We start from the raw sequence: 142,282 nt of genomic DNA, 5'->3' as shown, positions 1-142,282 counted from the left end.
GTACACTATTATTAAAAATATATTCATGCTGCTTCGTTACCATAGCACATAGCCGCAAAGGTAAGGAATGATTGTTTATTGATATGGGTGTTTTATTCATAGTGTAGATGTGCAGAGGGTCTCCGGAGCTGAACCGCTTCGGTTTTAGAATCGGGGACCCCCTGCTTCCCGAGATACAGGCCCCGGTATCCCTCTGCTTTGTTTACATTCCGCGGTCACGTGATCGGGACATTTAAATGCAGAGGGATACCGACACCTCATAATGGGTCCTGTATCTTGGGAAGCAGGGGGTCCCCGGACCTGAAAACAATGCGGTTCAGCTCCGGAGATCCCCTGCACATGTACACTGGCGACACACTTTATTCGAGCTCGGCTAGTCCCACGAATTCGGGTATACCCGGGTGTATTGAGGTTTGTGACTGTTTTCTGCCCGAGTGCATTGAGGTATTTTCCAGGCAGGGATTGAAGCATTTTATTCCCGCTGGCTGCAATACTGCACAGTATATATATATATACTGCATTACAATTCATGAATTTATGCCATCTGGTAGACACGCGAAGCATTGCAGCCTATTAAATCCTAATCATTATCATTTAACAGATCAGCCGCCCGTCAGCCAGGCATGAACCCAGGCTGGGAAGGCAAACGCAACGGGGCTTGTCAGAGGTGAGGAGCGGCGCATTCCAGGTATCTGCCAGGTACATACTGGGTATTTGCTCGAATAAAGTGTGTCGGTGCAGTACACTATGAATACAATTGTATTTTAAAGAATTTTTAATGTGCCGATGTTTGCGCCGAGAGAGCGGCGGATCTCCCTCTGCTGCAGACATCTCGGCAGGGGACAGCTTTTCGGCAGCTTCTCGCCAGGCAGACTGTCTCACCACCGGTTACTTGCCATGTTTGGCAATGTTGCTCTCACTGTGATTCGCCAGGGATTCGGCCCTTCCTGCATACAGCGAGAGCAACACGCCAAAATCATGGCGAATTCAAACCCCTGGCGAATGCAATTTTCCGCTGCTTAGTGCATGACCCCCCTGGTCTCCCGTGACAAGGAGCAACAATGACCCTGCTATAATTGAATTCATTTTATAAACCCAGATTCATTTTCAAAGAAGTATTTTTATCCGTTCCATTGTATCTACATGCATCTTATTATATATTATTAAATTGTGACAGATGTTTCTTTGCACACTAGAGCCCTGAATCAGGCAGCTATTGTTGCTGTTTTTTCTCCTATCCTCTTACACCATCCAAGAAGTATGCAAAATATGGAATTTAATATATCTGCCATGGTCTCTGTCCCTGTTTATTATAGAAAACCCTATACGCTAATTCTATTGTAGCAAAATGTATCTGAAAAGGTAAATACTCTCTCCAGAGTGTGCAACAGTTTATTCAGAGCCCCAAAGCATCACTTTTACAGTAAATACAGGACAGTTCTTAAAATAACAGGATAAAACAAAAATCCCTATACTGTACATTACTTTACCATATGTCAGGATTTTCGTTGAAACATTGTGACGGTTCAGGGGATTCCTCCCCCTCCATGTGTCCCCGTCACCGCGGTCCTCCCTGCCTCTGATCTTTCCTCCTTGCCTCCTCGTTCTTCTCTCCCTTCCTCCTCCCGCATCCGTCCCTCTGCGGCATGCCCTGACGCGCTCCCAGTTGCCGCGCGCGTTCGCCGCTTTGCGCGCGCATGTCCCCAAACACCTGACCACCTCCGCGTCACTCACTGCCGCGTCCCTCTGTATCCCCTCTGGTTATATTACCTTCTGCAGTCACTCCTCCGGTTCTCTCTCCTCCCTTGGCGGGCGCCCCCGCAGCGCAGCGCTACGCGCGCTTTCTGACACAACCTGTGTGCGCGCACCCCAACCTTACAGAGGGCGCGCGCACACGCTCCTCTTGTAAACTTCCCCAGACCTCTGGCTCCGCCCTCCATGCTGTACAAGCCACATCCCTCTCTGATTTACCTGTCTCCTCCCTCTCTCCTTCTCACCTATCCCTGCTGCCTCTCACTTCACCCTCTGCTCCTCCTCTCTCTCCCATTGGTGTTCCCTCCTTTATAACCCCTGTCTGTCCTCTTACTCATTGCTCTGCATAGCTTCTTGTGACCCCTGTGTGTGCAGTCCTATGCTTGGCTCTCCTATCTCTTTCAGCGTTTGTTCCTGTCCCTGCTGCTTACCTTTGGATCTCCCTGGCTTGAACTCTGCTTTGTACTGGATTACCCTGCTCTCTCCTGCCCTGGAACCCTGCATCCGGATACGACTTCGCTGCCTTCTGTTACCCCTGGACTCTGGCTTACGGACATCACTATCCTGCTCTCTATTGCCCCTGGACTCTGGCACACGGACATCACTATCCGAACTCTGAAACCCAAGGTGTTGCAAGTATACCTTAACCCTTTTTCTACAGGCCTGGCAACGCACTACCACACTCCGGGCACACACTCACTGCTGTGGGTGTGTGTTATAACCCTACCCACCTCAATACTGGGGACTGGCCAGGTCTGTGGGCATACAGTACAGGCATTACATTATGCAGAGCCCAATAAATGCAAACCCCCCTGAGGTGGGTCAAGGTGTTTCCTTGGAACATTTACAATTTGTTAGTAACCAGCTGACCACTCTTACGCAACAACTTGCTAATATGTCTGTCCAGGAAACCCCAGTGGCTCCGTCACTTCCTGTCTCTGTGACCTACGGTAATTCTGGACCACGTATACCACCTCCCAACCGGAATGATGGGGACCCTCTCGCTTGCCGCGGATTCTTAAACCAATGTGAGGTTCAATTTGAAATGTCTCCCTCTCAGTTTCCTACCGGCTGTTCCAAGGTGGCTTACATTTACACCTTACTCACCGGCGACGCCCTCGCTTGGGCTTCTCCCCTCTGGGAGCACAAAGCTGAATTAACCGAAGATTACCCTAGATTTAGGTGTGAATTTCAACAAGTGTTTGACACTCCCGCACGCCGGGAGACGGCCGCTTTTTCTTTATTTCATATCTCACAGGCTCGAAGATCTGCATCCAAGTACGCGATAGAGTACTGTACCCTCGCCGCGGAGAATCAATGGAACGACAAGGCACTTGCCTCCGCATACTGGCACGGTCTGTCTGACACCTTGAAAGATGATCTCGCAACCCATGCCCAGCCATCCTCTCTGGAAGAACTGATTACTCTCAGCATACGTATGGATCAACGTACCCAGGAACGACGTCATGAGCGACACTGTTCCCGTTCTCTTTGTTCCCCGATTGTCTCCCACAGGTCTTCCCCTTCGCCCTTCCTGGCATTGGACGCCCCAGAACCGATGCAAATCGGTAGCCAACAACCTCGGGCTGCGGAGAGAATGCAACGTCGTCAGAAGGGACTCTGTTTCTATTGTGGTTCCCCAGAACATCGTCTCCAGAACTGTTCCCTGAAGCCTGGAAACGGGAACACGCAGTAAAGGTAAACGGGCTTCTACTGGGTACTATCTCTTCTTGCCCCTCTCTCCCTAAGGATCTACCAAAGAAATTCATGCTTCCTGTAACACTGGCGGCGTGACATTCTATTAAAAGTGAAAGCTTTCATTGACTCCGGATCTGGCGGTAACTTCTTGGATCATACCTTCGCTTCTGAGAACCAAATTCCGCTGGTCAAGAGAAAAGCACCCATTGGTCTTGAAGCTATCGATGGACGTCCGCTTCAGCCAGCCTTCATCATCTGGGAGTCCATTCCTCTTACTTTGACTTTGGCGGACGGTCATAAGGAGGTAATAGTTTATGATATCTTCCATTCTCCTACCGTTCAGGTTATTCTAGGATTGCCTTGGCTGCAACTCCACAATCCGCGCATTGATTGGACCGGCGCCTTACCTATCCAATGGCCTTTCTCAGCTGAGCCAGTTTCTACTACTCTTCCTGCTGCTGTGCTCGCCGGTTTGGATTCCGTTCCTTCCAACCTGTTGATTCTTCCGACCGTGTATCACGAGTTCCTAGATGTGTTCAACAAAGTACAAGCTGAAGTATTGCCTCCCCATCGTCCCTACGATTGTCCTATTAATTTCATTCCAGGTACCATCCTCCCGAAGTCGAAATCATATCCCTTATCCGTTCCTGAAACTGAGGCTATGACGTCTTACAGCCAAGAAAATTTGGAGAAAGGATTCATCCGCAATTCTACCTCCCCCGCTGGGGCAGGCTTCTTCTTCGTGAAGAAGAAGGATGGATCGCTAAGACACTGTATCGACTTTCGCGGACTCAACAAAATCACGCTAAAAAATCGTTATCCTCTTCCCCTAATTTCTGAACTTTTTGATCGTCTTCAAGGAGCCTCTATCCCAAACTCGATTTAAGAGGGGCCTATAATATAATTCGTATAAGGTAAGGGGATGAATGGAAAACCGCGTTTAATACGCGATCTGGACATTATGAGTATCTAGTGATGCCCTTCAGGCTATGCAATGCTCCTGCCGTTTTCCAAGAGTTCATGAACGATATCTTCCGAGACGTATTGGGAACATTTGTTATCGTATATTTGGATGACATTCTCATTTTTTCTAGGGACTTAGAGGAGCACCTTCGCCATACCAAATTGGTACTTTCTAGACTCCGTGCTAATCGCCTATACGCCAAGATGGAGAAGTGTTTGTTCCACCAGACGTCTACTGCCTTCATAGGCTATATTATTTCTAACCAAGGTTTTTCTATGGACCCAGAGAAATTGAAGTCTGTCCTCGACTGGCCGCTGCCAAATTCTCTCAAGGCCATGCAGCGCTTTCTTGGCTTTGCCAATTATTACCGGAAATTCATCCGTAATTTTTCTTCCATTGCTCTGCCCATCACCGCCTTGACTAAAAAAGGTGCTGACCCCACGACTTGGCACCCCGAGGCCATTGACGCCTTCGAGTTTCTCAAAAAAGCCTTAGTTTCTGCACCCATCCTACGACATCCTGATACTTCACTTCCTTTCATGTTAGAAGTTGACGCCTCGGATGTGGGAGCTGGTGCAGTACTCTCTCAGAGATCCTCTTCCCAAGAAAAACTCCATCCCTGTGGTTTTTTTACTCGGAAATTCTCGTCTGCCGAGAGAAATTATGATATCGGGAATCGTGAGCTACTGGCCATTAAATTGGCTCTTCAGGGGTGGAGGCATCTTCTCGAAGGTACCAAGGAGCCTATTGCCATCCTCACCGATCACAAAAATGTACTGTATATCAAGGGGGCTCGACGATTAGGATCTCGTCAGGCCCGTTGGTCTCCATTTTTTTCCCGTTTCAACTATACCATTTCTTATATTCCTGGTACCAAAAATATCAAAGCAGACGCTCTCTCTCGCCAGTTCGCCACGGAGAACGAATCCAATGAGTCCGCTGAATCTATTCTCCCCGCCAAGTGCATAATCTCTGCCAATAATTTTGATGTGTTGAATGAAATAAACAAGGCCCAGGTTCACATTCCCAGGAGATTTAGGGTACCAGAGGGACGCTTATATGCAGCTCCACGTTTTCGCCACACAATTTTACTTTGGGGACATTCTTCTAGATCGGCCGGTCATCCAGGCTTCAAGAGGACAGCGGATCTTATTAAACAGACCTTTTGGTGGCCTAAGATGAACAAGGACATTTTTGATTTCCCCAGTGCTTGTCCGGTATGTGCCCAGAGTAAATCCACCCATCACAAACCTTCTGGTCTTCTTATGCCTCTTCCCATTCCGGAGCAACCTTGGAAACATATCTCTATGGACTTCATTGTCGAACTTCCCAATTCTAAAGGAATGAATACCATTCTTGTTGTTGTAGACAGATTTTCTAAGCATTCACACTTTATTCCCCTCAACGGCCTTCCTAATTCTGCTACTTTGGCCGATATTTTTTCTAAGGAAATTTTCAGATTGCATGGTGTTCCTATTTCAATTGTTTCTGACAGAGGCTCTCAATTCATCTCTAAGTTCTGGCGTGCATTTTCCAAGAGACTTGGGATTTCCCTTCATTTTTCTTCTGGATATCACCCTCAGACCAATGGTCAGACAGAAAGAATGAATCAGACCTTAGAGCAGTATCTCAGATGTTTCGTCTTCGAATCTCAAGAAAACTGGTTGGATGTATTACCGTGGGCTGAATTTGCTATCAACTCTCTTAAAAATGAATCTATGCAAGAGTCCCCTTCCGTCATTAATTTCGGATTCCACCCTAGCAGTCTTCCCCTCTCCTCCCTCCCTTCTGGTGTTCCCGCAGCGGATTCTTATGTTTCTACTCTTCAGAATTCTTGGAGGAAGATCCTTAAGACCCTACAAACTGCCGTCTCAAGACATAAACCAAAGGCAGATCGACGTCGTCAACCGGGCCCTTCATTAAAACCCAGAGACAGAGTGTGGTTGTCCTCAAAAAATATAAGGCTCCCAGGAAAGGACGACGACACCAAACTTAGCTACAGAAACAAATGGGAAGCGGACTTAGGGGAGACATTGGAGGACGAGGACTGGCCCACAATAGTACTGGCAGCGGCTAAGAGCTCTATATGCACCACCTTGAAGGAGAATGCATATAAAGTCCTAATGAGGTGGTACCTCACCCCAACACGATTAGCAAAGTTTGTAAAAGATTACCCCCCATTGTGCCCCAAACAATGTGGGGAACAGGCAGACTTACTTCACATGCTGTGGGGTTGCTCCAAAGTGGCTCCTTTGTGGGAGGAAATCCAAGATTGGCTACAGAGTATTCTCGGGCAGCCGGTCCCCCTGGACCCCTGGCTGTTCCTGCTGGGCAGGCGCACCCGGGGGTTGGTCAGACCGGCACAAAAATTAATTGCACATTTTGCAACAGCCATGCGGTGCGAAATCGCAGCATTGTGGAAGCTACCAGATTTACCCACAATTACGAAAATTTGGAACAGAATTTGACACATCTGCCGGATGGAACAGTTGACAAGTCTGGTCAACGACACCGGCACAAACTTCCTCAAAGTCTGGGCCCTGAGGCTAGCCCATTCAGACATTCCCGGGGTGAACACCACCACCATAATGCCCTAATAAATCGAGATGCATTCTCCTGCGAAGTGACAGTACTGACAAGTCACAGACGGGGTACAGGTAGGGATGACGGCAAACAGGGATGGCACTCCTATGGGTGGACCCGCATTGAATTGGCAGGGCAAGAATAGAAACTGGGAACGCCAAGAAGGCGCTGTGCTCCCCCCCCCCTCCCCCCTACGTGTCTGTGTAGTTCGTCTGGTTTGTGAGTCGGTCTGTCCTGTAGGTCTTTGACGAGGCGGAGGAAGAAGGAAAAACAAAAATTGGGGTATGGGTACATTAAGAGAAGACAATGGGTTGTTGGACAATGTATGCGCTGTAAAGTAACCTAATAAAAACCCTTTTGTGGGGAAAAAAAAATATATAAGGCTCAAGACCCCGTCTCCAAAGTTGTCCCTGAGATTCTTGGGTCCCTTCAAGATATTAGAGAGGATCAATCCGGTTGCATACCGTTTGGCACTTCCTCCCACCATGATGATTCCTTCTGTGTTCCATGTGTCCTTACTCAAACCATTTATCCAAAGCTCTCACTTCCCGGACCGTTCCCGAAAACCCAACCCGGTGACCATTCACGGACAGCAAGAATATGAAGTTCATTCCATAATGCTGGTAAACAAAAAGGGGAGGGATAAGGGAGTGATCAACTAAACCATACTAATTGTGTAGAATATGTAATAATAGTGATAAATTCAATTGCTAATGAAGAGTAGGTGCAACTATGAACTGAAGTGAATCAGGAAAAGTGGGGGGTACAGTAACCTGTACTCCAAAGGAAATTCACTTAAATGCACACTACCTATATTTCAAATTTAACCTTTAATATAAAGTCCTTAAAACATATATTACCAACAAAAAAATAAATGTGACAACGTTTAAAAATAAATTAAATAGGATAACTCGTGCAGACAACCAGCCTCCTACTCTCCAGTTTTAATGATATACTGGAGCATTTAAACATATGAGACTGCTTGTCTGCACGAGTTATCCTATTTAATTTATTTTTAAACGTTGTCACATTTATTTTTTTGTTGGTAATATATGTTTTAAGGACTTTATATTAAAGGTTACATTTTAAATATAGATAGTGTGCATTTAAGTGAATTTCCTTTGGAGTACAGGTTACTGTACCCCCCACTTTTCCTCATTCCATAATTGACTCCCGTTGGTCCAAAAATAACCTACAGTTCCTCGTTCATTGGAAGGGGTATGGCCCAGAGGAGCATTCTTGGATTCCGTCACGTCACATTCACGCTCCCAAACTCTTCTGGCAATTCCATTGGAAATTCCCCCAAAAGCCACGGCAGGATCGCCCGGAGATCGATCCTCAAGGGGGGGATACTGTGACGGTTCAGGGGATTCCTCCCCCACCATGTGTCCCCATCACCGCGGTTCCCCCTGCCTCTGATTTTTCCTCCTTGCCTCCTCGTTCTTCTCTCCCTTCCTCCTCCCGCATCCGTCCCTCTGCGGCATGCCCTGACGCGCTCCCAGTTGCCGCGCGCGTTCCCCGCAGGGCGCGCGCATGTCCCCAAACACCCGATCACCTCCGCGGCACTCACTGCTCGTGGCATCCCTCTGTCTCCCCTCCGGTTACATTACCTTCTGCAGTCACTCCTCCGGTTCTCTCTCTTCCCTCGACGGGCGCCCCCGCAGCACAGTGCTCCGCACGCTTTCTGACACAGCCTGTGTGCGCGCACCCCAACCTTACAGAGGGTGCGCGCACACGCTCCTCTTGTCAACTTCCCCAGACCTCTGGCTCCGCCCTCCATGCTGTACAAGCCATCTCCCTCTCTGATTTACCTGTCTCCTCCCTCTCTCCTCACCTATCCCTGCTGCCTCTCACTTCACCCTCTGCTCCTCCTCTCTCTCCCATTGGTGTTCCCTCCTTTATAACCCCTGTCTGTCCTCTTACTCATTGCTCTGCATAGCTTCTTGTGACCCCTGTGTGTGCAGTCCTATGCTTGGCTCTTCTGTCTCTTTCAGCGTTTGTTCCTGTCCCTGCTTACTTTTGGATCTCCCTGGCTTGAACTCTGCTTTGTACTGGATTAGTGTAAAAAAGAAAATGTGAGGCGCTTCTAATAGAGGTGCAATAAAATTGTGAATAATAAACCTTATAAAAACCGTTTATACAAAAGTGCTCATTAATTATAATTGAATAAAAAATAATAAAATATAAAAATATATATTAAAGTGAACTTCGCTGCTCAACCCTCTGTGGAGAAGATCCAATTCCTCCTGTTTGTAGGGAGAAGCTTGTGGGGAGCGCAGATGTCACCATATGTGGGGAAAGAAATATACTGCTGCGGCAGCTTTTATTCTAACAAATCACCGATTTTTCCCTGGCTTGTACCTGGAATGCGACGCTCTTCACCTGGCGCATGCCGCGCTCATTTTGCGTTCCCAGCCACGGGTCATGCCCGGCTGACGCGCGGTTGATGGGTTTATTGATAATGGTTCGGATTTAATAGGCTGCAATGCTTCGCGTGTCCGCCAGATGGCAGATATTCATGAATTGTAATGCGCATGCGCTTCAGTAATGTGTCGGCTTGCAGGTGTTTCGTTTAAAAAAGATACTATACCACAGTGTGCTATTGTAACTTGGCCTTGAGACTGAAGGAAGAGGTTGCAAAAATGTATCAATTTAGGCTTTTCATATTAAAGAAAGACAAAGACCAGTTTCGGTTACAGTATTCTCCAGAGACCCACCTGCCATGAGTGTTCAAGTGCAGCCCGCTTTCCAAAAACCCGACAGAAGTTATGCGTATTTCATATGGGCCGCGATTAATGCAACACAGGATAAGATGGCAACAGTTGTTCAAATTTATCAGTATTTTATCGAAAACTATGACTTTTACAAATTTTCGCCAACTCCTCATACGTGGAAGCGTGCAGTAAGGAAAAGGTTACGTAGCGATCCCTGTTTTCATCGTATTGAGCCACAATTTGTTGGAGGGTATTGGTGTGTATCACCGGATTTTTCCGGTATCTATGATCATGAAGGCGGCAAAAGGCGGAGGGTCGTGTTAAAACCAACTAAGAAATGACAGTCGCTGCCAAGCAATGCACCAGCACCGGCTTCCAATGATGGTCCCGCTGTCAGTGACAACCCTGAGCCTGAGTCTGAGGGTGAGCCGGATTTCGCGTGCAGTTTCAATGAAGTTTGCATGTACCTAAGCAATTTCCAGCCTCACCAGCTGACTACAGGTGGACTAGTCCCGCTGCAGACTATCGACGTGGATGATCAAGAAAGCTGGACCGGCAGTGGACCGGCGCCGGCACCAGCTGAATGGGAAATACTATGGTGAGTATTGTTGCCGTATTATTTTCGGTGTTTTTTTTATTTTGACAATACTGTATAAATATCGGTGCGATTCCGAAGTCAAGCGATTCTCCTGTAAGCAATATTATTGGCTGAGCGGCTTCTACAGTACTGTACTGCAGATACTGAACAATTGGTGGAACGCTAGGCACATGCGAACAGGAGAAAATTATTGGTGGGGCTGGCTGGGTACTTCTTTAGGGGGGTGACCATTACTGTACATGAAAACTTTTCTTTTTGTTTTTCCTCAGAAAAGAAAACGGCTAATGGGGGGATTTCGATGGATAATATCGCGTTGTGTGACAATGCCTGCACATTGCTGAATCGGATTTAAAACCCCACGTCTACAGTTTTTTTGCCCTTGTTCCGGCCGTACAGTATACTGTGTAATAAACCCGAAAAAATAAAACTATGCATTTATTCTACATGTACAGTATCATTTACATTATGTGTGTTCTACAGTATACAGTGCCAGGTTCCTAACATCTATGGGCAAAATTAATTTTATTTCTAGGTGCCCTAGAACAGAAGTTCCCACGCCAATTGGCCGTGAACTTGACCGAGGCCCTAGTTTCCACGCCAATTGCGCGATTACCCTGACTCCGTTCTGTTGCCATGAGAGGGTCGCTATTTGCCATGCAATCCTGCCTGAACTACGACTATATGGTGACCGAATCTGAACCCTCTAGGTTGAACAGAACTGGAGTTATGGGTTCCATGTTTCTGCTCTTAGCCGTTTCAAAGCAGCGCGGCTTTCTCCGCCATTACGGTCAATGATAGGACCCTCCTCGCCGGCGTGACCCTTTCTCGTCGCCATTACTGGTCGGACCCTGTTGGGGTCAAGTGAGGGGGTTCCTAACATCTATAGGCAAAATGAATTTTATTTCTAGGTGCCCTAGAACAGAAGTTCCCACGCCAATTGCCCTAGTTCCCACGCCAATTGCGCGATCATTGCTCTTTTTTGACAATGTTGCCGATCTTGCGGCTTTGCTGTCTGGCAGTAAAAAAACAGTGCAGTAAGCCTCGACATTTGTTACACTGTCAAAGGAGCAAATGGAAACAATGTAAGACAAATCAACATGTCCTTTTATTGGTGGAGTCAGTACAAAAACATTTATTTACAAATACTGTACAATGTTGAAACATTTTAAGTGCACAGCAATTCAAAACATCAACAGGTGTATAGTTTACTGCTACTGCACATGTGTGAAAACATTTGTCAGTCAGTATGGGTTACAGTCACATGTTTTAAATACAGTACAATACATTCTTTAATATCTTTAAAATATAAATATATAAATATAATTTAAAATAATCCGTTCTGTGGGTCTGAGCGGGTTGAAATTGCACCAGTATAGTCCTAGAGGGCAGCAAACAGGGCAGGTTTTCAGGGCAACCTTGAAAACCGTGCCTGTTTGCAGCCCACAGGGACTGGAGTCGTGCATGTCCTGTGTAAAAAAACACACAACAACGCTTTGCTCATTTTCTGCAGTTACTGTAGTCATTGTGTTTTTAATCCGTCCCTAGCCAAGTGTCAATCGGCTGACTGTGCCTGCGTGTACTCTAATCCTTTAAGAGATTGGAGCTTGCTGCTTACAGCGCATGAGTCACCCTACCCTACCAACCCCCTCTCTCCACAGAGTCGTTAATCTTCTGAATATTGCCATTGTGTTCTTAATCCGTCCATAGCCGAGCTAAAAAGCCTCAGTGCGCCTGCGTGTAATCACACACCCCCCCCCCCAACCCTTAGAGGCTTTGTTCATGGTAACGCTTTGGAAAATCCCCTCTCGAATTTGAAATGTAAATCTGATGTGCACAGCATTGTGAGAATTGAGAGTAAAAAAACATTAACTGATTCATGTTGTTTTGTCATTCATTCTTATACTATCACAGGGAGGCACAGGAAGTTAAAGTGACTTGCTTTTTATGTACTGTATTTGGGGGTTGTATTTGGGGGTTTATTGAACAAATTAGGACCCTTGCCATAATGGCCAAATATCAGCCTTCCACATCCCCCGGAACCGGAGATACAAAAATACAGTTTAAAAGCACATTGCAAAAGTGGCTTTTTTCTGCAATGCAAGTCAATGGCGAAAACCTAAACTTTACCATTACCCTTACTCCGTTCTGTTGCCACTAGAGGGTCGCTGCCTGAACTAGGACTTCATGGTGACCGAATTTGAGCCCTCTAGGTTGAACAGAACCAGAGTTATGGGTTCCAGGTTTCTGCTCATTCTGACTTAGCCGTTTGAAAACAGCGCGGCTTTCTCCGCCATTACGGTCAATGATAGGACCCTCCTCGCCGGCGTGACCCTTTCTCACCGCCATTACTGGTCGGACCCTGTTGGGGTCAAGTGAGGGGTTTCCTAACATCTATAGGCAAAATGAATTTTATTTCTAGGTGCCCTAGAACAGAAGTTCCCACACCAATTGCACTAGTTCCCACGCCAATTGCCCTAGTTCCCACGCCAATTGCGCGATCATTGCTCTTTTTTGACAATGTTGCCGATCTTGCGGCTTTGCGGTCTGGCAGAAAAAAAACAGTGCAGTAAGCCTCGACATTTGTTACACTGTCAAAGGAGCAAATGGAAACAATGTAAGACAAATCAACATGTTCTTTTATTGGTGGAGTAAGTACAAAAACATTTATTTACAAATACTGTACAGTGTTGAAACATTTTAAGTGCACAGCAATTCAAAACATCGACAGTACAGTCCTAGAGGGCAGCAAACAGGGCAGGTTTTCAGGGCAACCTTGAAAACCGTGCCTGTTTTCGGCCCCAGGGACTGCAGTCGTGCATGTCCTGTGTAAAAAAGCACACAACAACATCTCCTTTTTTTAAGTACAGCAGGTACTGTAGGGCAAAACATGTACAGTACAATACAGTTCAGCACAACAGTGTGGTCTCACTGAAAGTCCTCCACATTGTCCATCCATGGCCGATTCCTTGCATGGCGCAAAACGCCATTAATGCAGTCTCGAACGCCTTTCAATACAGGATCTGTAATTGGATAAAAGCGCCGCATTTCATCCCGAATGTTTTTCCTTAAATTGACAGGAAGCGCCTTTTTTATGTGATTCCCATCGTAGTTCACTTTGAAGGCCCAGTCGCAGTACAACGAGTAGGGAACATGGTGCTTAAAAATGAACAAGGCATACTTGTGGGGTGCATCAGCACTCATCACCCTATACTTCTCCCTGAGCTTCGGTGGCAGATCACACAGGGTGATGTCGGGCACCGTTTCGATGCGAGCAGGTGTAAGTCTTTTGGGAGCGGGTGTGCTTGAGGCGACGGGGGATGGTAGGTTGTCTGGGAGGAAGCTTTCCTCCGGTCGTGGTCGCCATGTTGTCTCCTGGCGTGGTCTTGACGGGGTTATCATGTCCTCCTCAACGGCATACATGTACACTACATCTTCTGGTGGAGGGGGTGCGCTTGGTAATGGAAGGGGGTCGAAGGTCCCATTTATCACATCCATGTCACCCCCCTGCTCCGGCGTCGGGGAAACAGGGGCATTAGCACCGAGCAAATAATGTATGCCCGCTATGTCAGCCTCTATCTTCTCCATCCGTCGATCCATCCGTAGATCCATATGTATCATCCGTTGATCCATTTGTAGCATCCGTTGCTCCACATTTAGCATTGTCTCCAGAAGCAGATCTATCTTTGCTAGCACAATAGAATTCCCGGGGAGATCCACAGTTATCCCATTCAGCATCCGGTCTAACGAGCTGCTTCTTGTGCATGGCGCCTGGACATCTGGGGGGATGGGTGCAACGGAGGATGAGATGGGGGTTCCATGGACAGAAGTGGCATCGACATCGAGGAAGAGTGGAGGAGGTGACCTGTGGATTTCCGGTAGAGGAGAAGCGGCAGCGTCGTCGAAGAGGGATGGAGAAAGTGACCTTTGGATTTCCGGGCAAGAAGCAGAGTCGTCTAAGAGCAAAGTAGAAAGTGGCCCGTGGATTTCAGAGGTGGCGGCATCGTCGGATAGAACCGGAGAAGATGGGGGTGGAGAAGACGGGCTGAAGATTTCCAGGACAACTACAGTAGAGTCATCGAAGCGTATTGAAGGAAGTGGTCTGCGGATTCGATGGGTTGGCTGCCAATCGTTTTGCGTTGAGAGTACATCACCGTATATCTTGTTCACATAATGAGGCTTACGTCTAAGAAAACCCTTAGCCTTTGGGTTCAGCAGAAGGTTTTCTTTGTTGGCCTTAGCCTGTCGCTTTGGCCTTGGCGTGGAAATGGCAACCGCCTTTCGCTTTTTCAGCTTGACAGGCACGGCAGAGGCGAGTGTGTTCCTGCGTCCATAGAATCGGGGTTGCTCCATGGAAGCCGGTGGCACAATGCAGTATCTGGACAAGGGCAAGTTCAGATAAAGATCATGGAGTGGTGGGCTATGCAAAGTGTGTAACCTTTTATGCATGGCGTCCAGGGAAAGGGGTTGAAAGGGGGCGTACTCTAATGTGAGTCATTACCGTATAAATACACCATCCATTTTGTGTATTGACTGCACATAGAATACACATCGACTAAACATCGAATATACATTCTTGTGTTTGTATTTCTTTCTACTCGCAGCACTGCCTGTTAAAAAGATTTCAAAGGAGCTCAGCATGCGAATTAAGGAGATGTACACGAGCGGACACCGAATTGCTGCTATCCAGCGCTGGTTAGCTGCCTCTGACCTCGTTGTGCCAGCAACCACCGTGAGCTATCATGCACATGGAAAAAACAGAGAATGCAAAAGGGCGCCAAGCGTAACTAACGCGTAAGTATATTTATAAAACTTAACAAAAAAAAATATAGAAAACTGTACTGTACTGTTCATACAGTACAGTACATCTACAGTACAGTTCTGTATCTACTGTAATACTGTTGTTATTTCTGTTGATTTATATTACAAGATAGTTTGTACAGTATATTTATATTTATAGTGGAACAGTATACATTTTTTGTATTTTTTTTATTTATCGTACAACGGTATATATAGGATGTATATTTATATGACAACAGTATATATATTTTGTATATTTATATTTATAGTACAACAGTACAGAGGCGGCACATTTTATTTGAATGCGGCTAGCTCCGCAAGCCTGGGGATGCCCCGGCATGCTAGCCGCACTCCCTCGGCGTGCCGCGCGTCATCGACGCGCGGTCACGCGTCATCGGGTGCCTGCGCCCCCTGCACGCGCGTCCGGGGCTCCCCGAGGGAGCCCTGGTGTCCTGCGATGTGGGGGACGGCGGCAGGGTCCCCCCCGACGGATGAGTCTACTGTGTCGCTGGAGAGATTTGCAAGCTTTGCATTCCACAAAAAAGGCCGCATATCTTTGAAGCCGCGGCCAAAACACCCTGTGAAGCTGCATGTGTGGGGTGCCATCTCTAGGCATGGACCGGGTTGCATTGTCATCTTTGAAGGTAACATTTATCAAATATAATGTCGCCTAATGCACTGTACTTTACTAGTGTTGCCTTACTGTATGCACTGTACTGTTCTATTGTGCAGTTTTTTTAGCATTTTTCTTTTCTTGCTATAGGAAGACAACATTGTGCCCGAGACATTGTGCCCGAGATACAATACATCACACGCGAGTTCCCCAATGGTCACCGCTTCTACCAGGACAACGATCCGAAGCACACCGCGTCAACGGCGCATATCCTTGAGCGCGGCATCAACTGGGTGAAGACGCCAGCGGAGTAAGTGCAGTAGACCGTGTCCCATTTTGGTTCCCCACTGTTTTTAGCTCTTAAACCAATTGTCCTTTTTTTCCAATGACAGGTCGCCAGACTTCAATCCGATCGAAATGGTCTGGCATCAGCTGAAGGACCATATCCGGAAAGTGTCGAAACCCTCCAAAAAGGACGAGTTGTTGAAAGGCATAATGAGTTTTTGGAACGATGTACTCACCGTGGAACGCTGCAATAAATATATAGACCATATTGCCACTGTGTTGCCCATTGTCATCGCACGTAATGGGCCAGCATCAGGAAAGTAGTACTGTGCTGTAGTATTGTAAGTACAGTATGATACAGGTAAGTATGGAACAGATTTTTTCTTTCTAGATAGTCAGAGTATACAGTAGTTAGTTTTTTCTTTACAGCGAGAGCAGCACCAGCCATCAGGTTACAGTACATAGAATTTAACAGTAGTCAGAGTATACAGTAGTTCCAGTATACAGTAGACTTGTTTGACAGTACTACAGTAACTGCCTACTAACTGCTCAATTTTTTTCTTTCCAGAGAAAGCAGCACCAGCCATCTACAGTAGTTCTACACATTACACAATGCCATAACACAGTACAGACATACAGTACAGTACAGTAACTGCACTAATTTTTTGTTTTCTTGTCGTTTCAGGAAAAAAGGGTGGCCTGGGGGGAGGTGGGTTTTTGTGTCCAGTCTAATCTGTTTGTACAGTATATAAACAGCAGTAATGATGTACACAAAACCTCGCCTCTCTCAATGAACTACTGTACTGTAGACAGAATGAAGAAAAGATAGACGGAAAAAATAATATTACTATACAGTATACAGTATATATATTATACAGTACATTACAGTATATATTATTAAATACTATTCTTATAAATGTGCATTATTCATGTTTCCCCATGTTTTACAAATGTTTTCTAAATGGTTATCCAATTTCAATCTGCCAGAAGAATTTAATAAAGGCTGCAGTATGTATTATTCATGATTATTTTTATATTTGTATTTTTTGGGTCCTGCCAAAATAAAATAAATATTTATTCACTTTCCTGCTAACCATAATCATTGACAACAACCACCCCCCCACCCCCGACAGTATAAGAATGAATGACAAAACAACATGAATCAGTTAATGGTTTTTTTACTCTCAATTCTCACAATGCTGTGCACATCAGATTTACAGCAAAGAATGAGAAGTGAATCTCTTGATGGTGCTTCTAAATCCAGGATTGTGCAATGTTGGCAATATTGCCTAGGAGACCGGGGTATATTAATTCAATAATAAAATGTGTAGATGTATGACAGGGTATATGGCTCACCATGTAAAGCCTAACATGGACAGAACAAATGTAACCACTCTTAAAAGCGAAACCACATGGAAGCCCTTATATAAAGAGACTCCCAGTGCAATCACTATGTGGATAGAAGGTATCCTGTATCATAGGCTGGAGCCCTGCAAATACCCTATAGTCACAATAACAATAAACATAGTAGGTCACTCACATAGTAAACCCCTTCTGCTCCATGACAGCGTGCATCCGTTCCGTTTTGTAGATAGAGTATGCGTAGAGAGATGGTGGAGCACTGCAAAAAAATAGGGCTGGAGGCAGATCCGTGAAAGATAAAAATGCTTTAATCCAAATGCATGGTAGCAACAGCTACATTAAAAGGGTCCTCTAACGCGTTTCGCGCTTTAGTAGCGCTTTATCAAAGAGTGACCCATGTCCCCCCTGATCCCCCTTATATACTGTTCACCACGGAAGTGATTTCGCGCCAAAAATCAGTCAAAACTCTGACTGAAGCTGAATCCCCGTAAGAACTACGGTGGCCTCATAGGGTAGAAACACCTCCGTGCTGGAAAAGCAAAGGCGGAAATACAAAAAACTGCATACAAAGCCAGGTTGATAAACCTGGTGACGAAATACAACTCAAACTCTACCCAAGAATAAAAAAATAAAATAAAAAAACTATGACATACTAGATAAAGAAATGAAAAACATATTACATAAAGAAGCAGCACATATAAGGAAATTTAAAATGAGTATTAATAAATGAAACTCTTACTAGATAACTGGGATCATGAAGAAATATACCCATCAATAGACCCATCACTCTTAAAATTATATGTCTAATGTCACTATACATAATGATAAAAATAAATGTTTGAATTAAGTCAAAATAGAAAAATAGACTAATCTCAACAAAAAACAAGGATAATGGCAATAGCAGTAAAGTTAAAGAGATACATATGTATAATTATAATCTTAATACAGATCTGGGTACACACTTTTTCAAATTAGAAAGACTACAGACTCTGCGATTAAGATTATGGTGGGAAATCACATCCCTTGAAAATTACACTAAGGTTAAAAGGATCCCAAGAGGCCTCCGCATTAAGAAAACACCCACATTTGGTTTTAATAACGCGGACTTTGAAAAACAGTGGATTCAGACGTTAGATGATTTCTCATTTAAACTGATCCAGATTATTGTCAAACAAAAAACCAAAGAGATCACATCATTGGCTAAGGAAATTGAACTATTGTAGACGAAATTGAAAGCCTTTGAAGATATGGAGCATTTTGATAACAACGACCAGATCTTATCCAAAAATTTAGAACAGGTAGAGAAAGAGATTATTCTTAAAAAACAGGGCAAATTTGAACGTGACAAGCAAGATTATATTAGAAAACAAGTATACGTGTGGCAGAGGAGACCAGTGACAAATACTAACAGGGGTAGATCAGATAGATCATTCTCAGGCTCTAAAGATAAAGAGAAATCTACCACAAATCCCAAAAAATCTATTTTGAAAAACAAATATGCTGAAGTGTCTAGTTTTGAGTCTGAGGCCTCAGATGGAGATACACTGGCGACACACTTTATTCGAGCTTGGCTAGTCCCACGAATTCGGGTATACCCGGGTGTATTGAGGTTTGTGACTGTTTTCTGCCCGAGTACATTGAGTTATTTTCCAAGCAGGGATTGAAGCATTTTATTCCCGCTGGCTGCAATACTGCACAGTATATATATATAAACTGCATTACAATTCATGAATTTATGCCATCTGGTAGACACGCGAAGCATTGCAGCCTATTAAATCCTAATCATTATCATTTAACAGATCAGCCGCCCATCAGCCAGGCATGAACCCAGGCTGGGAAGGCAAATGCAACGGGGCTTGTCAGAGGTTAGGAGTGGCGCATTCCAGGTATCTGCCAGGTACATACCGGGTATTTGCTCGAATAAAGTGTGTCGGTGCAGTAGCCAAAACATATCGGTCGCTTTTGACCAGATCACAGACACATGGAGATCGAGTAGTCGCAACAGGGAGGACAATAGGGATCATCCCATTCCGAGTACATCTGGACAGTCAGTCAATTGGCATCATACACAAAAAGAATCAGTGCCAAAAAACTGGTCTGGAAGAGGACGAGGCGATCAAGGAAGAAATGGGGTGCGAGGAGCAACAAAACGGAAAAAATATTCATAGATTCAGCTCTTGATAATGTCATCAACATTTCAGATAAGACTCTGACCATCAGCCAACTAACCCTTTTGAATAAAGGTCTGAACTTTGCACCATTGAATAAAATCAACCTCTTTAACACCACCATTGACTTACAATGCTTTATACGTAAATTGTGCCTAAAATTTTTTTTCTCATCAAGGTCAGAAGCAGAGCCGGTCCAAGAGATTACATCATCTTCATCTCGACCTGATGAAAACTTGACACTTGATCCTCCTCATTCACTTTCCTCCTTTAGGGAGCTTAGTGTGATATCAGATATGCAGGGATTGTTACTTGAACAAAATGATAATGAACAATGTATTGATATACCTATATCTAACTTTTTGAAGTGAAACTTCCTTAGTGGCACCTCATTCGTGATAGGGCAAAAAAGAATTGTGGAGACAGAAATGAAACGGATGTGACGTCAGTGCTGGCAGTTGAGGCCGGGCTGTGTTCTGGCTCAGCCCGACCCCAACACTGACATCACACCCGCTCCACAAATCAGATGCGGCGGCGGCGATAGCCACCGGCGCCGCTCCTAATCGCTCCCCCCCCTGAGCTCCCCCCCCCCCCCCCCACACATCGTGACATATCGCCGCCGCTCCTAACGGCCACTGCCATGCCGCGCATGCGCAGTTGTGACGGCGCCGCTGATTCCCCGCCCGTTCCCCGCCCATTGATATGCTGCGCATGCCCGGTAGTCATGGCGACGCTCGAGACGCCATGACTCTCCTCACAGGGACACTGAAGCCCACACTGCTCCCCGGGGCTCTATGCAGGCACTGATCTCCTGCGGCCTCTCCTCCCGGTGCATGCCCCGGCCGAGGCATAGAACTGCTCCTGCTCCGATAACGGGGGGGGAGGAGGGGGGTGATGAGTGCGCTGTGTCCCCCATGTCCCCCACGTCCCCCACAGCACCATCAGAAGCCTCCGAGTCGGCTCCAGCTGACGATGACGCGCTTCTCCCTCTCCCCCCGCCGACACTGCCTCCATCTCCTCTGTGCCGCGATCTGGTAGGAATGGGGGGGGGGGGGGGCGGGGGGGCGGACTGCTGAAAGGGTCTGGGTGCAGGGAAAGGATAAGGGTGCTGGGGGGAGGACAAGTGTGCTGGGAGAGTCAGGAGAGAGAGGGGCAGGACACACACACACATACATACACACTGACACATACACACATACTGACTCACATACACACACACACACACATACACACTGACTGACACACACACACACACTGACACACACCCCCACACACTGACTGACCCCCCGCCACACACTGACTGACCCCCCCAACACACTGACTGACCCCCCCCACCCCCCCCACACACTGACTCACCCACCCCCCCCCCCACACACTGACTCACCCTCCCCCCACACACTGACTGACCCACCCCCCCCCACACACTGACTGACCCACCCCCCCCACACACACTGACTGACCCACCCCCCCCACACACTGACTGACCCCCCCCCCCTACACACTGACTGACCCACCCACAGACCCCCCCCACACTGACTGACCCACACCCCCCACTGACTGACTGACCCACCCACACCTCCCCGCACACTGACTGACTGACCCACCCACACCTCCCCGCACACTGACTGACTGACTGACCCACACCTCCCCGCACACTGACTGACTGACTGACCCACCCACACCTCCCCGCACACTGTCTGACTGACCCACCCACACCTCCCCACACACTGACTGACTGACCCACCCACCCACACTTCCCCGCACACTGACTGACTGACCCACCCACACCTCCCCGCACACTGACTGACTGACCCACCCACACCTCCCCGCACACTGACTGACTGACCCACCCACACCTCCCCGCACACTGACTGACTGACCCACCCACACCTCCCCGCACACTGACTGACTGACCCACCCACACCTCCCCGCACACTGACTGACTGACCCACCCCTCCCCGCACACTGACTGACTCACCCACACCTCCCCGCACACTGACTGACTGACCCACCCCTCCCCGCACACTGACCTACTCACCCACCCCTCCCCGCACACTGACTGACTCACCCACACACCCCCGCACACTCTGACCCACCCACACACCCCCACACACTGACTGACACACACACTGACTTACACATACACACAAACACAAATACACATACACACTGACTGACACACATACACACACACTGACTGACACACACACACACACACACACACACACTGACTGACACACACTGACTGACTGACTGACTGACATACACACACACACTGACTGACTGACTGACTGACTGACTGACTGACTGACATACACACACACTGACACACATACACACAAGGAATTCACACTTAGTGCAAATAGCTAATACATGGGATGTGTGCCGAGCACGCACATTCTAAGTCAAATTTATTTGCGTTTTGTAACTGAAATTGTATTTTGATTTTTAATTAAAACATCACCAACACAAATACAATTTCTGTGACAAAAGTCAAAGAAGTTTCACTTACTATGCGCGTGCTCAGCACACACAGCTTTTTTTTATCCATCCGCATACAGACTTTAGGAAAAAATCTAAATTTATCCCATACACATCTAAGGGTCCCTATATCTCCACTTTTGAGAGACTGGTGGAACAAGATCTTAAACAGCTGGCGGATGGTTGCTCTTCCATCAGCTTCCCCCATGATAACTTAACACAAGAAGAAAGAACTGAATTAACCATTCTGCAAAATGACCATTCGATAGTCATTAGGAATGCGGACAAGGGGGGAGCGGTGGTGGTGCAATCCTCATCAAGCTACCAACTAGAAGCGCTTAGACAATTGAATGATGCTTGTTCATATAAGAAGCTGGGGAGTGACCCTACGGCTAAATTTTTAAAGGAGTTAAAAGATTTGTTAGATTTGGGGGTGATGCTGTGTGTTCTCAACAAGAAAGAGTTCGATTTCTTGTTGTGTACACATCCCATCGTCCCGGTGTTCCACCATCTCCCAAAGATCCATAAGTCATTGACCTGCCCGCCTGGTAGGCCCATAGTGGCTAGCATTGGATCTTTGGGAGATGGTGTATCACGCTATATTGATGGTTACCTTCAACCGCTGGTTCACTCATTGCCTTCCTTTCTGAAGGACTCTAATCAACTTTTGATGGACCTACAAGAGGTCAAGTGGAAAACCTCTTATAGTTGGGCTACTATGGACGTCACGTCGCTTTATAGCATTATACAACATAATCAAGGGATTTCTGCTGTTCAACATTATCTTCATCTATCCAAATTACCAATTACACTTTGCACATTTTTGATTGAATGTATCACATTTTTATTAACACATAATTATTTCACGTTTGATTCACAATTCCTCTTACAACTTAAGGGCACTGCTATGGGGACTTCATTTGCACCATCTTATGCTAATTTGTTCATGGGTTTCTGGGAATCTATTTTTATTTTTAGTGATCAGAACCCTTTTAGAGAGCACATTATCTTTTACAGGCGTTATATCGACGATCTGTTCTTCATTTGGGATGGTGATTTTCTTTCGTTTGAAGCTTTCTTTAACACTCTTAATATTAACCAATACTATCTCACATTCACTTATGATTTTGATATTCAACACATTGCATATTTGGACATAATGTTGTACATAGATGTCAATAAAGTTATTCAGACGGACGTCCATAGGAAGCCCAATTCACGCAATGCGTTTTTGATGGCAAGTAGCAATCATTCCAGGCCTCTCAAGAAGGGGATTTTGAAAGGGCAATTTTTGCGACTGAGAAGGCTTTGCTCTACTGAGGAATCCTTTGATACCCAATCTGAGGATTTAGTTCAAAGATTTCTCAAGAGAGGTTACAATAAAGTCCACATTTTGGAATCCCTTGGTGTTGTTAGAACTCTTGATCGTGCAGATCTTTTTACTAGTGTAAGGAATTACAAAAATAAGGGGAAAAGAACCACGATGACAAAGAAAATGGAGAATAGGGCCCCCTTTTTTATAACGCAACAGTGTAAGCAGGCAGACTCCATTAGACGTATCATTTACAAGCATTGGGATACCCTAAAATTGGATAAAGATTTGCAAAATGTAGTTAAAGAGGGACCAAAATTTGTTTTTAAGAAAGCCAAGTCATTGGCAGGTTTTTTGTCACCAAGTCTGTTTCGCTCTAATCATCCACAACACATTTCCAATATACCAAAAGGCTTCTTTAAATGTGCCCATTGTGTGGTCTGTCAATATGCCACACCGCTGAAAGATATCCATACTTTAAAACCCAAAAGAACTATAAAAATATCTACATTTATTCATTGTAATTCCAGCTTTATTGTGTACATACTTAATTGTGGGTGTGGCAAACACTACATCGGACGCACCATAAGACCTCTAAAAATTAGGATAATGGAGCATGTCAGAGCTATAAAAAACCGCACTACTACACATCCTGTGTCACGTCATTTTGCCCATTGTTCGCAGGGGGGTATCCAGAACTTCTCTTTTTCGGCTATTGAGCATGTTCCTCCACCCATTCGGGGTGGCGACAGACTGAACATGCTCAATAGACGTGAGATGTTCTGGATCTTCAGTATGGATTCCCTATACCCAAATGGGATCAATCAAGATTGGGAACTGATACATTTTTTATAAAACTATTTCATTTTCTAACATTGGTTCTATTTTTCACAATAACCTCTTATTATCAATACATGTGTTTATCATTATGTACATTAAACATTAATATTATATACACTTCAATTCAATATATTTTTCTATAGAATTAATATTCTCATCAATATACTTTAATCTTGGTTTCATTTTGATATCCACTACTTTGATAGGATTAAGTTAATTATATAGTTTATTGTTGGGTTATAACAACATTATCATTTTTATAAATATACTTTTCAAATTTTCTGTATTAAGATTATAATTATACATATGTATCTCTTTAACTTTACTGCTATTGCCATTATCCTTGTTTTTTGTTGAGATTAGTCTATTTTTCTATTTTGACTTAATTCAAACATTTATTTTTATCATTATGTATAGTGACATTAGACATATCATTTTAAGAGTGATGGGTCTATTGATGGGTATATTTCTTCATGTTCCCAGTTATCTAGTAAGAGTTTCATTTATTAATACTCATTTTATATTTCCTTATATGTGCTGCTTCTTTATGTAATATGTTTTTCATTTCTTTATCTAGTATGTCATAGTTTTTTTATTTTATTTTTTTATTCTTGGGTAGAGTTTGAGTTGTATTTCGTCACCAGGTTTATCAACCTGGCTTTGTATGCAGTTTTTTGTATTTCCGCCTTTGCTTTTCCAGCACGGAGGTGTTTCTACCCTATGAGGCCACCGTAGTTCTTACGGGGATTCAGCTTCAGTCAGAGTTTTGACTGATTTTTGGCGCGAAATCACTTCCGTGGTGAACAGTATATAAGGGGGATCAGGGGGGACATGGGTCACTCTTTGATAAAGCGCTACTAAAGCGCGAAACGCGTTAGAGGACCCTTTTAATGTAGCTGTTGCTACCATGCATTTGGATTAAAGCATTTTTATCTTTCACGGATCTGCCTCCAGCCCTATTTTTTTGCAGTGCTCCACCATCTCTCTACGCATACACATCAAATTTACATTTACAATTACATTTCAAATTCGAGAGGGGATTTTCCAAAAGCCTCTAAGGGTAGGGGGGGGTGGGTGGTGTGATTACACGCAGGCGCACTAAGCTTTGTCGCTTGGCTATGGGCGGATTAAGAACACAATGGCAATATTCAGAAGATTAACGTGTCTGTGGAGAGAGGGGGCTGGTAGGTAGGGTAGGGTGACTCATGCGCTGTAATCAGCAAGCTCCCATCTCTAAAAGGAATAGAGTACACGCAGGCGCAGTCAGCCGATTGACGCTTGGCTAGGGACGGATTAAAAACACAATGACTACAGTAACTGCAGAAAATGAGCAAAGCGTTGTGTGTTTTTTTACACAGGACATGCACGACTCCAGTCCCTGAGGGCCGCAAGCAGGCACGGTTTTCAAGGTTGCCCTGAAAACCTGCCCTGTTTTCTGCCCTCTAGTACTGTACTGGTGCAATTTCAACCCGCTCAGACCCACAGAACGGATTATTTTAAATTATATTTATATATTTATATTTTAAAGATATAAAAGAATGTACTGTATTGTATTTAAAACATGTGACTGTAAACCATACTGACTGACAAATGTTTGCACACATGTTCTGTAGCAGTAAACCATACACCTGTTGATGTTTTGAATTGCTGTGCACTTAAAATGTTTCAACATTGTACAGTATTTGTAAATAAATGTTTTTGTACTGACTCCACCAATAAAAGAACATGTTGATTTGTCTTACATTGTTTCCATGTGCTCCTTTGACAGTGTAACAAATGTCGAGGCTTACTGCACTGTTTTTTACTGCCAGACCGCAAAGCCGCAAGATCGGCAACATTGTCAAAAAAGAGCAATGATCGCGCAATTGGCTTGGGAACTAGGGCAATTGGCGTGGGAACTTCTGTTCTAGGGCACCTAGAAATAAAATTAATTTTGCCTATAGATGTTAGGAACCCCCTCACTTGACCCCAACAGGGTCCGACCAGTAATGGCGACGAGAAAGGGTCACGCCGGCAAGGAAGGTCCTATCATTGACCGTAATGGCGGAGAAAGCCGTTTCAAACCAGCGCGGCTAAGTCAGAATGAGCAGAAACCTGGAACCCAAATCCTATGTTAGCGGTGAATTAAAAATAAGGTTGAGTAAGGGTAGAAGGGTAGACCAAAAAGGAGTATGTATCCCAAATAAATTCTAGGCTACTGTAGCTTATACCCTCTAACAGGGCAGGTAAGTATATGCAATGATACAGTGTATGGTTTCTAACAACAGCTCGCAAACGCCCCCATGAGTTTTTACACGGCATTGCAGTATTGCAGACAGAGAGAATAAAATGCTTAAATCACGGGCGCGAAAATAACGCAATTCACTCCGGCCGAAAAAGACACAAAACCGCACATAACCGGGATAATCTGAAATTCGCGGAGCTAGCCAAGTTAGAATAAAGGATGTCGCCACTGTAGTAATGCCCTTCGGTTTGTGCAATGCACCAGCAGTTTTTCAGGACTTTATCAATGACATCTTTCGGGATGTTCTTAATCGCTTTGTGATTGTCTACCTGGATGACATCCTTATTTTTTCCCAAAACTTACAGGACCATATCATCCACACGAAGTTTGTGCTTTCACGCCTCCGAGAGAACTGGTTGTTTGCAAAAATGGAGAAATGCCTTTTTCACCAGTCTACCACTTCCTTTCTTGGGTACATTATCTCCAACAGAGGCTTAGCCATGGACCCAGAGAAACTGAAAGCCATCGTGGATTGGCCGCAACCCAATTCCCTCAAATCTATTCAGCGATTTTTAGGGTTTTCCAACTATTACCGGAAGTTTATTCGTAACTTTTCTACCATCGTCGCTCCTATCACGGCACTGACCCAAAAAGGTGCAGATCCTTCATCTTGGTCACCTGAGGCAGCCACGGCTTTCAAAACACTGAAACAAGCCTTTGTCTCTGCTCCCATCCTTCGACATCCGAACACTAATTTCCCATTCACCCTAGAGGTTGATGCTTCTGACTGTGGGGCTGGTGCGGTTCTGTCTCAGAAATTATCTCCCCAGGACAAACTTCACCCTTGCGGGTTTTTTTCTAAAAAGTTTTCTCCAGCGGAAAGAAATTATGACGTGGGCAATAGGGAACAAAGGGTAAACCGACGCCACAAATAATTAATAAAATCAAACCGAATTGGTATAAAGTCCAAATGGAGTCCTATAAACGATGGATTTCGAGGATTCTCACATCAACGGAGTGTATGTGGAAAAAAAGAGAAAAAGAAACAAATAATGGTGCAGTATATCAACACTATGGCTAAAAGAACAAACAGACAACACAAGACATACAAGACATACAAACGATGAACACTAGCACGGCCTAATATTAATAAAAAGCAAATTTATTAGGTGTGAAGAATACATATAACGCATCCGGAGGGGTAAAATTACAACCCTACTCACAAGATGCTGGATATACACAGGCAACGAACAGGATGCATGCAGCTGGGCTCCCAAGATGGCGAGCGGAGCACTCTGGTTGGCGTCCTCACATGACAGGGGTGGAAGATGGATCACTCAAATGACAGGACTTCCGGGTGGATGTGACGTCACGTCCACTGGAGTCCCACCGTAGATGTTCCTCCTCTACTCTTCCTCTGCAGGCTCACCGTGATGAAGTACGCGCATGCGTATGAAACGCGTCGGAAGTTTTGAGTGTCATTAGAGCTTGTCTTAGCTGTGGAGAAGTCTGCAGTTCCCTGTGGAGAAATTTGCGGTCTTTTAAGTGCAATAACGGATTCGTGGTGGCATCGCGGTGAGCCTGCAGAGGAAGAGTAGAGGAGGAACGTCTACGGTGGGACTCCAGTGGACGTGACGTCACATCCGACGTCACATCCGAACTACACCGTACCACCCGGAAGGGGACGCTATGTCTGAACGGTTCAACTGAACGCTGCTCGACATGCTGGGTACACTGAAGGGCGCACAGAAGACTGAATGGAGTAAGCACGTAGAGACGTTAGTGCATGCTTATAATTGTACACGCCATGAATCCACGGGGTATACGCATTACTTCCTAATGTTTGGGCGAGAAGCTCGGCTACCAGTGGATGTACGTCTGCGGATATCTACCGATTGGGTATCAAACAGGATGCATTTCCAGTATGTGCAAAGGTTACAGGACAGCTTTCAGCAGGCATACAAATTGGCATGGAAAGCGGCTGCTCAACTAAATGCGAGTAATAAGAGACGCTACGATCATAAAGTGCACCATAAGGAAATTCGTCCAGGGGATACTGTCCTTCTTCACAATCTGGGTGTCCCCGGAAAGCACAAATTGGCCGACCATTGGAGAGATGGTGTATATGAAGTGGAGTCGCAGATGCCTGGCCTCCCGGTATACCGTATCAAAGACTCAGAAGGCCGGGTACAGGTATGGCATAGAAATCATCTCCTTCCCATACCTCAAGTAGGAGATAAAGAGTTGGAAGTGCCCACTGCTTCGCTAGATGGAGAGTCAGATGTTACAGAGGATGGTCCAGAGACTGTAGTTAATACCACCTCTGAGGATCATATGGAGGGAACCTCTCAAAGGGGCCTTCCGACCGCTGGGGCATCTCCGAAGGAGCTACGGGTAAAGGGCACCTTGGTCCAATGCCAGATAAGCTGACTCAAATGAGCCAGCCTTTAGACCCTCAGAGCCCATGCTTTGTGCCTCAAAGAGACTGTGTCGATACATTGAGCCCCTCAAGGGAAGAGACTGAATTGAGTAACGGAAGAGCACCTGTGCAGAAGCCAAAGAGCTGGTCAACCTCCCATGAGAATGACTTACGATTAATTCGGGGCACCCCATTATGAGGCTCAGCAGTGGGCTCGCAATAGAGTGAGATCTGGAGATTGGAATATTCAATGAAATGTATAATCTCATGTAGAGTATACAGTGATATGTTGTATTTGTCACATATGCATTTTTATTGTGTAATATGGGTTTTGAAAACAAGAAAGGTAGCGCTAACTAAAATGGAATATGGTAGTACAATATAGTAATCAATATATACACATATAATAGAAACAAATCCTTATATATGGATATATAACCATATACAAGTGGCTGCCACTGATACAATACTGACCCCCTGTTCAGAAACAGAGTGAAAGAAAATATGTATCTAAGGTGCCTAACACATGAATTTATAAAGTATAAAAGGATATAAACAGCCAAGCCTGTTGGTAGTGCAGATCTCGAAGTATCTCCAAGTGAAGTGCTGGGTGCTTAAAAAAATAAAAACACAGTGCATAGCATAATACTGTTTGATAAAGTGACGAACACAAACATACAACACAAATAACGAACAGCTGGGATAATAAACAGGTGATAATTAAATATATAAACATTTAATAAAAACATACATTGGACACATAAAAAATAATAAAAATATACATGAACAATTAATGTAAGGTCAGACTGACAAACTGCTGCAATGGTAGCCCTGATGAAGGAAGCAGCGCTTCTGAAACGCGTAGGGTGGTCACGCTGACTTCACTGCCGAAATAACTAGTTTCCCCCCCCCCCCCCCTCCAAGGACTATTGTGTTGAATCTGCTCATGCGAGCGGAGTAAGAGCATCCAGTCCCTGGCGAATCTGCTGCCGTTGTTCTTGGACAAGCTGCACACTTTCCCCAGTGTATTGAGAGAGGCGATCCACCCACACACCAGCTGGTGTGTGTAACTCTTCACCAACGGAGGACAACGTGTTCAGCTGCAGCCAGCCACAAAGGAGAGGGGATACTCTCAGATATATCCACTGCTTGCCCCTATCATCCGTCTGGTGAGTGGGCATTTCTATCATTGCAGCAGTTTGTCAGTCTGACCTTACATCAATTGTTCATGTATTTTTTTTATTACTTTTTGTGTCCAATGTATGTTTTTATTAAATGTTTATATATTTAATTATCACTTTTTTATTATCCCAGCTATTCGTTATTTGTGTTGTATGTTTGTGTTCGTCACTTTATCAAACAGTATTATGCTATGCACTGTTTTTATTTTTTTAAGCACCCAGCACTTCACTTGGAGATACTTCGAGATCTGCACTACCAACAGGCTTGGCTGTTTATATCCTTTTATACTTTATAAATTCATGTGTTAGGTACCTTAGATACATATTTTCTTTCACTCGTAATATGTGTTTTGGTTACATTCCCAAGCGGGGACGTTGGATTCCACCAGGGGGAGAATGTAGTGGTGTTCCTGTTTCCCCTCTGTACCTCCGCGGTAGGGCGCGTCAGGAGGTTCCGCGGCGGCCCAATAGCATAGGGCGCTGCCATGTTGTGATTGGCATTGCGCAATACTCATGCGCGATCGGAGGCACGGAGAGAGTTCGCGCATGCGCAGTGTAAGCGTGCGAACGGCTGACCAATAACCAGGAGGCTCTGAAGTAAAACTACAATTCCCATGAGCCTCAGCAGAGTCACATGACACCAGGGAACGAATAGGAGTGCAGGGATTGCTGGCAGACAGGAAAGGGAAGCGAGAGGGAGAGACCACGCTAGCAGGGGGCGCCGGAGGAGCAAGGGGAGAGGTTGTGTGTGTGCAGGGGGTCAGTGACCCGCCTGCATAGGCCAGATTCCCCTCAAACCCAGTGCAGACCCTGAGTCACCATTAACTTGTGGTGCTGCAAGGAAAGCCCTAGAGAGAGAGACATTCTATTCCCTTACTGTATTAGCAGACAGGGACACAGTGTTCTTCCTGAGCTGCGGTGTGCGATCAGTGGTTTGGGCTCAAGCTACTGGACATTCCCAACTCGTGAGAGACTACACTGGATCGGCAGATCCTTTTTGAAGTCTGTTACTGGCTGCTGGAGTAGCCGGAAGGTATTTAATAAGTGCACCAACACGGTACCTTCAGGCGCTGATCCCGCCTTGGGGGAGGGTTCTTTGGGGACACTGGGTTGAGTGACAAAGGGACTGAGTCTATACATTGGACATGGTGTGGGGTACACGCGGTGTTGGGAAGTGACATTACTTAATGTGGAGAGTGGCCAGGCCACTGGTGTATAATTACTGAGTATCAGCTATTCATGTACAGTGATATGTGTTTCATTCCCAATAGGTGTACGCTAAGGTTTTGCGATTACTTATTAGTAATAGGTTACAACGTTGAGGCTTGTTATCATTATTCTTACCTAGGGGAATCTTACTTATTGGGGATCCTGGGTAAGTGGAGGCGCTGCCAAGAACATATTGTTACCCCAGGCTCCCAGTTAGCGGAGGCCCAGATCTCGTTGAGCCAGCAGGTACATACAGCACTAGTAGTCTCTCTATATCAGCAGGAAAGAGGGCTACACATATAAAAAGTTGAGTTAATTACTCATACATATAGTCAGCGACTTTGCGTACCCTGGAGGAGGGAATATAACCTAAGAGAACAGGTCTCTCACTCCCGTCTCGCTTGACGTCTCACCCGGCACTCCTGCGCTGATAACTCTCTGTCCCCAGCTGGCTTCTCCTTGCCTCACGCACCGTCTCCGCTTCTGCATCATGTGACGTCACTCACTCTTCTCGCGGGACTTCGGATTTTTACCAATCAAGCTGGGGATTGAGCTTCACTGCGCTCACAGAGTCTCTGAGTGTCAAAGCTAGGATTCCTCTCCCGGAAAAACGCACATCCTACGCGTTTCTCCATTGCGGCTTCCTCAGGGGTTATCACCTGGGTTTTCAGGGGTTAAAAGCAACAAGGTTCTGCTCTGGAGAACCCCTGCTACAATACACTAGTATTAAAACCCAAATAAAAAATTAAACAAATTCGCTATGGTAATGAAGCTGATTTTAGCCTCGGGACCCACTGCTTCCTGAGTTACGGGCCCAGATATGGGGTGCCGGTATCTCCTTCATTATTTAAATCCCCCGGTCATGTGACGCGGATGATTTAAAAATGGTGGCGATACCGGCACCCGATGCCCCATACCAGGGCCTGTAACTCGAGAAGCAGGGGGTCGCTGAGGCAGAAATCAAAGCGCTTCAGCTCAGGAGACCCCCTGCTCCCGCACACTATTAATAAAAATCACATTAAAGCAGCTTCATTACCTTAACAGATAGCCGTTAAGGCAATGAAGGGGTTAAGGCACAATAGCAGGTTTATTGAGGGAAGAGGGGGTGAGTGAAGCGGGTACTTGGCCATTCACTCACCCCCAATAAACCATTACAATATGTACTAACCACCAATACACATCCCCAGGGCCGCCAACAGAAATCGTGGGGCCCAGGACAAACATTTTGAGCAGGGCCCCCCCCCCCCCCTCGTGTCGGCGGTATTGCCCGCCGCCGCCCCATTTCACACCTCATGAGCCCCCTCTCTTCCCCCCCTCTTCCTATGTATTTCTCTCCCTCCCGTCTCACCCCCCGTCTCACCCCCTCTCACGCTCCCGCCCCGCATTTATTTGTCTCCCCTGCGTCTCACTCTTACTCAACTTTTTTCCTCACTCACCCCCTCTCTTCTCTCCCTCTGTCAAGTCAATTACCCCACACTCACTCATTCCCTCCCCCTCACACATTTCTCCCACAAGATGTATACCAAAAAACTTCCCACCCCCAAATACATATGTAACGGGTATTCCACCCCACCCAATCGCATATATAGTGTGGGTGAGTAGAACATGCGGTGTTACCGGTGTGGTACTAAAGCACTGTACACCCGGTTCTCCGCCTACCTCAGTCATCTTGAAGTCTAGCGGTAACTGGGACATGTCGGCTCCATCGACATAGGCTTCTTGCAAACAGGGGCACATTAGCATAAGGAGATCTATTCCTGGCGCTCGCCAGGGCACATACACATTAGGGTGTATCCCCTGACAGTCTATCTCATCCTCATCCTCAGAGATCAAAGAGTCTATTACTGCATCGACGTAGGGTTGAAGATCACAGTGCTTGCTCCCCCTGGTGAAATCTGAAGGAAGGGCACTTTCTACAAGGGAGTGGTTTTGGCTCTGCACTGAGTCACTCACATCACAGGGGAGGGGCTCTGATTTTCGCGCCAAACCCGGACAGATTTTTGCAACATCTTTCTGTGCAGGCTGGCAGTCAGCAGCATGTGCGCTCTCCTGATTTGGCGGGAGACGCCATTTTGCTTGGTCTGCGTAGACTAGGGGGTACCCCTCAGACGGGGCCCCGGGCATGAACAGTGTGGATGGTGCCTCTGCCAGGCATATATCTGCAGTAGATTTTCAAATTGGAGCGGAGCGCTGGGTGACTCAGGATTATGAAAAAGAAAAATAAATACAATAGTGCAGATGGTATTGATATGATGATATAATAAAAATGTTCTCTGTAGTAGTGGTACTCACAGATTGCACTATCAAATATAAGCGTATCAGAGACCCTTCTCTCTCTGATGGGAGCCCTTTAGTGGAAATCCCTCAGGGTGGTATGCTGATACTGGAAGCTTGTATTATGGTGGTTCAATTGTCCTCCCAGGGGTATGTAAAAGTGAAAGAGAGAACACACAATAGAGTAGTATAGTCTAAAATTGTATTGGCAGCAATCGATAATTATATGTATAATACACTCACTGATGTAATTAATATTTTAGAAAACATTCCATGGAGAGAAGAATACATTTTAGTAACAGCAGATGTTACTTCTCTATACACTTCTATTGTACACAATGACGGGCTTAGGGCCATTGACAGAATATTGAGAGCTGACATCGAAATGAAAGATGAACAGATTAATTTCCTTCTTGAATCTATTGCATTTATTTTGGAAAAGAATTATTTTTGGTTTAATGATACATATTATTTGCAACAACAAGGTACTGCAATGGGGACGAGGTTCGCACCAAGTTATGCGAATCTATTTATGGGAATCTGGGAGGACGATTTTATATGGTCCAACCAGGAATTTGGTGCGAACCTCGTCTCATGGAGTCGTTTTATAGACGATATCCTGTTCATATGGAGAGGCAGTGTAGAAGAACTTGAAGCTTTTTTCACACATATGGGAGAGAACAATTTGAATCTAAAATTTACTACAAATTGGAGTAAAAAAGACGTAGAATTCTTGGACTTAACCATTTATGTTGAAAATAATTTGATAAAAACGAAAACATTTTTTAAGAAAGTGGATAGCAACAACTTCATATTAGAAAGCAGCTGCCATAATCCAGAGTGGATTCGTAATATCCCGTATGGTCAGTTAAGACGAATCAAAAGAAATTGTACTGATGAACAGATATACCATGAGCAATCTAAGGTCCTGTTGAATAAATTCAAGGAAAGGAGATACAACTCAAACACTATCGAAAAAGCTTGTCACTAGAGCAGACACTGTAGACCGCAAAGAAATATTAAGTACAAAAGATAAGAATACAAGCAAAAACGTAAATTTTAATATGGCTTTTCTTACTCAGTACAATAGAGAAGCATCACAGATCAAAAATATAATAGGTAAACACTGGCATATCCTTCAAAATGACGTGATTCTAAAAGATCATATACCTGATAAACCTGTTGTCATTTTTAAAAAAGCTCCAAATCTTAAGAGCAAATTAGCACCGACCACCTTCCAAAAGAAGAAAAATGAAGAAACTAGTACATGGCTAGATAAACCAAAAGGTTTCTATGGTTGTTATGCATGCAAAGCATGCACGCATAAACACAAGGACAAATTCAATTTTAAATCTCACACCACTAGTGAAATTTTTAAAATTGAGGGGTACATCAATTGTAAAACGGATTTTGTCATCTACCTTTTAGAGTGTCCTTGCGGTCTCCAATACATAGGACGTACCTCAAGGCCTCTAAAAGTACGGATTTTAGAGCACCTTTTAAATATTAAGAAGGGTATTTTAACACACAATGTCTCTAAACATTTTTATATGTGTCATCAATCAAATCCCAATTTTGTAACTTTTAAAGGTATTGAACATGTCCCAGTACATTGGAGGGGGGGCAATAGATTAAACACTTTAGCAAAAAGGGAAACCTTTTGGATTCATAAGTTACAGACCCTCAGTCCAAAGGGTCTGAATGTTGACATAGACATTGGTGCCTTCTTAATATAATGGTTTGCACACACGTTCTTAATTAAAATCATTGTTCTTAAAATATTGTCTTTTATAATATTGTTCTTATATAATATGTGTTTTTAACTACAATATGGTGTCTTTATTATGGTAATTTTAATATCAAAGTTCTTAATATAATTCCTTTAAGAGAATATGATATTTGTATTTCAATAATATTATAGAAAGTATTTGCTTCTAATTTTGTTTATCTTCCTCATCCATTTTAGAACTCCGTCACTCATTGCGTCGTTCCTAATATATTTTTCATATATTCTTTTATATACTCCTTTTTACATCATCTTTTGTTTTAAATATTATGAATTAAAATCTTATTGTTTTATCTGTTGTAATAGAAATTGTATTAATTGTATTGGAGAATATGAATTTCTTATATTGTTTGCACTGTTTAAAATAACTGACACACACCGTCATTACCAATGATATGTAATATTGCAATCAGCTGATAGGACCCCCTGATTAGCTCTATGTCAATTTATGATGGACTATATATATAAGGGAGGACCTATGGGGTTAACCTATTCGATTCCTGAAGAAGCCACAGCGAAACGCGTAGAATCGATCCGCTGTGGGAGGTGATTGTGCTGAGGAAACCGGGAGACAACTGCTGGCAAACCAGTAGGAGACGGATACACCAGGCAGCCTCTTCCGCCCTGACCTACGACAACACAGGACGTGACGAAGGCACCAGTGACGTATGCGGAAGGGCTCCTCCGCTCCAGGAACAACCGGCGTTCTCCATTCACAGCTGTCCTCTCCCACGAACCATATTTTATTACAAAATGTGAGTGTATTATACATATAATTATCGATTGCTGCCAATACAATTTTAGACTATACTACTCTATTGTGTGTTCTCTCTTTCACTTTTACATACCCCTGGGAGGACAATTGAACCACCATAATACAAGCTTCCAGTATCAGCATACCACCCTGAGGGATTTCCACTAAAGGGCTCCCATCAGAGAGAGAAGGGTCTCTGATACGCTTATATTTGATAGTGCAATCTGTGAGTACCATCACTACAGAGAACATTTTATTATATTATTATACCAATACCATCTGCACTATTGTATTTATTTTTCTTTTTCATAATCCTGAGTCACCCAGCGCTCCGCTCCAATTTGAAAATCTACACAAGAACCATCTGGACATGAACAGTCCATCCTAAGGGTGTAGAGCTGCTTTTTTATTTATTGTATTGCACTTTAATATTTATATAATTTTTCACACATTGGTGAAGGTCACTAAACACAATTTTGTGCACTGATTATTAATTGAACATCACTGTCACGTATATCATATAATTACTTAATTATTTAATATTCACTTTGAGAAGCGCCCGGTTTTTATTTTTTTGTTCTTATATATCTGCAGTGTGGGTCACTACAAAAAGTATGGTTTTCCATGTGGACGTGGGATCTTGTTCTTCATCTAAGAAACATGAGTACGGCCACCCAGGAATTTTACACATATACTCCCGGACCTTGATCGCGGGTATAGTTACGGGAATGCCTCCTACCGCCACCACCTGGCCAGGTTCTAGATATTGCCACAAAGCCCAGGCATGTACCTCGTGTCCGGACTTCACAACCATGGTGACAAAAATAGGGACGGGACAATTTGGAAAAAAAATGGACAGGGCACCCCAGGTGGTCTCTCAGCAGCGCCTCCAAATGTAACGGGTATTCCACCCCACCCAATCGCATATATATTGTGGGTGAGTAGAACATTCGGTGTTACCGGTGTGGTGCGTATACCTGCAGGCTCACAGGAGGTCTGAGCCTCCGCTAGTGAGAGCCTGGGGTGAATCCTCTGGAACGTATCTTCTTTCAGCGCCTCCACCTATGTAGGATTCTAGGGAAATGTAGAATGACCCTAACATAGGAACCCACTCAGAAACCACACACACAGTGATTATATAACTAATGACTTTACTAACACACATATAAGACATTACACAACATCATAACCTTATGCTATAACCGTATCACCTTCTGTCCAATGTCTGGTGTTCCCACCCAGTGTCCGGTAATCCCCACCCAATGTCCCGTACTCCTACGGAGGTCGTGGGTGACTGCGCAGTCACTAAATTATCTGTTAGGCCTGTTGGTGCACATGTGTAGAAATACCTTCCGAGCACTCCGATGCTCGGGCCTGCAACACTCTTCTCAAAGGGTCAGACGTGCGATGCATCCGTCTGATCCTATCCAGATACTTCTCCAGGAACCCCAACGAGGGTCCCACCGCTTCACGGGAACAGCAACCGCCGCTGAATCCCTATCTCTCTAACGGGCAGTAGCGTGACAGGAACCCTAACCTAGGGCCTGTCCCTGATGTACCGCAACCTGAGGTGACTTGGGGAAACTCCTAGGGCCTGCGGGGTTAATAACCTACCCCCCCTCCCCTACTACCCCAAGTCCATAAACCTCACTAACCACTAGCTCCTAACTCGCTAGTACTACCAGCCTGCAGCAGACACACAGCTCTCAGTCAGTCTGCAGACTCCCACACACACTGCACACACTGCGCCCAGTACATGCAGCGACAACACACACACAATCCTATTTGCCGGTGCGCACAGCATTACCCGCTGTGGCACTGCAAAACCTGCACCTTACACACCTAAGGGTGACCTCCCTATCTAGGGCCGTCCCTTATAAATTACCCACTAACCTGGTGGGGAGTTGGGCCTACCTGGAGTGTGGGTACCTATCTGGATGCAGGAGCTGCACTCACTCCCCGCACCCTTGCTTCCCTCACAGCTCCCTGGCTCCAACTCTCTGTCACCTTCCTTTCCCAGCTCCCACTAATGTAAGTGACAGGGTCCCTAACCTGAGGGCTGCCCCTGGCAACACTCACCTTACTGGGGAGCTGAGCTATCTTGGACCAAGGGGGTGCTGGCCTAATACAGGGGAGTCCCTCTCTCCTGCACCCTACCTCCTTCCCTTGTCTGTTCCTTCCTCTGACCTTGCTCTGACTGACTCACGCAGCTCTCTGCCCGCGAAATGTATCCAATTCCTCTCAGACTCTTGGTCCTCATTGGCCACACTGTACCACCTGGTGTGCCTGACCCTAAGCCTCATGGGAATTGAAGTCCCGAGGCCCTTACAATAACATTGGGGCCGCGTGCGCTCCTCCCCTCTGCCTACACTAACTCCTAATGGCCGCCGCAACCCTTCCTGCGCTATCCCTACTCTCGCGCGACTCTCCTGCGCTTTCCCTGCCCTCACGCAACTGTTCCCTGGCTCTAGGGTTCTCCCTGCGCATGCGCGAGCTATCTGGGCTGCCGGGGACCTACTGCGCATGCGCGACCCTGCACAACATGGCGGCGCCCTATCCGCCCGGCTCCGGGAGCGCCGGGAGCCCTGAAACGCGCGTGCGGCCTTGGCAACCGGCCGCACGCATCCCCGGCAACCCCCGAGCCGGGACCTGACCGCCCTCTCCCCTGCCATCACCGAACGGAGCCGCCATTGGACGCGGCGGCCCCCGCGATCGGCAGTTAGGTGAGGGGGGTGCGGGCGTGCTGGGGAGACCTGGCTACACATATAAAAAAATCCCCACCCCCCAAATATATACAACCTCCCCCACCCCCCCCAAATGCATACAAAAAACCCACCTACCCAATACATATATATAAAAAAATCATATAACGCCCCATACATACATATATATATAAAAAAAGACCCCAATACATCTACAAAAAAGCCCAATCCATTAAAAAAAATACATATAAAAAAACAACCCTCCCCAATACATATAAAAAATAACCACAACCCATATAAAAATACCCCTAAACCCCCAAATACATATAAAATACCACCAACCCCCAAATACATATAAAAATACAAATGAAATAAAAGCTTTATTTGTAGGAGCTCCTCTGTCCGTGGACCATGTAAATTAATTAATTGTTTTGTTGGCTAGTGGTTTTATTTGTTTAATAGTTTGCTTGGATAGTTGTTTATTTAATTGTATTGTTTTGGAATAACATAATTATAATAATGTAACTATTTTGGTGACAGATAATTATTTGTGGTGTGTACTATTAGGCTATTTAGTTCTTTTATTTTTGGTGTGTTTAGGTGCTTCTGTATTTATGTGATTATTAACATTCATTAGGCTCCATCGTAATTGCTCAACATTGGATATCTTTAATGCTCAGACATTGGATATGTCCAATAGATTTAGAGCAAGAGGTTATAGTGAATCAGCAATTAAACGGGGTCGTAATAACAGCTATAAATTGGAGAGACAGCTATTGCTGCAACCCAAACCCAAAGCAATACCTACTAACACGATTCGGTTCATTGGAACCTATAATAACAAATGGAATAGTCTTAAAGGTATTCTCCAAAAACATTGGGGTATCCTCCTGGCAGATCAGGATCTCCGTACTGTCCTGGGTGATAGGGTCAATCTTACGAGTAGAAGGGCACCCAATTTGAAAAATATGCTAGTGAGGAGTCACTTTACCACTCAATCGGTATCCACGTTTCTTAATCAAGCCAATCTTAAGGGTTACTTTAAGTGTGGGCACTGCTCTGCCTGTAGATATATGAGGCAGACCAGTGTTTTTCATAACTCGAAGGGAACCAGAGAATTTAAAATCTTTAATTTTCTCAATTGCAAGTCTAGGAATGTTATTTACCATCTTAGTTGTCCCTGTGGATTGATCTACATTGGGATGACCACCAGGGAATTTCGAGTTAGGGTTCTTGAGCATACACGGAATATTAAAAATGCAACTAAAGATCTGGCATCTTTTTAAAAAATCACAAGTGTGGCAAGACACTTCCGTGATATGCACAGCTCTGACCCCTCTCCCCTGGTGGCATTTGCCATCGATAAGATTAATTTAGGCATTAGAGGTGGCAATATAGAACAAGTCCTCCTTAGGAAAGAGTGTAGATGGATAGTACAGCTGGGAACTATGATCCCAGCTGGACTTAATGACGATCTTAGTTTTGCAATGTTTCTCTGATTTTGCTCATGCTTTCTTTTGATCATATCCTCTTAGTCTCTTATCTACCTTTTGTCTCTTACTGTATAGATTATACATCAGATCTGTATACCTGTCTCTCACTGTATAGATTATACATCAGATTTGTATATCTATTATAACCTCTTTTCTTCTGTTAATACTCAGTTTTACCTTACTGTCATATCTTTTATTCCTTTGCACTTTGTCTAGTATTTGTCTTTTTTTATTTCACCTTTATATTTTATATATACTTTTTTGTTATTTTATTTTGACCTACTATGTGACGTATACTCATGTGTGTCTCTTTAAGTTGCAGTGCTCTCAAGTTCCTCTCGCATATCTTCCACAACAGGTGACGCGCCTATAATACAGCACTGCTGATTGGCTGTTGTTCGAGAGTTTGAATTTGGTGCGAAATCGGAGCCCTTTAAAGAGCGCTCATGGACTCATCAGACCTACGCTCCCGGAAGAAGCCTCACGGCGAAACGGCCGTCGGAGCTGCGTCATACCTCCACATCCCCCTGACCCATGTATGCTCTGTACAGTGTGATGCCTGTGTTTACCTCAACTACACATCCAGACTGATGCTGGGGCGCTCCACGCTTGCTGCTGGTTATTACTCTGTGGGACTGGAACACTGGGGGTCTGTATTCACTGCACATTGTGCTCTATTTGGACCTCCCTATTTCACCTACTACATGCTCGCAGAGTTCTATTAGCATCAGGACTCATGTCTACACTTCAGCATTCTCAGGGTCTTTTTTATGATACCTCTGTGGCTTTGTTTATGTTATTCACCATCATTATCCTAGCTACTCAGGTTTTTGCTGTTTATCTTTCAATTTTCCCCATGTTAGTATCTATTTTTGCCTGGCATCTCATCAGCATTTAGTTATTTTCTCTAGTTGCTTTGCATGCAGGTTTTTGGCTTATAGTGTTATATTTTGATTTATCATCCTATTATTAACTATTGTGTCATCTGGTTGTTCCATTTATTTTTCTGAGTCCCTACCTACCCTATGATCGGCCGATCGTCACCACATCTCTAGGGGAATTTTCTTTTCCCCTAGTTTTGTTCTGTTCCATTGGGACTCTTAATATACTGTATGGTTCTTCCATGTTTGGGGTTTTTTTGTTTAGATATTATAAGTTTCATTTTTACAACAGTCATTTAATATGTGGTATGTGTTTTGGTATGTTTTAATTATTTTATTTTTGCATTACTAATAACATCCATTTTTCTATTTTCACTATATATTTTCTGAGTGCTCCATTTTTGACCCTTTTTTATTTTATTTATTTATTTATAAAATATTTTACCAGGAAGTAATACATTGAGAGTTACCTCTCGTTTTCAAGTATGTCCTGTGTTTAAATTGATATAGATCTGGCTTCCTTTTTGCACTGATGTCTCTTTCTTAATATAAGTGTGTATTTTCTAATATAAGAGTGTATTTGTTTTTAATATAAGTGTATATCTGTTTAAGATATATATATATATATATATATATATATATATATATATATATATATATATATATTACACATTTTAGTTTTTAAATTTACTGTGTTTTCAATTTTAGAAACCATTATATATTTAATGAGGGTCTGTTTTACCCCATGAGGGGATTCTTAAATTAATTTTTATGCACTGATTGTTTTTCTTGTTTCCATTCAGATTCTTCGGCTCTATATTCTGGGATTTGCATAAATTATATCATGATTTTCATTGTGTAATTTACTAATGTATTTTTATTATATAAACTAATCATGTATATTATTTCAGTATAAATATTCCTTTTTAGAGCTTGTTGTATTTAGGTGTTTCCATAATATTCTTATTGTCTCTGTATTAATTGATTATGTACAGTATGCTGCTAATTGTAATGATATGCAAATTGAGCCTATTAGACTTGGTGAGCGCCGTGATGTCTTTTTTCCCCCTCCCAGTATGGGGACTATTTAACCTAGACTCATTGCGCCATATCCTTACACCCCTGAAGAAGTTCGGTCATTCAGATGAAACGCGTAGGTGTGACGGTTCAGGGGATTCCTTCCCCTGCTTGTATCCCTGATATCACTCTCTCTGTCCCTTCCCCTGCCAGCCTCCCTTCTTTTACCCACACCTGTCCCTTTCCGGCAGCCTATGACGCTGTTCCTTTACCTCGGCGCGCGCCCCGCAAGACTCGCGCACCCGCGCGGTCCCCAAACCCCTGCTGCGACGTTACCGACTCTCAGGCCCCCTCGGTATCTGCTCCCATTCCCTTACCTCCGGTGTCGGTTCCCTCCGTTCCTCCATTCCCCTCCGCAGGTGTTTTCGTGGCGCGGCGGTCCGCGCGCCTCATGACGCAGCCTGTGCGTGCGCACTCTCAGATTACAGAGGGCGCGTGCACACGTTCCTCTTCTAGGGGTTTTCAGTCTCCTGACTCCTCCTCCCATGCCCTGCAGGCGATCTCACTGACTGGTTCCCCTGTCTCCTCCTCTTCTCCTCCTCACCTATCCCTGCTGTCTCCCACTTCACCCTCTGCTCCTCCTCTCTCTCCTATTGGTGTTCCCTCCTTTATAATTCCTGTCTGTCCTCTCTATCATCGCTCTGCATAGTTCCTGTTATCCCTGTGTGTGCAGTCCTATGCTTTGCTCTATCTGTGTTCCAGCCTGTTCCTGCTTATCTCTGGATTTCCCTGGTTTGACCCCTGCTCGTCCTGGACTACTCTGCTCTCTTTTGCCCTTGAACCCTGCTTACGAACTCTACCTTGCTGACCTCTGTAACCCCTGGACTTGGCTTACGAACTTGACTACTCTGCTTTCTGGATCCCTGGACTCTGGCGCACAGACACCACTATTCTCACGCTATACCACCAAGGCATTGCAAGTATTACTAACTATCTTCCAACAGGCCCAGCAACGCCATACCACACTCCGGGCTCGCCCTCACCTCTGTGGGTTTGTGGTAATACCGTTCCCACCTCAGTATTGGGGTCTTGCCAGGTCTGCGGGCATACAGGCGTGACAGTAGGAATACCTTATGCGATTTGACCTGTGATGCAGTATAGACTCTCTGCTGTGCCATCAGCTGTTTTCTCTGCATCTCCCCGCTGAAACATCTCGCGCTGACACTGACACCAGCTACGGAGCCAGACGATCCTTCCCTTACCAGTAGAGGATTGGAAGAGCAGGTCCGTGTCGTCAGACGCCGCCCGAGTGCGGAAGTGAGAGACGAGGAAAGCTGAGCAGAGCCAAGCAAAGCTGCGTCGCTACTGAACCCAGAGTGGTCAAACTGCCTTAATTTATTCTGGAGCATGTGAGTGAACTGGAGCTCCCTGCTCTAGTATTGTTTGTTAATTAAAACTGTGTTGCACTATATTTTTCATTTTTCCTTCCTACATATGCTGCCAACGTCGTTACTTGATTCCTTGTGATATTTTCCACCCGTGAGAGGAGTTCTTGCGCTTCGTGTCCTCCTCCAGATGTTACTTTGAGAGATTGAGAAATCTCTCACAAGAGCTGCATCTCCTCTTGGTGATATTTATTATTTTTCTATTTATTTTGAATATATATATTTTTAGGTTTGCGCTTACTTTCCTTGCACCCATTGGAGGACATAGCCCTGCAGTAGGCTGACGAGGACGCCCTTCATGATGGCAGGGGTAAGTAGAAAGGTTTATTTACTTTATTTATGCTGGCTAGCTAATGGTTTATTTTATAATGGGCAAATTAGCTATTATTCATATTTGGATAATAGTAATTTTGCACATTACTGTACTGTATGTATTGGGGGGATGTATTTATTTGAATGTATGCGTATATTTTATTTTTTAAGGTACAGGATTGGTACCACAGGCCAGCGGGTACCCCTGGACACCCACAGGGACCATCTGAGGACCCCCCGACACCCATGGGGACCACCTGGAGGCCCACGGACACCAGTGGGGACCACCCAAGGACCCCAAGAAAACCAAGGGAACCCCTGTGGGGCCCCCGGAGACCCGCAGGGGCCACCTGGAGGCACCCAGATACCCGCGGCAACCACCTGAGGACCCCCAGACACCCACAGTGACCACCCAGGGACCCCTGTGGGGACCCGAACACCTGCCGGGACCAACTGGTGGCCCACGGACATTTGCGGGGACCACCAGGGGACCCCCACCGGCCTCTGGTATCAATCCTGTGTATAAAAAAATAAAAAATGCTTTTATGTTGGGGCACAGGGGTGGGTGGGTTGTGTATTGGTGGTTAGTACATATTGTAATGTTTTTTCCCTCTGGAAAAAAAATTGCCGATAAGGTCTTTTATCGCCGACTTATCGTGGCTTATTGAATCTCTGTAGGCCTTTTTGGTGATAAGCCACTTATCGGCGATGCCTTATCGGTGCTTAGTGAATGGGCCCCATAGTACTCAACTACCATGCACTAAGTGAAAACAACACAAGATGGCGCTCTATACTCTCAAATATTGTGTGTAAAACAATACAGTGACAATAAACAATAATACAGTGATAATAAAGTGCATACAGTGAAAGTGATTAAATATAATACAAATAATATTAAAGTAAATCAAGTGATAAGGTGGAATAGGTAAAGTATCACTCAAACCCTTAGAAAGGACTGTTTCACGGTCCAAGTAGAAGATATCGCTGAAAACCAGGGGAGCGATGATATACCTTTAAAAGAAAAACACTACATAGTGCAATATTGTATGTGCAATATCTTTATCTTAATAATATATAAAATCGAAAGGTTAGTGCTAGATGCGGCGAATCTGATTGGTCTTTGTGTCCGCCCGCCCCCCCGCGACTCTCATTGGTCAAGAGGTACGCTCCACTGTGACACACACACATAGACACACACAGACATTGGTCCGTGTGTCCGCCCGCCCATTGTCAGCCTGCCACACGACTCTCATTGGCCAAAAGGTACAGTGACATCACTGACACACGCTTACTTCACTGTGACACACTCTCACTGGCACACCATACCCCCAGAGAACCCCTGCGGAGTCCAAGGTAAGTTTCATCCATCTCACACTGTCACCCCTGTCTACACACACTCACTGTCACCCCTGTGTACACACACACTCACACCTGAGACCATGCTTCACACACACACACACACACACACACACACACACACACACACACACACACACTCACACCTGGGACCATGCTTCTTCACCTAATATCACATGAGATCCATATTAGATGAATGTTACATCTCTTAAAGGGATAAGTTGGAATCTACATTTTACAATATTAAGTGGCTGCTGTGAGTATCTCCTCACTAACTGTCATTTAATGCCTAAACATGTTGTTATTTATTTGCTTCACTGAAAAGGGAATAAAAACAAGATATGTTTTGTAGAAATTAATCTGTCCTTACACAAAATGGCTGCTGTGAGAATCTCCTCACTGTCATTTAATGCCTACAAATATTGTTATTTATTTGCTTTCACATGCTAATATGCAGTAGTCTTATTATGTATGTAGAAATTAATCTGTCTTTACACAAAATGGCTGCTATGCGAAACTCCTCACTAACTGTCATTTCATGCCTACTATAATTTTGGCTCCGCCCCTTATTGATATCAGATCAGCGAGATCAGAAGTTCTCAGTCAGTGTGTAGTTGGCCTACATTTATTACTCAGCCATTGTAGTTGTGGTTTTGTTTTTATATCTTTGCTCCAACTGGAACTACTAAAAATTATACTTTTTATTTTAAACAACATCAATTTATTTTATCTATTTACATTCCGGGCAACGCCGGGTCTCTCAGCTAGTAGTGAATAAGCAGAAGGCTCCCAAATGGTAACTCACAATCTAGTAGACAAAAAGGAGCAGATATCCAACTGTGGCAAAGATGATTCCAGGCTGGAGCAGGTAGGAGGACATCAGATCTCAAAGAAGAGAAACACATACCATAGTGTAGATGGTAACAAAAAGCATTCATCACACGAATAAAATGGAGGCTTACAATATCCAAGAGATAAAACAGCAGGGTAAGTGAGGTGTAGATGGTAATGGCTGAGTCGCGACCGCAGAGTCACAGCACACCAACGCCGCTGCGGATCTCTGTTCCGTATCCATGCTGGGACCGAAACGTCACTTCCGGTCTCTCGTCCTGCCGGAAACTGACGTCACGGGATCTCCCAGCGCTGCCTCTCTTTCTCGATCTGAACTGTAGGCCATGCTCTACGCGTTTCGCCGTTCTGGCCTACAGTTCAGATCGAGAAAGAGAGGCAGCGCTGGGAGATCCCGTGACGTCAGTTTCCGGCAGGACGAGAGACCGGAAGTGACGTATCGGTCCCAGCATGGATACGGAACAGAGATCCGCAGCGGTGTTTGTGTGCTGTGAGTATGAGAGGGGGAAGGAGCGGAGGAACCAGGTAGGGAGACGGAGGTACGCCGAGGGGGCAAGAGCCTAGGGACCGGGAATGCGCGCGCACAGGCCGCTAACCGGAGCGTGACCGCGCCGCGAGGGAATGAGGCAGAGATCGGGAAGGCAAGGAAAGGGGAGGGTTAGCCGGAGGAACCAAGGTGACGGGGACACGCTGGGCAGAGCGAGTCCCCCGATCCGTTACAGATCCGCAGCGGCGTTGGTGTGCTGTGATTCTGCGGTCGCGACTCAGCCATTACCATCTACACATCACTTACCCTGCCGTTTTATCTGCTCCTTTTTGTCTACTAGATTGTGAGTTGCCATTTGGGAGCCTTCTGCTTATTCACTATATTGCACATACAATATTGCACTATGTAGTGTTTTTCTTTTAAAGGTATATCATTGCTCCCCTGGTTTTCAGCGATACCATGCACTAAGTGGAAGGTTGCTGTAATGCCATGTAATGCAAAGCTCACACAGGGAAATGGATGGATGCCCATTGTGTAAATTTAGCCACATGTACAATGGATGAGAGAAGAAAACCTCATGGTACAATAAAATATGGTAATTTAATAAAAATAAAACATAAAAATCGAACTGTTGGAATAACACTCACGAATTTTCAGTTAAAAATGCGCATGTAGATCAACAATGATCAGAAGTTCTGGTGTCTTTTGGCCTCACGGTGGGTCTGCAGGATGTTTGTAGAACTCCAATCTTTACATGTGACGCCGAGTTGCTTCACAGGGTGCAGAGATCTCGGGCGCTTCCTGGTATGCGTCTCCTCCCAAGCTCTGCCTTTCGTCCAGGCGGGTCTGCACAACCACTCCTTCTCCCTAAGTCCCAGTAAGTCTCCCAATAGAGTGCCCTGGACCTAGGAAAGTCTAGTTTTCGACCCCAGACCCCCAGTAAGTGTGTCTTTTCGTCTGTATTTTGAGTTTCACTGTGTGTATGCAGATTTAAGCCGAATATACTAAAATGTATTTCTCTACCTTGTTTTGCTGAATGAATGATCCTGGTAAAAAGGTGTAAATAACCTTGTCTCTGCTTAACCTTAATCGCCTTCTCTACATCCTCCAGCTGCAGCCTTTTGAGTTCGCCCCTTGCCTGGTTAAGAACATTATACATTTTCCTCTACGGCTTTTTTGTGTGTACTTTCCAATGCAATAATCTTTTCCGTTAAATGTTTTTGTTTTTCCATTATCATACTCTTTCTGTATGATGCTATTGGGATAAGCTGTCCTCTAATCGTGGCTTTATGTGCCTCCCATAAGATTGCTGTCGATTTTACAGACCCATTTTTAATCTGGAAATCGTGTTAAGTCAGTCTCCATTTTGTGAGCTAATCTCTGGGTGATTTAGTAGCGAATCATTCATCCGGCATTGGAATGATTGAATCTTGGCACATGGGGTGGGTCAAATATAATTGCAACTGGAGCATGATCCGACCAAGTAATAGGGCCTATACGTGAGTGAACCAATACATCCAGGATATTGGGGGTTACAAATATATTATCAATTCTGGAGTACGAATCGTGTGGGGGCGAGTAAAATGAGTAATCTCTCTGCTGTTTATGTGAGTGACGCCAGGCGAGCAGGCCAAATACTTTCATTAGAGATCTGAATTTTTAGCTGTATTATGTCACTGCAGAATGTGATTGCCCTGGATGTGTGGATGTATTCACATCTAGGTCCGGGATCATGTTAAAGTCGCCTCTCAGGATCAATGAATGTTCTCGGCTATCTCCCACAAACTCCAACGTTTCCTTTAAAAAACAATTTGCCCTCCGTTAGGCGCGTAGGCATTCACTAGTATGTTACGTAGACCGTGGACCACAAGGAAACTCCCTTTTCAGTCTCTTTAACCTCCAATGTCTGGAAAGGGATGTCATGTTTTATTAGAATCGCGACCCCCCTTTTTTTGCTAGTGAAAGATGAATAGAACGCTACAGGGTGTGTCCCCCTAAAAGTGTTTGGGGGCTCCTGAGTGTCAAAATGTGTCTCTTGCAGAAAGACGATGTCTGCTTTCAGTTTACTAAATTGTTTGAGGGCCAGTCTACGCTTACCATTTGCGTTCAGACCCTTGATATTCAGGGACATTAACTTAAATGGAATTTGGCTAGTTATTCCAGATTTCGTGTCTCTCTATCTCTTGTGAAAGTTGTACTCTAAAAGTTTTGATGGTTGTTGTAGGGAAGGGGAGAGAAATTAGGGTGGGGGAGGGGGGAACTCTCCCATGTCTGGGGAGTGCAGAAAAGAAAAAACAAAAAATTAGCTTGTAAGGTAAGATGAGTGTACCCAGCCACTCTTCCCAATTTTGCTGCCAGTGCCTACATGGCTTGGCCTGGCGAGCATATGGCCCTACTGGGGACGCCCTGGCGTCGGGCATGTTGGTCTCCCTTCTACACCATACACCCCACCCCTACTTATTCTCAACCTCCTGATCGCACCTTCGTTTTAACTTGCTAAACGGGTAGATAAATTCTTACCAACTTTGAAACATATAAGCATATAAAACTTTTCACAATAGAATACAATTAGAGATGGACGGGGTAAACAACCTGGGGAAAAACATACGTCACACTTTGTATTTTTCTTTTAACATTTAATAACTGTTGACGTGGATTCTTGAGCAGGGGCTTTCCTAGTCCTTTAATGGGACTTAAACTACTTAAAGGACAGACAACAGAGGGTTGTCATAAATGGAACTTTTTCAGGTTGGGCTAAGGTCGTGAGGGGAGTACCTCAGGGATCGGTACTGGGACCCCTGCTTTTTAACTTGTTTATTAATGACCTTGAGGTTGGGATCGAGAGCAAAGTCTCCATCTTTGCTGATGATACTAAATTGTGTAAGGTAATAGAATCAGAGCAGGATGTAATTTCTCTTCAGAAGGACTTGGAGAGACTGGAAATGTGGGCAGGTAAATGGCAGATGAGGTTTAATACAGATAAATATAAGGTTATGCATTTGGGATGCAAGAATAAAAAGGCGACTTACAAATTAAATGGAGATATATTGGGGGAATCCTTGATGGAGAAGGATTTAGGAGTGCTTGTAGGCGTAGCAATAGTGCCCAATGTCATGCAGTAGCTGCAAAGGCAAACAAGATCTTATCTTGCAATAAACGGGCAATGGATGGAAGGGAAGTGAACATAATTATGCCCCTTTACAAAGCATTAGTAAGACCACACCTTGAATATGGAGTACAATTTTGGGCACCAATCCTAAGAAAAGACATTATGGAACTAGAGAGAGTGCAGAGAAGAGCCACCAAATGAATAAAGGGGATTGGCAATCTAACTTATGAGGAGAGGCTAGCTAAATTAGATTTATTTACATTAGAAAAGAGGCGTCTAAGAGGGGATATGATAACTATATACAAATATATTCGGGGACAATACAAGGAGCTTTCAAAAGAACTATTCATCCCACGGGCAGTACAAAGGACTCAGGGCCATCCCTTTAGGTTGGAGGAAAGGAGATTTCACCAGCAACAAAGGAAAGGGTTATTTACAGTAAGGGCAGTTCAAATGTGGAATTCATTACCCATGGAGACTGGGGTGGCAGATACAATAGATTTGTTCAAAAAAAGGTTGGACATCTTTTTAGATGGGAATGGTATACAGGGATATATCAAATAAGTATACATGGGAAGGATGTTGATCCAGGGATTAATCCGATTGGAGTCAGGAAGGAATGTATTTTTCCCCTTATGAGATATCATTGGATGATATGTCACTGGGTTTTTTTTGTTTGCCTTCCTCTACATCAATAAGTAAGTATAGATATAGGATAAAGTATCTGTTGTCTAAATTTAACATAGGTGGAACTTGATGGACGTACGTCTTTTTTCAACCTCATCTACTATGTAACTATATAATGTCCTTTGTGTCTGTTACCTGAGTCCCAGTGTGGTGCTAGAGCACTGTTGGGCAACAGGCACAACAGGGAAGAGAGAAGAGAGATAGAGAAGAGAGAGAGAGATTATACGGAGTGGTTATATATGGCAATAGGATAAGTTATAGGGAGCGGTTAGATGTCAATAAATGATGTGCTGCCCTTTTAGAGGCTGAATGACCGCACCTGTGTCCCTTGATGTATATCATATTGCGCTAGAGATGGAATATACATGATTATAGGCTAAAGCAGTAAAATTCAGGGCATTATTGAAAACCCTGCTCTCTGGATAATGCCCGGCATTTTAACCAATCAGTAATGCCCGGAATTTAGCAGGTTACAAAGTGCAGTTTTCAATGGGTTTATTTCCAGCCAGTCAGCTTTCATAACAGCTGAGACAGGGCAGGGGATTGGTTTGCATGAAGTAAAAGCTCTGAGACAGGGCAGGGGATTGGTCAGGATGTATCAGCCATGCGTTGACTCCTCCCCCTCCCGAGCTGACAGATTTTCTGAGCAGATTCAGTTGTTTTGGGGGGGGGGGGGGGTGTCTGCAGTTTCTTTGTGGCTGCAGTTTGTGTATGAGTGTGCTGTTGTGTTGTATATCTGTGTAGAAGTGCTGTGTGTGTGTCAGTGTCAGCAGCAGTGTTTATGGGTGTAGCATGTGTGTAGCAGCAGTTTGTGTGTGTGTGTGTGTGTGTGTGTGTGTGTGTGTGTGTGTGTGTGTGTGTGTGTGTGTGTGTGTGTGTGTGTGTGTGTGTGTAGAGGTGCTGTGTTGTGTGTAGAGGTGCTGTGTATAGAGGTGCAGTGTTGTGTGTTGTGTCTGTAGAGGTGCTGTGTTGTGTATAGAGGTGCAGTGGTGTGTGTGTGTGGGGGGGGTGAATAGAGGTGCAGTGGTGTGTGGGGGGTGAGGGGGTGTGTAGAGGTGCTGTGTTGTGCTGTGTTGTGTGTAGAGTTGGGGGGAGAGTGCAAAGTTTAGTAAGTGGCTGCATTTTTTATTGTGGCTGCAGTGTGTGTGTTGTGCTGTTATATGTGTAGCAGCAGTTTGTGTGTGTATAGAGCTACTGTGTGTGTGTGTGTGTGTGTGTGTGTGTGTGTGTGTGTGTGTGTGTGTGTGTGTGTGTGTGTGTCAGTGTCAGTGTCAGTGTCAGCAGCAGTGTTTATGGGTGTAGCATGTGTGTGTAGAGCTGCTGTGTTGTGTGTGTAGAGGTGTTGTGAGTGTATAGGAGGTGCTGTGTTGTGTGTGTGTGTGTGTGGTGTGCTTTTTACAAGGGGCTACCGAGTATGACAACATCTTTATTTACAACCGCAGAGTACAACCACTTTTTCACTTTTCACTGACACTTATAATTCCACTTTCTTTTTTAAGGAAATTGGAGATAGATCCTCTCTACGTTTCTAAGCATTAATGTTGCATCAATCTCTCTGCATTTTCTATTTTCTGTTTAAGTTAGGAGCACAACACGACTTTTTTAAGCCACTTTGACCTGTGGTTGGTACAGCCGCCCGGTCACAGTTAGCGACGATACAGCTGGAGGGAGGCGTGAAGGGGCTTTGCCTGTGCAAAGTTTTCTTCAGCACATACTGCAGTCAGAGGAAATGAAACCTCTCTCAAGTCTCACCTCACCATGTTTACAAGGTCACTTAAAAAATAATGGGTCATTTTTGTGAAAATATATATATCTCCTAGATAACCAGAGAAATGCGTTCCTGGACCCTCTGGCAGCAAAGGGGTTAAGCATATTTTTTTATGACATCAAAGCCATTTGACTCCTAAAATACACAGTAAATTTGTCCAAGGTCACAGTGTCAGAGCCAAGGTTAGTCCAAGGTACAGGGAATGGTAAATTGTCCACAGGACACCGAGAGACAGTGGCAGAGCTGGGATCAGTCTATCCCACAGGGATGTAATATGACTGTGCCTAAGGTCCCCAGATATTCCAGTGGCCAAGCCATGATCCGACCACAACATAGGGGAAGGGGGAGCAGTGATTCTGTCCAAGCACAGGGGTCTATCCAACGTACAGAGAAAAAGGTGATTGTGCCTCAGTTTACGGGGAGAGTCCATTACAAAACAAGTGTGATTCTGTTCCAGGTCACAGCAAATTGGTGGCAGAACTGGAGTTTGGCTGATACACAGGAGATGAGGAGCATAGCACAACTCTGTCTGAGGTCCCACGACAAGTCAGTGATAGAGCCAGGGTCAGGCTCGGACCTGTAGATGAGAAGGGTCCAATGCTGACCAGGGTCTCATAGTGAACCTGTGGTCAGCCAGAGGCATGGGAAATGATAGAGGGTAATATGAACTCTAGCCAATGTCCTGAAGTAAATCAGCAGCAGAGCAGTAGGCCAAGGCTGCAGATAGTGATGCTTCTTGCCTGAGGTTTGGTCAATGACATGGGACCATTAGCTGAAGTTATCGCTCACGGAGCAGGAAAAAGATTACCGCCTTGAAGAAGTGGCCACAGTTGCAGGCACTGGAGACCAACCAATGGGAGCGAAGGCCGGGTTCAGAAGTCACCACACACTTTGTGATATCCGTCTGTAAAGCAAAGAGCAAATCCATATTCCCATAATCCATAATTCACACAGTTCAGACCCCGCACAGTCCCCATCCTCCATGCTCATGATCTCCCTCATAATCCCCTCTTCCTCTCTCTCCTAACGCTTTCCTTGAGCTACAATTCCCCTGTGGGACTCCCTACCCACAGCATCATACTCGCCCCCACTATTAAATGCAAAGATGCCTTGAAAACCCACTGCGTGAATTTTTATTGGATGTATTGAATCCTGTGAGTATGTTGCTCTAGAAGTACATCATTCTGACAATGTACACAGCGCTGCATATGTAATGTTGGGATTCCTGCACTGAGAAGCTCACAATCTAATACAGTAGTTCTCCATACTCTCCCCGGGACACTCCACCCAGACCAGTTTTTAGAAACAAACAATGAATTACCAATCACGTTTGCACTTCTATTTTATATGAAAGTCTGATTAGCTAGTTATCCTTCAAACATGTCCATAGGAGACACCTGAGAGGGACTGATCTAATAGCTGATGTGTGAGGCACAGGGAGATAAAGTGATTTGCCCACGGTGAGTTAACACTGGTTTCATCCACTTTAACGCCTTCCTTTTTATTGGTGCCATTAAATGTTCCAAGCCGAATGTGCTGTAAGACTGTACATATTACCGCGCTCCTCCCTATAGAAGTTTGCTGCTGGTAAAAAGATCGGCCTTACATATAGAAAACAAAAAGAACGATTCCTGCGCTCCTACCAATTAGGCTAAAATAAAATAGTAATTTCATGAATAAGGGTTATTTCATTAAACCCTTTGGCCAAAGCTTATAAGTCTGCGGCCCCGTCAAAGCATAACCAAATGTGCAGGTACCTACATACTAAGTGGAAAATTGGTAGGGGCTCTGTCCTGAAGGAAGGAGACAGACACCTCCAAGGATCTGCTAGGTAAAGCAGGTGAGAAAAATAAACCTACCCCTATGACGTTTCATTGACCCTATATTATAATTAGTGCAGGTATAATACACCTTAGTGTCAGTCTGCACATCACCCTCCGTTGAAGAGTAGGTGAATGTATAAGGCTGGCAGAGAGAAATATGTGTAAGTTTTATTATATTCACACCAGGGAATTTGTGCACCCACAGTTTACCTCTATAGTAAGGTAACTATGATACTGACTTTGGACAACTTTTAATTGCACTACTCACAAAAGCATATGCTTTATTTAACCCCTTCAGGGCTTTCTCCCCAGCCCATGGGACAGTAATTACATATATTCAGTGTAGGTACCTGCACATTCGGTTATGCCTTGACGGGGCTGCAGGCTTATAACGCTTTGGCCAAGGGGTTTAACTAAATAACCCTTATTCATGAGACCACTATTTTATTTTAGCCTAATTGGTAGAAGCGAATTAAACATTCTTTTTGTTTTTCTAATGTGCTGTAAGGGAATGTGTGTGTGTGACAGGGAAGTGTGTGACTGCAATGTGTGGGCAGTTTGTGAAAGAAAAGTTCTATTCTGACCCTTGGAAATGGGGCTGTAAATGATCCCTGGATGACCTCCGCACAGTGAAAGGAGCCAAGTAATCTTGAGTTATCAGGCATGCTGCAGAAAGCCAGAGAGCTGGACTTGTTTTGGAATGAATTCTTGGCATTTATACTGCGTCAGCTGCACCCTAATCCGGATTAAGAGTTATTTGAATGTAGTGTCCCTTATTTTATACGCTGTGCAGCCGCCTTCCTCTTTCTTCAGCACATTTAAACTCCATTCATTTAAAAGAGGCTTACATCTTCCTAAGCAAGTGGAAGACAACATGACAGTACATGGGATAAGGGGGAATGTGAGCAGGCCACAGGGATCAGATCAGTACTAGTAGAGGGTGATAGGGCAGGTTGGAGGTGCAGTGACAGAGGAATAGCAGAGACTGATAGGGCAGGTTGGAGGTGCAGTGACAGGAATAGCAGAGGGTGATAGGGCAGGTTGGAGGTGCAGTGGCAGGAATAGGAGAGGGTGGTAGGGCAGGTTGGAGGTCTAGTGACAGAGGAATAGCAGAGGGTGATAGGGCAGGTTGGAGTCGCAGTGACAGGAATAGCAGAGAGTGATAGGGCAGGTTGGAGGTGCAGTGACAGGAATAGCAGAGGGTGATAGGGCAGGTTGGAGGTGTAGTGACAGAGGATTGGTTGCAGTCTCTGCCGGATGCAGTGGGACCTTCACAACCGCTCCTGCACTGGACACTCATCGGCCGCCCGCTTCGCCTAAAGGGTAAGTTAATTTAAGGGGTTTTAGCGGTTAGTATAGGGGTTTTAGGGTGAGGGGTTAAGGTTTTAAAGGTAGAGGATTAGGGTAAAGGGTTAAAGTTTTTATTGTAGGGGATTAGGGTAAGGGGTTAAAATCTTTCAGGGTAGGTGATTAGGGTAAGGGGTTTAGGGTAGGGGATTAGGGTAAGGGGTTGAGGGTAGGGGATTAGGGTAAGGGGTTGAGGGTAGGGGATAAGGGTAAGGGGTTTAGGGTAGGTGATTAGGGTAAGGGGTTAAAGTTTTTAGGGTAAGGGGTTTAGGGAAGGAGATTAGGGTAAAGGGGTAATGTTTTACGGGTAGGGGATTAAGGTAAAGGGTTAATGTTTTACGGGTAGGGGATTAGGGTAAAGGGTTAATGTTTTACAGGTAGGGGATTAGGGTAAGGGGTTAATGTTTTACGGGTAGGGGATTAGGGTAAGGGGTTTGGGTAAGGGATTAAGGTTTTTAGGGTAGGGGATTAGGGTAAGGGGTTAATGTTTTACGGGTAGGGGATAAGGGTAAAGGGTTAATGTTTTACGGGTAGGGGATTAGGGTAAAGGGTTAATGTTTTACGGGTAGGGGGTTTGGGTAAGGCATTAAGGTTTTTAGGGTAGGGGTTAATGTTTTACGGGTAAGGGATTAGGGTAAAGGGTTAATGTTTTAGGGTAGCGGGTAGCGTTAGGATTAGGGGTTGTGTAGGGGTTTTTAGGGTAAGGTTAAGGGTTTACCTTGGCGGAAAAGCGGGCGGCGGAGAGATGTCCCGGTGACAAGGTGAGTGGCGTTTAACGCCAACAGAGATTTGGTCGCGGCAAAATGGCCACAACCACATGTCCTAGAGCAGGATGGAGAGGATGTGTGTGTGTGTTTGGAACTGGAAATGGCAGAATCAAGGAGCAGTGACAGCTGTGTGTGTCGGGGAGAAGTCAATGCTGAAATAGGGGAGGATGCTGTTGGGAAGACTAGAGCAGTGTATGTGGGGTTAGTACTGGCAGAGAAGGGGAGATGGAAAGGCAGTGACGTGTGTGAGAGGAAGCAGTGACAGAGCAGTGTATGTGGGGTTAGTACTGGCAGAGAAGGGGAGATGGAAAGGTAGTGACGTGTGTGAGAGGGAGCAGTGACAGAGCTGTGTATGTGGGGTTAGTACTGGCAGAGAAGGGGAGATGGAAAGGTAGTGACGTGTGTGAGAGGGTGCAGTGACAGAGCTGTGTATGTGGGGGTTAGTACTGGCAGAGAAGGGGAGATGGAAAGGCAGTGACGTGTGTGAGAGGGAGCAGTGACAGAGCTGTGTATGTGGGGTTAGTACTGGCAGAGAATGGGAGATTGGAAAGGCAGTGACGTGTGTGAGAGGGAGCAGTGACAGAGCAGGGTATGTGGGGTTAGTACTGACAGAGAAGGGGAGATGTAAAGGCAGTGACGTGTGTGAGAGGGAGCAGTGACAGAGCTGTGTATGTGGGGTTAGTACTGGCAGAGAAGGGGAGATGGAAAGGCAGTGACGTGTGTGTGAGGGAGCAGTGACAGAGCAGTGTATGTGGGGTTAGTACTGGCAGAGAAGGGGAGATGGAAAGGCAGTGACGTGTGTGAGAGGGAGCAGTGTATGTGGGGGTTAGTACTGGCATAGAAGGGCAGATGGAAAGGCAGTGACGTGTGTGAGAGGGAGCAGTGACAGAGCAGTGTATGTGGGGGTTAGTACTGGCATAGAAGGGCAGATGGAAAGGCAGTGATGTGTGTGAGAGGGAGCAGTGACAGAGCAGTATATGTGGGGATAGTACTGGCATAGACGGGGAGATGGAAAGGCGGTGACGTGTGTGTGAGGGAGCAGTGACAGAGCAGTGTATGTGGGGTTAGTACTGACAGAGAAGGGGAGATGGAAAGGCAGTGACGTGTGTGAGGGTGCAGTGACAGAGCAGTGTATGTGGGGTTAGTACTGGCAGAGAAGGGGAGATGGAAAGGTAGTGACGTGCGTGTGAGGGAGCAGTGACAGAGCAGTGTATGTGGGGTTAGTACTGGCAGAGAAGGGGAGATGGAAAGGTAGTGACGTGTGTGAGAGGGAGCAGTGACAGAGCAGTGTATGTGGGGTTAGTACTGGCAGAGAAGGGGAGATGGAAAGGCAGTGACGTGCGTGTGAGGGAGCAGTGACAGAGCAGTGTATGTGGGGGTTAGTACTGACAGAGAAGGGGAGATGGAAAGGCAGTGACGTGTGTGAGGGAGCAGTGACAGAGCAGTGTATGTGGGGTTAGTACTGGCAGAGAAGGGGAGATGGAAAGGCAGTGACGTGCGTGTGAGGGAGCAGTGACAGAGCAGTGTATGTGGGGTTAGTACTGGCAGAGAAGGGGGGATAGAAAGGTAGTGACATGTGTGTGAGAGGGAGCAGTGACAGAGCAGTGTATGTGGGGTTAGTACTGGCATAGACGGGGAGATGGAAAGGCAGTGACGTGTGTGTGAGAGGGAGCAGTGACAGAGAAGTGTATGTGGGGTTGGTACTGGCAGAGAAGGGGAGATGGAAAGGTAGTGACGTGTGTATGAGAGGGAGCAGTGACAGAGCAGTGTATGTGGGGGTTAGTACTGGCAGAGAAGGGGAGATGGAAAGGCAGTGACGTGTGTGAGGGAGCAGTGACAGAGCACTGTATGTGGGGGTTAGTACTGGCAGAGAAGGGGAGATGGAAAGGCTGTGACGTGTGTGAGAGGGAGCAGTGACAGAGCAGTGTATGTGGGGTTAGTACTGGCAGAGAAGGGGAGATGGAAAGGTAGTGACGTGTGTGAGGGAGCAGTGACAGAGCAGTGTATGTGGGGTTAGTACTGGCAGAGAAGGGGAGATGGAAAGGTAGTGACGTGTGTGAGAGGGAGCAGTGACAGAGCAGTGTATGTGGGGTTAGTACTGTCAGAGAAGGGGAGATGGAAAGGTAGTGACGTGTGTGAGAGGGAGCAGTGACAGAGCAGTGTATGTGGGGTTAGTACTGGCAGAGAAGGGGAGATGGAAAGGCAGTGACGTGTGTGTGAGAGGGAGCAGTGACAGAGCAGTGTATGTGGGGTTAGTACTGGCATACAAGGGGAGATGGAAAGGCAGTGACGTGTGTGAGGGAGCAGTGACAGAGCAGTGTATGTGGGGTTAGTACTGGCATAGAATGGGAGATGGAAAGGTAGTGACGTGTGTGAGAGGGAGCAGTGACAGAGCAGTGTATGTGGGGGTTAGTACTGGCAGAGAAGGGGAGATGGAAAGGCAGTGACGTGTGTGTGAGGGAGCAGTGACAGAGCAGTGTATGTGGGGTTAGTACTGGCAGAGAAGGGGAGATGGAAAGGTAGTGACGTGTGTGTGAGAGGGAGCAGTGACAGAGCAGTGTATGTGGGGGTTAGTACTGACAGAGAAGGGGAGATGGAAAGGTAGTGACGTGTGTGAGAGGGAGCAGTGACAGAGCAGTGTATGTGGGGTTAGTACTGACAGAGAAGGGGAGATGGAAAGGCAGTGACGTGTGTGAGGGAGCAGTGACAGAGCAGTGTATGTGGGGTTAGTACTGGCAGAGAAGGGGAGATGGAAAGGCAGTGACGTGCGTGTGAGGGAGCAGTGACAGAGCAGTGTATGTGGGGTTAGTACTGGCAGAGAAGGGGGGATAGAAAGGCAGTGACGTGTGTGTGAGAGGGAGCAGTGACAGAGCAGTGTATGTGGGGTTAGTACTGGCATAGACGGGGAGATGGAAAGGCAGTGACGTGTGTGTGAGAGGGAGCAGTGACAGAGAAGTGTATGTGGGGTTGGTACTGGCATAGAAGGGGAGATGGAAAGGCAGTGACGTGTGTGAGAGGGAGCAGTGACAGAGCAGTGTATGTGGGGTTGGTACTGGCAGAGAAGGGGAGATGGAAAGGTAGTGACGTGTGTGTGAGAGGGAGCAGTGACAGAGCAGTGTATGTGGGGGTTAGTACTGGCAGAGAAGGGGAGATGGAAAGGTAGTGACGTGTGTGAGAGGGAGCAGTGACAGAGCAGTGTATGTGGGGTTAGTACTGACAGAGAAGGGGAGATGGAAACGTAGTGACGTGTGTGAGAGGGAGCAGTGACAGAGCAGTGTATGTGGGGTTAGTACTGGCATACAAGGGGAGATGGAAAGGCAGTGACGTGTGTGAGGGAGCAGTGACAGAGCAGTGTATGTGGGGTTAGTACTGGCATAGAAGGGGAGATGGAAAGGCAGTGACGTGTGTGTGTGAGGGAGCAGTGACAGAGCAGTGTATGTGGGGTTAGTACTGGCAGAGAAGGGGAGATGGAAAGGCAGTGACGTGTGTGAGAGGGAGCAGTGACAGAGCTGTGTATGTGGGGTTAGTACTGGCATACAAGGGGAGATGGAAAGGCAGTGACGTGTGTGAGGGAGCAGTGACAGAGCAGTGTATGTGGGGTTAGTACTGGCAGAGAAGGGGAGATGGAAAGGTAGTGACGTGTGTGAGAGGGAGCAGTGACAGAGCAGTGTATGTGGGGTTAGTACTGGCATACAAGGGGAGATGGAAAGGCAGTGATGTGTGTGAGAGGGAGCAGTGACAGAGCAGTGTATGTGGGGTTAGTACTGGCAGAGAAGGGGAGATGGAAAGGCAGTGACGTGTGTGTGAGGGAGCAGTGACAGAGCAGTGTATGTGGGGTTAGTACTGGCAGAGAAGGGGAGATGGAAAGGCAGTGACGTGTGTGAGAGGGAGCAGTGACAGAGCAGTGTATGTGGGGTTAGTACTGGCAGAAAAGGGGAGATGGAAAGGCAGTGACGTGTGTGAGAGGGAGCAGTGACAGAGCAGTGTATGTGGGGTTAGTACTGGCAGAGAAGGGGAGATAGAAAGGCAGTGACGTGTGTGTGAGGGAGCAGTGACAGAGCAGTGTATGTGGGGTTAGTACTGGCAGAAAAGGGGAGATGGAAAGGCAGTGACGTGTGTGAGAGGGAGCAGTGACAGAGCAGTGTATGTGGGGTTAGTACTGGCAGAGAAGGGGAGATGGAAAGGCAGTGACGTGTGTGTGAGGGAGCAGTGACAGAGCAGTGTATGTGGGGTTAGTACTGGCAGAAAAGGGGAGATGGAAAGGCAGTGACGTGTGTGAGAGGGAGCAGTGACAGAGCAGTGTATGTGGGGTTAGTACTGGCAGAGAAGGGGAGATGGAAAGGGAGTGACGTGTGTGAGAGGCTGAGAAATGCAGCAGTGGTAGAATAGAGTAACAGACGTGTGTGGGGGGGCAGGAGGAGAGTGGCATAGTGGGGGATTGGGAGAGTCAGCGATGGAATACAGTGGATGGTGTATGTCAGAGTGCAGTGACAGAGCTGTGTATGAGTGTATGAGGTAGTGGCAGGACTTGCATAGTAGATGAGGTTGAAAAAATACATACATCCAACAAGTTCAACCTATGCTAAATTTAGACGACAGACACCGATATTTGTATTTACAGTATGTTGATCCAGAGGAAGGCAGACATACAATCCCAGTACTGGATCAGTAGAGTTGATACAGTGATAGATGTGAGTAGGAGGGTCAGCACTGGAATAGCAGAGAGTGCTGTAGGGCAGGTTGGAAGTGCAGAAACAGAGGGTGCATCACGATTTAGGTGTAGGGATATACACTTCTTAAAACGTTCTGGAAGAAAATGGGTTCCTAGTAGGGTTTGCAGCTGCGTACAGATGCAGTTATTGAGCTGTATGTGTGGAAATGAGTTCTGACATAGCAGAGGGGCCATTCTGTGCTGAGTGTGAGTATGGAGAGGAGATCAACACTGAAATAGCAGAGTTCAATCTCAACCACCCCAGCGTACATCTGTGTTGCCCCAAAGGCAGACAGCCTGATGGGGCTCCCCAAGAGCTGCTCCCCTCTGCACAGGACCAGCATGCTAAGGGTTAACATGTGCTTGTACTTTGTGGAACGTCAACCCCACCCACTGGAATGTTAATGAGTCAAGAGGACACAAAGATCTTTTTGTTCACAGCTGCAGCAGATTCAATCTCAACCACCCCAGTGTACATCTGCCTTGCCCCAAAGGTGCGCAGACGAAGGGCAGCCAAAGGGTGTGAGCCGTTTGCTGCCGTTCGGTGATGTTAAAGCTGCTCTATTTCAATCTGAAACTCATAAGCCCTTTATCCCCTGTACCCAATTTTCCAACTCTATCTGTGCATGAAATGTCTGTGAATTCACTGTATAACCCTGTTCTTTTAATGTAACCATGTATTTTTTATAACTCTGTGCCCAGGACATACTTGAAAACGAGAGGTAACTCTCAATGTATTACTTCCTGGCAAAACATTTTTATAACTAAATAAATAAATAGAGGGACATTGCAACACTGTATTGTTGTTCAGTAAATGAGTTATGGCTTAGGGAAGCTGCAGCTTACAATACCGGAGTAGCAGAGAGTGCAGAAGAGCCGGATGGAGGAACAATGGAAAAACCATGTGGCAGTACAGTATTTGGTGCAGTAGGTTAGTTAGTATTGAGGTGCCGTGAGCACTCTGTGTGTAGGTGGATCAGGGCTAGCAAAGCAGTGACGAGTATCGGGGCAGGACTAAGTTACAGTAACAAAAGTGTGCTTGATATATTGATGGGGGGGGGGGGTGTTGCAGGCAGGGCTGAAGTGCAGCAAGGACTTTGGAGACCGCAGCATTTTCACAGCAGAGAGAGCTGTGCAGGGAGATCCGAGCTGGAGGAGTAGTGGGTGTAGCAGGGCAGTACTGAGCTGCAGGAAGAGTAATGAGTAGGTCAGTGCTGGAATAGTAGAGGACACAGCAGACAAGACTGAGGAGCTGTGGGGACGGGAATAGGGTGTGCTGAATACGGTGCTTACCCATCCTCCTCTCCTCTTCAGCCAAGTGACCAGAGTCTTGCGGACAAACTCCCCCAGACAGTCCACGATCATCAGAACAAGTGCGGGCTGCGACTGCTTCACGCAGTCCACTGCTAGACCGGCTGCCACTGCATATAATGACACCACCTTCCCCCACGTGATACCTGCAGAGGCGGACGAGAGGGGGCCCACCAAACTATTAACATCTATAAACCCCAAACTAGTAGCCCGTTTGCTGCAATGTAAAGTGGTGGGAAGGTGGGAACCACTGACAGGGGGCAATGGGAACGCAGTGGTGATGAGGGAGGCAGAAAGGAGACAGACTTCCACAGAGCAAACGAAGCAAACAAGTATCCGGTGAGAGATTACAGCTGAGATATACAGTGTACATCCTCAGGGGACATGCTCTAAAGTGCGTTAGTGCCAGTCACGGGCACTAACGCACGGAAACTGCCCTTAACGTGGTCAGCATAAAGGCACTTTAGAGCATAACCCCAAACCTTGTAGTTAATACCAAACGTAATGAGATGCCAGAAGAGGAAAGAGAGAAGCAGAGGTTGGTCCAGGAGATATGTGTATGGCCGGCCTTACCTTTGACAGGGCCCCTCCTCCTGCAGCGTCATGACATCACTGCGTAACGATGTTGCATTATCACGGCACCGTGTCGCCATGACGTCAAAGCGTAGCAACGCGCGTTGTCATGGCAACGTAACGCTGCAGAAGGAAGGCCGCTCCGCATAAGGTAAGGCCGTCGTGTCAAAACAAATGCATTTAATCCGTTGGGTGCGCTTATAGTAGGAGCGACACGACGGCGCGGTCGCGATCGTTGGAAGTCAATTGAATATGATTTTTTCAGCGATGTCAGCGTGACGTCAGCGTTGCTGTCGCCGGCACTATAAGCACGACCTAGGAGTACACCCAGCTATATACATATACACACACACCTCCCCCCCTCCCCGCTCCCTCCGCTACACACAGCTCCCCCAGGTACAGGCACACCCTCACCCCCCATCCCTACCTTAGGGTGAGCAGCGATGTGGTCCTGCGCCGGTTCAGGGACTCCCCAGCTCCCTGCTCTCCTGCCGGGCGGAATTTGTATCCCGGCGCCGGCAGGAGGAAGAGGAGGGAGCCCTGGGCCCCCCGAAGGTGCAGGGCCCAAGGCAACCACCTTACCCCTAGGCCAGCCCTGTCAGACTGTATATGTACTGTAGACACATATACATACACACACACTTTCAGCTCAGCTCCCTCGTTTTCATCACAAGCGCCTTACACACAACATACTATTAATGGGAGAACCATCTAAAAAGCAAAATCCCTCCTTTTATTGCATGTGTTGGCACTATAATAATATATTTCCCTGAGCACGGCAGGGTTCACACGTCACAGTCCGGTGCATATAATATTTCTCAGCACAATCTAATTGTTGGATGCCTGGAGCGCAGAGGGATAAAAGCCTGGATTTGCTATGCAGTGCTGTCCAACAAGAACCCTTCCAGCCCATTGGCTTGAATAGGCCGTAAACTCGTGTGGATTAGCACTACATGGGTTACAGTGACTTTCACAAAGTCACATGTGGCAGACGCTGGGATTCAAACCGGCTTTGACAGCTTTAACATTTTTGACCTTATTAAATCCATGAAATGGATATGAACACCCCCCCCCCTCCCCCTCCCAACCAATGTGGGACATAGAAAACGTGGCAGGACATAGTCTGACTGACTGTAGCTCAGGGGTGGCCAACTCCAGTCCTCAAGCGCCACCAATGGGTCAGGTTTTCAGGATATCCCTGCTTCAGCACAGGTGGCTTAACCAGTGGCTCAGTCAAAGACAGCACCACCTGTGCTGAAGCAGGGATATCCTGAAAACATGACCTGTTGGCAGCTCTTGAGGACTGAAGTTGGCCGCCCCTGCTGTTTGATAGGGCCCCAGTCCCAGTTTGGTATTGCAGTTTGCCGGCCTGTCTGTACGCTATAGTAGTAAGCGATTAACCTGGATTTCTTGGCACAGGTGACTTGGGGGAGGTTTGCAGTTATGCCAGCGTAATGGCGGGGAGAACCTCGATGAACAGATGCTGTGTAAAGCCAGGCCCAAGTGATGATCCACTCAGTAGGGTGCAACGCTGACGTCCCCTGAACGTCACGAGGGCCGGCACGTTCTGGTAACGTGGTGCGGTTATTGCCAGGGGGAGAGATCGCATTCCCTGCTCCGCGGCCCCACTTCTGCACGAGGCACTGCGGGGGGGCTGCCGGTCATCCGGGAGCAAGAGGGTTAATCCCGTCAGTGTCAGAGATTGCTAGACCCTCGGTTACTGCAGGGGTTACAATGCCGACCCTTCAGAGGACGTGGTGCCCATAGCTCAGTATGAGTGTTTAAAAGCTTGTGACCCCGTTACATTGTCTGCTACCTGCTGTGAATATCTCGGCTGCCACAGCCAGGAAGGCGTCAGATAGAACGGTCTCAGAGGCCAGCGAGATGTTCAGCTGCCTGGCGATGTTCCTGTACACAGCCGGTCTCATGTACTCCAGCTCATCCCCTGCAATGCAACAACGTGGGGAAAGCAGTTAGAACATCCCGCTACTGTTCCCTACAGGGGAACAGGTGCACTGTGCAGGCTAGGATATTTGGTCACGGCCGTTTCGCTGCGACCAAATGATTGCCGTCGTTTATTCGCTGCTCAAAAAAACAACCTTTTGTATATAATTTAACAATCTCACTTTCTTTTCCTTATTTATTTACTTATCTAACCATTCTAAAGGCAAAGACGGCTTCCTTTGTTTCTCTGCAAATTAATTACACATTACATTTCTTAGGGGCCTCTGAATTGGGGTGTGTGAGGGGGGGGATAGTCAATCAAGTGTTTTCTTTAACTTTATCCCCACGCTGTCCTAAACAAAGAACCACGAAAGATAAGTTGAGGGGAAGAGAGAGGGCTCTTCCTGTGCTAATTCTTGCTGAACACATAGTGATACAATGGAGCAGCCTGGGGACATTAAACGCCTCCCAAATCTCAGCTCACCATGTTTACAGAATAACGCTAAGAAATGATTCAGAAATACTTATATTTGTCAGATTATGGGGGGAAAATGGCAGGAATCCCTTAAACATGTCACTGCCCGGGAGGACCTACTTATTACAGAGATATTATGATTCTCTGAGATCATTTACTAATTTACATCAAGGAAACATTTTAGCACCAACAACATCCATGTTGGCGTGCGATGGGTCGGCGCTTGCATGTTTAAATAGCTACAGTATGTAATGTTGAGCCCAATGCATGCAGGCGGTATACTCCTTGTATATTTATTTTGTATTTACCTACCCCTGAAGTGGACACCAATCCCATTTTCGTTTCTGATCCCCCCCGTTTTTTACTTTTGTAATTACACCAACAAAAGGACGTTTCAATGAATCATGTCATTGCCATCGGTACACTTTGGTTCCAAGGACCAGAGCCACCTAAGGATGCTGAGGATGCTGAGGATGCTGAGGATGCTGAGGATGCCAATTCATATGAGTAAGAGTAAACGCGTGCCAAACCTTATTTAGCCCCCTCTAGTGGATCTGAGCCTAAATGGGAATTTAGTGTTTGGATTTTAACCCTTTAGCTGCAATTTCTTTAATAAGAGCGGAAGTCTACACAGCATAATGGCATTGGGCCATTTCTCTCCCTCCTTCCCCTTCCCACGTCTCTCTCTCTCTCTCTCTCTCTCTCTCTCTCTCACCCTTTGTCTACAGCTCTCTCTTAGTTAAATATTATGCACTACAAGGGCAGTCAAGTGGTTAGAGAATGTGGTATCTGTAGATAATGGCACTACAGTTACAAGCAGTCGCAAAGAGACACTCGGTGTGACACCTTGCAGTCGCTGCTTCAGTTCTGCCACGACAATGTGTGTGGCCCCTTGTGTCACTGCCTGCGCCTTGGTCTTAACTCTGCTGCAGACTTTAGGTGTAATTCAGTGGTTCCCTCGGTTAAGGGGCCCACAAGGCTTACAAAGGGAGCTCAGAGAGAGGAGGGACATGTGTGAGGGCAGATGCAGAAAGTGACAAAGACGGGAGGGCATGAAGTGGCACAAAGAGGGACACGGTGGGTCATTGAGAGTGACAGAAAGAGGGTCACAAAGAGAAGGTCGTTTCCCTGCACCAATAACCCAATTCATATATTTCCCATTCTTTTAAATGGGACTCCAGGGGACCCAATTCCATAAATTCTTGGTTTGTGCCCCGAACACAGAATGCGGGTCAAATAGGGAAAATAATTGCTTTTGGGCAGGGCCAAGTCTTAAAAAGTTGGCAGTCACTCCCAAGGCCTCAGTCTAATGCCAGTTCTGCCTCGTCCTCTGCTTGACCTCTTGCAATCACTCCTGTGCCTCAGTCTGATCTTTACACACAACCACTTTCCACCCCAGAGGTGGCTGCATGCGACACACCCTGGTTACATCCTGAACACAGTTATCAGCATCCTGACAGCTAGCAGCAGAGAAACCACCTGTCACTCACTTCTCTTATCAGTACTGAGTCACATTAACACGTCCTCCGCAGAGCATCGTCTGTTGCAGCATCCATTTGTCTGCAGAATATACCTTATTAAGCCCTGCAGACAAGCAGACAATGTTACCCCTACAGGAGACCTGCAGAGCATTGCTCCATCAACACCTTGTCTACTGAAACCCTGCAGAGAATCTTCCATAAAAACAAGTCTTGCTGGACAGCACAACTCTATTAACCCTTTGAGTGTACCACTGCAGTTCCTCTACAGTAGCTGGATGGAGGCACTTCCATGCAATACCTATGGAAGTCTCCTAACCCAGAGGGGCTCAACGCCAGTCCTCAAAGCACACCAACATGTCAGGTTTTCAGGATATCCCAGCTTCAGCACATATGACACAATCAGAGGCTCGGTGGAAGACTGAGCCTCCGATTGAGCCACCTGTGCTGAATCTGGGACTGATTGAGCCACCTGTGCTGAAGCAGGAATATCCTGAAAACCTGACCTGTTGGTTACGTACTCCTGCCCTAACCTATGCAGCTTACTACTCACACAACATGTTCTACTTAATAGGTAACCCTGGTCTTACCTGACCCAAAACATGTAAGGTAGCTACTAAACAGATACAGTTGGTGGATATGCCTACTGTGCAATGGGCCCTCTTTTCTGGCCTAACCTGTATGTACCCCAGGCCAAAGTCAATTCTCTGTCCAACTCGTCTGATTCCTCATCAGCCTGCCATAGGACGCAAACAGATATACTTTTATGAGTCTAGGTTTTAAAGTTGCTTTCCCAAATTACAAGCAAAAAAAATAAATGCAACCACTTATCAATGGAATTGGCTTGTTTAGAAAAATTCACTCAACATTTTTTTTATTGGGTCCTGTCAAATTCTTATCAGATAAGTATAGCGCTAACGTCTAGGGTTACGAGGTGTCCAGTATTGAACTGGACAGCCCAGTATTTGGTTACTCTGTCCGGTAAAGAATGAGAGATAATACTGGACATGTATGTTGGTATTACCTCTCTGAACATGTATGTGTATACCGGTATTTCCTCTCTGTACATGTATGTGTATACTGGTATTACCTCTCTGGGTGTGTATGTGCATACCGGTATTACCTCTCTGGGTGTGTATGTGTATACCGGTATTGCCTCTCTGTACCTGTATGTGTATGCCTGTATTACCTCTCTGGGCGTGTATGTGTATACTGGTATTACCTCTCTGGGTGTGTATGTGCATACCGGTATTACCTCTCTGTACATGTATGTGTATGCCGGTATTACCTCTCTGGACATGTATGTCCAGAGAGTATACCGGTATTACCTCTCTGGGCGTGTATGTGTTTACCGGTATTACCTCTCTGGGCGTGTATGTGTATACCGGTATTACCTCTCTGGGTGTATATGTGTATACCGGTATTACCTCTCTGGGCGTGTATGTGCATACCGGTATTACCTCTCTGTACATGTATGTGTATGCCGGTATTACCTCTCTGGGTGTGTATGTACATACCGGTATTACCTCTCTGTACATGTATGTGTATGCCGGTATTACCTCTCTGGGTGTCTATGTGCATACCGTTATTACCTCTCTGTACATGTATGTGTATGCCGGTATTACTTCTCTGGGTGTGTATGTGTATAGCGGTATTATCTCTCTGGGAGTGTATATGTATACTGGTATTACCTCTCTGGGCGTGTGTGTGTATACCGGTATTACCTCTCTGGGCGTGTGTGTGTATACCGGTATTACCTCTCTGGGCGTGTATGTGTATACCGGTATTACCTCTCTGGGTGTGTATGTGTATACCGGTATTACCCCTCTGGGTGTGTATGTGTATACCGGTATTACCTCTCTGGGCGTGTATGTGGATACCAGTATTACCTCTCTGGGCGTTTATGTGTATACCGGTATTACCTCTGTGGGCGTGTATGTGTATACCGGTATTACCTCTCTGGGCGTGTATGTGTATACCGGTATTACCTCTCTGGGCGTGTATGTGTATACCGGTATTACCTCTCTGGGAGTGTATGTGTATACCGGTATTACCTCTCTGGGTGTGTATGTGTATACCGGTATTACCTCTCTGGGCGTGTATGTGTATACCGGTATTACCCCTCTGGGTGTGTATGTGTATACCGGTATTACCTCTCTGGGCGTGTATGTGCATACCGGTATTACCTCTCTGGGTGTGTATGTGTATACCGGTATTACCTCTCTGGGTGTGTATGTGTATACCAGTATTACCTCTCAGGGAGTGTATGTGTATACCGGTATTACCTCTCTGGGCGTGTATGTGTATACCGGTATTACCTCTCTGGGCGTGTATGTGTATACCGGTATTACCTCTCTGGGCGTGTATGTGTATACCGGTATTACCCCTCTGGGTGTGTATGTGTATACCGGTATTACCTCTCTGGGCGTGTATGTGCATACCGGTATTACCTCTCTGGGCGTGTATGTATATACTGGTATTACCTCTCTGTACATGTATGTGTATGCCGGTATTACCTCTCTGGGTGTGTATGTACATACCGGTATTACCTCTCTGTACATGTATATATGTATATCGGTATTACCTCTCTGGACTTGGTAACCACTTGTGGGATTTCCCCTGGGAAGGGATAGAGCAGGGCTGCTGCTGCTGTAGGGCTTTCAATGACGCAGATACTGGTGACATCAGGGATGCGACCGCAGTATTAGGCTGCGGTTTGTGCTGGCTCAGCTTCTAAGCGGGTCATCTTACAGCATTTTGTGCGCCTTGTGTCAGTTAAACTAAGTTTTGGGCCCCAGGAGATATCCACTAGAAATAGCCAGTACGAGAGGGTAACCGCTTGGAGGACAGTGCTCCGGTATCTCTGGATATACAGTTGCGATACACCAAGCTGTGACGGGTGATCACCAGATTTACAGTGATCATTCGCAGAGGTGGGGAACTAGCACATGAACACAGGTGCCGTTTGGCATATCCCCCTCCCCCCTCTCTCCCCTCCCCCCCATTTTGCTGGGTATTGTTTCCCACAGAGCTTTTGGATTCAACAACGCTATATGTGCATATGTAGTCTGACAATACATGGCACTTGAAAAGTTTATGGATTTTGGGAACCAATTTTAACTGTGTGAGGCTATATTTTGTGGTCAACATTTAGTACACTATTAATATGGTCTGATATGTGCTTCATTTATAGCTGATTATGTATCAAATAATATCACAGCATTTTTGGTACAAGACCATATAATATAGGGAATAGTGTGATCATAGGTGCACAAAGCCTGATTTCATGGGATATATATATATATATATTGTGACAGAAACCAGGGGATGGTAATAAATTCCATATATAGGGCTCCCTTGATACTGAACAGTTTCTGTCCTGTTTAGGCTGGAAGTGCAGCCTCATAATACATGCACTCCATCCCACAGTTTGGCAAGTCCTGGAACTGAGGGATGAGGGATCCAGACCAGAGTTTGTCTGCTGCCTGATTTCTGTCACCTGTCCTGCTAATTAGAAATCAGGTATTTAAGACTGATTTCCTGGTTCCTCTTCCCTCTCCCCCAAGAGCCTGGAGGCAGGAAGGCTGCTGGAAGCAGAGAGGGGAAAAGCCTCTCCCCAAACAGGTTAAATCATTCTGCTCTTTTTTGTCTAAAACGGCAAAGTTCCCTATTTTGTTGTTGGAAGTGGATAAGCCACTTCAACCCTGAGTCAGGGAAAACCTAAGTTAAGTTATTGCTCAGGTGAGCAGGTTTTGTTTGCTTGTGTTTCTGTTGTATGCACTGTGGCAGTCTCAGTGCCTGGGACTGAATAAACCAGGCATACCGTTTAAAGGAACAGCACGTGACGCCTCGTCATTTAACATACCCTAAAAGACCGTGTTCTAACAGTCCCGGACAGACGGCGGAGCCCCGGAGTAAGCCGTTTGTCACTATATATATATATATATATATATATATATATATATATATATATATATATATATATATATATATATATATAATTTGCATCGCCTTAAGGGCTATTTACCAATGCTTACACATACTAGTGATTTAATAGTCCATGTAAGTCTATTGTATTAATTAGATAAATGTACCTATTATTATTTACATATAATCTAACACACGAATTGTGTATATGACACTTGTTTCACTCTGTGTCTACAGTATGAGCAGGCATCTAGCACAGCATCTTTTAGGTTTTAATTATTTTGTTTGTCTCCTTTATATTCACAATAAAATGAATTAAAATTAGTGGAGATGCGTGCATGTGGTACAGAGATTCTTTCTCTTTATGTATGTATATGCTGGGTGGCTGGGCATCTTCCTCCATCCTGATTGGCTGCTGCTGTGTAATGCAGCCAATCAGGATGGAGGTGGCAGGAGCCTGGGGTTGGGGACAAAGAGCGGAGGAAAAGCATGAGCAGAGAGAGGTGAGACTGAGTCCTGTCTGCTGTGTGTCGTTGTTCTGTTTTGTCCGTGTGTGTGTTTTCTCTGGATGTCCTGTGGGGGTGATAATGATAGGGAGGGGTGAGAGAGGATTAAAGGGGTGGCGGGGGGGGTGAGAGGATGAAGGGAGGGGAAGTGAGGGAGGAGGAAGGGTAGGAGGGTGGAGCGGGGTAAGAGAGGCTGAAGGTAAGGGATGAGAGAGGATGAAGGGAAGGGGTGAGAGAGGGTGAAGGGAGGGGGTGAGAGGATGAAGGGAGGGGGTGAGAGAGGATGAAGGGAGGGGGGTGAGAGAGGATGAAGGGGTGAGAGAGGAGATGAGGAGTGGTGCAACAATCTTGGAATTTGTGGGAGGAGCAGTAAGATCAGTATTGCTCGCTATGTACAGTATGACTGCAGGTCAGTTATTTATAAATGATCAGACCATTACGTCATTTGTTCTAAATTTCACTCCAAGCATGCACCAATTTGCACTATTTCATATTCTATTTCCTAAAAAAAATCCTTGGGAGGGTGCTCCCTCCCACTCCCCCCCAAGACTTCTCCCCAGATTTTTTACGAAACAGAATATAAATTGGTGCAAATTGGTGAATACTTGGTGTGAAATGTAGAAAAATTTAAGTAAGTTAGATCATTTATAAATAACATTCTTCCCCACCAGCGATTCTCGCGCGCGTCGCACCTGTCACCATTGTGTCCAGTATTGTTGGACAAGCCACCTAGCAACCCTATGCTACACGTTTTGCCAACTTTTAACAAACAAAGAAAAAAGTGATCATTGACATTTTAGAGGTTATTCATTAAACTGCGATAGTGGATATCCTGGCACTATTATTCAGAAACGCCCATTGACTTCAATGTTTTAATATAACTTTCATTAACATTTTGAAAGGCCCAAAGCCTGGAGTAGAGTGTTCCAATGGCAACCTCTGCTGTTTATTTCCACGTTTCACCCCACCAAGCTGTTTTCCATGCAGACTTCCATTAGGCGTATCAGCGAACCTGTCTTACCCTGAGCTCCCCTGATGAGGTTCTTTCTAGTCTACTCATGTCATTAAGTGAGAGGGACTTAGCAGGCAAATTAACTCGGGGTTGGGGTTATTTTTCTAGGAATACAACACTGTTTAAAACTTAGTGAGCGCACAAAAAAAAATAGAGATGGCGAAACAGACACTTGTCTTAATAGAGATAAGACATATTTAAACCAGTGGTCAGTGATTAAAGACACTGACTCTGATAACAACTGCACTGAGTTTGAATCAGGGGAACCTGCTTCAATTCCCGGTGTCATCTCCTTGTGACCTTGGGCTGGTCACTTTATCTCCCTGTGCCTCAGGCACCAAAAACATAGATTGTAAACTCTACTGTGACGGGAAAGTGTCTCTAAAAACCCTATTTGCTGCGTACCGCGAGCTATACTGTAATTGTGAAGCACTTTGAGTCTCAATGGGAGAAAAGCGCTATATGAAATAAAGTTATGAAGTTATTATTAATTACAAAATAAACATGCAAGAATAATTGCACTTCTAAAGAGGGTGTGTAGCCTCTTAAACAGAAACCTACAAAATGTGTGTAGCCCACCCTGTTGGCTACTAACCCAGTCTCAGGAAGGCGGCAGACACGTCAGCCATTCTCCCCCCTGCCGTGGATGAGTTCCCCTGCTCCGGTTTGCTCCATCCCAGGCCGGCTCGCTGAAGCCGTGCGTGGATAAAGTCTCTGCACAGCGCCTTCCCTTGTGAAACCAGCTCCTTATCGGTGGGGGATCTGTCAAAGGCCTCAAGAACTTCTGCAGCAAAGACAGACGAGCGGCGTAGCATCTCCATCCGGAGAGAGTGGAGGTCCGGCAGTTTAGCTACTCCAAGAGATCCCCATCCGCAGCCAGAGAGAGAACTGTGTGTGCTGACAGCGGTTGGATTATATAGCAAGGGAGATGAAGGCACAGAATCCCAAGCGCAGAGGAATTTATTATCTCCGCACTAAACCGGTACTGCAACCTAAACAGAAGGAAAACAGGACCGCTTAGGACCTTACATGGATCTCCAGTAAATGAATATGCTTTACTGTATAGCAATACTGAGTATATCTGTCACCTGTAGCGCAAATAAAAAATACCACTTGTGAGTACATTTGCATGTCTTCAGACAAGTCTGCCCCCCAGTCCTTCACCATTATCGCTTAGCATACAGTGCTACCAGGGACAGGGCCGCCGACAGGGGGGACAGCCGGGACTGCTGTCCTGGGCCCGGCCAGGCAAGTGGCCCGGCCTTCCTGCTGGCAACCCTACAGTTCTGTCTGTGCAAGCAAGATGGGCCCTCCCCTTTTCGTTGGCCCTCCCATCTATCCCTCCCTCCTGCAGGACTAAAGGGCCCTCCCCTTTACTCAGCACTGCCCCTCTGTCCTACTTTCCCCAGGCCTCCGCGGGCCTGGAGTGCCCTTCTGTGCATCGGCTATGCTGCTCCAGGTAAGATCACATACCCCAGGCCTCCCTTATACCACCCTGCCAGGCCTACCCCCCAAGGTGTGTGTGTCTTATTGTGTGTATTTGGGGATGGTGGCTTATTGTGTGTGTGTGTGAGTGTATTTGGGGAGAGGGGGCTTATTGTTTGTCTGTATTTGGGGAGGGGGCTTATATTGTGTATTTGGGGAGGGGGGCTTATATTGTGTATTTGGGGAGGGGGGCTTATATTGTGTATTTGGGGAGGGGGGCTTATATTGTGTGTGTGTGTGTGTGTGTGTGTGTATTTGGGGAGGGGGCTTATAGTGTGTTTGTGTATTTGGGGAGGAGGGATTAGTGTGTGTGTGAGTGTGTGTGCGCATTTGGGGAGGGGGATAATCTTGTGTTTGTGTGTATTTAGGGATGGGGGCTTATATTGTGTGTGTGTGTGTGTGTGTGTGTATATTTGGAAAGGGGGGCTTAGTGTGTGTGTGTGTATTTGGGAAGCGGGGGTTATTGAGTGGGGGGAGAAATACATGGGGGGGAGAAACAGTGTGAGAGGGGGTGTAAAGGAGGGGGAAGTAAACGATGATGGTGAGTGTGAGTGGGGGGGTGTTAAGAGAGTGAGGAAGTGTGTGAGAAGGGGGGAGTGGGTTCCCGCAGGGCCGCCGACACGTCGGTGGGGCCCAGCTGAAAAGTTTAGCCCTGGGCAAGCTATCTGTGGCACTGGCCTGGGATTCTGGGTAATGACATGCAAATGAGCACACAGTGTCACCTTTTGCTTCTTGTCCATTTTAATATAGACCCCTATAAATCTGAGCATATGAGATAATGGGGAAATTAGGGTTGAAGAGCTGTCTGAGAGATGCAAGTGCCCACAATAGGGCATTTTTCATTTGCTGTACTCTGTACGTTGGAGGGTTTTTGTCACTTGTTTTACTCACCGTAACTTATTTTTGGTCTGGTTATCGCCTGTACGTAAACTCTGTAGATCGATACTTATTCCAAACCCTCAAATATCTTCCCAAGTAAATACATATATAATGTAAAGTAGCATGAACAAATACATACTTATTGATCTCACCATAATAAATATACAATAGAGTTTATCATTCCAGAACCAACACTTCCAACATTTTTTTGAAATGTGCTGTTAAACTTAGTACTGCTTTAGTCTGCGGCATATTCATTTTAAGGGTGAGGATTATTCTCAAACATGAAATGCCCTTCAGAAAAAAAAATAACATTTGGTCATTTGAATACCCATAATCCTTCCCTAACAGTTGCTAAATCTCTCTGCAATGCAGACGGAAAATCATCCCATTACCCCAGTCACCCTGTTTTCTTCCGCATGTAGCACAGGGGCGGCCAACTCCAGTCCTCAAGGGCTACCAACAGGTCAGGTTTTAAGGATGTCCCTGCTTCAGCACAGGTGGCTCAATTAGTGGCTCAGTCGTTGACTGAACCAGTGATTGAGCCACCTGTGCTGAAGCAGGGATATCCCTAATGCCTGGCCTGTTGGTGGCCCTTGAGGACTGGAGCTGGCCGCCCCTGATGTTGTGGATAGTGGCAGAGTGAGGCACAGGCAGAGTGAGGCACTGGCAGAGAAGACGCATCAAGAACACATGAAGGGAGTATATTTACTTTTGTACGTTGATGATTTTAGTTCCTTCCTGCGGTGTCAGTGGGCGCTGATTCCTTGCGATCTTCTCCAGTACATGATACACTATTATTATTAAGTGAAACATTATGCTAAGCAAAGCTATTTTGGGATTGTCGGTGTTCTGGAAAAGTTCTCACAGTTGTGTTTATTTAAAAACTGTCAGCGCTGCTCTCGTTGTCTAGTTTCTGTTAGTTTGTGTTTTTGTCTATACAGCTTTCTCTCTTTATTTATTTTCCTTTCTTGCGGATCTGCTCAGCTGTATTTCAAAGGCACCTTCCTTTCGCCACAAGAATTTAGCCTCATTCACAGCATGTATGTATTAGGCATCCCTGTCTCTCTCTGTCTTGTATCTATATTCATGGTTAATTCTGTATCTCTCACTGACGTTCTAGGAGAGTATGTTACTGTAGCACGCTTGTGTCGGCGGCTGTGCGCTGTGTGGGGCACTCATGACTTAGAGTTGATCTGTAAACAGCTGAAATCCTTCTGTGACTTTGAAGGAAAAACAGTGCGCAGTGCTACTTATTATAGGCCAGAGGGGTTTGAGGAATTCTGAATTTCATTTAGTACGTGATCCTTTTATACGCATCTAATGTGTATATCATGTCCGCTTTCGCTAAACATTGCTTAGATTTCATATAATACAGCCCATATCGTACAGCAAAGCATGGGAAATGATCTCCAGTGGAATAGACTTCAGCTAGAGAGCACATATTGTGATATGTTTAGCGGTTTCCCCAGTGCGGTGAAACAAACTGGAAAGGAGACCGAAAACTCTGCATTTCAAAACCTTTGTTAGATTTCACGGAGAACAATAACATTCAGATAACATCGTTTTTATGATGAGTTCATAATGTGTGTGTGTGTGTGTGTGTGTGTGTGTGTATATATATATATATATATATATATATATATGTATATATATGTATATGTATAGGAGAGATGTATATATAGACAGAGAGAGAGATAACAAAAATGTTATATATAACAAATATGTGTCTATCATCTATGTATCTATCCACCCATCCATCTGTCTATCCACCTATCTACAGGTCTTTTTATATCCAGCTCACTACTCACCAGCAGCTGCTTCAGGTATTCTTCACAGGTCAACGATGTGTCACTGTCTCGTGTCGTGTTTGTCAATGTCGTGATATACAAAAGAAGGGAAACGTGTGCGTCTCGCTGTCCCCCTCTCGGTTTCCCCCGGTCTCTCCCGCTGTGGCTGCCAGCTCCTGTGACAGACCTTGTTTCTCTGTAGTTCTGCGCTTGGTCTGGCAGCAGCAAGTATAACCAGAAGCTGTGAGACAGACGGGAGGGGGTGGAGATGGGAGGGAGCTGGCTAACTTTATCCTTCTAAGGAAAATAGCAAGAAGGCAATGGAGGCGGGAACGACAAGCTACTTTAAAAGCACATTTTTTTCCCATTGATGTTGCCTTTTTATGCGGTCTGTAGAGGTGCTTTCCTTTTGGCCGCGGTGTCCAAGTTTACAGCTTACGAACGTAACGCTTAATAGCATCCGATTGCCATTCTTTACTTTGAGAGAGCTCTTCTTTCCCTTCCCAAAGGGGTTGTGATTTCCCCAATCCCATACTCCGTTCAGGCGACAGAAGCATTTGCAATAGTAAGTGTCGCTGAGGTAACAAGCAGCTCTCCCCGGAGCCCAGTGCGGGGTAGAGGTTGCCAAGCTAGAGATAAAAAAAACAAAAAAACAACAACATTATTTTTAACCCTTTGGTTGCCGGAGGGGCTGCGGTACCGCCGGCAAATCGCGATCATGTGACCGCTCCTCCGGGCGATCACGCGATGGCGGCGGCACTTAGTCCTCCGCTGAGATCTCCCCCTGCGTTTCAGATCGTGTTGGAATAAACCAGCCCAAAGAAGGGCATGATGTAGCCCAGGGGTGGCGAACGCCAGTCATCAGGGGCCACCAACAGGTCAGGTTTTAAGGAAATCCCTGCTTCGGGTGGTTAAATCAGTCCCTGCTTCAGCACAGGTGGCTTAATCAGTCCCTGCTTCAGCACAGGTGGCTTAATCAGTCCCTGCTTCAGCACAGGTGGCTTAATCAGTCCCTGCTTCAGCACAGGTGGCTTAATCAGTCCCTACTTCAGCACAGGTGGCTCAATCAGTCTCTGCTTCAGCACAGGTGGTTCAGTCAGTCCCTGCTTCAGCACAGGTGGCTTACTCAGTCCTTGCTTTACCACAGGTGGCTTAATCAGTCCCTGCTTCAGCACAGGTGGCTCAATCAGTTCCTTCTTTAGCACAGGTGGCTCAATCCGTCCCTGCTTTGACAGCCTCTGATTGAGCCACCTGTGCTGAAGCTGGGATACCCTGCAAACCTGACCTGTTGGTGGGAGGACTGGAGTTGGCCAGCCCTGACGTAGCCCCTATGTCACATGGAGTGCCAGCCCCTGTGATAACATGGCTACGTCCTGGGACACCCAAAGGGTAAGCACCGGTGGGGAAATGTGTCATCTCATGCCAGGTTTGTGGAGGGCTTGCTGACTTAACTCGTTGCAGGCCTTGCTTGCCAGCGGGGCCTGCAGCACATGGTGTAAATCATTTCTCACCGTGCTATAAAACGGAGCGTGCGCTTTCACTGGAGCTTTTTCCCTGTGCTCATTTCTCACCGTGCTATAAAACGGAGCGTGCGCTTTCCCTGGAGCTTTTTCCCTGTGCACTGATTTCTCACCGTGCTATAAAACGGAGCGTGCGCTTTCCCTGGAGCTTTTTCCCTGTGCTCATTTCTCACCGTGCTATAAAACGGAGCGTGCGCTTTCCCTGGAGCTTTTTCCCTGTGCACTGATTTCTCACCGTGCTATAAAACGGAGCGTGCGCTTTCCCTGGAGCTTTTTCCCTGTGCTCATTTCTCACCGTGCAATAAAACGGAGCGTGCGCTTTCCCTGGAGCTTTTTCCCTGTGCTCATTTCTCACCGTGCTATAAAACGGAGCGGGCGCTTTCACTGGAGCTTTTTCCCTGTGCACTGATTTCAAAACGATATTTTATTTTATTACTAAAAATACAGTATATACAGCAGCACAGAACTTCATTTCAATGGCTGCTCCCACAAAAAGACGGGGGAGCCCAATGCTACATCCAATTGACAAAACATATAAAGTAATAAGTATAAAGTTTGAATACTTCAATAATAATAATAAATACTTGGTTATTTAGTTAAACCCTTTGGCCAAAGCGTCATAAGCCTGCATACCAACGTCAAGGTATAACCAAATTAATGCAGGTCCTAACACACAGGGGACTGTGAACCCTTCCTTTTACCTCTGTATGAGGGGAAGCAACCACAGTGCGTCTTGTCCATTCAGCAAAATGCTAGACCCTCCCAAGTTAAAAAGGTGTGTGTTAATTTAGTTCCTGACTGGCAACTCACAAAGAGAGAGCCTTATTTTAGAAGCTCCGGATAAGACAGTTTCTTTAATATGTCCCTTTGAAGTCTGTATAGGGAACAGCTCTGTGCTGCCTGGTGGAGTAAGTGAGACGCCGCGGGGTCATGTGACGTCATACTGCCATGGCAACGCATCACCCGAAGCCAAGGTATTACAGAGGCCTCCCGTGGTCCCCGGCATTTAATTTAAATGCTTTTGGGAAGAGCACGGGGCCTCTGTAACCGCCGCACCCCCCCTGGAAAATATTGCCCCCCCTGCATTGGGGATGGCCGTCTTTTTCATCACGGGGTGAAGGAGGAGGGCTCTTTCCCTTTGAACAGTGGGGGTAGGTTAATAATTGTATGTATTGTATGTCTTTATTTATATAGCGCCATAAATGTACATAGCGCTTCACAGTAGTAATACATATCATATAAATAACAGATAATATAAATAAATAACAGATCATGGGAATAAGTGCTTCAGACATAAAAGTAACATTAAGGAAGGAGTCCCTGTCCCGAGGAGCTTACAGTCTATTTGGTAGGTAGGGAGAACGTACAGAGACAGTAGGAGGGAGTTCTGGTCAGTGCGTCTGCAGGGGGCCAAGCTTTAAGTATCATGTGTCCAGTATTATCCACGGTGCTACTCATATGCTTCTTTAAGCAAGTGGGTCTTAAGGTGGGTAATAATAATAATACGTTTATTTCATATACTGCTTTTCCCCCAATTTTTACCAATCACAGTACAGCGCTCAGTACGCAGCACACAGGAATGTTACAGGCACAGGTCCCTGTCCTGTGGAGCTTACAATCTATATTTTTGGTGCCTGAGGCACAGGGAGGTAAAGTGACTTGCCCAAGGTCACAAGGAGCTGACACCGGGAAGTGAACCGGACTCCGTCTGATTCAAACTCAGTGTCATTGTTTACAAGTCATTGGATGGGAGGCACTTTCCCATTGGATGCTGGGGGAGGCACTTTCCCATTGGATGCTGGGGGGAGGCACTTTCCCATTGGATACAGGGGGGGAGGCATAGTCCCATTGGATGCTGGGGGGGGGGCACTTTCCCATTTGATGCTGGGGGGAGGCACTTTCCCATTGGATGCTGGGGGGAGGCAATTTCCCATTGGATGCTGGGAGGAGGCAATTTCCCATTGGATGCTGGGGGGAGGCACTTTCCCATTGGATGCTGGGGTGTAGGCACTTTCCCATTGGATGCTGGGGGGAGGCAATTTCCCATTGGATGCTGGGGGGAGGCAATTTCCCATTGGATGCTGGGGGGAGGCACTTTCCCATTGGATGCTGGGGTGTAGGCACTTTCCCATTGGATGCTGGGGGGAGGAACTTTCCCATTGGATGCTGGGGGGAGGCACTTTCCCATTGGATGCTGGGGGGGAGGCACTTTCCCTTTGGATGCTGGGGGGAGGCACTTTCCCATTGGATGCTGGGGGGGAGGCACTTTCCCATTGGATGCTGGGGGAGGCACTTTCCAATTGGGTGCTGGGGGGAGACACTTTCCTATTGGATGCTGGGGGGAAGCACTTTCCCATTGGATGCTGGGGGGAGACACTTTCCTATTGGATGTTGGGGGGAGACACTTTCCCATTGGATGCTGGGGGGAGACACTTTCCCATTGGATGATGGAGGGGAGGCACTTTCCCATTGGATGCTGGGGTGTAGGCCCTTTCTTGGGTTGCACAAGGTGAGACAATCATCTTGTGGGGAAATAGTGTCAGTTTCTTTCCCATAGAAAGAGAAGGGCTGTCCATGTCCCACAGTAATCAGCCGATGTTTCCAGCGCATTAGACATTATGATCTAACTAATTATCACAAGTGTAGAATCTGGGGCCAAAAGACCACAGTGTCTCCCTGTTAAAAAAAAATCTCTGGTTTGTAACATATTTCTATTATTATAATTATAATGCAATGCTGACTTTATTATCACTTCAATCAGAACTGACATCTTTGAGAATAATAATAGCATGTTCTTGTATGGCGCTGCTAATTGTACGCAGCGCTTTACAGAGACATTTTGCAGGCACAGGTCCCTGCCCCGTGGAGCTTACAATCTATGTTTTTGGTGCCTGAGGCACAGGGAGATAAAGTGACTTGCCCAAGGTCACAAGGAGCCGACACCAGGAATTGAACCAGGCTCTTCTGCAGCAATCTCAGTGTCAGTCAGTGTCTACTCACTGAGCCGCTCCTTCTCCAAGAGAAGTGAGAAGTTCTGAACATTTTCCTTCGCCCGTAGCCGGACTCCTAACACTTTCCAACCAAGCTGTAAATTCACCCCGTTTATATTCATTGCCACCATCCTATGTGTTTGCAGCCAGTCACATTTTATCACAAGGCTTTTGCTTCTTCTTAGCTTATATGAATGTGCCCAAAGCATGCGACATTGTTACCTGGAGAACACATGGGAATGTACTGAGGAATACTGTATATTCCCCGACTCACCCATATTGTAAAGGTGTCATTCCATGTAGGATCACCGTCTAGCACATTAACCTTACTAGGACTGGGACAGATTTTGGGAACATATCTCGGACATGTGGATTCTCTCTTGAATATTTCCTTCTGTAAAAGACTTCAGACACTATTACATTCAGTATTACTCAATGGGTTTAACTCTATATCTGCTGGTTTGGTCAATCAAGCTGTTGACGTCTAAAAATCCCCATAGACTTCAATGGAGCTTTTCAGCCGAGAACAGCCCCCCCAGATATAGAATAAGGTCCTATATTGCAGTATACTTGTAGGAGTGGGGAAAATATACATTTAACCTACATTTAAGTTTCTAAAGAGATTGACAAAAATAAGAAGCACAAACTAAGCTAAGTCTTCAATAAAAACTTAGTGCAGCCTACAAAAACCGTCACTAGTACGGTGCGCAGAGTAACGTGAAACAATGAAGGGCAAATACGTTTCAAAAGTGAAATCCACCGCTGGTTCGTGTTGGTTGTTAAACCAAAAATGCCGTCCTTGGTATGGCCTGCACACTGTAGTCCTCCTCAAATGAAAACAGATAAGGAGAACATAGCATAATAAAGTGTAATATACATTAAACAGAGCAGGGAACGTACAAAGTGCACTCACATTTCCCCAGTCTGTTTTGCGCAATGATTGTCATAAGAGCACACGCCAGCCACTCTGGAATAGCACCGAAACCGCCACGTCTGGCCTCATATGTCCGCGCACCATCATCCTTCCACGTCTGCGCGCGCACCTACGGTGTCCCAAATGGGCTGGCTGGTACGGTGTCCTCCATGTGGCAAAAAACCTTCCTCAGGGGTTTTCGGCAAAGACAACGCCGATGGTGCTGAGCGGGACATCTGAGGCCAGACGTGGCGGTTTCGGTGCTATTCCAGAGTGGCTGGCGTGTGCCCTTATGACAATCATTGCCAAAACAGACTGGGGAAATGTGAGTGCACTTTGTACGTTCCCTGCTCTGTTTAATGCATATTACACTTTATTATGCTATGTTCTCCTTATCTGTTTTCATTTGAGGAGGACTACAGTGTGCAGGCCATACCAAGGACGGCATTTCTGGTTTAACAACCAACAAGAACCAGCGGTGAGTGCTTATTTCACCTATATAGCAGTGCACTGGATTTCTTTTTTTAAACTTATTTGCGCCTTCATTTTTTTCAAGTTTCTAAAGAGAAGCTCTCTTGTCACTCATACTGTATAGAGACCAAGAAAATGAAGAAAGGGCACGTCGGATTTTCAAACAAAGAAAGAAGGATTTATTCAACCATCCTAGACCGACGTGTCAAGAACATAGCATGATTCAACCTGCTACATACAGAAGCATTTATAGTGCAAGTAATTACCTAAAATCCAGGTGCTAAACCAAAATTGTGTCGCCGGAGCGTCCCCAATGACAGTGTCCGCCGACTCACGTGATCGCAAGTGGGGTGCACGTAAGAATGTAACGTCATCAAATTATGAGACATGCGCAGATTGGCAAAGGAGTCCAGGTTTAAAAATGTCTAGACGAAGGGGCGGGGAAGCGGCCGACAGGGGGGACAAGCTGACATGGAAAAGTCCCCTAGATCTAGGAGCACCGGTATTTCGACATTTTCATTGTTTTCTGAATTATCTGGAGTGCTCCCGTACCTTTTTCTTTGTACTGACTCATGTGGAGACGGCATGTCAAAAAGCTTGTAATCTCAGGAACAAACAGCTTGTACCGCAGGTTAAGGCTCAGGCGTATTGTAGTTACGTAATGTTTAATTGCTTTTCTTCCACTACAGGTGGGCGCATAGTGAAGTCACAGGAAACACCTCACATTCCCTCCAGGCACATTCCCCTGACAAGACTCAACACCTAATTGAGGATTTCTGTCTCGTATCTGTCACATAACTCCAAGTATTTAGGACAGTCTGGTCCAATCCTAATCATAAGTATTGTGTAGTTCATAGTCTGTATACAGATGTAGCCAACTTTATGGCTCTTTTAAAGAGATATGCTGGGATACATGGCATTGCACTGCACGAGCATTGCCAAAAAGTCCTAGGAATATGAATATACTGGGTGTGTTGTGTTATCACAAGGAACAACAATGACACCGGTCTAGGAGATTTGGTTGTGGCCGTCTCACTGTGACCAAATCCCCTCTGGCATTTTGCCGTCAGTGATCTCGCCGCAGGGATCCTGTGCCATGAGCAACTTTGCCGCTGTCACGCTGTTCTGCCCGCAGACCAGACTAACCCCCAATACTGAGGTGGAGAATGAGTAACCATGCACCCGCAGTAGTGAGAGCGTGCCCGGAGTGTGGATTTGGTAGCGTGGTCAGGGCCAGGGCTTACCAGGGTTGTTAGTATTACTTGCCAGCTCCGGGCGTAGAGAAGGTGCCGTAGTAGGGTCCGAAGCCAAAGGTCCAGGGTAACAGAGTTCCGTGTGGTAGAGGTCCAAGTGCCAAGTTCGAGGGGCTCCGAGAGGTAAGGGTGGTCGAGTGGAAGCCGAGGTCGTAGACCCAGAGAGGGTAGGAAGACAAGCCGGTTCGGTAACAAAGCTGAAACAGAGAGAGAGCTAGGCACAGTATCCAACAGCACTAGGCAGACGAACTATGCAGAGTGAGGTTGGAGAGGAATCACAGGGGTAATAAAGTGAGGAGGGCCAATGGGAGGAAGGGGCAGAGCAGAGGCGCACCCAGGAGTCCTTTGTGATAGGGCAGGGGTTAATGGCCTGGTTTGCTGCAGGTGAACAGTAGGAGGACGTGAATCAGAGAGCTGGGCCGGCCGGGGGGCGGAGCTACACGGCCGGTGCAGTGCATAAATTAAGTTGAGAGGCGCACGCTCTGTAAGAGAAGCGGGCGCGTGTTCAGCAGTAGCGTCGGCAGCGGGGGGGGGGGGGGGGGCAGAGGAACGGCCCGCAATGCCGAACAGGGGCGGAGGAGACCGCAGCCAGCGGTACAGGTAAGGAAGGGCAGCGCCGAGGGCGGCGTGTGCCCTGATTCCTGACAACCGCTAAGTTAAGTCAATAACCTTAGCTCTTACCTTAAAACTCCCTAATACTACTAACGCTATCACCAACCCTACAAACCCTTAAACTCCTAAAGTTAACCCCCTACCCTAACCACTAAAACCCATAAAACTAACTCCCTAGCCTAAAACGTACCTTCTTGTCGAAGTGACCACGACCAGGGTCCCCCTGCGGCCAAACGCCGGCAGGGACTTACTTTGTTGCGGAGAGGCGCCCGCGACCAAATGTTCCATTCCATAATGACACGAGCTACATCTCTGTGCCACAAAGTCCAGAATCCTGAGCGGCGTGAGGTTAGAAACCAGGACTGAACAAAACTATCCGAAAACATCAAAGATAGTTGTTACTCTTCTTTCATGGGTCATCTTCTTTTCCCCCCTTTAATCTCAGCTCCCTGTGTTGATTGAAGAAAGATGATCCACTGAAGATCTTAGGTCGGTAATTTCAGGATTTGTAGCTGACTCAGCTTCTTAGCCCTGATACTGAGCATGTTACACACAATCCTGCTGCTGGTAGCAAACACATATGAAAAAGACATAGCCATCTAATGCAGAGCACCTGGAACAAGGTACAAGTTAGCTTCTTTGCCAATGCAGGATAGAGTAACTGCCAAACAAGTTAAACCTTATGTGTAAACATTTTAACCTATCGTTTTGTTATTGTATTATATAGTTACATAGTAGATGAGGTTGAAAAAAGACGTACGTCCATCAAGTTCAACATGTGCTAAATTTAGACAACAGATACTTTATCCTATATCTATACTTACTTATTGATCCAGAGGAAGGCAAACAAAAAAACCCCATTAAGGGGAAAAATTAATTCCTTCCTGACTCCAAGAATTGGCAATCAGATTAATCCCTGGATCATCATCCTTCCCATGTATACTTATTTGGTATATCCCTGTATACCTTTCCCATCTAAAAAGATGTCCAACCTTTTTTGAACAAATCTATTGTATCTGCCATCACAGTCTCCATGAGTAATGAATTCCACATTTTAACTGCCTTTACTGTAAAGAACCCTTTCCTTTGTTGCTGGTGAAATTTCCTTTCCTCCAACCTTAAGAGATGGCCCCGAGTCCTTTGTACTGCCCGTGGGATGAATAGTTCTTTTGAAAGCTCCTTGTATTGTCCCTGAATATATTTGAATATAGTTATCATATCCCCTCTTAGACGCCTCTTTTCTAATGTAAATAAATCTAATTTAGCTAGCCTCTCCTCATAAGTTAGAATGTCCATCCTCTTTATTAATTTGGTGGCTCTTCTCTGCACTCTCTCTAGTTCCATAATGTCTTTTCTTAGGATTGGTGCCCAAAATTGTACTCCATATTCAGGGCGTGGTCTTACTAATGCTTTGTAAAGGGGCATAATTATGTTTACTTCCCTTCCATCCATTGCCCGTTTGATGCAAGATAAGATCTTGTTTGCCTTTGCAGCTACTGCATGACATTGGGCACTATTGCTAAGCCTGCTGTCTACAAGCACTCCTAAATCCTTCTCCATCAAGGATTCCCCCAATATATCTCCATTTAATTTGTAAGTCGCCTTTTTATTCTTGCATCCCAAATGCATAACCTTACATTTATCTGTATTAAACCTCATTTGCCATTTACCTGCCCACGTTTCCAGTCTCTCCAAGTCCTTCTGAAGAGAAATTACATCCTGCTCTGATTCTATTACCTTACACAATTTAGTATCATCAGCAAACATGGAGACTTTGCTCTCGATCCCAACCTCAAGGTCATTAATAAACAAGTTAAAAAGCAGGGGTCCCAGTACCGATCCTTGAGGTACTCCACTCACGACTTTAGCCCAACCTGAAAAAGTTCCATTTATGACAACCCTCTGTTGTCTGTCCTTTAACCAGTTTTCAATCCAGGTGCATATATTATTACTGAGTCCAATTTTCTTTATTTTGTACACCAACCTCTTGTGTGAAACCGTATCAAAAGCCTTTGCAAAATCTAAGTAGACCACATCAACTGCATTACCCTGGTCTAAATTCCTACTTACCTCCTCAAAGAAACAAATAAGGTTAGTTTGGCAAGATCTATCCTTCATAAATCCATGCTGACTATTACTAATAATTTTGTTTTCCATTAGGTATTCCTGAATATTATCCCGTATTAAACCTTCAAGTAGTTTCCCTACTATTGAAGTCAGGCTTGAAAAAAGACATACGTCCATCAAGTTCAACATGTGCTAAATTTAGACGACAGATACTTTATCCTATATCCGTACTTACAGTATATTGATCCAGAGGAAGGCAAACAAAAAACCCCAGTGACATGTCATTCAATGATATCTCATAAGGGAAAAAATAAATTCCTTCCTGACTCCAAATATTGTAAATCGGATTTCTCCCTGGATCAACATATTTCCCATTATACTTATTTGGTATATCCCTGTATATTGTACCTTTCCTTCTTAAAAGATGTCCAACCTTTTTTTGAACAAATCTATTGTATCTGCCATCACGTCTCCATGGGTAATGAATTCCACATTGTAACTGCCCTTACTGTAAAGAACCCTTTCCTTTGTTACTGGAGAAATCTCCTTTACCCCAAACATTATTATATGCCAGTATTATATCCAGTAGGTGTGTCATTAACTTACAATTAGTGTTACAATTAACTGAAGGTTTCCGCGTCTGCAAACAGTGGGTGGAGGCGGCTGTGGATCTCTCCACTGCTCTCACACACGGTCAGAAGTGGGTACAATCAAGGCTTTTTTTGTGATTGTACGTACCTTTTTTTTCAAGTGCCTGCTACCTTCTCTTCCTGCTCTTAATCTCCGACATCTTCTCCTTGTGATGACGCCTCGCCATGACACAGCAACACAACATGGTGATGTGTTGCGATGATAAAGTGATGCCGCAACATCACACGGCGCCGTGTTCCCATAATGCAACGTGACATGAAGCCGCGACGTAGCTGGAGGAGATGAGGAGCAGGAGAAGGTAAGAGGTACCACGCTTTCCCTGAATACCATCACCTATTTTTTTTTTTTTTTTAACAAAAGAAGCACTGGGTACAATACATAGGGCAACAGGACAGTGTACGCCAAAACATGCCACGTGACTTTGACGCAACATCATCTTAAGTGACACTTTGGTTTCTCCCCATGTCAAATACACTTTGTTTATTTGTAGAGATCAGGACCTCAGCTCTCAATGAGTGGAGATTGGGATTGGAACAGAAGAGGAGGAAGGTCTCTTCCGTTCCTGACTTCAGGGGTTGGGTGGGGTACATGTAATTGCTACACCAGGTGCTTCGGGCCTTGTGGCACACATACAGTAGGGTTGAGTAGTCCTACTTATTTTGTTATAAAATGATGGATATATATATATATATATTTTTTGTTTTTTTCCAAAATGCTCCAGTAGTTTTCTATTTTGATTTTTTATAATATATATATACATATATATAATGTATTTTTGTGGCATTTCTTAAAAACTGTCGCCATTGTGATAAAAACACTCCTATCTAATGTACTTGGGATGAAAAGTTCTCTCAAAAGTTCCTTGTATTGACCTTGAATATGTAGCTGCCCCACCCCCACCCCCTGCCTTAGGAGTACTATGTCAATTAAGGGGTTAATAGCCTTTGGGGTTAATAGCCTTTGGGGTCAACTGTGTGAGGACATTTTGGCTGTAATAAATCATCTTTTTGCAAAGCCCGAGTGCCAGGATCTCCTTCCTTATGGTGTTAACTGTGTGGGCTCACACAGAGAAACGTCCCTCTCCCATCATATGGTATAGAGTGAATTAGCAGGAAAGAAGTCCCTCCCTCTGTATGCATAGTGGCCAGGGATGTCTCCATAGTTAGCCAGAAGATTCTAGAACTTGGGCTCTTGGGAGATACAGTTGGGGGAGCCTCACTGTTAAATATGGAAATAGGTTTCAATGTATAGATATATGTGCTAGGATTGATCTGTACCTGTTTGTTTTATAGTTAGGGAAGTATCCTACATAGATTGCGTCCATAGAAATGGCCTAGATGAATACAGGTATTCATATTCAAGGAAGCATATGCCCACATTGAGTTCCTCAGAGAGGAACTTTGAGGCATAGCCGGATTGGCCCTACTGAAAGGTCCGTAGCTAATTCTGACCAAGTCTGCCGAGAAGCAGAGTACAGTATACAGTACCACGATATTGATCCTGCAGAAATACATGTCGGCCACAGCGTGCCAGGGACCCATTAGTGAGGGAACATTATGGACGGTATGGAGAAAGACAATTGAGCTAACATAAGAGAACACGCCTAAGTACTTCCCTAGTGTATTAAGATGAGGGTACCCAAGGAAGAAGGTAATAGTACTAACACAAATATAACATAACTGTGACTAGCATTAAGTGTGACTAAGTGTGAAGACAATCAACAACTGTCAATAAAGCTCCTGTTTGTACTATAAAAGTTCCTAGCGCCCATTATTATTCCGTCAGTATATCTACGTCCAGCCTGCGCGGATCCAGCACCCTGATAAGGTATGAGAGACTGAGCAAAGCCGAGCAAGGAGGGTGTGACAGACTCACTGACTCAGTAGGCTGGAACAGTGAAGTATGCGTGCTTTCCAGTCCACAGAGCGTTAATCTCCTCAGAGAAAGAGCAGCAGCTGAAATCTGATTAATCGCGCTAGGCTCCTCCGTGAAACAAGGAAGTGTTTAAGACAAACACAGAGAGACAATGCTGAGAGTCACAGAGTGAGAGACTGTTTTCCCCAGAGAAAAGGGATGGGGGATAGAAGTGCTACCCTGCTGCGGAAGCTGGTATAGAGGACCTACAGAGGAGTTCTCTGGGCTCAACGTGGGGCTGAGTTCACCTAGGAAGAAAGGAGGAGAGATCGTGCTGAAGCAGGGACGTCTGCTCCAAAAAGGACTGTAATGGACGTGCTCGCCACAAACCGGGACCGGACCGCGGGGCTGAGATGGGGATGTGAATACACCGAACTTAGACCATGAAGCCGCTTCTGGATTGCGCTGTTCGTAGTCATTCGTAGCAGGGTCAGGGTTGGAGAGGCCAGGGTAATCCTTTGACACGCCAGGGTCAGGGTTGGAGATGGTAGAGTAATCGATGTCCAGGCTGGAGTTCGGCAACAGGAAGTCAGGAGCACACCGCTTCAGCGTAGCAGCTGAAGCGCGGGAATGGCCTCTGCGCGAGGAGCGGGAACGGCCCATGATAAGGTTTCTGCAAGGAAAGAATGCAGGTCTCGGGAACAAAGAAAGGCTGGCACTGGAGGACCAGTGCTTCAGCACAGGAACCAGATAGTAGACCTCTGTCTGGGGTTAACGCAGCAAGTCTCTGGAACACTGTAAAGCTGGTACTGGGGGCCCAGGACTTCAGCACAGGAACCAGGAAGCAGACTGCAGCAAGTCTCCGTAACAAGGCAAGACTAGCACTGGAGATCCAGTGCTTCAGTACAGGAACCAAAATGCAAACCTCTGTCTGGAGTAAATGCAGGAAGTCACAAGAACAGAGCAAGGCTAGGGCAAAGTAGCTTGTGGCAAACACAGTTACATCCTAGTCAATCTAGGGTTATACTCAGCAATGAGTCAGAGAGAGAGGCCAGTATAAGAAGGGCAGATAGCCAATCCCAAGACAGGAGTGTGTGGGAATTCCTCCAATGCCAGAGCAGAGATACAGAGCTGCAGTGATTGCAAGCAATGGTGAGTACTTGCAAATCCAAGGGAAGGTCTTTTCTGAGAGCTCTCTAACTCTGCAAGAGTGAGCTCCAGCCAAAACCAGGAACGGATTCCTTACAAGGACTAAGATAAGCAAAACCCTTATTATTGTATGCAGAGACTGTGTTACACTGTGGCATATGCCAGGGCATGTTTTCGGCTTGGGAACCAGTTTGGTGGCCATGCAGTTAGTGAGGACGAAAGCTATGGTGTAGTTAGCTTTCCCTAAAGGGAATAGGTATTTATTTTCTATGATTTGGTTTTCTTAAACGGACAGTGCACCCAGACTTTATTTCTGGCTAATAAATCACTACAGTTAAGCTTGTCTTAGCGCAGGCCTGCACAACATATGGCCCGCGAGCCGCATGCGGCCCGCCGGGACACCCTGTGCGGCCCGCGACGGCCCCCCTCCACCCCCCCTCAACCTTCTTTCCCTGGTAAGGAAGGAAGGAGCATGCTCCAGCAGTGTGAATGTGACCGCGCACCCCCCCCTCGAGCACCAGCAGTGTGACTGTGACCGCGCACCCCCCCCCCCCTCGAGCACCAGCAGTGTGACTGTGACCGCGCTTGCACTCTTCCCCCCCAGCCCCCGCCCACACCAGCAGTTGCTGGACACGCACCTCATCTCCCCCTCCCCCCGAGCCCGCTCCAGCAGGGTGACTCGCTCTAGCATTGTAGCGCGATCCGGAAGTTCCGGGGTCTGCTGCTAGAGCACGCTTCTTACCTCACGCTTCACCCGGTAGCCGCACGACCAATACCTCCTGGTTGAGGCTCGCGCGCCGCTTCTGCTGCCGCGATCAGGTAGGCATGGGGAGGGGCGGGGTTGATTCATGAGGGGGACTGCTGAAAGGGACTGGGGGAGATGATGCAGGGGGGGACTGGGGAAGATGATGCGGGGGGGGCTGGGGGAGATGATGCAGTGGGGACTGGGGGGAGATGATGCAGGGGGACTGCTGAAAGGGACTGTGGGAGATGATGCGGGGGGCTGGGGGAGATGATGCAGGGGGGAAGGGCTGGGGGAGATGAGGCAGGGGGGGCTGGGGGAGATGATGCAGGGGGGGCTGGGGGAGATAATGCAGGGGGGGCTGGGGGAGATAATGCAGGGGGGACTGGGGGAGATGATGTAGGGGGGACTGCTGAAAGGGACTGGGGAAGATGATGTAGGGGGGGACTGGGGGAGATAATGCAGGGGGGACTGGGGGAGATGATGCGGGGGGGCTGGGGGAGATGATGCGGGGGGGACTGGGGGAGATAATGCAGGGGGGACTGGGGGAGATGATGCAAGGGGGGGACTGAGGAAGATAATGCAGGGGGGACTGGGGGAGATGATGCAAGGGGGGGACTGGGGGAGATAATGCAGGGGGGACTGGGGGAGATGATGCAAGGGGGGGACTGGGGAAGATAATGCAGGGGGGACTGGGGGAGATGATGCAGGGGGGGGCTGGTGGAGATGATGCAGGGGGGATCCAGCAGAATTGTCATTCCAATTGCAGCTGAGCGTTATTGATCTTCAGTGTTCGACGGATTGCAGAAATTATCACAGAGAAAGCAGTCTGCAGGAATCCTACAGGAGTATGGACAGTGACAAGTACCAAAATCTTATTGACGCTGCAATGAAAACGTTCAGCATTTTTGGCAGCACCTACATTTGTGAACAAACGTTCTCTATCATGAATTTGAACAAAAACAAACAACGGTCTTGTCTGGCTAATGACAATTTTGAAGACGTCTACTACAAATATGACCCCGGCACACACCAAGCTTGTTGCTGAAAAGGGGTTTAATACCTCTCTTTAAGTTTGAGATGATTTGGAAATTAGTTAATTTGAATTAAAGTATTTTAAATGTAATTTTGTTTCAAGTAAACATCGTAAATAAATGTGTTATTTTGAATAATAAATGCTGCTTTACCCGTGCGGCCCGAATCTGTTTTCCTTGCAGCATTTCGGCCCTTCTCACTTTACAAGTTGCGCAGGCCTGTCACAGCGTCTCACTGACCCTGCCACGAGGCCGCCCTGCCACGAGGCCGCCCTGCCACGAGGCCGCCCTGCCACGAGGCCGCCCTGCCACGAGGCCGTCCTGCCACGAGGCCGTCCTGCCACGAGGCCGCCCGGCGGAAGTGGAATCTTGAAACCGGCCCACCATCTGCATGAACCAGCAAAGGGCCTGGGGTAGGAGGACGAACCTCCATGTAGGCTCCCAGCCTCTCTAACAGGCAGATCAAACTGTTTACCTAACCCTTTAAAGTAACCCACGCCCCTCGGCCTTGCTGGTCTGTATTAGACTGCTGTACCAGGAATCTGAGTGATCCGGGTGCCTGTATAACATTCTCGACAGACAAGCCCCCTCACCTCTTTTTGTCGCGCAAACCAATTCGCTTATGAGTAATGCCCCAAAAAATGCCAACGTAAATGCTGCGTTAAATAATTTTGCCTCAAATTGAGAAAAACAAATTCTCCCGGTCGCCTGAACCAGACCCTCCAGCACTTGCGGAGTGACCGGCTTCCTGACATCCTGTACTGCTGATGCCCTCATGAAACCAGCTACTGCCCTCCTCACTAGGAAAGCCTTGGTTGGATCTTCTGAACCATTTAAACGCGAGAAAAATGCCACCCCGCGAGTTTCCTTTTCACTGAGCTCCCCGCCAACCCTTTCTCCTTTAATAATAACAAATACGTCAAGAGGGACCCCACCTCCGATACCCCTAACCCAAGTTCCCCTGCCAGAACCCGGTATTCTTCCCAAGCTCTTACATAAGTGTCCCACGTACCAGGTGCTACTGAAGCCCGTACCAAAGCCATTACTGGACCCTCACCAGCTCCCACAACTCCACTGGACATCGCTGGCCGAATTGATCCGCCTCTGGCGCCAACTTCCTGAACTCTGTTAGCTGCATTCGGGATAAAGAGTCAGCAACCCTGTTAGCCACCCCAGGCACATGTCTAGCCCTAAAGGCTATGTTTAACTTCAGGCAGACTAAAACAAAGTTACGCAATAAAGCCAACACTGGGGGGGAGCGGGACCCAAAATTGTTTACTGCCTCGACCACCCCCATATTGTCAGTCCAGAATACTACATTCTGGTTAGCCAGCTGGGTGCCCCAAAGACTTATCGCAACTACCAAAGGAAAAAATTCCGGGAACGTCAGGTTTCTCATTAACTGCGACTCCACCCAAGCTGGTGGCCACCGTTCCGCGCACCAGGACCCCTCAAAGTATGCTCCAAATCCAACTGCCCCAGCCGCATCTGTGAAGAGCTGGAGCTCGTTGTTGGATGTAGGGCAAACCCTCCACAGTGTCCTCCCATTGTAGCAACACAAGAACTCTAACCACACCCCCAAATCCTTCTTGATCTCCACTGTTAACCTTATAAAATTATGCGGACGCCTCAACCCGGCCGTAGCAGCCGCTAGCCGTTTTGAAAAAACCCTCCCTGCTGGCATAATTCTTGTTGCGAAAACCAGATGTCCCATTAAGGACTGAAAACTCCTCAACGATGCTTTTTTGAGGGACAAAAATGTCTCCACTGAACTTTTTAAAGCCCTCAGTTTTTCCCCAGGCAGCCTATATTCTATAAGAACCGAATCAATTTATATCCCTAAAAAACTAAGAACTGTAGTGGGGCCCTCTGTTTTTTCCACTGCCAAAGGAACGCCGAACTCATATGCTACTGCCGAAAACTCTGCCAACCATCTGGCACACAAATCTGACTCCCCTGGACCTATGAACAAAAAATCATCCAAATAGTGCATTACACCTACCGCCTGCATTCTTTTCTGGACTACCCACTCCAGGAAAGTACTAAAAGTTTCAAAATAAAAACACGACAGGGCACACCCCATTGGTAAACATAGGTCCACAAAATACTGGCCACCCAACTTGCACCCCAGTAGGTGAAAGCACTCAGGGTGTATTGGTAGTAACGTAAATGCTGACTTTATGTCTGCCTTTGCCAGAAGCGCGCCCTGTCCGTACCTGCCCACTAATGCCGCTGCCTGATCAAAATGTGCATAACCCACTGAGCAAAGCTCCCTGTCGATATCATCATTCACGGACGATCCCTCCGGATAAGACAGGTGCTGAATCAACCAGAACGATCCTACTTCTTTTTTTGGAGCTATGCCGAACAGGGAAACTCTCAGCCCTGGTAAAGGCGGGGCTCCAAATGGCCATGCCATTCTTCCCAATTCAATTTCTTTTTCAATTTTTCCACATGCTACGTCTTCCCTCTCCCTGACAGACTTTAAATTTTCCGCCTCCCAACCCCGTCCTATCTACAAATGGAATCCAAAACCCTTCCTGAAAGCCATTCTGTAACAAGCGAGCCGCCTCTTTATTTGGGTAGAGCCCCAGCCATTGCGCCAACTTTTCGGCGCTCACCGGCGTGGCTGCCCTTCTCCAAAGTCTGCTGCGCTGACCTTCCTCTCCCCCCAATCCTCCTGTAACATTTCGCACTGGAATGCCCCCCCCCCCCACAGATTGAGCAGACATGACGGAATTTGCAGCCAGCGAACCTACATTGCCCCTCGTTAAAGGCCCAGCGCACTCCTCTCCCACTAGTGGCCGGCAAACTGAAGGATTCCATGCTGTCGGCCCCTTTATGAAAGGGAGTCGGCTTAAACGTGGTAAAAATCTCTAACCATAGGTCCATGTCTTTTTTATCCCAGGATAGCTGCTTTCGCACCGCCATTTTCTGACAAAATTGTTCATCATATAGCCACAAACCCATCCCCTTATGGTTTCTATATGCAAAACCGATCATATCCTGATATTTAAATAATGTAGAGCATAATTTTGGTGACTTTTCCCCAACAACACTGGCCAAAATAGAGAAGGCCTGTGACCAATTAGAAAATGTTCGCGGGAATAATCGCTTCTCTATGTCTTCATTCTTGGCCTCACCTTTTTGCCGGACCTTGCCAGTGCTTCTTTATACCCGCGCAGTAGGGATAGTATCTCCACATAATCCCCTGCCCATACCTTTTCTTTTACCTCTGCTGACAAGTGTAGACCCAATGGGCTTGTGAGGCATGAATGTGTCTGAGAAACAAATGTCAGGTACCCTCCCTGCCTCAGCCACGCCTACTGCCAGTGCCGGAGGAGAAACCACCACTGGGGAGGTTAATGCCAACTCCCCACGTACCCCTTCACAAACCGCCACATTGCTGGCCTCAGCCCGATAGGACACCCCTTCCCAGGCCGCTGCCACCCCTGGCCGTGTATGCGCTACTGCTGCCACTGGGGTCACTGCCGCAGGGTGCCCCCCCTGCCCTCTTAAGGCTTCCAGCACAGCCTTTACAATGGCAGCCACATCCACTGCCCCAGCAACATTCACATCTGCTTCCCCAGCAGCACCCAAAACCACTGCCTCAGCAGCACCCCCAGCCTCTCTCACCTGCTGGCTTGTATCCTGTCCTGCAGCACCCACCTGATGCTGCCCTCCCTCCCTCTGTAAGGGCTGCCCAGACAATCCCTTATTCCCAACCCGTGAAGTACCACCATGTGACTGTGGCATACCCCGGGACCTCATCCCCTCTGCACCCCTTGGTGTTTTTAAGGGGGGGGTTGCTTCTACTGAAGCTGAGAGGAGAATAGAGACCAAAACCTTCCTCTTACCCTCAGCCGTTCGCCTCCCGGCGCGAGTTGACTCCACCCCCGTGCCCTCCACTGTAGGGCCAGCACGCGGCCGCGTTCTCCGCACAGGCGGGTCCCGGACCTCCACCGCTCCCATCAGAGGGCCTGACCGCCTTGAGTGGGCCACCACCCGCCGCGCCGGCGGCCGCATGGATCTCTGGCTGCGCCGCACAGTTCCACCACTTGCTTCTGCTCTGGGCTCCTCCGATCCCCCGGCTGTAGCACCGTCACTGCTACCTCCTGCGAGCAGACCTGCCAGCTGCTGCTGCAGCCATCCTTCCTCTCTAGAAAGAGCCTCCGTTTGCCGCCTGGTTAACAGCTCCTGCATGTCAGCCATTCTCCGTTCTTTCCTGTGCCTGACTGCCTTCCCGCTCCCTCCCCAGTTTAAATCCCCTAAGCCCCACCCCCCACCCCCGAGGCATGGTGGGAAGAAAAGGGGAGAGGGGGAGGGGTGCGCGTGCAGAAGGGAGGGGAAGCAGTATTCGATTGGCCGGGACGGGGAGGCAATGCGCTTCCCAGCGCTACAGGTGAGGGGACCCCGCAAGGGTTGGGGGTTAGGTGGGAAGAGGAGGGAGCCTGGCCCCAGCGGTCATGAGCCCCGTCGCTGAGGGGCTCCAAGCTGCCTTCCTGCATTATGCTTATATTATGTAACGGTTTTTGTGAACCGGCCTGACCCACCCAATCTCACATTGGCCCCTGTGGTCTAACCGGTCCCCATTACAGTGTGATAGTGTCTGGTGGTGCACCTGTTGGCAACAGGACTCCTGAGTCTCCCGCATGATGGTGTGTGGGGAGAACCCGTCCAGACAGGCAGCTGAGGTAGTGTGCTGAGTCCTACCTAGTTCCAGTGCAGCGCCTCCACCTCATCAGGGTCCCTTCGGTCACTTGGGGATGGTCCTGGCGAGGAACTCCTCTGTGGTGCTCCTCTCTGTACAATCACTCCACACATGTACACGAGAGGGTTTGTAATTAAGAGCATCTTTATTGCTTGAGGTGGGCTAGCTGCCCCTCGCAGTAGTTTCTCTAGCCACTCATAATCATTAGTGCTTCCCTTTGAAAGGTGTAATTCTCCTTAATATAGGGATTCCCTATCCCAGCCGGGATGTCTTTACTCTGTGCCAGGTCCCTGGACACATTCTTCTTACTCAGCTACTATAACATAACTCTTACTCCTCTCAGAACTCTGGCAGAACTCCCCAGAACTAACTCTTAGACACAGTGCTGTGCCTTATGTACACTCTGGAAGCTGACACACCTCTGACATCACTAACCATGGAGTCAGAGCCTGTGACCACTCCCATCCATACACAGGGCACCTCACCAGGGTGTGAGAGCAAACCTCCATAATTACTGCTGGCATGCCCACAACTTACCAGGCCTTACTGTCAGCAGGAGAGATGACTGTAGCCATTTTACATGACCGCTACAATTATAAGCCTGTTTTTGAATGCGATATCTATTTTTGCTCATAATATACGTTTTACCAAACAGTAATACAGTATTGGTTTCCCCACTTTTCTTTCTCTCTCCTTTGTTATTTTTTGTCTTTTGTGTTGTACAGGCAGTCCTCGGTTATCCAACGGAATCCGTTCTGGGAGTAGCGTTGGATAGTGAAACCGTTGTAAAATGAGTCCCAGGTTAATCAGTGGCGGTGAGTGTTGGATAACAAATTCCGGCGTCGGATAACACATTCCGGTATCGAAAAATGGCCCAAAAACTTGCATTGTAAAACGATGGATATGCCATTCGTTGTAAAGTGAAACGTTGGATAGCGAGGATTACCTGTATATTGTTTGTCTTTGTCAGTCCACCATGGAGCAACGCACTATTCCTTGGACTAGTTATCTACTCTTGCCTCTTTTTAATATAAACAAACCTAATTTGGATAGCTAATGTATTCCTCATAAGGCAGACCTTCCATTCCCTTTATTAATTTGGTGGCGCTTGGTCGCACTTTTTCTAGCTTCATTATGTATTCTATTAGACTTTGCAGCTACTGTCTGACATTGAGCACTAGTGCCAAGCCTGCTGTCTACAAGTACTCCTAAATCCTTCTACAGCAATGATGTACCTACTGTATAAGTAATTGTGTCCCATTTAGTTTAATGTAGCGTTATTATTTTTGCTTTTCAAATGCATAATCCTACATTTATCCCCAAGTTTCTACCTAAACCCCCATGTAGAGAAATTACATCATGCGCTGATTTTACTTCCTTACATAATTTAGTGTAGTTAGTACAGATGGAGACTTTGCTCTCTAAACCTAGCGACCCCCGTGCTGAACCTTGAGGTACTCAAATTACAACTTTAGCCTAATCTGAAAAGGTTCCATTTATGACAACTCTTTGCTGTCTATTGTATCCTTCAACCAGTTTACAATCCATGTGCAAATATTTTTAATCAGATCAATTTGCTTTACTTTGTACACTAATTTATTGTTTGGCACCATATCAAAAAGCCTTTGCAAAATCTAAGTAGACCACATCAACTGCATTACCTTGGTCGAAATTCTTACTTCCCTCTTCAAAAAAACCTAAAAAAGTTAATTTGTCAGCCTGATAAATCCATGGTAACTACTAGTAATAATGTTGTTATGTTATCCAAAAGGTATTCCTGAATATTATCCCTTAAAGCTGCAGTCCAAGCAATATCCTACATATGTGTAGGACTGTGCTGCTAGCAAGACACTAGGACCCAGACCAATATTAAACCATTATTATTTTTTGCATTAGTGGCATCCACTCTCTGGTACTCTGTTGGGTTATTCTACAGCTATACATTTAATTTTGCCCTAGGATATTTGTATCCGTTGACTTATCAAGTCTAGATTACTGTGTGTACATTGAGTGCCATTAATAGACATCTGGCGGGACGATCTTATCACGCAATCTCTGTTTATATGTAGCTAGTATTATCTCTATGCACCTGTACACGTAAATATGAACCTAGAATCTGAGAGAGCGGTGAGTCAAAATACACAGTGGTTACTTTGCTAGAGAAATCAGTCTGCCTCAGTGTTGCCATTCCTGTCCTGACACTCCCAGTATTTGTACTCAATCTGGTGTCTATTGTGATGGGTCAGCTCAGAACTGCTTTCCCTGCTAGCACCCAACTACAGTAGCTACCTCATCTGGTCCTCACTCACAACTCCACCCTGCACACCACTAGTTCCAACCAGGTCCTGCTCAGTGACCAGTGAACTCCTTTTAAGATTGTCAATGTACTTCAAGATTGCAAGTTGTCCCTTCAGATTAACAATCAGAAACCCCAAAGAGACCACCAGATTATATTTCTCACAAAGATATACACATGTGAGTTTCTATCCACTGGGCAGACCATATACTTCATAGTGCTCTGCAGAAGTCCCGCTCAACAACCAATGTAGCTCCCAGAAGCCTCCTTCCCCAGTCAACAATTAATTTAGCCCCCTCCCCCAGCAAAACATTTAGAACCCCGTAAACCCCCTTTCACTCAACATATTTTGCACCCATCCCCTCAACAAATTTGGGGTTCCGACTGCCTCCCCTCCCGGGACCTAAGTGAAAAGTTCAGTCCTGGGAAAACTGTGGCTGATCTGATTTTTGATGCATCTCACTCTAATGTTGTGCTGTCTATCTCCTCCGCTTAACACACGGACAACGTGCTGTAGAGTCAAAGTGACGCAATTTGCTCCTGTTTTGTTTGGGACACTTGCCATACAGTATTGCCCCCTGACCATAGTGGGATATTTCCCCCTTTTTCCTTTGGGCATTAGGGTGTGCTAAAGTTTTGCACCTTTAGTGAATAGGTGTGAACTGGCCCCATTTCTCACAGGCTTTGTATCCATTTCTCAAATTCATAAACATGTTACTTAGATGGAGGTGGTAAGTTTTATTCTATTCACACCAGGGAATTTGTGCACCCACAGTTTACCTCTATAGTAAGGTAACTATGATACTGGCTTTGTACAGCTTTTAATTGCACTACTCACAAAAGGATATGCTTTATTTAACCCCTTCAGGGCTTTCTCACATTTTCACCAGTCCATGGGAATAAGTACATATATTCAGTGTAGGTACCTGCACATTTGGTTATGCCTTAACGTGGCTGCAGGTTTATAACGCTTTGGCCAAAGGGTTTAACTAAATAACCCTTATTCATGAGATTACTTTTTTATTTTAGCCTACTGCTGCGGCAGAGTTTATTCGAGCATTTGCCCGTTCTTGGCCGCAGCAGTAGCCTGGCGCGCGCCCGAGAGTGACGGGCGCGCGCCGAAGCAGCGGAAGAGCGCCCTCCGATCGGGGCGCTCTCCCTACCGCTGCCGGGTCCGCCGGGTCCCCCGGAACCCCCTGCCGCCGTCCCCCACATCGCGGGACACCAGGGCTCCCTCGGGGAGCCCTGGACGCGCGTGCAGGGGGCTCAGGCTCCCGATGACGCGTGACCGCGCGTCGGTGACGCGCGGCACGCCGAGGGGCGGCCACTAGCAAGCCGGGAAATCTCCCGGCTTGCGGATCTGGCCGCAGTGCGATAAACTGTGTCGCCACTGTAAATGGTAGGAGCGCAGGAATCGTTTTGCTTAGGTGGAGGCCTATGAAAAAAGGGTGCAACATTTCAAAAGTTCTATGACCCTGCAATTTTTTTTACTAAATAAATCCTGCAAATGTAGCCGACTTCATGACCTTCTGCAAACATTTCCAAAATCTCTAACTCTTAGTAATAATGCGTCATAGATAGCATTCATTTAAAATGGTCCCAAATGGGCTGAGAGAGGCTGGAAGTGTATACAGAAAACCAATTGTACAGTAATGGCAAAAGTAGAGCAAAATGACACCACAGCACTTTGATACATTTATGCAAAGTGACGGAGAGTGTCAAAGTAACCCAATGTGAACTTGTTTTGCAGCAATCTCCTGACTGGTTCTTGATCCTTTATATTTTTAGCAAAATATTTCTTCCCCCAAAAAGGTGGGAGTTCAACATTGGTACAAAAAGTTAATAAGATTACATGTATTAACCTACATTTTACACAACAAAGGAAGAGTAGAGGCTCCACAAATTTTATAAATGCAATAATCTAATGAAGTCAAATAAAGTGTCCAACATTTCGGCTGTCACAGCAGCCTTTGTCAGTTGGACACGTTATTTGGCTTCAATAAATTATTGCATTTATAAAATCTGTGGAGCCTCTACTCTTCCTTTCTTGTGTCTCCTGTAGCTGGGATAGCAGCGGGCCTTCCCTGTGTGTCCTGTACCTGGGATTGCAGTGGGCCTTCCCTGTGTCTCCTGTAGCTGGGATTGCAGCGGGGCCTTCCCTGTGTATCCTGTACCTGGGATTGCAGCGGGCCTTCCCTGTGTCTCCTGTACTTGGGATAGCAGCGGGCCTTCCCTGTGTCTCCTGTACTTGGGATAGCAGCGGGCCTTCCCTGTCTCCTGTACCTGGGATTGCAGCGGGCCTTCCCTGTCTCCTGTACCTGGGATAGCAGCGGGCCTTCCCTGTGTATCCTGTACCTGGGATAGCAGCGGGCCTTCCCTGTGTGTCCTGTACCTGGGATTGCAGCGGGCCTTCCCTGTGTGTCCTGTACTTGGGATAGCAGCGGGCCTTCCCTGTGTATCCTGTACCTGGGATTGCAGCGGGGCCTTCCCTGTGTCTCCTGTAGCTGGGATTGCAGCGGGGCCTTCCCTGTGTATCCTGTACCTGGGATAGCAGCGGGCCTTCCCTGTGTCTCCTGTAGCTGGGATTGCAGCGGGGCCTTCCCTGTGTATCCTGTACCTGGGATAGCAGCGGGCCTTCCCTGTGTCTCCTGTACTTGGGATAGCAACGTGCCTTCCCTGTCTCTCATGTACTTGGGATTGCAGCGTGCCTTCCCTGTGTCTCATGTACTTGGGATAGCAACGTGCCTTCCCTGTGTATCCTATACCTGGGATAGCAGCGGGGCCTTCCCTGTGTCTCATGTACTTGGGATTGCAGCGGGCCTTCCCTGTGTCTCATGTACTTGGGATTGCAGCGGGCCTTCCCTGTGTATCCTGTACCTGGGATAGTAGCGGGCCTTCCCTGTGTCTCATGTACTTGGGATAGCAACGTGCCTTCCCTGTGTATCCTGTACCTGGGATTGCAGCGGGTCTTCCCTGTGTCTCATGTACCTGGGATTGCAGCGGGCCTTCCCTGTGTCTCCTGTACCTGGGATTGCAGCGGGCCTTCCCTGTGTCTCCTGTATCTGGGATTGCAGCGGGCCTTCCCTGTGTATCCTGTACCTGGGATTGCAGCGGGCCTTCCCTGTGTCTCCTGTACCTGGGATTGCAGCGGGCCTTCCCTGTCTCCTGTACCTGGGATAGCAGCGGGCCTTCCCTGTGTCTCCTGTACCTGGGATAGCAGTGGGCCTTCCCTGTGTGTCCTGTACCTGGGATTGCAGCGGGGCCTTCCCTGTGTCTCCTGTACCTGGGATTGCAGCGGGCCTTCCCTGTGTCTCCTGTACCTGGGATAGCAGTGGGCCTTCCCTGTGTCTCCTGTACCTGGGATTGCAGCGGGGCCTTCCCTGTGTCTCCTGTACCTGGGATTGCAGCGGGCCTTCCCTGTGTATCCTGTACCTGGGATTGCAGCGGGGCCTTCCCTGTGTCTCCTGTACCTGGGATAGCAGCGGGCCTTCCCTGTGTCTCCTTTACTTGGGATAGCAACGTGCCTTCCCTGTGTCTCCTGTACCTGGGACTGCAGCGGGCCTTCCCTGTGTCTCCTGTGCTTGGGATAGCAACGTGCCTTCCCTGTGTCTCCTGTACCTGGGATTGCAGCGGGCCTTCCCTGTGTCTCCTGTACCTGGGATTGCAGCGGGCCTTCCCTGTGTCTCCTGTACCTGGGATAGCAGCGGGCCTTCCCTGTGTCTCATGTACTTGGGATAGCAACGTGCCTTCCCTGTGTCTCCTGTACCTGGGACTGCAGCGGGCCTTCCCTGTGTCTCCTGTGCTTGGGATAGCAACGTGCCTTCCCTGTGTGTCCTGTACTTGGGATAGCAGCGGGCCTTCCCTGTGTATCCTGTACCTGGGATACCAGCGGGCCTTCCCTGTGTCTCATGTACTTGGGATTGCAGCGGGCCTTCCCTGTGTCTCATGTACTTGGGATAGCAACGTGCCTTCCCTGTCTCTCATGTACTTGGGATTGCAGCGTGCCTTCCCTGTGTCTCATGTACTTGGGATAGCAACGTGCCTTCCCTGTGTATCCTATACCTGGGATAGCAGCGGGGCCTTCCCTGTGTCTCATGTACTTGGGATTGCAGCGGGCCTTCCCTGTGTCTCATGTACTTGGGATTGCAGCGGGCCTTCCCTGTGTCTCATGTACTTGGGATTGCAGCGGGCCTTCCCTGTGTATCCTGTACCTGGGATAGTAGCGGGCCTTCCCTGTGTATCCTGTACCTGGGATAGCAACGTGCCTTCCCTGTGTATCCTGTACCTGGGATTGCAGCGGGTCTTCCCTGTGTCTCATGTACCTGGGATTGCAGCGGGCCTTCCCTGTGTCTCCTGTACCTGGGATTGCAGCGGGCCTTCCCTGTGTCTCCTGTATCTGGGATTGCAGCGGGCCTTCCCTGTGTATCCTGTACCTGGGATTGCAGCGGGCCTTCCCTGTGTCTCCTGTACCTGGGATTGCAGCGGGCCTTCCCTGTGTCTCCTGTACCTGGGATTGCAGCGGGCCTTCCCTGTGTCTCCTGTACCTGGGATAGCAGTGGGCCTTCCCTGTGTCTCCTGTACCTGGGATAGCAGTGGGCCTTCCCTGTGTGTCCTGTACCTGGGATTGCAGCGGGGCCTTCCCTGTGTCTCCTGTACCTGGGATTGCAGCGGGCCTTCCCTGTGTCTCCTGTACCTGGGATAGCAGTGGGCCTTCCCTGTGTCTCCTGTACCTGGGATTGCAGCGGGGCCTTCCCTGTGTCTCCTGTACCTGGGATAGCAGCGGGCCTTCCCTGTGTCTCCTTTACTTGGGATAGCAACGTGCCTTCCCTGTGTCTCCTGTACCTGGGACTGCAGCGGGCCTTCCCTGTGTCTCCTGTGCTTGGGATAGCAACGTGCCTTCCCTGTGTCTCCTGTACCTGGGATTGCAGCGGGCCTTCCCTGTGTCTCCTGTACCTGGGATTGCAGCGGGCCTTCCCTGTGTCTCCTGTACCTGGGATAGCAGCGGGCCTTCCCTGTGTCTCATGTACTTGGGATAGCAACGTGCCTTCCCTGTGTCTCCTGTACCTGGGACTGCAGCGGGCCTTCCCTGTGTCTCCTGTGCTTGGGATAGCAACGTGCCTTCCCTGTGTCTCCTGTACCTGGGATTGCAGCGGGCCTTCCCTGTGTATCCTGTACCTGGGATAGCAGTGGGCCTTCCCTGTGTATCCTGTACTTGGGATTGCAGCAGGCCTTCCCTGTGTATCCTGTACCTGGGATACCAGCGCGCCTTCCCTGTGTCTCATGTACTTGGGATTGCAGCGGGCCTTCCCTGTGTCTCATGTACTTGGGATAGCAACGTGCCTTCCCTGTCTCTCATGTACTTGGGATTGCAGCGTGCCTTCCCTGTGTCTCATGTACTTGGGATAGCAACGTGCCTTCCCTGTGTATCCTATACCTGGGATAGCAGCGGGGCCTTCCCTGTGTCTCATGTACTTGGGATTGCAGCGGGCCTTCCCTGTGTCTCATGTACTTGGGATTGCAGCGGGCCTTCCCTGTGTATCCTGTACCTGGGATAGTAGCGGGCCTTCCCTGTGTCTCATGTACTTGGGATAGCAACGTGCCTTCCCTGTGTATCCTGTACCTGGGATTGCAGCGGGTCTTCCCTGTGTCTCATGTACCTGGGATTGCAGCGGGCCTTCCCTGTGTCTCCTGTACCTGGGATTGCAGCGGGCCTTCCCTGTGTCTCCTGTATCTGGGATTGCAGCGGGCCTTCCCTGTGTATCCTGTACCTGGGATTGCAGCGGGCCTTCCCTGTGTCTCCTGTACCTGGGATTGCAGCGGGCCTTCCCTGTGTCTCCTGTACCTGGGATAGCAGTGGGCCTTCCCTGTGTCTCCTGTACCTGGGATAGCAGTGGGCCTTCCCTGTGTGTCCTGTACCTGGGATTGCAGCGGGGCCTTCCCTGTGTCTCCTGTACCTGGGATTGCAGCGGGCCTTCCCTGTGTGTCCTGTACCTGGGATTGCAGCGGGGCCTTCCCTGTGTCTCCTGTACCTGGGATAGCAGCGGGCCTTCCCTGTGTCTCCTGTACCTGGGATAGCAGTGGGCCTTCCCTGTGTCTCCTGTACCTGGGATTGCAGCGGGGCCTTCCCTGTGTCTCCTGTACCTGGGATTGCAGCGGGGCCTTCCCTGTGTCTCCTGTACCTGGGATTGCAGCGGGCCTTCCCTGTGTATCCTGTACCTGGGATTGCAGCGGGGCCTTCCCTGTGTCTCCTGTACCTGGGATTGCAGCGGGGCCTTCCCTGTGTATCCTGTACCTGGGATTGCAGCGGGCCTTCCCTGTGTATCCTGTACCTGGGATTGCAGCGGGCCTTCCCTCATAGAGTTAGAGATCACCGGTATTAGTATCTCAGACTTAATTTAGATTTTCGGTGTGCAACATTCTCCCACATTACATTGTTAACCTACATTTCCTACTATCTACTTTCATCAACTAGTTTGGTTTTAAGGATTGACAATTATCGGGGAGACTCTGTAATTTGCTCTCCCAGAATCCCCTGTTTTGCCTCATTCTCAATTTGTATTTGATTTCCCTCCAAGTGAGGGAATGGCATCAAACTAAATGGCAACAGCAGCCATGTTGGTCTATCCCAGACAGTAGGATTGCTCTCACCACTTAGAAAGGCTCACGGAAGTTTCGAAGGACCTACAGCAACAGGGCCAGCTTTTCAGAAAGGTAAGACATTTCCTTCCTTTAAACATAGAGATGTGACGGTTCAGGGGATTCCTTCCCCTCCATGTGTCCCTGACGTCCCACGTTTGCCTACCCTCTCTGATTCTTCCCCTGCTAGCCTCCCTTCCTCTACCCACAGCTGCCCCTCTCCGGCAGCCTCTGACGCTATCCCGGCGCCAGCGCGCGCTCCCCACAAGGCTCGCGCACCCGCTCGGTCCCCGGGGCCATGCTGCGGCGTTCCCTGCTCACGGCCCCCCTCGGTCTCTACTCCTGTCCCCTTACCTCCGGTGGCTCTTCCCTCCATTCCTCCCTCATCCTCAGTGAGTGCCCCCGCGGCGCAGTGCTCCGCGCGCCTCGTGACGCAGCCTGTGCGCGCGCACTCTACACTTACAGAGGGTGCGCGCACACGCGCCTCTTCTAGGCTTTCTCAGCCTCCTGGCTCCTCCTCTCATGCCCTGCAGGCGATCACTCTCACTGGCTCCCCTGTCTCCTCCCTCTCTCCTTCTCACCTATCCCTGCTGTCTCCCACTTCACCCTCTGCTCCTCCTCTCTCTCCTATTGGTGTTCCCTCCTTTATAACCCGTGTGTCCTTTCTCTCATTGCTCTGCATAGCTCTTGTTACCCCTGTGTGTGCAGTCCTATGCTTGGCTCTCCTCTGTGTTCCAGCTTTGTTCCTGCTCCTGCTTACCCCTGGATTTCCCTGGTTTGACCTCTGCTCGTCCTGGATTACTCTGCTCTCTGTTGCCCTTGAACCCTGTCTATGAACTCTACCTTGCTGACCTCTGTGACCCCTGGACTTTGGCCTACGAACTTGATGACTCTGACTTCTGTATCCCTGGACTCTGGCGCACGGACACCACTACTCTGACTCTGAACTCCAAAGGCGTTGCAAGTATAACTAACCATCTCTAAACAGGCCCGGCAACGCCATACCACACTCCGGGCATGCCCTCACTGCTGTGGGTGCGTGGTAATACCCTTCCCACCTCAGTACTGGGGACTGGCCAGGTCTGCGGGCATACAGGCGTGACAAGAGATGATTGTACTTTTAAAAGGTGACATCAACTAGGAAAACAATTATGTCTTTTTATCAAAATACGGGATCAGATATTGCACCATTAATTGTTATACACACATTTCGTAATCATTGGATGGCTTATTCCCAAGGAGCAACAAGATGACTGTGAAATGCGATGGAGGTAATTATGTTGTACATTGGCACAACTTAAATATCATGTGTCCTACACTTGCTCTTTAACTCCTCATATTGCTGCTTATGGTAACTCTTCAAATTACTCTCCCACACAAGTGGTGCAAAGTTACCTGATACATTTCTGCTAAGATTCTCAAAATACCTCTGTCAGTCAAGGAAATTGTAAAATTGCAGTTCTGTGTCTTTATAGTCAGAGATCTGTTCAATCCCCATATTTGATGGTTAATCTTATACTATATTAGTGAAAGCACTGTATGCCTGCCTGCCTGGATGTCCGGTGTCCCTAGGGGAAATCTCATTGGTCCCTTGGCCCGCCCCCGCACACCTCTCATTGGCCTGAGGCGGAGTGACGGGCCAAAGGACACACAGGGACACACACACACAGGGACACACACACACGGACACGGACGGGGACACACACACACACAATCCCCTCCCGGTGCCCCTCACTCTCCCCTGTCAGCTGGACCGCACCTCAACTTCCCCACCCCCCCTGTGCCCGAACTTACCCGGAGTCCCGTGTACACACACACACATTCCCACCCCCCCCCCAAGCTCACACACACCTCACCCCCCCCAAGCTCACCCCCCCCCCCCCCAAGCTCACCCCCCCCCCCAAGCTCACACCCCGGCGCCGCTACAGTCAGCGGGGGAGCGGAGCGAGCGCCCGGGGCACAGCAGGGGAGCGGCCACAACACGCGGCCTCCCGCCTCACATCCACGTGGGAGCGGCCGGATGAGTGAGGCAGCGGCAGGACGGGTGAGGCAGCGGCGCACGCTCCTCGGCACCGGCTCACCTCTCCCACCCCCCCTCACAGCAAAGAGCAGCCTACCCGGCGCCGCCTGCAACGCTCCTCGGCACCGCCGCCTAACCTCGAGCTGGAGGGCAGCGGGGGGGCTCCCGCCCTGCAGGAGGCCTCACCTCGAGCCGGAGGGCAGCGGGGGGGCTCCCGCCCTGCAGGAGGCCTCACCTCGAGCCGGAGGGCAGCGGGGGGGCTCCCGCCCTGCAGGAGGCCTCACCTCGAGCCGGAGGGCAGCGGGGGGGCTCCCGCCCTCACACACACACTATATATATATATATCTCTATACATAAATATATATATATATATATATATATATATATATATATATATATATATACATACACATACACATACACAGAGAAACACACACACAGAGACCACAGACACACACACACACACACGTACACACACACACACACACACACGTACACACACACACTATATATATATATATCTCTATATATATATACATACACATACACAGAGACACACACATACAGAGACCACACACACACACACACACGCACACACGTACACACACACACACACACACATGTACACACACACACACACACGCACATGTAGACACACACACATGTAGACACACACACAGATGTAGACACACACACACACATGTAGACACACACACACACGTCGACAGACACACACACACGTCCACAGACACACACATGTAGACACACACACACATGTAGACAGACACACACACACACACATGTAGACAGACACACACACACACGTAGACAGACACACACACACGTACACAGACACACACACACACACACGTAGACACACACACACACACACACCTATACATACACACACCTATACAGACACACGTATACACACAGACACACACGTAGACACACACACACACATATACACACGTATACACACAGACACACGTAGACACACAGACACACGTAGACACACAGACACACGTAGACACACAGACACACGTAGACACACAGACACACATAGACACACAGACACACGTAGACACACAGACACACGTATACACACAGACACACGTATACACACAGACACACGTATACACACAGACACACGTATACACACAGACACACGTATACACGTATACACACGTACACACACGTACACACACGTACACACACGTACACACACACGTACACACACACACACGTACACACACACGTACACACACGTATACACACACACGTAGGCGCACGCATACACACACGTAGACACACGTATACACACACACATGTAGACACACACACACGTACACACACGTAGACACACGTGTACACACACGTATAGACACACGTATACACGTAGACACACGTATACACGCAGACACACGTATACACGCTGACACGCAGACACACGTAGACACGCAGACACACGCAGACACATGTAGACACGTAGACACACGTAGACACGTAGACACGCAGACACACGTAGACACGCAGACACACGCAGACACACGTAGACACGCAGACACACATAGACACGTAGACACACGCAGACACACGTAGACACGCAGACACACGTAGACACGCACACACACGTAGACACACACACACGTAGACACACACACACGTAAACACACACACACGTAGACACACACGTAGACACACACACGTACACACACACGTACACACACACGTAGACACACACACACGTAGACACACACACGTAGACACACACACACACACGTAGACACACACACACACACGTAGACACACACACACACACATAGACACACACACACACACGTAGACACACACACACGTAGACACACACACACGTACACACACACGTACACACACACGTACACACACACGTACACACACGTACACACACACACACAGACGTAGACACACACGTATACACACACACACACGTATACACACACACACGTATACGCACACACACATATACACACACACGTAGACACACACACGTAGACACACACACACACACACACACACACACACGTAGACACACACATACACGTAGACACACACACACGTACACACACGTAGACACACACACGTACACACACGCACGTAGACACACACATGTACACGTAGACACACACACACACACATGTACACGTAGACACGTACACACACACATGTACACGTATACTCACACACATGTACACGTACACACACACATGGATACATACACACACACACATGGAGACATACACACACACGTATACACACACACACACACACACATGTATACACACACATGTATACACACACATGTATACACACACACACACGTGTATACACACACATGTATACACACACATGTATACACACACGTATACACACACACACACAAACATGTATACACACACATTTATACACACACACACACATACACACACACACACACACATGTATACACACACACACACATACTATGTATACACACAAACATGTATACACACACACAAACATGTATACACACGTGTATACACACACATGTATACACACACACACACACACAATATATACATACACACAATGTCTACACACACATGTGTATACACACACACGTGTATACACACACATGTGTATACACACATGTGTATACATACACATGTATACACACACATGTATACACACACATGTATACACACACGTACACATGTATACACACACATACAATGTATACACACAAACATGTATACACACACACAAACATGTATATACACACACACGTGTATACACACACACGTATACACACACACACACTATCCCCAGCACCACCACATCAGCACACCGCTATCCCATGCCCCCCCAGCACACTGGCATTCTCGGCTCCCCGCCATTCCCAGCCCCCATCAACACCATCAGCACCCACACATCGGCACCTTTGCACCTCCCCCATCGGCACACCCACATCCGCACCCCCACATCAACACCAAACCCTCCCAAATCAGCACACCGATACAATCACCATCAGTACAGACACAGCAGCAGTACCACCGCACATGGGCCGCGTTGACCACTCCTCACCCAAATGCCACACCCACACCACAAACATCCCGGGCAACGCCGGGGCTCTCAGCTAGTTATAAATAATGGCTAATGCACTTCAGTGTATATAGACCCAGTGAACATCATTATATTTGACCAGACTGTTATTGGTTGACTTAACATTTAATTAAAATCACAATTCTTAGACTTTTATAGTTTCCAAACCAAAAATTGGCGTGGCCTGTTAAACACTGCACATTTTGGCTGTGTTTTTACCACTGTGCATGTGAAATTTTGCGGAGATCAGCTTTTGTGCAGTAACATTGGGTAAATTGCTGTTTCTGAAAACTGTTTTTTATTTTTTTTTTTGTACAATAAAGTTTTTAACCGAAGTAGTTCTAGTGATCATACTGTATACCAGTAACACATCTACATCTGTACAGGATACTCTGGCGGAATAGACTGTTCCAAATGTAGCCAGGTTACCTTTTTCTCCCCTCGACCCCCCAGGGAGCCTCCGTGGCCACGGACGCTGTCGGGTACTGCCAGAGGCAAGCGGCAGACCCGACGGCCATTCAGGAGGGTGGGGGCCGAGGAGGGAGCTCGCCGGAGTGCAGGAGATCTCCGGCGGCTCTTGCACAGGGCGCCGCCATGTTGCGCCGGTTCGCGCATGCGCAGCGAGTCCCCGGCGGCCCGAGCTAGTCGCGCATGCGCAGAAGATCGCGCGAGGGCAGGGAAGAGTCGCACGAGCGGGAGAATAGGTAGGGAAACAGTGAGGCGGCCATTAGCTGCTCGCGCATGCGCAGGAGAGGCGCGCACGCGGTCCCTATGTGCTTTTAGGCTCCATGGGACTACAACTCCCATGGGGCATAGCGAGACAGGCACCAGGTGCCTGATAGTGGCCAATAGGGCTGGAGGAAGCTCAGCCCGGGAAAAGAGATACATTTCCCGGGCTTTGCATGAGTCAGTCAGGAAGAGGCAGAGGAAGGAGTAGGAAGGGTGTAGGGAGCGCGTGGCTCCTGCACCAGGTAAGGGTTCTCCTTAGGTCCCCAGGCAGGCCCCAATTCCCGGTAAGGGCAGGGGGTAACTGAAGAGGGACGGCCCTAGATAAGGAGGTTACCCTTAGGTGCGAAAGGTGCAGGTTTGGCAGTGCCACAGCTGGTAGTGCTGTGCGCACTGGCAAATAGGCACAGAGCGTGTGCAGTGGATTATTGCTGCGGGTATCCAGGTGGCTGTGTACGATTGCCAGCTGTGTGTGTGTCGCTGCATGTGCTGGGCGCAGTGTGTGCAGCGTGTGTGAATGTCTGCAGGCTGACGGTGAGAGCTGTGTGTCTGCTGCAGGCTGTTAGGAGTAGCGAGTAGCTAGATGTTAGGGAGGATTAGGGACTTGGGTAGCTAAGGGAGTGGGGCAGGTTATTACTCCGCAGGCCTTAGGAGAGTTCCCCAAGCCACCCCAGGTTGCGGTTCATCAGGGACAGGCCCTAGGTTAGGGTTCCTGTCACTTTAGGGATAGATAGGGATAGCGGCGGTTGCTGTTCCCGTGATGCGGTTGGTGTTGCCGTGATTCGGTTGTGTTCCCGTGAAGCGGTGGGACCCTCGTTGGGGTTCCTGGAGAAGTACCTGGATAGGATCAGACGGATGCATCGCACGTCTGACCCTTTGAGAAGAGTGTTGCAGGCCCGAGCATCGGAGTGCTCGGAAGGTATTTCTACATATGTGCACCAACAGGCCTATTAGATAATTTAGTGACTGCGCAGTCACCCACGACCTCCGTAGGAGTACGGAACATTGGGTGGGGATTACTGGACACTGGGTGGGAACACCAGACATTGGGCAGAAGGTGATACGGTTATAGCATAAGGTTATGATGTTGTGTAATGTCTTATATGTGCGTTAGTAAAGTGTTTGTTCATTCAGTAAACCTGTTATCCATAATACTGGTGTATGTGGTTTCTGAGTGGGTTCCTATGTTAGGGTCATTCTACATTTCCATAGAATCCTACATAGGTGGAGGCGCTGAAGGAAGAAACATTCCAGAGGATTCACCCCAGGCTCTCACTAGCGGAGGCTCAGACCTCCTGTGAGCCTGCAGGTATACGCACCACACCGGTAACACCACATGTTCTACTCACCCACACTATATATGAGATTGGGTGGGGTGGAATACCCGTTACACAAACATACAGTATGTTCTCCCACAGGTTGCTAAGCAACGCAGGCATCTTCTGAAGCCGGAAGACACCTTAAGGCTCATTCATTTCAATGAGCGGTGAGGTGTCCTCCACGTGCTCAAAGGCCTCTTATGGGTTGCACCACCTAGTTAAAATTACCCACAGTGCTTAGGGGCTTTTAAGTCCAACCCCCACTTGTTATGAATGAGCACTAGAGTTTTTGACGAGTGCATGCCATCCTATTTGACATAACTGCAAACATGCACCTGTTATGGCATTTCCAAACTTTTGTCATGTTTGAGGGAGACCTATATCTTACCTCCATGTGTTTTTTTTTATATATACCAAATGATCCCTGATGTTGACTGCATATAGCAGACGGAGAAGGTATCCTATGTACTCACCCATACAAGAACCAGTACCCACAAGTACTCTGTACACAAAAAGCTTACATTAGAGATTGAGAAGGATATGATTATGCAATTGGTATGTTATTTGCTTTCTGTCCTATGTTGCTGCCACACCACAAACCTCTCCTTGCCCTGAGGATCCTCTGTGCTCGAGCGAGAAGCGTCAACGATGTGATCATTATACCAGGATTTCTCCCGGTGCCAAAACACCAACAATTTCACTACAGGGTTTCAAATGACTATTTATCCTATTTAATGAGTGTCTGAGGTTTTATAGGGAGCTGCATCAATTACAGGCGCATTGGAGTACACGTCTGAACACGTAAATTCCTATAATAATTATTATTGCTTGATTATTATAAAAAAAAGTGTTGACAATTCACTATATGCTTTGTAGTATAAAAATATACAATTGCAATCTACTTTTCTGGCCTTCCATATATCTCAGCTACAAGCTGTTACTCATGGGTCTCATTTTTTCTCCTATTGTCTCTAATGCATGACATCATGTATATATGTATATTTATGTATATCCCCCTCTCTTTATATCGCAGCTCTAAATTCACCTATACCCTTTGTCACAGAAGACCAGGACGATCACATAAGGGATCAATTTGCCAGACAGAACAACAGAGATGATAAAATTGAATGTATTGGAAAAAAGGTATCCACAACTGTTACAGACATACAACAAACACACTCCCAACTGCGGAAGCTGCGGTTACCCTAAAGAACGTGGTGCAGGGACCTCCCTAAAGAGATTTCTCCTGTTCTTCCATGCAGTGTCTTCTGGAACAGGACTCCAGGCCTGGTACCAACACTGGAGTTGACACTGACATAGATCAGCACTTATCCTGAGTCTAAAACAGGGGCCTCCTTCCCCACCTCTTATATCCCATGGCACAGCATGGCTACATATAGGGAGAAACATTGGCAGGTGCTTCCAATATGACCCAGCCCCTAATTGGTGGGGTTAACTGCAACATTAAAAGAGTAACATAAAAAGAGTTACTTGGAAAGGTCACATAACACTTTGCAACATTCCAGCCGAACACAACATTAACCCTGGTTCCTGAAGTCCCTGCCCCGAAGAGCTTACAATCTAAGTGGTAAGTACTGTAGGAAGAATGTACAGAGGGGGTTCTGGTAAGTGCGTCTGCAAGTGGCCTAGGTCGATGTATGAAGTGTATAGTATCAGCCACGGAGCTACTCCAATGCTTTGTTAAGGGGGTGGGTTTTAAGAGGGTGCTAGTCGGATATTGGGGGAAGGGCATTCCAGAGGTGTGGGATAGTGAGTGAGAAAGGTTTAAGGCAGGAGAGGGCTCTAGACACCAAATGGGTAGGGAGAAGACATCCTTGAGCAGAATGCAAGGATCAGGATGGTGAATAGAGGGAAATTAGGGCTGAGATTTAAGGAGGGGCAGAAGAGTTAGGCCCCGCTCACACAGCGCGATACACAACATGCACGCGCTTACGTGTGCGCGTTCATCACAGACTCCTGGCGGCCAATGGTAGTGTTCAGTATTGAAACTACCATTGGCTGCAAAGTACAGCGACAACGCTACTGCAGTCACGGGAGTCTTTTGAACCTGTGATCTCCGGCTGCAGCAGCGTGACGTCAATTTCAGCAGCCAATCAATGCATTGGCTGCTGAAATTGACCAGAGACTCAGCAGCTCCCTGCTCCATCCACACACACACTTACACTGGCGACACACTTTATTCGAGCTCGGCTAGTCCCACGAATTCGGGTATACCCGGGTGTATTGAGGTTTGTGACTGTTTTCTGCCCGAGTGCATTGAGGTATTTTCCAGGCAGGGATTGAAGCATTTTATTCCCGCTGGCTGCAATACTGCACAGTGTATATATATATATATATATATATATATATATATATATATATACTGCATTACAATTCATGAATTTATGCCATCTGGTAGACACGCGAAGCATTGCAGCCTATTAAATCCTAATCATTATCATTTAACAGATCAGCCGCCCGTCAGCCAGGCATGAACCCAGGCTGGGAAGGCAAACGCAACGGGGCTTGTCAGAGGTGAGGAGCGGCGCATTCCAGGTATCTGCCAGGTACATACTGGGTATTTGCTCGAATAAAGTGTGTCGGTGCAGTATGTTATGTTTCTGTGATTTTACAATGCTCGTGACACAGCCCCCCCTCCCCGCTCTCCGCTCCCCGCATGTCGAACTGTGTTGGATCATTCCATCTTCTGGGGATGATCACACATCGCCCAGCAGATGGAGGCGCGAACTCGCGCACATAGAGTCGCGAAGTGCGCTGTGTGAACGGGGCTTTATTCTGGACCCAGGCTCACTTGTAGCATGTGAGTAAGTCCATGTAGCTTAACTTGTCCCCTTTTTAAAGCACACAAAGTCCTTCTATTTTCTTCAACTTTATTAAGAGGAGTTAACAGAAATATAAATTCTTGTATGTGGATATTGATAGGTTATTCTCCTCACAAGAGAAATTTGCTATGAGAGGAAGGTGTTCTGCTATAGGGAAGTGCTTCTCTTAGGGGAAGGTAAAAAGGATTTCCTTTCTGAGGGAGCAGTGGAAGAAGTGTCTACTCACTTTGGCTGCTGTTGAAAAGAGAGAGCTCACTTTCCTTCCAGACAAGAACAAGCTAAGGGGCAAAACAATACCAGAGAAGGGCAGGGGAAGAGGGCTAAACCAATCTCAATTATGAGCATTGGAAGGTTGCCAGGGCAACTACAAGTGGCTGTGCAAAGGGGATTATTTGTAACAATAATGTTGCAATATACACAGGCACTGGCTGTTACAGAGCAGGTGAAAAGCATGTAACTTAACTGGGGAGAGCTTTTGGCCTGAGAGCTGCAAAGATACAGGGGGTCCTCGGTTATCCAACGCAATGTGTTACTCAAAATGACGTCGGATAGCGAAGCGTCGTAAACGAATCACATTTTCCCATAGGAACACTGTTTAAATCAAACGTTCCGTTCCTGAAGGCATTTTTAATGCTAAAATACACAAAATATTTTACTCAAGCAATAAGATATGCAGCACACACAGATTATCATGTAAACATTATATTTATTGATTCCAGAACGGTAAAATAAAACTATATTCTGTACAATAATGTACATTATGAGCAAAAAAAACCCCATCAATTATTGGAGGATGATGATTGGGGGGGGGGGGGGGTGGATCTTCAACGGATAACGGACTTCTTGGAGGTGATGTAGGTGGACTTGAAGGTTTGGGCCTCTTGAAGAAGCTCTTCAATGAAGTCTGGACAGATCCTTTCCTTTTCTGCGTGTAGATCTCTATAGCAGCTGATTTGGCTGGACACCCCACGACTGACTGTTGAACTCTGTTCAATGTTGGGGTCATTTTCTTCAAATACGGCCAGTGCGCTGTCAATGTGCTTGAATGCCGCAGCCAACATTTTTGTTGATAAAGATTTACGTGGCTGTGCCACTTCCGCAGATTGGTGGGCCTCATCTTCAGCAATTTTTTGCTCTTCTAATTGCATCAGATCTTCATTGCTCAACTCGTTAGAATGTGAGGCGAGCAACTCCTCAATGTCCTCGGTTTCCACCTCCAAGTTGAGATCTCTGGCCATTTGCACAACAGTTTCTGTAACCTCTGCAACAGTCTCTGTAATGCCTTGGACATCTGACACAAAAATCAGGGCACAAATTACACCAAACTCCATTTAAATTGGATTGTTTGACCTCATTCCATGCCTCGCCGATGTTTCTTACTGCATGGAGAATGTTGTAACCCTTCCAAAATTCTTTCAACGTTGGACCTCCTTCCACATCAGTTGCTCTCTGTAAGGAATCCGCTCCGCGGTTTACTGGTTGCCTTACCTTGCAGACCGGTGCAGTTCTGGAACAGCTCTCCTGATGTTTGCTGCAGCCTGGATTCACTCACCAAAGCAATACACACTCCCTCTGGTATCTACTGCAGCTGTGCAGCCTATCACTGCAACCTAGAATTGCATTCACTCATTGGAGCAGTACCTTCACACCCCCGCCGGGGATTGGCCCGCTGGCCTTTAAGTACTGCTTTCCCACAATGCTCCCTGCCGAGCATAGTCCTTACCGGATGTCACAACCTGTTCTGCCACAAGCTCCCGCTTGTTCTCCCGTGCTGAAGCGGAGGTTCCGCCCTGCGTCCTTCAGCTTCCTTCAAGCTTCCGCTTGTTCTCCTGTGCTGAAGCGGAGGTTCCGTCCTGCGTCCTTCAGCTTCCCTCAAGCTCCCGCTTGTTCTCCTGTGCTGAAGCGGAGGTTCCGTCCTGCGTCCTTCAGCTTCCTGTTCTCCTGTGCTGTAGCAGTGGTTTCGTCCCTGCGTCCTTCAGTCTCCTGGATTCCTGCACTGAAGCAGAGGTTTCGTCCCTGCGTCCTTCAGCCTCCTGGATTCCTGCACTGAAGCGGAGGTTTCCCTCTGTATCTTCAGCTTCCTGGTTCCTGGGGCCTACTCTTTCCCTAATCTAGAGAGGCCGTGTCCTGGTTCCTGCGCTGAAACAGAGGATTCCCCAGCCCGCTCAGGACTCTTGCGCTGTGCACTGGTTTACCCGTGCAGCTAGGCGGTGTGTAATCTGGTCAGTCTTCCACCTCCTGTGACCAGCACCATGGGCCATGGTCGCCGCATGCGCAGAGGCCTCCCCCGCGCTCCTAAGCTGAAGCGGGGCTTTCCTGACTCCCTGTTGCCGAACTCCTGCGTGGACAATGTTTATTCTGACGTCTCCTGTCCTGACCCTGGCTTGTACAACGACGATGCTGTCTTCTCCAATCCTGATTCTGCTACATATGACTACGAACTGTGCAATCCGGATCAGCCTGCGCGGTCTAAGGTCGGTGCTTTTACAACCCCACCTCAGCCTCGTGGTCCGACCCTGGTTTGTGGCGAGCACAACCGTGACACTCTCCTGGCCTGGACAAATGTTCGCCTAAGGTAGTAGGCCTTGAAGGAAGCGATAACCCCCTTGAAGGAAGCAATATCCCCCTGGTCCATCGGCTGTATCAATGAGATGGTGTTGGGGGGGCATGAGCACCACAATGACGTTTGGATGGTGGTCATCCAGGTACACGGGATGACCAGGAGCATTGTCCAGGAGCAGCAATGCTTTAAAATCAAGGTTCTGCCTTGTGCAATATAATTGCACAGCTGGGATAAAATGATGCTGAAACCAGTCCTCAAAAGGCTCCCTGTTACCCATGCCTTACGGTTAGACTTCCAAATCACTGGAAGTGTGCTCTTTGCATAACCCTTGAATGCCCTAGGGTTTTCAGCATGATAAACAAGCAAAGGTTTTAGCTTGAAATCACCTGCAGCATTTGATCCAAGCAGAAGAGTCAGCCTGTCCTTTGCCACTTTAAAACCAGGCATTGATTTTTCCTCTTTTGCAATGTAGCTTCTGCTGGGCATTTTCTTCCAGTAGAGCCCAGTCTTGTCTGCATTGAAAACTTGACGTGCGCAATAGCCACCATAATCTATCATTTTGGCCAATGTAACAGGGAAGGTTTTAGCTGCCTCCTCATCAGCACTAGCAGCTTCACCGGTCACTTTAATGTTATGCAAGTTTGCCCTCTCTTTAAACTGCATAAACCAGCCCTTACTTGCAGTGAACGTTTCATCAGTGGCCCCTTCTCCATGCTGGTGCTTAATGTCCTCATACAGACTCAAAGCCTTGGCCTGAATTAAGGCTAAACTAATAGGTACATGACGCTGGGATTGATCTTCCAGCCATATGATGAGGAGTTTTTCCACCTCAGCAATATGCCCAGCACGTTGCCTTATTGTTGTACCTTGCAGAGGTGCTGAGCCCTTGATCTGTTCCAAGATTCTTGCCTTATCTTTTATTATTGTCACAATAGTTGTGCGAGGTATATCCAAGGCACGTCCAATTTCTGTGTTCGTCTCTCCTTTCTCAGAGCGCTTTATTATGTTTTGCTTGGTCTCCAAAGTAATAGATTTTCTAATCCTTTTTGGCGTAACAGCACTTTGCTTTTTGCTTTTATCAAACATGGTTAGGGCCTAAAATACACCACTAAACCTTCACACAGACTGTTCAGAATGATTTCCCTGACCTGCAGCCTTCTGATTGGGCAATTGTAGCAATTTTGCAAAGCGTCGGATAAGCTGTTCAGGCATCATAAAAACGATCATAGGGATGCATTGCATAGCGTCGGATAAGCCGTTCATCGTAAAACGAGGATTGCCTGTACACAGAAAACTAACAATCCTGTTCCAGGAAAAGAGTGTATAGCCTTAAAAGTGAGGAGGAGAACTGAGTGTGTGATACAGGATTTGATAGGAAGCCAGGAGAGGGATTTCAGCAGGGGAGACGCAGACACAGATTTAGGAAAGAGTAAAGTGATTCTGGCAGCAGCGTTTAGGATAGATTGTAAGGAAGACAGGTGTGTGTATGCACTCTAACATTAGTATAACTGTATGTACGCACTCTGACACTATTAGTATACCTGTATCTATGCCCTGACACCGTTAGTATAACTGTATGTACACACTCTGGCACTGTTACTGTGAAGATTGAGATAATGTGTGTGGCTATCATCACCTCCATTTTGGCCTAACCGCCATTTTGAGCGTTTGCTTGTATGTATGCCAATTTGTTTCATTCGTGAATGAACTGTGAATTTTTGATTCTGCAGAGTATCGCTTCTGGATTTAACCCACCCTTGTGTAATTCCTACGAGTCATGTAATAAATTGAAATAGCATTCGTAAGCGATTTCACCTGCCTTAGATATTTCTGCTGACCGTAGGATCTGTTATCTGACAGCTACAGTACATACAGGGCTGGACAGAGTAACTCCCTTATGTCACAAAGTTAAGAGGTCAACATTATGGTAAATTATCGATAAGAATATAGCGTATGCAGCATATTTATGTACCAATATGTCTTTTTGTATAAGTCATCATATTATTATTTATCTCTAAGCCAGCCCCCTTAAGGGGTGTATTACTCATTTTGAAATGTATAAAAATGTGATCCAAGCAATATGTTTTCGGAGGCCTGAGTTCCTTGTTGGAATTCTTTTCTCTCAATTGTGCCTTGGTACAGATAAACTCATGTGTTACTTTTTTGAACCCTTGACTCATTGATTTTATTTCTACGCTTTGACAGGTGACGCCTTGAATAGGGACCCAACATCTCGGGAGCAGGAAAGCCCAGACAGAGCAGCTGCCTACATTACTCAAACGTGCACACTTGGAATAAGGTATGGCTTTATCCTTTTTTTTTTGTTTCAAATTTTTTATTAGGCAGTTACAATATTTCACAACATTATAGGTACATTTGATATAACAGCCTAATCCAGGTTTTTATTTTTCAACTGGGGGGGGGGGGGGTAAGGAGCTAGACTCAACGCCCCCCGTGACCCTTCGGGGTCTGTCGGGGTGACGTGAGTATGGAAACAGAAATGGGGTTAGATGGAGATAGAAAGTGAGAGAGTGGGGGGGGGAAGTAGTGGGAGGGGGAGGGGGCATTGCTCCCCTTCTCTTTGGCTTCCCTTTTTAGGGCCTTAGTTCTATTTGTTGTGTCCCTCTATTTCTATAGGGGGTTTCGGCGCAGGAGCGCCCTTTGAGTTATCCAGGGGTCCCAAATGTTATTAAAAGAGGTGGTGGATCTTTTCAAAAAGGCGGATAATCTCTCCATATCCATCACCTCTTGCCCTCTTTTTATCACTGTTTGCTTGGAGGGGGGCGACACCTTCTTCCAGGCGGCTGCCACCACACATCTAGCCGCAGTGAGAATGAAGGAGACTAATTTGCCTGTTGGTCGGTCCAGCGTATCTAAGGGCCTGGCCAACAGATAGGTCAGTGGGTCAATGGGTATTTTGAGGTCCGTGACCTCTTCAATTAGTTTTTGAATGGTTTCCCAGTATCTTTGAATTTCCGGGCATAACCACCAGATGTGGGCCATGTCCCCCTTTTGACCGCAGCCTCTCCAGCATAAATCGGAAGCCTGGGGGTAGATTTGATTTATTGTAACTGGGGTAAGATACCAGCGAAATAGTATTTTATATATATTTTCTTTGATTGTGGTACATATGGAAGTTCCTGAGGCATTTCCCCAAATACTTTCCCAATCCTCTGGGTCTATAACTGTATCCAATTCTGCTGCCCAATGCAGCATATAATCGTGCGTGGGGGCTCCGGGTGCCTTCTCCAGTTCTGCACAAATTTGCGTTATAAGACCTCTCTGGTGGCCTGTCTCTCTGCAGAGCCGTTCGAATCCAGTGAGAGGGGGAAATTCCAACGTTGGGGATAATGTTTGAATAAAGTGCCGAATTTGTAGGTATTTGAAAACGTTTAATCCTACCATTTCATATTTAGCTTGTAGTCTTTGATAACTCAGGAACTCCCCGAAGCTCAGGAGGTCGGCAACCACTTTGATATCTTTTGTTTTGAATTGATCGAATTGTCTGGGCTCACATCCAGGTGGGAATTTCGGATTTTCGTGAATTGGTGTAAGTTGGGATTGAGGTGTTGTGAGCTTAAATTTGTATTTGCATTTCGACCAGGTCTCCCATGTGTGTCTCATAGGGCCTAATTTGAGTTTGCTGTTCTGCATGTCTTCCTTACTCAGGGACCAAAGGCAGGCCGGCAGTGAGGGCGTCCCGGCATAGAAACGCACTATCTCTAGCCAGCAGTTTTATTTGGGTTAGCGTTCCAGACCACTACCTGTGGTTGTGGTTGTGCAGCTAGGTAGTATCTTGTGATGTCTGGGACTCCCATTCCTCCCCTCCTCCTTGCGGCCAAAAGAACCGTTCTGGGGACTCTGGGTTTCTTCCCTTGCCAAATGAATTGGAAGATTAGCTTTTGGATGTTTTTTAATTCCGAGCCGGGGATGTGGATCGGGAGTCTGAAAGTAATATAGCAATCTAGGGAGTATGTTCATTTTAACTGAGATCATTCTCCCGATCCAAGGGCTTTATCCTTTTTAACAAAAAAAGCCGTTAGATTAATTGTTTGAGTAATCTGTAGATAGTTTGTTCTTTATGGGCAACCTACCTGAGTGACGGGACACCCTGTATCATGTGAGTTTATCAATATTATACTGATCAGGTATTATTGTTGTTGTTTTTATATTATTGCCATAAACTCAGGTTACACCTTATGCCAAATGGCAGGCCAATTCAGGGCTCAGAAGGTGTAATAATTAATAAGGTGTTAAGTCTCCTAGAACTTGGGGAGAGAACTATTGTTAAGGAACAGCAGGTAACTATTTTAAGGCCACTGGTCCTTAACTCTATATTCTACTTATATTATACCAAGTGGTGGGGCACCTTATTGGAACCCGATCAACTGGCGTTGATCGGGGATAGGTCAGATTATACCTTATGCTAAATGGCAGGCCAATTCAGGGCTCAGAAGGTATAATACTACAGTTAATAAGGTGGTAAGTCTCAAAAAAACTTGCAAGAGAAGATTTTGTTAAGGAACAACAGGTGACTATTTTATTTTTTGATACCACTGCTCCTCCGCTCTATATTCTACCAAGTAGTGGGCACCTTATTGGTACACGATCGACTGGCGTTGATCGGTGTAATACAGGAGAATTATGGGGAACCTACATTCTCAGTCGCCAGCGAAGGGTACGTCCCTTGAAATTATGTGTGGACTTTATGGCAATAAAATGTTTTAAAAATGGATATTTAGTGGCGCAGAGTATATTAAATAAGAAGGAAGTGAACCATATCAGGCTCTGTTTTAAAAATAACTGCAGCATTAGTGGAACCCCCTTTTTCTAACCCCCCTTTTTCTAACCCCCTTTTCCTCATCTCCCTTTCCTCACCCCCCTTTTTCCTCTTCCCCCTTTTCTCACCCTTTTTCACTGAAAAGGAGTTGCATGTTTGTGAGGCACAGGAGTTGCATGTCTGTGAGACATGGAAGTTAATTATTAACCTAGGAAGAAATGGCTTGAATTTAAGAATGTTAAAGTAGTTTTTTAGGAATGAATGCATTAATACTGCATGGAAAAAGAAGGGGACATCTTCTTTAAATGTTTTTTGTTTTTATCTTAGAAAGCTCATAGAAACTAGTTTGATGGCATAATAATATACATGGCGATGTCGTCAGGGACACCCAGAAGAAAACATATAAGATATCATAGTGTAGTAGGTTAAATAAAACGTGATAGTAAGTATGATAACTTGGCTCTTATAGATGACCTACTTACAAGAAGTAAGATAAAAAACAGCAAGTGGTTTAAAGATGGTTCTTGGAAACTTCAGCTTGTAGTGGCAAATGGATATGACCGCAGCACGCAACAGTGAACACTGATAACAGGCTGGGTGGTATATTCACGAAGACCTCAGCTCCAATGTGATATACGAACACAATCACATAAGGTTTTACTTGAGGCAGTAGGTATGGTAAATCGGCAGATGGAAAACTCCAATCCCTTCAGTATCCCTCCTCGAGGGTGCCCACTCGTCCGGTCGCGGGTGGAGAGCGTCTGTCGTCACGTCCGGGCCTGGGAGTGACGACTTCCGGTTGGAGCGGATAGGTGAAGGGGTGATGGGATCGCCGCACCGACACTGTGCCTCCAGGGATGAGACAGGTAGCCAGACTGCAATTCAGCTGTACTGCCACTCTGCTAACTCGGCTCAACGCGTTTCGCTGTATACCACAGCTTCCTCAGGAGCAATAATTACATCCCCAGTGGGTTGTTGTTTAAGTACTATACACAATTAAGTGAACAATTGAAAACACTCAAAAAATTAAATAATTAATTACACACAGGTTCTCCCCATAAAGGGTACATAATTTCTGTGGTCCAAAAATACGGCGCATAAAATATATTACATAAGTTTATTAACTCCAATAAAATATATATTAAAAATATGTGATATTATAAAAATATGATAAAACTCAAATGATGAGGGGGTCGACGAAGGGAGAAATTGGGGATGGGAGGGAGAGAGAGAAAACATAAATTAGTGGAGCGTCTTTTAATAAAGAATCAAACAATATTAGTAAAATAATAAACAAACACTGGCATGTTCTGCTGAATGATCCAATTCTAAAGGACGAAATCCCAAAATACCCTAAGGTAATTTTTAAAAAAGCGAGAAATTTGAAAGGTATGATAGCCCCCAGTGCAATAAAAAAATTGGAAACAAAAAAGAATGGATGGCTCCAGAAACTGGAAGGGTTCTATGGCTGCGCCTCCTGCAAAGCCTGTGAATATAAACAACAAGATAAAAAGGGATTTAAGTGCAATAATAGAAATGAGGATTACAAAATAAAACAATATATGAACTGTAACTCTGATTATATAATTTACCTCCTTGAATGCCCATGTGGGCTACAATATGTGGGAAAGACAACAAGAGCCATCAAGACACGCATCTTAGAACATCTAAGTAATATTAGACGCGGTGTCCAGACACATAATGTTTCTAAGCACTTTTCCAACTTTCATAACTCCAGTACACAAGGGCTAAAATTTACTGCTATAGAGCATGTTGCACAACATTGGAGAGGGCGGGATAGAGACTTAGATTTGAGTAAAAGAGAGATGTACTGTGTACACAGACTCAATACCCTAATGCCCAATGGTCTGAATGCAGACTTTGAAATCACACCTTTCCTTTAGCCACTGTGATTGCACTTTTTGTCCAAATATGTGTCAGATTTATACTAATATTATATATTTATAAATTTTATATATTTTAATTTTACGTGTTGTTCCAAGTCTGTTATTTTTAACTCATATACCCTCCACTAATTTATGTTTTCTCTCTCTCCCTCCCATCCCCAATTTCTCCCTTCGTCGACCCCCTCATCATTTGAGTTTTATCATATTTTTATAATATCACATATTTTTAATATATATTTTATTGGAGTTAATAAACTTATGTAATATATTTTATGCGCCGTATTTTTGGACCACAGAGATTATGTACCCTTTATGGGGAGAACCTGTGTGTAATTAATTATTTAATTTTTTGAGTGTTTTCAATTGTTCACTTAATTGTGTATAGTACTTAAACAACAACCCACTGGGGATGTAATTATTGCTCCTGAGGAAGCTGTGGTATACAGCGAAACGCGTTGAGCCGAGTTAGCAGAGTGGCAGTACAGCTGAATTGCAGTCTGGCTACCTGTCTCATCCCTGGAGGCACAGTGTCGGTGCGGCGATCCCATCACCCCTTCACCTATCCGCTCCAACCGGAAGTCGTCACTCCCAGGCCCGGACGTGACGACAGACGCTCTCCATCCGCGACCGGACGAGGGGGCACCCTCGAGGAGGGATACTGAAGGGATTGGAGTTTTCCATCTGCCGATTTACCATACCTACTGCCTCAAGTAAAACCTTATGTGATTGTGTTCGTATATCACATTGGAGCTGAGGTCTTCGTGAATATACCATCCAGCCTGTTATCAGTGTTCACTGTTGCGTGCTGCGGTCATATCCATTTGCCACTACAAGCTGAAGTTTCCAAGAACCATCTTTAAACCACTTGCTGTTTTTTATCTTACTTCTTGTAAGTAGGTCATCTATAAGAGCCAAGTTATCATACTTACTATCACGTTTTATTTAACCTACTACACTATGATATCTTACTGTATATGTTTTCTTCTGGGTGTTCCTGACGACATCGCTCCCTTCCTGCCCTGGATCCTAACTACTTGTAAGGGAATCAGTGCATATTTCCTGGAAGGTTGAGAATATTTCAGCAACACCTTATAATTTATTTTTATTAATTTATTCACATTTACTGCTGTTATAGCGCCGTTCCAAGTCACTGGGTTTCATAATAATATACATGTCATGGAGTAAAGTGTTTGTGTGTCACTCTGATAGTTAATGTATGTATGTATGAATGTCTTTATTCATATAGCGCCATTAGTGTACATAGCGCTTTACATTGTCACGTACAGTGTCACGTCAGTACTAATCATAAAAATAACAAATAATCTCTTGTAAAAGGGTAATTTAAGTTTAAACCCTTTTGTCAAAGTGTATTAAGCCTGCTGCCATTTACAAGGCATGACAGTAGCATTTAAAATAAACCTAGGAAGTATTGTATGTTAAAGTCTGTTAGTGTAATATTTTAAAAGAGAATGAAAATTTGGATTTTTCACTGTAGCACATTTTTGTGCCTGGGCGTAGGAGATACTGTGTTACAATATTTAAATGACGTTTTAAATTTAAATTTTATGTGCTGATTTAGAGGAGTCAGGACTAAAAGCAAGGTATTTGCAAAGTGCAAAGTTTTAAAAAGTAAATGTTTCTTTTTTATTTATGTAACGGGTTTCCCCCCCCCCCCCCCGATCGCAGATTATACGGTGGGAGCTGAGAAACATACAGTGTTACCATAGGTGTGTGTGGTGCGTTACCTGTTGGCTCACAGGAGGGCTGAGCTTCCGCCACGGGGAACCTGGGGCAATTACAATACTATGGACAACCACTTACAATAGGTGCAGCGCCTCCACCTGCGATGGCTCCCACCAGAGGGGGAGTGGTTCCTCGCAGGACAATCAATAACCACGTACAACGGAATTGATAATGACTAATACCTTTACTAACATGCATAGAAGGAATATAACATCAACACATAACAACCGGTGTCCCTCATTAAGGGCAACCTGACTACGGCGTCTCGGCGGACGCTAACTTGCACTACGGCAGGAGCCCACACTCTATGCGTCGCGGCAGACACTAGGCATTAGGCGCCTCGGCGGACGCTAACACATAGGCGTCACGGCGGACGCTAACCTTATGCGTCACGGCGGACGCTAACCTTCCAAAGAGTGATCCCACCCCGTGTCCAGTAACCCCAACCCAATGTCTCGCACTCCCAAGTCACATACCAATGTGTGTGTGTGACTGCGCAGCCACTATGTCTGGTGATAGGCCTTGTTGGTGCACGTGAGTTTGTGGGTCACCTGCCCGGGCTCCAGCCACGGGTGCTGCTATACCACTGGGGTTGAGTCGCCGGGATATCCTCCTACGCGTGGGGTGAATTCCGGCGTGGATAATATCACCGCAGCTCTGCACCGTCTATACCTTGGCTAGGGTCTGTCTGCTACCAGCAAGCCGCAGTCACTGCTAGCTTGGTCTCCGTGGAGATAGTCCAACTCCCTTTTGGCAACAATCAATATGCTTTACTAATAAATAGATAATAAATAGATAATGGGGCAGAGTCCCTAACCTAGGGCCTGTCCCTACCATACTCAGCTAGGATGACTCAGGGCTAGCTGGGGCCTAGGGGATTGCTGGCCTAGTGCAGAGAGTCACTGACTCCTGCACCCTACCTCCTTCCCCTAGCTGCTCCAGTCACCAACTGCCAATGTGCTCTCTGCCCGCGAAATGTATCAATCTCCTCTCCTGGGAGATTCTTCAGCCCTATTGGCTCCCTGGCGTAACGGGGGGCACTGCTGGGGCTCATGGGACTTGTAGTCCTCTTCAAGAGCCTTCCCTGGTTGGCTAGGACTTCGCGGGCTTTGTCGTCAAACCTCTCGCGCATGCGCAATCTCCCTGGCCTGTTCCTACACTCGCGGGGCTCCCTTGCACATGCGCGATCACTGCGCATGCGCGAGTGGCGGGGTAATGGCGGCGCCCTCTTCGCCGGCCGCCGGGACCTTAGAGACGCGACCGCGGCCTTAGCAACGGCCCGATCGCGTCCCCGGCAACCGGCCCGCTCGCGGAGAAGAGGCGCTGCTCCCTCCTCGGCCCCCACCCTCCGGAATGGCCGTCGGGTCTGTCGCTGGCCTCCGGCAGTACCCGACATCGGTCCTGGCCACGGAGGCAGACCTGGGAGGTCGCAGTGGGCAAAGGGTGACCTGGCTACATTTAAAAAAAAAAGAAAGAGTCTGATCTTATGGAGTAAGGAAGCTTTATTAAGTTTTACTCTGACCCACGAGATTAAGATCATGTTGGAGTTTTGTAGAAAGGAGAATGAATGTTGATGTTAGATAAACTCAGAGAACGTATGTATATGTGTGTGTGGGTGTGTGTGTGTAAGAAAGATAAGAAATTAATAGTAAATAAAACAATAAGATTTTTTGTTTTATAGGAAGGGTTGCAGAGATGGTTTTGTTTTTGTTTTTTAGTTATCAAGGTTTCTCTGTTCAAACTTATATTAGGAAACTAACGGTTTGTTTTCTTAAAAATACACTGCTCGTCTGATTTTTGAACAGCAGTCATTTAAAAGAGGGAAGGTTAAAAGCAGCCAAGCGGGCTGGCCCCCCTCCTCCAATTTAAGGAATGTACAAAGACCACGTTCCAGACATGAAAAGTTAACTAGAAGCTGAGAGAGAGAAAAAAATGTTTAAAAGCAGCTTAGTTATAGTATGAGGAAAGAGAATGATTCTGTAATGTATTTATTTTTGGACTAAGTTTATTGGCCAATACCCACTCAGCAGAAATGCTTTAGATGGCATAGCCCCTATTATATAGGAATTATTACAAGAAGGGGTTATAATCCCCACATGCAGCATCCAAATTACCTTTACGCAGAAACCAGTAAACACATTTCAATTCTATTTGTTCTAATTAGGAGATGTTTTTTTAATTCTATTTGTTCTATTTTTTAATTCTATTTGTTATAATTGTTTTATTAACAATAAAATAATATTTAATATGTACACTGGCGACACAGTTTATTACACTGCGGCCAGATCCGCAAGCCGGGAGATTTCCCGGCTTGCTAGTGGCCGCCCCTCGGCGTGCCGCGCGTCATAGACGCGCGGTCACGCGTCTTCGGGAGCGTGCGCCCCCTGCACGCGCGTCCAGGGGCTCCCCGAGGGAGCCCTGGTGTCCCGCGATCGCGGGACAGCGGCAGGGGGTTCCGGGGGACCCGGCGGACCCGGCAGCGGTAGGGAGAGCGCCCCGATCGGAGGGCGCTCTTCCGCTGCTTCGGCGCGCGCCCGTCACTCTCGGGCGCGCGCCAGGCTACTGCTGCGGCACAGAACGGGCAAATGCTCGAATAAACTGTGCCGCAGCAGTATTACCGTATTTGAATAGTGTCAAAAGTATACTCAGTACTTCACAAAGCGTACAATATAAACAAGTAAGCATAAAGTCACATATGAAATCATTTTTTCTTTAAAGTTAACTGCATATGTGAGGTATTTTTTTATAACTTTTAACCATTACCTCTCCTTTCCCTCCAAAAGGTGTCTTAATTTGAACCCTGATCTATAGCCTCTCATTTTAAAGAATGCAACTGTAGGCTATCTAGATTTTATTTTTTAAAGCAGTAGCTATTGTCAAATTCATGATATATATATATATATATTTAAATCTCAAGCTGCTGATGTTTTAAATACCATCATTCTTTATGTCATATATTGTTCACAGGTCATAGGATTTGCATATGAACAACAGAGAGGATAATTTATATGATTTTCCATAACACACCTGTCTATATGCGGACTCTGCCTATTTTGTTCATTGCAACATTACCTTATGTGTGTTGTTTTGTTATTTATACCCCTCCTCTTTACATTTTCCAGCATAACTATTGGATAGCTTTATTTTGAGCCTGTTTGGGAACTAAGTATTAATGTGATAAGCTGCGACTACGCAGTGTTTTGTGGTGAAGCTAATTAGCATTGTTAGTATATTATGGACACTCGCCCCTCATGTTCTGATAGGGCTTTACACTCGTTTTCATATTAGCATTTTTGTTTACCGTATACTACTGTCCGTTTCGTTCACATGGGGACTTTTATTTATGGTTTATTAGTTGTCATTTTATGCATTTCGTCAGTTTTTAGCTTGTAAAAAAGTTGTATACGTTTAGTTGTGTTATAGTTACGTTTATGTGGATATTTCCCATTTGGTCTGTAATAAATTTGATATTAGTGGTATTAGTTATTTAACTGGTACTTTATGTATATTTTACAGTTTACAATGAGTGCAAGCTTTAGGGACTTTTAGTGACAACCTCTTGTCACTTATCAGTGTTCTCTTACGATACTTCCCTATGCACCGTTGATTTCTTTCTTTTGTAGTTGGTGAGCAAGGTATTTTTGTGTTTATTTTATACGCGGATGCCAAGATAGTGGTGAAAAACAAAAAAATTTGTGCTGATACTAAATTATAGTGGCTAAAAGCACTCTCCTTGTGCTTTTATTAATGAAATGTTTAAGTCTCTCCAAACTTAGGTGCAGCTTATACAGTCTACCAAGGAGAATACAAAGCAGCAGCATCGCAAGAAAAAAGTGCCGGCACCACCGTAAACAGTTAACAAAGACAAAGAATCATCAAGCCAGCGTTTTTTACCAACAGTTAGTGTATCTAGGCACAATAATCCTAGAACATTTAACCACCGAGGAATTAAGACTTCAGGCAAGGCCCGGTCTTAAACGAACAATTTGTTTTTTTTTGGACTCAATATTATCAAGGCCCGGACTTAAACGAACAATTTGTTTTTTCAGGACTCAATATTATTATTTTTATGCTTTAGAGTGTGTTTTTAAGATGTATGCCTCGCTAGGCAAGATCAGCCTACGCCATCCAGATGATGACAAGGGATGATCAGTTTTGAAATATTTGTAATGTTTATTGTTTTATGGTCACATCATTTTGCAGACAATCATACAATCTTGCACAATGCTACACAGGTTTATGGGTCACAAGGGAATATATACAATGAATCCCTGCCATACTCTAGTGGCCTCCAATGATGTAAGAGAGAATTACATTTAACCCCTTGAGTAGGGATACCTTACACTAATGCCGAATTTAAAAAATGAAATGTTAATTTGAATTTGTTTACAGGGAACTTTTTTTTAAACTTTTAAACCGAATTCCACTGGTAAATGAGGTTCCTGTAGGTGGATTTTGCACTGGGAACAACAAATCAATTTATGGGTCAGGTGTCTCCACCAACTAATGAAATTTGTGTAAAAATGTATTTACAGCCTGGAACTAACATTTTACAGGGAGGATGTGACCTTAATTTTTCAGTTTTAATTAAGATAGTAAAAGGTGCTTGCACAAATTCTAATTTACCTAAGGGAGTGTATTGGCTTTGTGGAAAATGGGCCTACAGAGTATTACCATGTGGTTGGACGGGGTCTTGCTATCTAGGTACAGTTGTACCTGCCTTTACAATGACCCACTGGCAGGATCAGGAATAGCAGAGCCACTTCCAACGCACAGGGGTTGAAAAGTAGTCTATGGAAAGAACAATTTTGGGCTAGCTTATTTCCTAATGTAGGAGTTGGGTTGCTATATGACAGGCTCAATGTACTTACGGATGTACTGGAGGATGTCCTCAATCATACATTTACATTCATTAATTTACTTAATCAAGAACAGGTACAGATTAGATTAATGGCCCTACAGAATAGAATGGCTCTGGACTATATTTTAGCGTGTGTGCCCTAGTTAAAGAGCAATGTTGTGTTTTTTTAGAGATCAAAGTGGTAAGATTGAGCATGAGGTAGAGAAGATCGCAGAGATACAGGAGAGATTAAAGAAAGGTGGAGATAAGAGGTGGGTTTTGTTAGGAATTACCATGTTGGTTGGTTTTCTAGAAGCGAAACTGATGAATGGATTTGTCTGTGTGCTTGCAGTTCTGATTGTTTTGGATGACTGTGCCATGTGCAGTAAATCCATACTGCAAAGGTGTGTAACACCCTCTACCCAGGCCATGCCACTGATCACAGATGACACTACGGAAGATGCAATCTCAGAAGGAAAAGTCAGTCCTCCTCAATGGAATACAGATGAAGATGATGGCAGAAAGACCAACCTGGCTGATATGATAGCCAGCAGCTCTGTGAGTTTCCAGAACTATCAAAGCCATGCAAATATGGACCCTCCAGGCCAGTGCAACGCTTCTGAGTTTTATCTGAATTATCCTTAAAAGACTATGTTTTCAAGAATAAAAAGAGAGGACTGTGAAGATTGAGATAATGTGTGTGGCTATCATCACCTCCATTTTGGCCTAACTGCCATTTTGAGCGTTTTCTTGTATGTATGCCAATTTGTTTCATTCGTGAATGAACTGTGAATTTTTGATTCGGCAGAGTATCGCTTCTGGATGTAACCCACCCTTGTGTAATTCCTACGAGTCATGTAATAAATTGAAATAGCATTCGTAAGGTTTTTCCTGCCTTAGATAATTTCTGCTGACCGTAGGATCTGTTACCTGCAGCTACCGTACATACAGGGCTGGACAGAGTAACTCCCTTATGTCACAAGGTTAAGAGGCCCACATTATGGTAAATTATCGATAAGAATATAGCGTATGCAGCATATTTATGTATCAACCAATATGTCTTTTTGTATAAGTCATCATATTATTATTTATCTCTAAGCCAGCCCCCTTAAGGGGTGTATTACTCATTTTGAAATGTATAAAAATGTGATCCAAGCAATATGTTTTCAGAGGCCTGAGTTCCTTGTTGGAATACTTTACAGATAAACTCATGTTGTTACTTTTTTGAACCCTTGACTCGTTGATTTTATTTCTACGCTTTGACATAAGTATGCCTGTATGTATGCACTCTGACACTGTTAGTATAACTGTATCTTTGCCCTGACACCGTTGGTGTAACTGTATGTATGCACTCTGATACTATTAGTATACCTGTATCTATGCCCTGACACTGTTAGTATACCTGTATGTACTCACTCTGGCACTGTTAGTATACCTGTATTTATGCCCTGAAACTGTTAGTATACCTGTATGTATGCACTCTGACACTATTAGTATATCCGTATGTACGCACTCTGACACTGTTAGTATACCTGTATGTACGCACTGACACCATTAGTATACCTGTATGTACGCACTGACACCGTTAGTATACCTGTATGTACGCACTGACACCGTTAGTATACCTGAATGTACGCACTGACACCGTTAGTATACCTGTATGTACGCACTGACACCGTTAGTATACCTGTATGTACGCACTGACACCGTTAGTATACCTGTATGTACGCACTGACACCGTTAGTATACCTGTATGTACGCACTGACACCGTTAGTATACCTGTATGTACGCACTGGCACCGTTAGTATACCTGTATGTACGCACTGGCACCGTTAGTATACCTGAATGTACGCACTGACACCGTTAGTATACCTGTATGTACGCACTGGCACCGTTAGTATACCTGTATGTACGCACTGACAACGTTAGTATACCTGAATGTACGCACTGACACCGTTAGTATACCTGAATGTACGCACTGACACCGTTAGTATACCTGAATGTACGCACTGACACCATTAGTATACCTGTATGTACGCACTGATACCGTTAGTATACCTGAATGTACGCACTGACACCGTTAGTATACCTGAATGTACGCACTGACACCGTTAGTATACCTGAATGTACGCACTGACACCGTTAGTATACCTGAATGTACGCACTGGCACCGTTAGTATACCTGTATGTACGCACTGGCACCGTTAGTATACCTGTATGTACGCACTGACACAGTTAGTATACCTGAATGTACGCACTGACACCGTTAGTATACCTGAATGTACGCACTGACACCGTTGGTATACCTGTATGTACGCACTGACACCGTTGGTACACCTGTATGTACGCACTCTGACACTGTTAGTATATCCGTATGTACGCACTCTGACACTGTTAGTATATCCGGATGTACGCACTGACACCGTTAGTATACCTGTATGTACACACGCTGACACCGTTAGTATATCCGTATGTACGCACTGACACCGTTGGTATACCTGTATGTACACACGCTGACAACGTTAGTATATCTGTATGTTCTCCAGATGTTTGCTTGTTTTTACATTTAGTAAAAGGTAACTTCAGGACTTCAAAAATACCTTTGCTGTTGCCGCCTGGTGGAGAAGTTTGAAAATTGCAATTAAGAAAGCTTTTACAGATGGATACTCCTCCACTGTCAGATCCTGGCTGACAGGGCTCTGACGGTCCTTAGTCATCACTGGCATTCCACAAAGGAATATTAGCTGAAGAGCTAGAGTCTGACAGTCCTGATGTGAAGTGGTATCGTAAGCTTGTGGAAGAAGTACCATCTGCAGCTAGTTTATCTAAAATTATTTTAGCTGTTACTGAGACTCTGTAATGGGTGCTCACAACACACAGGACGGGACAGCGAGGCTGAGGTGGGGATGTTAGTGACCACCGACCTACAACAGCGTAACCTCGTCCAGAGTGCAGGGTATGGGTCGTGTAGCCGGGTCAGGATAGGAGAAGTCAGGGTGGTTCTGATACTCGCCGTGGTCTGGGATTGGAGAAGGTAGAATCGTCGTTATCCGTAGCCGTGGTCAAGGAGGAGAGATGGTTGGAGTCCAGAGGCAGGCCGAGGTCTAGGGGTCAGAGAAGGCAGGAGTCCAATTTAAAGCTGGGGTCAAGGCACCAAGGACCAAGACAAGAACGCAGCGGGGCAGCAGGATGCTTGAGGCAAGCACACAATACACAAACAGAAGTTTATGCTCAGCCAATTTGCTTGAGGCAAGGCTGGGCATATAAGGATCAGACAGCCAATGAGAGAGCAGCACAAGGCTGTGAGCAATGAGTCATTAGACATAGGCAGGGGAGGGGTGTATCGTAGGTGTGGAGTAGCTGATAGTATTAACCCCTTGCATGACTGTGTTAGTGCGGCGCTGGCGTGTAGTCCTATTAGTGCTAGGACCATCCACCATGATGTCACGGACACCGTTGCGGGGGCGGAGACGAAGCCCGATCCTGGTAGGTGCGGCACTTGTGCATGATCTTTGTGCAGGGCACGTCACGGGACATGTCACGTGGGTGGGGCCTAAGCCCAATCCACGCGGTGTCCCCCAGCTTGGGAGCACGACTCCTGTGCGCAACCTCAGTGTGAGGTGCGTCACCTGGCTTGTCACGGGGGCGGGACTGAAGTCCAATCCTCAAAGTACACCCCCCCCCCTCCTTCAGGGGCGACCTCTGAGCGTCCCAAGGATGGCTTGGTGGGAAACCTCTGATGAAAGGCCCGAACGAGCCTTGGGGCGTGAAGTTGTTCCCTGGGGATCCAAAAGCGCTCAGGAGGAGACACTGTAGCAGGAGACTGGGGATCTTGTATGAACGGTTTGAGTAGTGAAGTGTGGAAAACTCGGGATCCTCATGGATACTGGCAACCGTAGCCAGTAGGAAACCGGATTAACTTTCTCAACGACGGGAAATGGGCCAATGTATCTTGGTGCCAATTTTGCAGAGGGAACCTTCAGCCGGATATTCTTAGTGGACAGCAATACCTTTTGACCTGTCACGCCTGTATGCCCGCAGACCTGGCAAGACCCCAATACTGAGGTGGGAACGGTATTACACCACACACCCACAGCAGTGGGAGCAAGCCCGGAGTGTGGTACAGCGTTGCTGGGCCTGTTGGAAAAGTGATTAGGATACTTGCAACGTCTTGTAGGGTTAAACGTAAGAATGGTCGTGTCCGTGTGCCAATGTCCAAGGGTCCAGAGAGTAGAGTAGTCGAAGTTCAAAGCCAGGTCCAAGGATTCCAGAGGTCAGCAAAGTAGAGTTCGTAGCAAGGTTCAAGGGTTACAGAGAGCAGGGTAGTCCAGGACAAGCAGGGGTCAAAGCCAGGGGAATCCAAAGTAACACATGAGCAGGATACAGCAGGGACAAAGAGGGAGCACAGTATAGGTCAGCACACACAGGGAAACAGGAACTACGCAGAGCGACGATAGAGAGGACAGACAGGGATTATAAAGGAAGACACACCAATAGGAGAGAGGGGAGGAGCAGAGAGAGAAGTGGGAGACAGCAAGGATAGGTCAGGGAGAGAAGAGGAGGAGACAGAAGGATCAGACAGAGAGCCTGCAGGGACTGGGAGGAGTCAGGAGAGTGACAGGGCTTAGTAGAGGAGCGTGTGCGCGTGCCCTCTGTAAGATGAGGGTGCGCGCGCACAGGTTGCATCACCAGATGCGCGGAGCGCCGCGGGCACCCCAGCGGAGGGAAGCAGAGGACCAGACGGGACCGTCACCGGAGGTAAGGTACAGGCAGCAGGCATTGAGAGTGTCTGGGAGCGGGGAGCGTTGCCGCAGGGGCTCGGGGACCGCGCGGGTGCGCGAGACTTGCGGGGGATGCGCTGAGGCAATGGAGCAGTGAGAGAGGAAGACGGAGCAGGACAGGAGTGGGTAAGTGCAGGGGAATTGGTAAGAGAGGGGACAGAGGGAGAGAAAGAAGGGGAAGGAATCCCCTGAACCGTCACAGTATCCCCCCCTTGAGGATCGATCTCCGAGCGATCCAACCAAGGATTTAGCGGAAATTTTTGGTGGAATTTTTGGAGTAATCTTGAGGCATGGATATGACGTGCTGGTACCCACGAATGTTCTTCCGGACCATAGCCCTTCCAATGGACCAGGAACTGGAGTTTGTTTTTAGACCAGCGGGAATCAATGAGGGATTGGACCTCGTACTCCTGTTGTCCTAGGGTGGAGGCTGGATTGGGTTTCCGAGAGGGAACAGGAAAATGAGAACTTTGCACAAAGGGTTTCAGAAGGGAAGCGTGAAACACGGGAGGAATCCTCATGGTGGGAGGCAGGTCAAGACGGTAAGCTACTGGGTTAATCTTCTCTAATATTTTGAATGGGCCCAGGAATCTCGGAGATAATTTAGGTGATTGCGTTTTAAGCCTGATATTCTCTGAGGATAACCACACCCTATCACCAGGTTTGAAAGAAGGCCCAGGTTGACGATGACGATCCGCCTTGGTCTTTTGTTTGGCAACCGCAGATTGTAGAGTTTTGAGGATTTTTTCCCAAGATTCCTGTAGATTAGCAACATGAGAGTCAGCCGCAAGAACGCCCGAAGGAGAAGACGGGAATGGTGGGGTGGAAACTGAAGTTAATAAAAAAGGGAGACTCGAGTAGACCAAAAGGTCCACCCAGTTGTCCTGTGAGTCAGATATGAAGCATCTTAGATATTGTTGTAGAGTTTGATTCATCCTTTCGGTTTTGGTTTGAGGATGGTATCCTGAGGAAAACAAGAGGGAGATTCCGAGTCTTTGGGAAAATGCCCGCCAGAATTTAGAGATGAATTGAGATCCACAGTCAGAGACAATAGAAATGGGAACGCCATGTAACCTGAAAATTTCTTTGGAAAAGACATCAGCCAAAGTGGCAGAATTAGGGAGACCCTTGAGGGGAATAAAGTGTGCTTGTTTAGAGAACCTGTCCACTACGACCAGAATGGTGTTCATTCCTTTTGAATTGGGTAATTCAACAATGAAATCCATCGATATATGTTTTCAGGGTTGTTCCAGAATGGGAAGAGGTAAGAGAAGTCCCGAAGGTTTGTGATGGAGTGTTTTACTCTGGGCACATACAGGGCAGGCAGTAGTAAAGTCGAGAATATCTTTGTTCATCTTTGGCCACCAAAATGTCCGTTTAATGAGATCTGCTGTCCTTTTGAAGCCTGGATGACCATAGTAGAAAAAATGTGTGATGCTCTCAAGACAATACGTAGTAAAAGAAAATATAATTGTATATGGAAGACAACCCTATATTGCTGATATATTTAAATGTCCCAAAGGATGCAGCCCGGTTATATTAATGACACCTGCAGGTGACCGGTAGATGAAACCTCCAGACAGAATCAAATAAGAACAACATGGAATAAACTCACTTGGGATTCTTTATCCACCATCAGCAGCGAGTCCAATGTATCCAGTGTCCTTTTGGGGTTGAATGCGCCTCTGTTCGTAGGTAATCTTCATGCAGAAAAGGGGAGAAAGAACGAAGCACTATAGCCAGCGCTATAAGCAGCAATGAAACCAACAGGACTACGTTCCCAATAAAAAGCTATTTAATGAATCAGAAAAACGTTACAAAACACACCAACGCGTTTCGGACCTCTACAGTCCTTTATCAAGGTGAAGGACTTGATAAAGGACTGTAGAGTTCCGAAACGTGTTGGTGTGTTTTGTAACGTTTTTCTGATTCATTAAATAGCTTTTTATTGGGAACGTAGTCCTGTTGGTTTCATTGCTGCTTATAGCGCTGGATATAGTGCTTCGTTCTTTCTCCCCTTTTCTGCATGAAGCCTGGATGACCGACTGCTCTAGAAGAATGACCCCAAAATAAAGTTTTATGGCGAAAGCGTGGAGCTGCGTATAGGCGTCCTTCTGGTAGCCTGAACCTGCTGGGAATGTGAGCTTGAGCTTTGTTGATTTCGTCCAACACATCAAAGTTGTTAGCGGAAATTATACATTTGGCAGGAAGGATGGGCTCCGTGGTTTCGTTAGCTTCGGTTTCTGTGGCGAACTGACGAGAGAGAGTGTCCGCTTTGACATTTTTGGTCCAGGAATATAAGAAATAGTATAGTTAAAGTGGGAATAGAAGAACGACCACCGAGCTTGGCGAGATCCCAGGCGATGAGCCCCCTTGATATACAACAAATTTTTGTGGTCAGTGAGAATAGCAACTGGTTCCTTGGAACCCTCCAAAAAGGTGCCTCAATTCTTGAAGAGCCAGTTTTATGGCCAAAAGTTCACGATTCCAACATCATAATTCCTTTCGGCAGATGAAAATTTCCGTGAAAAAAACCCACAGGGGTGGAGTTTCTCTTGGGGAGAAGTCATCTGGGAAAGGACTGCGCCGGCTCCTACGTCCGAGGCGTCGACCTCCAAAGTGAAGGGGAGGGAGGTATCCGGATGGCGAAGGATGGGTGCGGAAACAAAAGCCTTCTTGAGTACCTCAAAAGCAAGAATAGCCTCCGGGGACCAGGAAGTGGTATCGGCGCCCTTCTTGGTCAATGCAGTGATGGGAAAAGCAATAGAAGAAATTTTTTTGATGAATTTCCTGTAATAGTTGGCAAAGCCGAGAAAACGCTGCACAGCCTTGAGTGAATTAGGCAGCGGTCAATCGAGAACAGCTTTCAGTTTTTCTGGATCCATGGAGAAGCCTTGGTTGGAGATGATATAGCCTAAGAAGGCAGGAGAGGTCTGGTGGAACAAACACTTCTCCATCTTGGCATATAGGCGATTAGAAAGGAGCCTAGAAAGCACTGGTCTGGTATGTTGAATGTGTTCCTCCAGACTTTTAGAGAAAATAAGAATGTCATCTAGGTAGACTATAACAAATGTTCCCAATACATCGCAGAAGATGTCGTTCATGAACTCTTGAAAAACGGCAAGAGCGTTGCATAAACCAAAGGGCATAACAAGATATTCATAATGTTCTGATCGTGTGTTAAATGCTGTTTTCCACTAGTCCCCCTCCCTTATGCGAATGAGATTATAAGCAACTCTTAAGTCGAGCTTTGAGAAGATAGAGGCCCCCTGGAGACGATCGAACAGTTCAGAGATAAGCGGAAGGGGATACCGGTTCTTCACCGTGATCTTATTGAGTCCGCGGAAGTCAATGCACGGCCTAAGTGATCCATCCTTTTTCTTCACAAAGAAGAAGCCAGCCCCGTCAGGGGAGGTAGAGTTGCGGATGAATCTTTTCTCCAAATTTTCTAGAATGTAGGACGTCATGACCTCGGTCTCCGGGACGGAGAGGGGATATGACTTAGACTTAGGCAGGGGACAATTCTGGAGACGATGTTCTGGAGAAGCACAGTAGAAGCAGAGTCTATTCAGACGACGTCGCGCTCTCTCCGTGGCCCGAAGTTGCTGACTGCCGACCTGCATCGGCTCCAGAGACTCCAGTGCCAGGAGGGGTGTTGTAGGCGACCTGTGAGAGACAACAGAAGAAGGAGAGCGAGAACAGTGCCTCTCGTGCCGTCGCTCCTGAGTACGCTGATCCATGCGTACGCTCAGGGTAATCAACTCCTCCAGGGATGAAGGCCGGGCATGAGTAGCTAGATTGTCTTTCAACGTATCTGAGAGTCCGTGCCAGTACGCAGCGGCGAGTGCCTCATCATTCCATTGGGTTTCAGCGGCTAGCGTACGGAACTCAATGGCGTATTTGGCAGCAGATCTTCGGGCCTGTGAAATGTGAAAGAGAGAGAAAGTGGCTGTCTCGCGCCGTGCAGGAGTATCGAGTACAAGTTGAACTCGCGTCTGAAGAGAGGGTAATCGTGAGTTAATTCGCTTTTACGCTCCCATAGGGGGGAGGCCCAGGCGAGAGCTTCTCCGGTGAGCAAGGCGTAGATATACGCTACCTTAGCACGACCAGTGGGAAACAGGGAGGGGGACATCTCGAATTGCACCTCGCATTGGTTTAAGAAACCGCGGCAGGCGAGGGGGTCCCCATCATAGCGATTCGATGAAGGAATACAGGGCCCAGAGCTGGCATAGTTTGTGGCAACCTGTGGCGTTGGAGCCATGGGACTCCTGAGGGGAGAACTTGGCCAATTGCTGGGAGACAGTAGACATCTGGTTACTGACAAATTGTAAGGCCTCTATGGAAATACCTGTACCCACCTCAGGGGGGTCTGCATTTGTTGGGCTCTGCATAATGTCACGCCTGTATGCCCGCAGACCTGGCAAGACCCCAATACTGAGGTGGGAACGGTATTACACAACACACCCACAGCAGTGGGAGCAAGCCCGGAGTGTGGTACAGCGTTGCTGGGCCTGTTGGAAAAGTGGTTAGGATATTTGCAACGTCTTGTAGGGTTAAACGTAAGAATAGTCATGTCCGTGTGCCAATTTCCAGGGGTCCAGAGAGTAGAGTAGTCAAAGTTCGAAGCCAGGCCAAGGATTCCAGAGGTCAGCAAAGTAGAGTTCGTAGCAAGGTTCAAGGGGTACAGAGAGCAGGGTAGTCCAGGACAAGCAGGGGTCAAAGCCAGGGAAATCCAAAGTAACACAGGAGCAGGATACAGCAGGGACACAGAGGGAGCACAGCATAGGTCAGCACACACAGGGAATCAGGAACTATGCAGAGCGATGATAGAGAGGACAGACAGGGATTATAAAGGAAGACACACCAATAGGAGAGAGGGGAGGAGCAGAGAGAGAAGTGGGAGACAACAAGGATAGGTCAGGGAGAGAAGAGGAGGAGACAGAAGGATCAGACAGAGAGCCTGCAGGGAATGGGAGGAGTAGTCAGGAGAGTGACAGGGCTTAGTAGAGGAGCGTGTGCGCGCGCCGTCTGTAAGCTGAGGGTGCGCGCGCACAGGTTGCGTCACCAGGCGCGCGGAGCGCCGCGGGCATACCAGCGGAGAAAGCAGAGGACCGGACGGGACCGTCACCGGAGGTAAGATACAGGCAGCGGGCATTGAGAGTGTCTGGGAGCGGGGAGCGTTGCCGCAGGGGCTCGGGGACTTGCGGGGGATGCGCTGAGGCAATGGGGCAGTGAGAGAGGAAGACGGAGCGGGACAGGAGTGGGTAAGTGCAGGGGTATTGGTAAGAGAGGGGACAGAGGGAGAGAAAGAAGGGGAAGGAATCCCCTGAACCGTCACATGACCCCAGTTGTATGATGATGTTGTCCTTAAGATTTTCGGACAAGCCTTGCCAGAAGGCTGCTGTCAATGCCTCATCATTCCTGCCGGTCTCGGCTGCTATGGCCCGAAATTCGACCGCGTAGCGAGCCACTGGGCGGCTACCTTGGGAAATATTCAAGAGAGAAGAGAGCAGCGGTTACATGGCGTCCGCGGGTGTCGAATACTCTGCGGAATTCTTTAGTAAAGCGTGCAATGTCACTGGTGAGGTCCAGTCTTTGCTCCCAGATGGTGTGTGCACCAGTTTCAGCTGCGATCTGTTGTCTTTGGATGTGAGTCCAGAAAAGAGCAGATCGTGTGAGGGGGAGGGGGTTTGGGAGAGGCGTGGCGGGGGCGTGGCCATGACGTCACACGGCTGGTTATCTCCCTCATTGGCTGAACAGTCGCCGTGACCCTGCCAGCGGTCGGCCTCCGCGCCAAAAGACAAATTTCTTGTCTTCTGGCAAAGGTGGTCGCGCATCGCGCTTTCTGCAGGCGCGCGCAGGCAGTGGCCGGCCCCACAGAGGGCCATATCTTGTTCGCGCCGCGCACGCCATAGCGCGCAGCGGTGACAAGGCCCAAGAAGAGTAGTGGGTCAGTATTCACCAGCTGGTGTGTGCGTGCGTGCGCGTATATACGGTATACGGCACTCCAGGATTAGAAAATCTGAGCAACATTTTGTTACGCCGGTGCTGCCCGCAGACCAGACCCGTCCCCTGAGCTGAAGGGGGAAGTGCTAATACACGCACCCGCAGCAAAGGGAGCGTGTCCGGAGTGTGGTATAAAGTGTTCCCAGGCCAGGTGTAGTAATGTAGACAATACTTGCCGGTACAAAGCGCAAAAAACTTCCTCTCCAAGGTGGAAATGACACAGGGAATCTCAAATGGGCAGCATATGAAAAGAGAAAAGAAAAAAGAAAATAGTGCAACACAGTTTAATTATAACATATAGGTGAGCATGGAGGCTCCAACACACTCACATGCTCCAAGATATATAAAAGCAATTAAACCACTCAGTGTTCAGACGTCGGGACTCCAGACAGCTGTTTCTTGCTCTCCACTTCCGCACCAGATCGGCGTCTGAACCGTTCTACATGCGCAAGGACCTTGTGATAGTCTGTGACGGGCTCTTTGCTGTGCTGCAAGCTACCTTACCTGAACGCCTTGACGTTGGGATATCTTCCGCTGTGCTGATTTCCGACGGAGCCAAATGGTCCTCCCCTAGCTGTAGGAGAGT

The 142,282-nt window shown here is 46.8% G+C and overlaps 1 protein-coding gene and 1 long non-coding RNA gene across 3 annotated transcripts; one reads left to right on the top strand and one right to left on the bottom strand.

Moving 5' to 3' along the window:
- Positions 1-45,166: 45,166 nt before the first annotated feature.
- LOC142465562 (uncharacterized) lies at positions 45,167-132,137 on the top strand. Of its 2 annotated transcripts, none has more exons than XR_012787922.1 (4): positions 45,167-45,217; positions 113,266-113,375; positions 119,844-119,937; positions 129,830-132,137. It is a non-coding gene; the product is annotated as an uncharacterized LOC142465562 (long non-coding RNA). The 2 variants fall into 2 exon arrangements; XR_012787923.1 differs by having other exon boundaries at positions 113,266-113,820.
- BOK (BCL2 family apoptosis regulator BOK) lies at positions 51,766-76,673 on the bottom strand. The gene is made up of 5 exons (XM_075569561.1): positions 76,170-76,673; positions 72,590-72,986; positions 64,469-64,597; positions 62,062-62,225; positions 51,766-53,024 (listed from the first exon to the last, which is right to left on the bottom strand). The coding sequence occupies exons 2-5, from the start codon at positions 72,813-72,815 to the stop codon at positions 52,899-52,901; spliced, it is 645 nt and encodes a 214-aa protein (XP_075425676.1). The 5' UTR covers positions 72,816-72,986; positions 76,170-76,673; the 3' UTR covers positions 51,766-52,898.
- Positions 132,138-142,282: the final 10,145 nt, after the last annotated feature.

The sequence above is a fragment of the Ascaphus truei genome, chromosome 14 (assembly GCF_040206685.1).
Source record: "Ascaphus truei isolate aAscTru1 chromosome 14, aAscTru1.hap1, whole genome shotgun sequence".
NCBI classification, from domain to species: Eukaryota; Metazoa; Chordata; class Amphibia; order Anura; family Ascaphidae; genus Ascaphus; species Ascaphus truei.
The sequence above is the reverse complement of the archived record's forward strand: the minus strand, read 5'-3'. Positions and strand labels throughout refer to the sequence as shown.

Bases quoted from the DNA above. Each gene is read 5' to 3' on its own strand.
- BOK (XM_075569561.1), bottom strand. From the start codon at position 72,815: ATGGAGATGCTACGCCGCTCGTCTGTCTTTGCTGCAGAAGTTCTTGAG. The intron at 62,226-64,468 runs GTAGCAGACAAT...CCGCCTCTGCAG, and splicing joins AGCCGAGATATTCACAGCAG to GTATCACGTGGGGGAAGGTG. The intron at 53,025-62,061 runs GTAAGCACCGTA...TTTGCTTTACAG, and splicing joins TGAAGAGGAGAGGAGGATGG to ACGGATATCACAAAGTGTGT.